The sequence below is a fragment of the Stenella coeruleoalba genome, assembly GCF_951394435.1.
Source record: "Stenella coeruleoalba genome assembly, chromosome: 11".
Taxonomy (NCBI): domain Eukaryota; kingdom Metazoa; phylum Chordata; class Mammalia; order Artiodactyla; family Delphinidae; genus Stenella; species Stenella coeruleoalba.
In genome coordinates, this window is record NC_137157.1 from 98,172,117 (window position 1) to 98,306,655 (window position 134,539).

The 134,539-nt window shown below is 52.3% G+C and overlaps 1 protein-coding gene across 1 annotated transcript; it reads left to right on the plus strand.

The window, feature by feature from the left end:
* The first annotated feature begins 11,616 nt into the window (after positions 1-11,616).
* On the plus strand, positions 11,617-114,980 carry CRACR2A (calcium release activated channel regulator 2A). Its single transcript, XM_079937702.1, has 18 exons — positions 11,617-11,829; positions 44,549-44,799; positions 54,265-54,376; positions 55,469-55,652; positions 59,305-59,451; positions 73,699-73,789; positions 77,337-77,432; positions 78,784-78,971; positions 84,703-84,774; positions 87,563-87,608; positions 89,820-89,926; positions 93,061-93,379; positions 96,784-96,916; positions 102,035-102,116; positions 102,223-102,337; positions 110,686-110,787; positions 113,037-113,113; positions 114,622-114,980. Exons 2-18 carry the CDS (start codon positions 44,584-44,586, stop codon positions 114,704-114,706), a joined length of 2,172 nt encoding a protein of 723 aa, XP_079793828.1. The 5' UTR covers positions 11,617-11,829; positions 44,549-44,583; the 3' UTR covers positions 114,707-114,980.
* The last annotated feature ends 19,559 nt before the right edge of the window (positions 114,981-134,539 follow it).

Genomic DNA, 134,539 nt, shown 5'->3' on the forward strand with positions numbered 1-134,539 from the left:
AAGAGAACCTCCCAGAGCAAAGGAGGGTCAGGAAATGGGGCGGCACTTCCTCCCTGGCCCCGCTTGAGCTGTGGTCTGGCTGCGTGACTCAGCCAGCCTTGCTGACTCTGGCCTAGATGTGTGTGTGCATGTGTGTGTACGTGCACGGGAAAGCCCTCTGACTACATACGGCTGTCCACATACACACAGTGACCTTGCTGGGAGTCTGCCCTGGGTTTGGTATCTGGAGAGGATACCAAGGACCCCAGATGACTTAGTTCTGAGTGGCTGCAGACAGCAGGCAAGGCCTGGAGGGCGGGGGTCCCCGGAAGGGGGAGCTGATCACAGTCCAGGAGAAGAGCCTGACTCCTGAGGCGGTGAGTTCCCTGTGTCTCTGGAAGAAACCAGCATGTACCAAAGAATCCTTTTATCAAGGCCGTGGGCCTAGGAACATGACACTTGCTAGGGCAGCGTACTCCGTATAGAATTGGAATTATTTAACTTGAGGGTCCAGGGTTCGTGTCCTTTTTTGGGTGACATTACCATGCGCGGGCATGTTGGGTAGTGTTTGCCCATCAGAGCTGCTCTGTGCACAGTTTTGGGGGATAGGTGAGAGGCTGGTGTCTGCCCTCTGAGGTCCCCTCGCCTCTCAGTACTGACTGGAAAGGGTGATGAACAACGTGAGTCTAGGGTGAGTTTGCAGGAGGGGGTGGTCACCTCTGCAAGGAATGGGTCAGTGGCCCTCTGGAGGTGGCGCTTCGGCTGGGCCTTGAGGAGAAGGTTGGGTCAGGGCATTGGGGGGCAGGGACGTCTCAGCAGAGGCGGGGAGGTGGCGGTGTCTGGGGACCAGGGAAAACGCAGTGGACAGTGTGGTGCAGAACGTTGGTTGGGACGAGGTCGGGGAAGGCCTGGTGTGTCAGGCCAGGAAACTTGCACTTCTTATTCGGCCTGGGCATTTTTGGATGGGTTCTGAGAAGGGCAGTGAGGTCACTGGGGTTCAGAAGAACTTATCATTTGGCAGTGATATTTGGGAAGCAAAGGATGCTGTGGGAGGAGAACCCGGGAAGGAGAGGCGGTGAGCAGGGCTGCAGGGCGTGCAGAGAAGGGCTGCTGCTAAAAGGGGCCAGGGTAGGAGGAGAAACCATCTGTTATAGGCCAGCACCCGTGGTAGGGCATTTCTACCCAGGATCCCCTTTAGTCCTCTCAACATCCTTACGAAGAGATTGTTACTACTGTCTCCACTCTGTAAAGGAGGAAACTGAGACTCAGAGAGGTCAACAGCTTGTCCAAGGTCACACAGCACGTGAGTGGTGGGGCAGGGACTGAACCAGAGAAAGCTGGAATAGATCCAATCTGGCAGCTAAATAAAGGTTAGAGGCCTGAGCAGAGGAAGAGACCATGGTGATGGAGACTGGGGTTCCAGTGCTGCACAGGGGAGCCCGGGTTTGGAGCAGGGTCGGGTTCGGTGGTGATTGGAGATGTGTGAGCCTGTGATGGTCCCAAGCACCGGGATCGGGGCTGCAGTAGCTATGGCTCTGCGCCCCTGCCTTGAGGCTCCCGTCATGGGTTTGCTGAGCCCACAGGCAGCTGGGGGGTGGCCGGGCTGAGGGAGTCTGGTGAGGGATCCCCCAGGGATCTGGTAAGTCAGTCGCTGAGTTCACGCCCACACAGAACATGCGTGCGTGCTGTGCCCGTGCTCAGGGCCCTCAGGCATTTGCCATTACTCCTTGGGCGAGAATTCGTTCAGGTTGTCACACTGTCCCAGGCCTTGGTTCCTTCCTGTGTTTCACCCATGAAAAGGGCTGGACAGACCCTGAAGATGTGTTTGCAGAATATTGTGGAATTCCACAAGTGCCTTTTCAGGATCCTAAGAACAGGGCCAGGCCTCTTACAGTGTCAGAGCATCTGGGTGACCTAGGGCCAAGTGTGCTCAGTTTTACAGATGGGGAAACTGAGGCTTCAGAAATCACGGTCCTTCACCAGTGGTGAGTGAGTGGCAGAGAGGGTGCCCACCCCTGAGCTCCTGGCCCTCTCCACTGCCGTGCGGGGGGCAGCCTCCAGCCTCTCCCGTTATAAAATCTCCCCAGGGGGTTGTTTTCACAGACAGACCCCCGCATCGGATGGACCCTTTCCAACTGTTATTCTCTTTTTCCCCGTTAAACAATACACACTCACACCCATACACAAAATGGAAAATGATTTCCATTCACCCGTCTGGTGGTCAAGTCATGTTTGACGTCTCAGAGGGTTTCCATTTCTCTAAGGGAAATGTGGTGAGACCTACCTAGTCTAGTCAGTGAGCCAGAAAGCATCCCATCCCCGTGTGCAGAGCCAGGGGAGTCCCCACTAAAGTCAGCCTGTAAATAAGGTGGCACCCATAGGGAAGCAGCGGAGAGAACAGGCGGGAGACCGGGAGACAAAGGGAAGAGAAGAGGAGGAAAGGAAAACTGAGCAAGTTTCCGGCACAGGGCAGAGCTACCTTTGGGGACACACCCTCTGGGGACCTGGTTGTCCGATGCTCAGACAGTGTGGAGCAGGGAGGTAACCAGGGGGACCTAAAAAAAGACAAGAGCTACTCAGCCTGACCATCCATCCTGCAACCCGTTCACGTTCACGTTTGAGAGTGAAAGGCAGAGTGTTGGCAATGATGCTGGGACAACGGGCAGAAGCTAGGCTGTCCTGGACGAATTGTCGTCCCGATGGCAGCCAGCACACATCGAGCGCCAGACGCGGATCTGCTTGTTAAAGCCTCACGAGAACCCAGTGGCGTAGGCGCTGCTATCATTCCCGCTTTATAGGAAGAGTACATGCGGAACAGAGAGGCAGAGCACCGTGCCCAGGGTCACACAGCCAGTAACCGGCAGAGGCAGGATTTGCAGCAGGCTGCCCCCGAGCCGGGGCCCGCACCTCACTGGCCCTGGAGGCTCGGAAGCACCAACAGCTTCGGCACAGACAAGACTCCCTGTCCCTTTCCACGACTCAGCTCGTGACCTTTTGGTTCTTGTCATCCCTTCCCCGCTGTTCTCAAAGGCCGATTTAGCCTGACTTCATCTGTGGTTGAGCCCGAGGTGATGGGGAGGAAGTGCCCTGCTGGTTCTGTCCTCTGTGGCCTCTGCACCTGCTTCAGGCTGGTCTCTCCCTTCTTTCTTGCCTTGGAACCGCTCTGCCCGTTCAGACAAGGTCACGGGGACGGATGGACTGGGTCAGACACGGGAAGACCCTCTTTTTTTTTTTTTTTTTTTACATCTTTATTGGAGTATAACTGCTTTGTGATGGTGTGTTAGTTTCCGCTCCATAGCAAAGCGAATCAGCCATGCATATACACATGTTCCCATATCTGGGAAGACCCTCTTGAAGGCCAGTGTGGGGAGTGGGTTGTCTGCCTGAGGGGACTCTCAGGGGCCACCGTCTGGGGGACTGAGTGACATTCAGGGGCCTCTCCCAGCTTGAGGAATATGAGCTTTTCTTTTGCGACAGATTCTTCCCTTTGTCAGTTTGTTTTGGCTCCCAGCCCTGGTTTCTCAGAACGTCAGCGGGTCGGCGGTACTTTCTCCCCTGCCCGTTTGTTGACACATCCTGGTCGGGCAGCAGAGCCTGACTCTGGTGACACTCCAGCAGTTCTGGAAGATGCAGGGAGGAGGGAGCAGACAGGTGTCCCAGGAGGCTCAGATTCCAAGGGCCTCTTAACCCACTGAGCCTGTGCTGAAGGCCCCTTATCTGCATAGTAGAGCAGCCCTGTGGCTGGCTGCCTTGGCCCGGCCCTCTGCTCCCGGGACCCCTGGGTCTGTGCAGCTCCCTGTCCTGCTGGGCCGAGAGGAGAGGTGAGAAGGGCAAGACATAGTGCACACGCTGTGGGTGCGCCGATACCTGCCGCATCCAGGATCCAGCGGTGTGGACGCCCGCCTCCCAGACCTGCATTGGCATCTCTGGCCAGGCAGCTTCCTGAACTCCCTTTTTAACTCAGGGGAATAGGAGGCTGGCTCCAATGGCTGAATTACCAGGGCAGACAAGAGGAAAGTCTCTTACTACGGGCGATGGGCTTATTCTCACTTTATGTACTTTCGACGTCACTCTGTGTTGAGCTCTGGGATTTGGTGAATGGGTGGAGCTTTGCCACGTTGAAGCTGGGTAAACACAAACCCTTGCCCGCTGGTTTGGAAGGTTACATTGGTGCCGAGGTGGGGGAATGAGACCAGCTTCCCGCAGCGCTACCCTGATCCAACACAGAATGTCAGGAACCCCCTTCCCACCTGTGCCTTGAGGCTGGATGCACAGAAATGCACCAGGCATGGCTAAGAGCTTGGCTCCAGTGGACTCACTGGTCCTTACTACAGCCTTGCAAGATAAGTGACTGTTAGTAGTATTCTCCCCATGTTATGGATGAGAAAACCAAGGCTGTGAGAGCTGGAGTAACTTGCTTGAGGTCATACGGCTCCTAAGAGGCTGAGCTGGGATTTGAACCCAGACAACCTGGCCCCAGGGTCACGGGCTCAACCCAGCCTGCCCCTCGGGATGCTGAGCGCCGGGAACAGTTCTGACTCGAACCAGCCATGCGTCCTCAGGATTCACTTTTCTGGCCGGCAGGGGCTGGGTCACCACACCAGCTCTTGTTCTTGATTGTGATCAGTTGTGCTTTTCCGTCCCCCCTTTGTGTCTTGCTGTCGCCTGATCCTGCGTCTGCCCAGGGCAAGGTACTTTATTTCTGGGGTGTGGTTGTCCTGCTACAAACGTGGCTAAGTGTGTTTCCTAGCTCTCCAGCAGGCATTCTTTCTAGCATTTTTATCTTCTGCGCTGTGTCTCTCTAGCACATTTCTTTTTTTGTTGGGGGGAGGGTTTCAGCAAGGCATTTAATTAATTAATTAATGAACTTTTAATATTTTAATTTTATTGGAGTAAGTTGATTTACAATGTTGTGTTAGTTTCAGGTGTACAGCAAAGTGATTCAGTTATACATATATATATATATATATTTATATATGTATATTCCTTCTTTTTTAGATTCTTTTCTCATATAGGTTATCACAGAATACTGAGTAGAGTTCCCTGTGCTATGCACTAGGCTCTTATATATAGTAGTGTGTATATGTTTATCCCAAGCTCCTGATTCATCCATCCCACCATGTTTCCCCTTTGGTAACCATAAGTTTGTTTCCGATACCTGTAATTCTGTTTCTGTTTTGTAAATCAGTTCATTTCTATCTCTATTTTTTAATTAGATTCCACATATGAGTGATATCATATGATATCTGTCTCTGTCTGACTTACTTCACGTCGTGTGATGATCTCTAGGTCCAGCCATGTCGCTGCAAAGGGCATTATTTCATCCTTTTCTATGGCTGCGTAGCATTCCACTGTATATATGCACCACATCTTCTTTATCCGTTCATCTGTCAGGGGACATTTAGGTTGCTTCTATATCTTGCCTATTGTGAATAGTGCTGCTGTGAATATTGGGGTGCACGTATCTTTTCAGATTATGGTTTTCTCCAGATATACGCCCAGCTGTCTGGCACGTTTCTTGTTGCTTGTCATTACCATCTCCGTGAACTATACTAGCCCCTGCTGTGTTGCCCTGTACTCAGATTTTGGGGGTTCATCTTTGCTCGGGGCTCGGGCTTCTGGCTTCAGTTGATGTGGTGTAATTCTGGGGGTGAAGGCAGCTGGAGAAGCAGCAAGGCCCCCAACAGACTCCCACAGGGACCCCTGCAAATAAGAGAACATATTGAGTGCCTGCCATGTGCCAGGCACTTTTTCTCATCTAGGACTTAGCATCCCCATTTTACAGATGAGAAAACCGAGGCTCAGAGAGGTAAACAGGTCGTCTGAGTTCACACACCTAGCTCTGGTATAGACACCTCCCTCGGGGACACCCCACCGCTGGCTGCCTGCAGAGAGCTGCCCTGGTGAGTGGAGGGTTCTGCTTGATACCAGAGCTCTGTTAACACACCTGTAAGATCCCCTGACTCCACACCAGCTGAGCTGCCCCAGGCACAGGCCAGTCAGAAATACAGGGGTGGGGAGGACCAGTTAAAAAGTCTGCTCTGGAACTTCTTTTTAAGGAATGCAATTTAATACATTGAACCACAGCTCAAATCAGAAACAAAGGCACAGAAAGGAACTGCTAAGGGAAATGAATGTTAATGAAAAAAAAAAAAGACTAGGCCTCCATTATGTAATCACACATTGCAAACTAAAAATATTTTTTTAAACGCACAAGCCCTATTTACTGGAATTAGAAATAGAATCAAAAGCTCTAATTTGTACTGAATAGTGATCGTGTTACTCCGCACCACATCTGAATCTCCTGACACTGGAGGGACTAGATCAATGCGGTTTTATTGAATGTTAATGCATCCGCCCCCCAAAAAACCCTCCAGAACAGAAGCAAAATGGTTGAGCACCTAGTGTGTGCAGTGCATGGTACTGGGGGAAAGAACAAAGGCCGCAGTACTTCTTCTGACAGCATAGGAGACCCCTGCCGAGGGAGCAGGACAGACTGTATGTTCTCTAGAAGGACACGGGCTTTGGAGAGGCTTAACTAGTTAGACGAGAACAGAGCAGGGCCTGCCAGGATGGTGGAATTCAGCAAATGGGAGTGGTGGGGTCCTGGAAGAATGTTCCATGGGGGCTCTTCAGTCCATCTTAGTAGACAGCGTCTGAGGACCAGTCTGCATGGAAATTAGACCGATGAAGTTCTGCCCAGGCCGTAAGATGTGCCTTGACCCTCCCCGTATTTCTAAGGGTCACCTCCTCCTCTGGCTGGCCTCCACTGACTCAGTTTACCATCTAAAAGCTGTGAGGACCCAGGATGCGCCCTGGACCCTCCGAACCTTCCTGTTTCCTGTGGATAGAGGTTGCGTATAGAATCAAGTACAGCTGGCCCTGCCTGGTACACGAGTGTCTGCTCTGGAGGGGGGAATCTCTAGAACCTGCATGGGTGTGGGTGTGTGTTACATGGACCGCGCTCCGTTAGGAAGGAGATGGTGATCGGAACCCCATGGAAGGTGCTGTGGGGCTGAGGGCGAAGCAGGTAGGCCCACCCTCAGAGACTGACTCCCTTCGTACACACTTATCCACCAGGAAAGCCAAACAAAACGGACGGCAAGGAAAAGCCAGGTGATACCCTTCTAACAGTAGGCCACTGTTGATTTCTTTCCTGTCTGCTGCCTTGTCAGCCCTGGTTGGTTATAGGGCCAAAGGCAGCTTTTCACAGTTGGCCCCGTCCGAGGTCTGGTCACAATGGTTGGTGGAGACCTCTCTGCCCCTGCCTGCCCGGGGCTGTGGTGTGCCCCTCACCGGGCAGGGGTGCCACGCTCCGTCTGCGGCCGGCGGAGTCTCTGGGCTGGGCTGTCCAGAGTCACTTTAGAAAGAGATGCTAACTAGCACAGTGGTGGTCCTGGCTGGCCATCCCGCTGTCATCCAGGGGACACGTGTGCCCACCCCACTGCCAACGGCACTTAGCTTGACCTCCAGGCCAACCGAGCGTGTGTTTTCTCTCCTGGGACCAAGACACAAGCTGAGTGCCCAGCTCCCGTCCTCTGGCCCTGCCCCATCTGCCGGGCCTGATGCGGCCCTCCTAGGATGCAGTTCTAGAACTCGGTGCCGGGGGCCAGAGCCGGCAGATGGGTGAGCAGCTGTGCTTGGTGGCAGGTTCGTGTCGGGAGGAGCTTTTCCGTGTGCCGCTTGTGGGCCCCGGCTGCCTCGCTGATGAACTAGCTGTCCTTCCCATCTCGTAGGCCGGTCACGACAGTGGGATGAAGCAGTGACGAGGTGAAAGTGCCTTGAAGTGGGCTGCTTATGTTTTTTGCAGCCCAGTGGTTTCCATCCATTCATCAAGTTGGGCTTAATTAACCGTTTGCTTCGTAGGTCATCTAACAGGTCCACGTGGTGTGGGCTCAGGCCTGGGTGCCTTTTAACAGGGTGGCCGCACGGCCCAGTTAGGGGCCTGAGGCTTAGCTGGCGACCTATATTCCGGAACTCTCTGGCCCGCCGAAGCAAGACCCTCAGCTGGCAGTGGGAAGAGTCGGGCTGCCTGGGACCTTAGGGAGCCTGGACTCTGCTTCCATCCAGAGCAGCCTGGAGACACCCACAAATCTAGTGAGAATCTGAAGGCTGGTTGTCTTCAGGAAGCCGTCCACAGTGGGTCCTGTTGTTCAGAGCTTCTGCCCTCCCTTTGCAAATATTTGCCCAGGCGGTCAGCGTAGAATCAATCCAAGCACGGGCGCTGGGACAGCAGAGCCCCCGCTCTTAAGAGGGTCAGCCATGCAGCACTGGTGATGCTCCTTCATGCGGATGGAGCTCTTTGCCGTGTACACAGCCGTCCGCGCTCTGCTTTGCAATCTTTACGGCAGTGAGTGGGCATTATGCTGGGGACTATATACCTGACGGTGCATAGTAAATGAAATTACGACTGAGGAGACAGTTGGGAAATTGTACAATGCTCTACAAATATGGAATAATTGCTGACTCCAATTTACAGGTGAGGAAAATAAAGTCAGAGAGGTTCACTGGCTTGCCTGGGGACACATAGGTGACAAAGGGCAGAGTAGGGATGCCAGCGCGGGTCCTAGGACCTCCTAACTGGTGCTGTTTGTTTCCTTGACATCATCAGGGAGACTGGTTCTGAGTTTATCTGTCCCTTCTCCGTCCCCGTCTCTCCTTCCTGCCCGCCACCACCAAATTGGCACCATATGAAAATGAGGCAGAGAATCTAAAGGAGGCTAAGCTCTCTTTCCTTAGCTGGCTTCCTTGTCCTAAGTGAAAAGGAGAGTGAAGTTAGGGGTGGAGCTGGGGAGGGTATCTGTCAGCAGGGGGGCGGGGGGCGGGATGCAGGAGCTGCACGGAGGGATCCTCTGTGTGCTGCTACCTTCTAGTTGGCGGAAGAGCCCTGGGAGGGGTGGGCAGGACAGGCCATTTTGCCCCCGTGGACGGGCCAGCACGTATTTTATGATCTCATCAAACTGTGAACACAAATTTATTTTAAAATTGTGAGTTAAGCTGGAATCCAGGGTCTATCCCTGGGGCTTGTGTGTTCGCATGCAGTATTTATAAAATAAAGAAATCATAAATAGTTTGTCTGAAAGATCTTAGGCTTGCTACTGAAAAGATGAAAAGAAAACTTCTGAAGCATCAGCTCTGCAGTGCAGCCTTTTACGACGTGGAAAAGCGATAGAGTTCTATCTCACACTTGAAGCAGAGGGAGGGATTCCTTCTTGCCAACATCTTATTTACTTGCTTGTTTATTAATTTTTGAAAAGATAAGAAATGAACATTTATTTCACGCCTTCTAAATGCAGAATCTATGTTCTGAGCATTTATATGTGGTGGCTCATTTATTCCTCACAAAGACCTTGCTTATGTTTTTGTTTGTTTGTTTGTTTGTTTGCGGTACGCAGGCCTCTCAGTGTTGTGGCCTCTCCCGTTGCGGAGCACAGGCTCCGGACGCGCAGGCTCAGCGGCCATGGCTCACGGGCCCAGCCGCTCCGCGGCATGTGGGATCTTCCCGGACCGGGGCACGAACCCGTGTCCCCCATGTTGGCAGGCGGACTCTCAACCACTGCACCACCAGGGAAGCCCAACTTATGTATTTTTAAAATGAGGCTATCAAGATTCTGAGAGATGAACGTGATTCAAACTTCCCAGATAGTAAGAAATGACAGCAAGATGCGAGATAAATATGTCTGACTCCCAATTGATGTTATTTCCTCAACAACAGACTGAGAAAATCTATTTTCATTTTCTTTGTTTTTCATTCCTTCTTTAATCTCAGATCTTCCATCTAGAATCTTTCCTCCCATCTGGAATACCCCTTTAAAAAATGTCATTTAATGAGAGTCTGTTTGTGACAAACTAGACTTTTATTTATTGGAGAATGGCTTCATTTCTCTTATTCTTAGAGGACATACTCTTTAAGGCTAGAATTCTCAGATGACAGTTATTTTGGCTTAGCGGGTGGAAGGTAATCTACGTTGTAACCATTGAAAGGGAACGCTTTCTCCTTGGCTGCTTTTAAGAATATGTTAGCCTCTATCTTTCATGTCTCTTAAGCTCCCATATTTTTCTGAGTCTTTGTCTTTTTGGGCTGCATTTGGTTAATTTATTTTGACGTAGCTTCTAGTTCACTGCTTCTTTCTCAGGCTGTATCTACTATGCTATTAAGTCTGTCCGCAGTTTGTGATTTCAGTTATTTAATTTTTATTTCTAAAAATTCTCTTGGGTCCATTTTTCTTGAAATCTTCTTGATTATTTCTCATGTTTTTTTTTTTTGTTGTTGTTGTTCCCTGTTCATATTTACTAGCTTGTCTTTAATTTCTTTAATTACATTATAGTCATTATTATAGTCAGAATCTGAATATCCCATTATCTGAAGACATGCCTGGCCAGTGAGTTCCTTCCTTTCTTGCCAGCTCATCCATGCTTTCAGAAATATTGTTTTTTTATCATTTATACAAGATTTTCAGTGGGAGGTTCAGTCTAAGTACTTAGCCTGCCGTAATGCGGGAAATAGAAGTCCAGCATATTTATTTAGTATTGACAAAATTAGGAGAGGGAAAAGCAGTCCAATGGAGGTCAGCCCTCTGGACCTAGAAGCCCACGCTGTACCTAGAGGCTTCTGGGAGCGCCCCGAACAGCTCGTGAGATACCTCATTGAGGAGCAGTCATGGCGTGGCTCACCCAGCGGAGACTTGTTCTGTCCAGCACCCACCCACCGAGGACGTGATGCCAGAGGAGCATTGACCAAACAAGAGGAGGAGATTTGCAGGAGTCATTTTATCTCTGAGAGTTTCCAGGCCGGATGTAGAGAGGACCACTGAGTCCAAGGCAGCCTCCGCCTCTCCTCCGCCTTTGCCGCCTCGAACCCCTCCATCCTCTTGATCCCGCTTCTGAATAACTTAGCATCCACTCACCTGTCCCTACTCACCTGCTCCGCCCTGGCCAGGACACACCAGCGTTCGTCTGGACTGTGATATTCCCCTGACGGGTCTCAGTGTGTCCACGCCCCCTCCTCCCCCTCCTAAATTCATTCCCACAAGGAGCCCAAGTCGCCTTTTAAAAATGCACGTCAGATCCTGTCTCTTGCAGCCTTTGGGTGTAGCTTCAGTGATTTCTCATGGCTGTGTGGGTGGAGTCCCAGGTCAGCATTAAAGTCAGAGATCTCATCCCAGAGAACAAAGCTTAATCCTGCCACTTCCCTGATACCAGAGGAAGGTGGGCCTGCATCTCCCTTAGGGGCCAGGAAAACATTTCCAGGGTCCCTCCCACGAAGCCCGTCTCCTGTCTCAGTGGCCAGCGGGGGATCAGAAACCCACCCCCACCACCCTCTGGCAAGGGCCCGCACTTGCTTTGACTGGATGGGGCCCTGAGCTGAGCAGGTCGCTTATTACCCTGAGTGATGACCAAAATTGGAATCTTTTTGGAAAGGAGGAAGGGAAAAATGAGTGATATTAGGCAGGCAACCGGGGTTGCTGCAAAACCTGACCAGACCACAGCTGGTAGCTGATTTCAGAAGTGCCAGGAGGAAAGTTAAGAGGCTTCCAGGGCGTCTCTGTCCTGAGATCTATAATGAGTTACTTGAAGCCAAACTGAGGACACCTTCCCTCTGTGTGTTCTGCCGGCAGGTCCCGCCCTGACCACAGCTGCCCTTCAGGAGACTGGCCTGGAGCCACGGTCGGGCCACTGGGCTGCTTGTCAAGGGTGGGGCAGTGGCGACTTGCCGCCTTGCCTCGTCAGCCCGGCCTGGGGCTCCACCTGGCACTCGGTGCGGCCACGGAGAGAGCTCCAGGAGGAGCCCCGGTGCAGCAGGAGCCCGGAGACCGGGATCCAGAGGAACCGCAGGAGAGACCAGTCAAGGTGAGCTGTTCCCACCCCTGCCCACCCCGGGCGTGTCGCTGGACACGAGGCTTCTTATGGTGAGAATCAGAGGTTCCTAGAGGCAGGTATGGTGCGAGCAGCCACCTGCAGGGAGGCTGGGCCGAACGAGCAGAGGTTCTGAACGATGCCACAGGAAACAGTATCTCTCGTCTTCTGTAGCCCCTCTTCAAAACTGTTGGTCAGCTCACCAAAGTGGACTCCCAGACCATGTGGCCCTTGTGTTTGCTGCGCGCCGGGTTTGTGGAGGGCTGCAGAAAAGGCTCACTGTCCCTCCAGGGCCTGCCTCTCTGAACAGAAAAAGGAAGTGCGTGAGCAACCAACGTGAGAGCCTTTGCTCAGGGGTGGCAGATGAATGTCACAGACAACAGTGGGCCTCCACGGTGGGCTAGAAGTTTGAGTTCCAGGCCAGGAGCAGGGGTGACAGCTTCTAGACGTTGTCTGCTAGCCTGACATTCTAGTTTCCCCAGTTCTTCGGCCAAAAGGAAATACAGTAGAACATGGAGTCCGGATGGCCGCACAGTGGGGCTGAGTTACGGGTGACCTATGTAGCGTCCGCTGGGGGCTGAAGTCATGCTTGTTTGGCCCCTGTGATGTGTGTTGTTACGTTCTATGTGTCTGTCTCAAATCTTCAGATTGTCGACTCCTTGAGGGCAGTCACAGAATACTCTACTTCTCTTATATTCTTCACGGGGTCGGCACTCAGTAATTGCGTACTGTTTGATTGTTCGCCGTATACCTACGTGATAAAACGTGATCGGTCAGGGCGTAGAATTTTCATTCATTGGGCAGAGTCGCCATCAGCATCTCCTGAGCACCTCCTGAGGTGGGAGAACATCAGATGCCTTGGCCACTAGCGCTGGCCTGAGTGTATTCATTCCTTAGGGCTGCCCTAATGAGTGCCGCATACCGGGTGATTTAAAACAGCAGAAATGTGTCGTCTCACGGTTCTGGAGGGTGGAAGTCCAAAGCCAAGGTGTCGGCAGGGCCCTGCTCCCTCTCTGACCTGCAGGGGAAGTCCTTCCTGGCTTCCTCCTTGTTCTGGCAGTCGGTCGGCAATCTTGAGCGTTTCTCGCTAGGCTTGCAGCCGCGTAATCCACGCCGTGCCAACGTTGTCAAACGAGTTATCCCCGTGTGTCTCTGTCTTCACGTGACTGTCTTCTTCTGAGGACCCCGGTCATATCGGGCTACCTTCTGAGGTCCTGGCATTTAGGACTTCACTGTGCCTTTTCTTGGATCGTAATTCAACCTGGGACACTAAGCGAGCGATTTTCAGTGACAAGACTAGGACGTACCCGGGGCCGGGGTGAATAGTTACTGTGTCCCTTCGTGCAGGTGGAAGGAACAGGGAGATGAATCAGTGGGCCGTGTCCTCTGTTCTCTCGGCGTCCTTCAGGGAACGTGGCTGGACCCAGTGGAGCACACATGACGCTCTGGCCAGTGGAGGGACACCACGCTCCTATCGCTGCACCTTTTTTATAGGACAAGTCAGGGAGAGGCCTCAACAGAAGGGAGCAAACAGACCGTCTGGGTTCCGGTCAGCCTTAACTTTGGAGGAAGGTGGAGAAACCCAAGCTCAGAAGCGGGTGGAGAGCGGCACACCCTTCTCCTGGGAGAACAGGAGCTCCTGGGCCCAACCAGCTCATTGCCAGGCAACCCAGAGGGTGTTCCAGATGCCAGATTTGAACAACCTGCTGGTCTTCAAACCCAACACAACTTGGACCCCTTGCTGCCAACTTTCTGCCTCCCGGTCGGGACCCCTTAGTGCAGAGGTTGTAAAGCTGAGGCCAACAGGCCATGTGTAGCCTGTAGGTGTGTGGTGTTCACAGTGGCTGGTGTTCACATTGTTTTTATATTATTTTTGGAGTAAGTGCTATATTCACATAGCTCAAAAATCAAATCATTATAGAAAGATATCTAGTGACCTCTTATACCAGCCTCCATATGCCCATCCTGCCCCCTCCCCAGTAACCATTTTTATTTGTTTCTTATACACCCTTCTAGACTTTCTTATTGCAAAGAAGAAGCAGTACAAACATACATTCTCCCTCCATCCCATTCTTTCATACATAATTATAGTATACACACTCTACTCGCTGTTTCACCTCGCTCTTTTCGCTTCATTGATCTTGGCGACCTTTCCCTATCAGTGAACCAAGAGCTCTCTCCTTCTTCACAGGGGTGTAGTATTCCGTTACATGTATCGCTATGAACTTCCCTCCAAGAGCTGCTGCATCCCATAGAGGCAGCAGTTTTTTGTATGGTTGTGAGTGTTCTGTTGTAGGGATGCACCGTCATTGATTCAACCAATCCTTGCTGATGGACACAAGCTGTTTATAGCTGTCTGGTGTTTATTACAAGTAACGTTGCAGTGAATAAAACTGTATTTCGTCCTATACCTGAACATGTACAACATTTTAAAATTCGGAAATATCTTTGAATGATCCAAAGGGCTGGAAACACTGGGTTCTAATGACTGTATGTTGACAGCTGGTTGGAGCGGGTGGCAGCTGTCTCTAAGGGTCCCTAACTGGGGACCAGCCTGCCCACATCCAACGTTTTCTCCACCCCCTCTCTGTCTCTTCCACTAAGGCTAAGTGTTGACTTTCACGGAGCACATGAGGTGCTGCTTTTCTCATAGTAGATTAAGAAGGAAGGGAAATTGCTCTCGTCCTAATGTCTCTTCAAAATGGAAAATGAAAGCCAGGGAGGCTGTCTTTTTCCAGAAGAAAGGGAAGGGCAGACGTCTGCGTGGATGTGATTCTGCTTCATTTGCACCTGATGGGTCGGCCCCTGTGTGTTATCGTCTGAGCGCTTGAGCGCACCCCTGCCTTGCCAGGCCCCGGCCTTCTTCTCATCTCAGAGTAGGAGGGAAGGAGCTCTGCTCACTGGTTGCTTTTGCTCTGCTTGGAGAACTTCAGCTGCTCAGAGACCAGCAGTAAAAACGAACACAACAGTCAAGAGTACTGTTCAATGACATATATCATCTCACCAGAACCCCACGAGGACACGGTATTCCTACTCCTGTTTTATAGACAAGAAAACAGTAACGGAGTGAAGTCGCTCGGCCAAGGTTCATAACTTGTACACGGCAGACGTAGGACCTGACCCAAGAATTTCAGGCTCTAGAACCTGTTGTTTTAGCCGATATATTATGCTGCCTCCAAAGTCTTACAAAAGAGGTGTGGTTTACGGTTACACCTCTCACCTCTGTGACTGTTGTCAGTGGTGGCATGTGAGGACGGTCACGACAAAGAGAACATCTCTGAAAATGGGTGAGATGGCGATGTGCCCCAAAGAAGGCGCATAAGGAGGATGCCATTTCGTTCTCCTAACAAAGGCGATGGCTCATCCTTTGTGGTCTGTCACATTGTGTAGAGAGGAATTGGCTTCGTTGTCCCTGAGGGTCTTTTATACCCAAACATCTATGGAGCGCCTGGTGCATGCCAGGCCCTGTGCCTGGCGTGAGAGACGAGACGAAAGAGCCACGTCCTGCTCGGAGGGGCCGAGTGAGGACATGTGGACCGAGAGCTGCAGTGCCACCTGGTACGTGGACGTGTCAGGCTGGGTCCTGAATTTCTTGACAGAAGAAACAAATTCAGTGTGGAGCAAGGAGGTGGGTGGTTTCCTGTCTTGGGTCCGCCGTTGCCTGATGAAGGAAGGAAGCAGGGCCCGGAAGTGGAGGCTGTGAGTTCAGGTGTTGAGCCACCCTTCTGCCCGCAGCCTTTGGGGAGGCTGTCGGTCCTCCTCTCCGAGGCCGTGGGCTCCTAGAGATGGCCTCGGCCGGGGTTGAGAGGCGGCCGGAAGGAAGCCGCCTTTCCCCTCACTGTCCCCCAGCTCAGCTTTTCTCCTTCCTGGTCATCTGTTGAGCAGCTGAGCTGGGCTTACCTCCCTGTGAGGCACTGACTCTCTTCCCCAGTGAAGGACTGGCCGGCCAGCCTGGGGGCGGGGATGGGGCCGGGAGGGCACAGTTCACAGGCTTGAAATCACACCCCAGCAGAAGGATCTGCAAGCCGGGGCTTCTTGTCGCTGGGACGCGCCTTTCTTGGTTTTTTATTGTCACTGTCTGTCTTTCATCTCCCCCAGGTTTGCAGCATCTGTCATCTCTGTGGTTATCTTAGAACAACGGGCTGGGGGTTGCTTTCTATTTATTCTTTCTCGAGTGTGACGCTAACCACAAGGGCCTACGGGCAGGGGGAGGGGGAGGGAGCCAGTGCCTCTTCAAACCCTGTGGTCCTCCGTGCAGCTGGGGCTGGTGGTGAAACTGACAAGACCGAGCTGGTAGATGTGCCCCAGTGACCGTGAGGGCGGGGGGATGTGGCCTGTGCTTCTGTGGACGAGCAAAGGGAGCGAGTTGCTTTCTGGGTACAAAGGAGAATTTGGAGTCCGGAGGGAATACAGACAGCAGGCATTTCTAGGGCCACAGCTGTGTGGGCTTCTCCGTGCTGGCAGCCAGGTGGACATTCAAGAGAAGAGTCTTGTGTCCTTCTTGTCCTCAAGGAACTTAGTGACAAGGAGAGGAGATAAATAACAAGGATTTACCGTAGAGCCCAGGGAACTATATTCAATATCTTGTAATGGAAAAGAATCGAAGAAAAAAGAACATAGATATATACATATATACGTGTATATGTATAACTGAATCCCTTTGCTATACACCTGAAACTAACACAATACTGTAAATCAAGTGATACTTCAAGTGGAAAAAAACAAAAAGAGGAGCAGGATGTACAGCTGACGTGCGCTCTTGGGCCCGTTTTCTCATTGGAGAAATGAATGAGGTTGACAGTGGTGAGGATCCCTAATGGGGTCGGTGGAGTAGTGCTTCGCTGGGTTCCGTGAGTGGATGAATCACCTGGGGGTCTCCTTATAAAAGGAACATTCTGATGCGGTAGGTCTAGTCCAAGGCTGAAGATCCTGCATTGCCAACAGACTCCCAGGTGCTACTGCTGGTCCCAGGACCACAGTGCTTTGAGTGTTGAAGCCCCGCAGGGCATTCTGGAAGTCTGTGGGGTGGCTTTGAACTGCCAGGAGACTAAGAGATGCCCTTGGCATTGACTGGGTGCGGGTTAAGGTTAGGGTTAGGGTTAGGGTACAGGTTAGGGTTTAGGGTTAGGGTTTGGGTTAGGGTACGGGTATGGGTTAGGGTACAGGTACAGTTTAGGGTGCAGGTTAGGGTTAGGGTTAGGGTACAGGTTAGGGTACGAGTTAGGGTTAAGGTACGGTTTAGGGTACAGGTTAGGATTAGGGTACGGGTTAGGGTTAGGGTACGGTTTAGGGTACAGGTTAGGGTTGGGGTACGGGTTAGGGTACGGGTTAGGGTACGGGTATGGGTTAGGGTTAGGGTACAGGTTAGGGTTAGGGTTAGGGTACAGGTTAGGGTTTGGGTTAGGGTACGGGTTAGGGTGCAGGTTAGGGTTAGGGTACAGGTTAGGGTATGGGTTAGGGTACAGGTTAGGGTTAGGGTACAGGTTAGGGTTAGATTTAGGGTTAGGGTACGGGTTAGGGTACGAGTTAGGGTTAGGGTACGGTTTAGGGTACAGGTTAGGGTTAGGGTACGGGTTAGGGTTAGGGTATGGGTTAGGGTTAGTGTTAGGGTTAGGGATACTCCTTGTGGTTCCACGTGCAAATCGACCCCATCAGTGAAGAATTGTTACCTGCCCTGCCAAACTCAATCCAACACAAAGAGAAATCAGTTAGTACCTTTGACATAGTACTGTGAAACATTTTCAAAGAAGTTATGCCCAAAGCCCAGTAATTTAGGAGCTGGTTGTTTTGGGACGAGAAGCCTAAATGGAATAAAGGCAGAGTCCCGAGGTTATTGTATAATTTCCCCACTCCACGCGTTCTGTCTAGTTTAGAGCATTTCCAAACATACATTTAACTGAAAAGGGTTTCAGTGCAATGTGGAGTTACTGCAAAGGCAAGGAAGCCTTTGTAACAGGAGATTCGAGACTCCGTCTTACAGACACAGACACAGGGCAGCACATTATTAAATTAGCAGGCACCGGAGATGCCACCATCTCAGTGGACTTCTTTATAGAAGCTGTTTTTGAAATAGTTTATAGTCTACTGTATGTATATGTATAATCTAATCTATCTATCTGTATACATATTTGTAGGGAGTTCAATGATAAGAAACTTCTTGCAAAATTTATACATTACAGTGATTTTCTTTGGGGTTGCCTGTGTGTTTCACTCTGACTCTGACGTTCTCATTAGAGATCTACCAAACAACTTTTTCCAATCCATCTTCCTCTCCCCTCTCCCTAAAGGAAAAGGATAATGTTTCCAAGGCTTTTTTAATGCTAAAGACTGAACAATGGGATTGACATATATACACTAATATGTATAAGATGGGTAACTAATAAGAACCTGCTGTATAAAAAAATAAAAAATAATAATAATAAAAAAGACTGAATATGTGTGCCTACCCCCCTCCATGGGTGGAGTTTCCAGGTTAGAGACTTGTTCTCCATGATACTTTGTTCCATGTCTCAGCACACTAAAGTATATTACATCTTACTTGTATATAAGGCTTAGCTCAGTCACAAGAATAATTTACTTCCTTGTTTTCTCTATTTCCACACTTGTAATTTAATTTCACAGTGAGGTGATTTCCTTCCTGTTATCAGATGCAGACAGGTAAACGGGTTTGTTACTTCTCATCCTGACATGTCTCATTCTGTCGTCGCTGCTCTTTTATTTCCTTGTGGTCCTTATATGGGTTGTTCAGCCTAACCTTACCCATCACGAGTAGGTATAAGGCTTGTCTGCCTCATTCTGGGTTCCAGGGCAGTCATGCACGAGTACTTCCTTACTGGGAAAGTTATCATTTTGTTACAAATGGCATTCCCTCTTCTCCTTCAGATTACAATTAGAGCTCAATGATGCATATGGCTCAACTGATTTATCTAGGAGTTTCATTTCCGATGGCGAAGGGGGCGTTTCCAAATATTTGTTATAAAAATGGGGTGTAGGGCTTCCCTGGTGGCGCAGTGGTTGAGAGTCCGCCTGCCGATGCAGGGGACACGGGTTCGTGCCCCGGTCCAGGAAGATCCCACGTGCCACAGAGTGGCTGCACCCGTGAGCTATGGCCGCTGAGCCTGCGCGTCCGGAGCCTGTTGCCCCGCAACGGGAGAGGACACAACAGTGAGAGGCCCGAGTACCGCAAAAAAAAAAAATGGGGTGTAGATTGGAGGGGGCGGGGCACCATGGACGAAATGATCTCGGAGGTCTCTGACCTTCTTTGTGCAACATTGAATAAACAATAGATGACAGGCAGTGTGATTTGTGAGTAAACTGAAAGCCATCCTCTCAGTGAAAGCTGGTGTCACCCATGATGTCTGCGTGGATGGGAGGCTGTGAGTCCTCGAGCCTGGGAAACTCTAAGGCCTTGTTCCCCTCCCCGACCCCGCTCATCACACTTTGACCCCACTCAGGACCATGTGAAACTGTCCCCAGATGATTCTAATGTACTGAGAGGTTCTGGTGGTCCCAACTGCCAGAACCTATGAATGTGAGCCTATCAGAAAAAGGTTTTTGCAGATGTCATTCAGCTACAGATCTCCGGGTGAGACCATCCCGATTATCCAGATGGGCCCTAAATTCAATGGCAGGTGTCCTTATAAGAGGCACACGGAGGAGAGACCCAGAGAGGACAAGGCCGTGTGAAGACAGAGGCAGAGCCTCTCGTGATGGAACCACAAGCCAAGGGACACCGGGAGGCGCCAGGAGCCAGAAGAAGTAAGGAAAGGACTCTCCCTAGAGCCTTCGGAGGGAGCATGGCCCTGTGGACACCTTGATTTAGGACTTCTGGCTTCTAGAACTATGAGAGAATACACTTCTGTTGTTTAAGATACCTAGTTGTTTCTTTTTTTCTTTTATAACATCTTTATTGGAGTACAATTGCTTTACAATTGTTGGTTTCTGCTTTATAACAAAGTGAATCAGTTATACATATACATATATCCCTATATCTCTTCCCTCTTGCATCTCCCTCCCTCCCACCCTCCCTATCCCACCCCTCTAGGTGGTCACAAAGCACCCGATCTGATCTGCCTGTGCTATGCGGCTGCTTCCCACTAGCTATCTCTTTTACATTTGGTAGTGTATATATGATACCGAGTTTTTGATCATTTGTTTCGGCAGCCCCAGCAAACGAATGCTCTGCCTATAGGGTGGATAAAATTTGGCGAGATGGGGACTTCCCTGGTGGCACAGTGGTTAAGAATCCTTCTGTCAATGCAGGGGACATGGGTTCAATCCCTGGTCCGGGAAGATCCCATATGCTGAGGAGCAACTAAGCCTATGCGCCACAACTACTGAGCCTGTGCTCTAGAGCCTGCGAGCCACAACTACTCAGCCCGCACGCTACAACTACTGAAGCCCGCATGCCTAGAGCCCATGTTCCACAACAAGAGAAGCCACCGCAATGAGAAGCCCGCGCGTTGCAACAAAGACCCAACGCAGCCAAAATTAAAGTAAATTAAATAAGTAATTTTTTAAAAAAAAGAACCATTTAAAAAAATTTTGGTGAGATGGAGGGAGTAAAGGAGTTTTTCAGAAATGGAAGCAAAATGAATGAAGTTGAGAAGGCACGGCTAGAGGTAGAACAGAGGCAGAGTGGCTACCACAGAGGGCTGTTCCCAAGACGAGTGGGCACTCCTCTGTACAGAGCCCCCCCAGAGCACCCCAGAAGCTGACGATGCCTTTCCTCTCCATCTCTCCTGGCATATTTCAGGGAATTGGCTTTGTCACACCTCCTTAGAGCACAAAAGGCCCAGGAACCTGGGAAGTGAGTTTGAACTTCCTTCCACAAGCATGGGGGCTACCGAGGGATGCTGAGGAGGGAGCAATGTGGCGATGTTTGGAGGCCTGCCTGCCTGGCCTGGGGTTGCATGTCTCAACACTGGGTCCCTTCTGCTCTCCGCCCCTCCTTGCATTGGGGGTGGGTGGGGGGGGAACCTCTTTCCATGGCGGCTTCGTGAGTTTGAGTGAAGCATTTGTTTCCTAGCCCGGGAGGTCTGGGTGACTTCACCAACATCAGCGGGTGGATCTGCCGACGTCTTAGAAGTTGATCCCTTCTGCAGACCCCTAAATAAAGCTCCGTGCCTTCTGATGAACCCCAGAGGGACCGTCCTCAGCCCACCGCATTGGAAGGAGAGCAGCCAGCTTCCAAGCACGCACAATGCCAACTGTACTTTGTTAATAACCAGCCAGTTATCTTTTGGAGGCATCTCGTGGGCACTGCGTTGAAACCCAGACCCAAACCCTACTTTCTGCCAACACAAGCAAGGGAAACGTTCTTTACGGAGCCTGGGAAACCAGAGTCCTCCCTGACTCTTTGGCCAGCCCGGCGGGAGCTGACGGGTGAGAGTGTTTGTACTGGAACTCACTAATCACGTGACTGGATCGCGGGTGTGCATTTCCCAGGCATTGTTTTGAATAGCAGACTCAGAAAGGACCAGTAGCACGGGAGCAGAGAGGTCACCCTAAGAATGATTGCCTTAGGGGTGGAGAAGCGATTAAATGCTGCCTGGCAGGAGCTGTCTAGGGACTACAGTGCCCTGAACTGGGAGTGGGCAAGGGGGCCTGGATGGGATGCAGAGAGAAGCAGAAACAAGGGAGCAGCCACCCATCAGCCGTGTTGGGGATTTAACGTCACCTGGTGTCCCAGATATGAAGGAAGGACACAGGAACACCTTCATTTGATTTTGTGGGGATGAATGTCTTTAAAGAAAGCAGGTCGGGCTTCCCTGGTGACGCAGTGGTTGGGAGTCCGCCTGCCGATGCAGGGGACACGGGTTCGTGCCCCGGTCCGGGAAGATCCCACATGCCGCCGAGCGGCTGGGCCTGTGAGCCATGGCCGCTGAACCTGCGCGTCTGGAGCCTGTGCTCCGCAACGGGAGAGGCCACAACAGTGAGAGGCCCGCGTACTGCAAAAAAAAAAAAAAAAAGAAAGCAGGTCACTTCCTCCATGGACACCCCCCTTTGACACTGTGAGGTCAGTGGCTTCTGTTTTAATGCCAAGGGCAAGGCTGCAGAATGCTGGGTGCCGGTCGGAAGGCAGCTGCTGACCCGAGGTGCAATGTTGGGGTCCCCTGGATAGGATGCTCTGGTAGAGGTCATTCTGGGCATCCTCCCGCTTCCAGGACCCCCTGCCCATTATGGGTTGTGAAAAAGAAGGGCATCTTCAAGGGAGCGTGATGCTGAAGCCGGGGACGGAGGACCACTGCTGCCGCTAAGCCTCCCGGGCGCTGAGCTGCCCCCTCTCGAGCCTTCCTCTCACTCTGATCCTGAGAGAGGGCACCAGTGGAGATGTTTTCAGTCGAGCAGCAGAGTATTCTGAACGCAGACATACAGGTTGCTTCAAAACCTCCACCTCTGATGTCGTCCTATTGGCAAGAAAACCGGAGGGATTTTCCCGGGGTGGGTGGAGATCACCCACCAATCTGACACTAACTGACCCCCTGAACTGTGGGGAGAAACTGGACCCCAGGGAGTCATGCCTCCCGGAGAATCCCTGCTGTGATGGGATGCCTTCCCACAGGGGGGGACAACCCGGAGAAGGGCGGCCCCAAGACCAGCCACAGGTCGGTTCAGTGGACAGACACGGGGTGCGGCCTCGTGCTCAGCACTCAGGACAGGCTGAGGGTGCTGCTGGGAACAGGCCACGCCGCCCGCGGGGAGCTTAGGTCCCGCAGGAGAGAGAGAGGTTAACTGACGCTACACATTGTTACGATGGGCATACACGCTAGAGAGGGGTCGAGGTCCCTGAGAACCTACAACAGTAAACCTAGTCTGAGGGTCTTAAAGGGCATCTGCCCCTTTAAGATCTGCCCTGTTTACAGATGGACCCTCCCCATTACAGATGAGGAAACTGGCTCCCAATTCTGTGTCCACCTCGGCCGGGGGAGTTCATGTCTGCTGTGGTCGGGGCCAGTTTGACGGACATTGTCGGGACAGTGTCGAGGTCCAGGAAGTCGTAAAGCCCAGCGGTGGATGGGGGAGTGGCAGGGGTGCCTGCAGCCCGGGCTGGCGTGGGGCTCTTTCCACAGGCCCTATTTCTGAGACGCGGGAGCTCTTCCAAGGGATGGGTGAGTCCCTGTGGAGCTGTTTGTCCCTGAGTTGACATCAGAAATAACAGCATGCTTGGGAGGCAGCCGAGACAGGGTCTGTGCTCAGGTGTCAGCACTGCCTCCAGGCTCCCTCCAGCCTCTCCCTCCCCTCCCCTCCCCTCCCCTCCCCTCCCCACCCCTCTCCTCCCCACGCTGAGCCACTGGGCCAGCCCAGGTCACCACAGCCCCTCGCTGCTCTAGTCTCCTTGTTTCTACGAGGTTTCTGTCTGACTCTGTCCTCCACACTGTCTTCAAACTGTCCTGGTTCTCTTACCCTTGGCTGTATGACCTCAGGCAGGTGACTTGACCTTTCTGAGCCTCGTGTGTAAACGAGGGCGGTCGACATCACACACGGTTGTAAGTGGGATCAGTTAGGACAATGTCCTTGCACCCAGCACAGCGCCTGGCATGTGCGTAAGTTTCTGCAACCCATGATAAGTCCTTATCACCGACGAAATAAAGAATGACCCCCTTAGCATTCAACTCATCCAAGAAGCTTCTGTGGACTCCCGTTCTGTGCTAGTAGTTGTGCTAGTGCTATGGCTACAGAATGAGTGAGCCGGGATCCCTGACCTCCAGGAGCTAAAAATTTAGTGGGGGGATAGATTTGAATAGAACCCAGCGTAACGCAGTGTGATGAGTGATGTACTAACAGCAAACACCAAGGGCGGTAGGAGCACAGAATAAGCGACTGAGTCCGTTTGGCCTGGCCTCCCAGGCTCCCAGGCCCCAGTCCTGCCTCTCTCGACGTGAGTGCCCAGGCATAGTCTCCCTGTGCTCATTACCCCAAATCGGCCTCCCCCTGCTGCAGCCTGGTGGGCCATTTCATGCTGGCCCCCTTGCCTGGAATCTCCTCCCCTCGTTTCCTCCCTGCCCAATTCTCCCTATCCTGTACGGCCCATGTAGGTACCCCATCCTCTGCAAAGTCTTCACTTCTCACCAGATCACACATATGTTTATCCTAAGAAGAAAGATCTGAGAATGTAGCAACCAGTAAAGAAGAGAAAAAAATCACCCATAAACCTAATAAACAGAGATAATCACTAGTAACATTGGGGTATATTTCCTTCCCATCTTTCTTTTTTCAGTACACACTCACACACACACACGCACACACACTTATTACCTTGCCCCGTTCTACCTCATGTTTTAGGTTGTCACATGCATCTGTCTGCGTTTGACGGTGAGCTTTCTGCGGGCCCAGCTGACGTGTCACTCACTTTTTATCCCTGTCCCCTAACCCAGCATCTTGCACTAGGGGCCTCTGTAAATGTTAGCCCACGAGAACTGCCGGGTGAATTCATTTGGCCTTGGGATGCAGCACGTGATTATCCTGAGGAGGCAGATGTGCTGTCCTGGGCTCTGCTGGTTGGTTAACACTCACGTGCGTTCCTCAAGCACCGGCCACTGCTGGCCCGTCAGGCGCTCTGCTGGGTGGCCGGGAAAGGGGATGAGATCCGTAACGATTCAGCGGCTGCAACGCGGGTGGGTGATTAAGTGCGGTCTGCGTCGCACATCGGGTTGAGTTGAGAGCAGCTCTACCCCTGCTATTTGATGGGGGTCCTTTTCTTGCGTTAGAATGACACGGTTGATTCTGGCCAATCCTTTATTCTCTCTGATCAAAAATAGTGTCGGCGCGTCACCCGGGAAGGTGGGAGTGAGATTTTTATTCTCTGAGATATCAGTTTTGGCTCTAGAATACCTTTGCTCAGATAAAACTCAAGAGACTCTTGACCTGGGGTTGGAAGTGGAAATGACAGATGCTTCCGAGAAGCTCGGTTTTGAGGGAGGTGGGTGGCGTCAAGTCAGGAGGAGGCCAGAGGGGAAAGCGGAGCAGAGCAGAGCACGCCGGAGGGTTTCACGGGGACAGAGGCAGCAGAAAATGTTCACAGAACATCAGGACCCCTTCAAGGCGTACGTGGAGACCATGGGCGGCTGGAGGCGTATTGACTACCTTCCTTCTGGGGAATAAAATGTAGGCCCTTCATCGGTAAAAATGGCAACCGAACAGGAAGAACAGATATGAGGGCGACAGACCCACTTGCCTTCTGAGACTTGTATGTGAATGTGGCAGGATGCTTGTTATTTAGATGTCCTTTTTCTTTCAAGGAGATGTGGCAGAGCAGAGGCTGTTTCTAGAATCAAATAGCTCTGAGGGAATTTCATGCCAAGATCGAGGAAAAGGTCTACAAGGTTTTGGCTTCTGATGAAAAGTATTGAAACCCAAGTGAAATGAAAGGGAACCTTAAGCTAACACATTACGGATGTGGGTGACGTGAAGGCATGTCAGCCAGAGAGGCTCTTTGGGAGCCAAAGCATGGAGAGGAGAGCATGGAAATATTTAGGGCTCAGGCTAAACGCCAGGCTGAGACGTGAAATTGAGGGGCCCTGGTGGCTGCAAAAGGGGCGCTCAGGAGCCCGAGGCCCAAAGCCAGGACACTGGTGGTGCTGGAAGGGAATGTGCTTTGTAAGGAAGTCCAAAATCTAGTTTTCTTTCTCTACTCTGCATTGCTGTGGGTGGTAAAGGGATTTAGTAGGAAGAACGTAGGTTTGGGGTGCACTGGATTTTGCCGTTTGGGGATACGGATACGTTCTTAATATTTTCCTCAGACTCAGCGTACTCCTGTGTATGACTCCCAAACTGCCCCCGCCTCCAGCTCTGAAAGCTCTCCTCCAGGCCTCACACCTCCCTGTGCTCGTGCATTCAGGGCCTGTCCCGGGGGGCTGGGGACGCAGCAGTGGACCAGAGCGACAGAGCCTCGGCTTCATGGAGCTCGTGTTCCAGCTCAGGACCGTGCAGCCGAAGTATATGTGAGCACACGAACTTTCGAATATTCTAGTTGCCACTGACGAAGAAGGAAAGGAAGCAGGCGAAATTAACTGTATTAACATTTTCTTTAACCTAATATACTCCAAGGTTATCATTTCAGCATGTAGTCAACCTAAAACTTTATTAATTAGACATCGCACATTCCTTTTTTGGGAACTAGGTTATTCTTACAGTGCATCTCGTTTTGGACCGGCCACATTTCCAGTGCTGGACAGCCTGGTGTGCCTCGTGGTGACTGTGCCGAGCAGTGTGGCTCTGGGGCTCAGGGGTGACAGTCCGCCATCCCCACCAGCCATGAAGACAGAGGGAAGCGTTTCACTGCAGGCCCCGCTGCTCGCAGGAGGACGCTGCCAGCCGGGAAAGGGGGACCCCCTCCCTGGGTGCTCTGCCCCTCCCCCCAGCTGCTGATTTCATCCAGAGAGAGGAAGATGCCATGCCCCAGGGTGCTGCCCTAGTCTGTGGGTTCAGGTGAGGGAATGACACTGAGCTCTCCTCTCTGTAATAATAATAATAGTAATAATATAACTAGTACTTAATGAGTACTAAGCATAGGCCCGGCCCTGGGCTAAGCACTGTATCTTTTTTTTTCTTTTTTTTTTTTTTTTGCGGTACGCGGGCCTCTCACTGCTGTGGCCTCTTCCGTTGTGGAGCGCAGGCTCCGGACGCGCAGGCTCAGCGGCCATGGCTCACGGACCCAGCCACTCCGCAGCACGTGGGATCTTCCCGGACCGGAGCATGAACCCGTGTCCCCTGCATCGGCAGGCGGACTCTCCACCACTGCGCCACCAGGGAAGCCCTATTATCCGTGTTTAACAGAGGAAAGTGGCTCAGAGAAGCTAGGAGCTTGCTGAGGGTCACACATGTGGCAAGTAACAGACCCGGGGCTTGAACCCAGGGCTTCCTAAAGCCAAAGCCTGATGCTCTGAACACAGAGAGAGCGCAGAATGAGATCCCGGATGAACCCAGCTTCTCCGGCCTCCGCTGAAGGCTCTCTTCCTCTGCTCACAGGCCTTGGAGATGAAGGTTTCCCCACGGGTGACTCAGTGTCCCAAGGAGAGGTAGACGGGAGACGTCCAGCACCCCGGGCCTGGCCCTCCACCAGCTGTTGTCCAGAAGCCGTAACCGCTGGCATGTTCTTATGACAAATAAGACAGCACGAGCTTCGGGTGCTATACAGTCATGTCTGTGTTACAAATACGATGTTAGCCGTTAGGCTTAGATGACAGACATCTTTGTTGACTCTGAAGCACCGTACGAAGCTTGCTGTCGTTGTGTGGTTATCGCCGTTGTTAGGGGTGAGTCTGTGTGGCTGGCTCACTCACCGTAGCCCCGATCACCGCAGCAGTGCCTGTAATGTCAAATGGCAACCAACACGCCTTGAGTTGTCTGCTCTGGTGTGTCCCAGCACCTGGCGGTCTGGTAGTTCGCTCATGCGTGTATCGCAGTAGAATCCGCTGTGCAGGTGACCTAGTTAGCCAGGTGTTCCCAGCATTTGCCAGCTCGCCCTGTGCTGAAATCTTCTTTACGTTCAGCCTGGGGTGGCTAGCAGCATGCCTGGCTCTTCAGAGCAGAGCGGGAGAGACACTTAAAAACCCTCTGACGTGCTGGAGCAGCCAGGAAGCCAGCCACCAACGTCTGGAGGAGGAAGGGCCCACAAGCTGTGCTGGGGGTTTTCCAGGCATCCTCGTGGCCTTGCTGAATGGGATGACCTTGAGGAACATCCAGATCCCATCCACTCTCCGAGGCCCACTTTAAATGTCCCCTCCTACCCTGAAGACTTTCTTCCTTGTCAGCCCCTCCCATCCTGTCCCATCTCTAGTGTCCTGTAGTGCTGAAGGCCTGGACCCTCACTTAGGACTTGCACTGTTAGCTACACGTTTTCTGTATGGCCGTGCCCCTTCTTTCTGTGGCTTCTCCCAGTGACGATCACGAATTGACTTGTGACATCCCTGGTGATCTGGTTGGTAAATTCTGCTTTGCTCCGGAGAGGGTTCCAGGGCCTGTTCCATCACTGTGAGTGCCCGTGCTGACCCCCCCCCCCTTTTTTTTTTTTTACTTTTCGGCCGTGCCACACAGCATACGGGATTTTAGCTCCCTGACCAGGGATCGAACCCACTCTACCTGCAGTGAAAGCGCGAAGTCTCAACCACTGGACCGCCAGGGAGGTTTCCCCACGCTGCCCGTCATTAAGTTTTCATCCGGCTTTGTGCGCTGCCTCTCCATCCAGAATACACATCCTTTGAGAACTGTGCTCTTGTGATCTTGGCCTCCAGTTAGGATGTCTGCCTGGCCTAGGCTCAGTGACAATGTATTGCTCCATATGGAGGAAGGGCGAGTGCCCCGATCCAAACAGCTTCCTCTGATGCTGATCATTTGCATAATACCCTTTACTTTTATTTCACTGCAATGACCATGATCTGTAGTATATATTCACTAATTTGGTAAAACCTCTCTCCTGCACTGGAGACCTTTTCGGCTCTGCACTGTATCCCAAGACCCAGTTCAATACCCCTAGAACCTGGCAGGAGCTTGGGGAAGACTATAGTTTAATAACGTGTGGATGAGTCAATCAGCTTGGTCACTGCAGGAGAGGCAAAGGCGGTGGCGGGGAGAGGGGCCGGAGCTGGGGTGCTCAGCGGCTTTTGGAGGCCTTCAGCTGTAAAGAGAAGTGAGGTCAGTTACAGAAGGACAGGTGGAATAACAGAAAACACATTGGCCTTGAAGTCAGGGCCCTGAGGGTCAGGCATTTTCCTGTACTGAAGTTTATTTTCTATGTAACCTTGAGAAAGTCTTGTGAGAGTCAAAGGAGGTATTTATTGTGAAATTGCTTTGTAAACCGTAAAGTGGCCTGGAAGGATATTATTCATCACCCTAAGATCTGGTCCGTGCCTACCTGTCCAAACATATTTCTTATTCATTTGATTTAGCTATAATAATCCTCTCATTTTTAAAAAATATATGTTTTTTCCTTTATTGCAAAAATAACACATTGAAATTACAAAAATATTAGAAAATTCAGTGAGGTACCACCTCACACTGGTCAGAATGGCCATCATTAAAAAATCTACAAATAACAAATGCTGGAGAGGGTGTGGAGAAAAGGGAACCCTCCTGCACTGTTGGTGGGAATGTAAATTGGTGGAGCAACTATGGAAAACAGTATGGAGGTTCCTTAAAATACTAAAAATAGAGTTGCCATGTGATCCAGCAGTCCCACTCCTGGGCATATAGCTGGAGAAAACTGTAATTCGAAAAGATACATGCACCCAAATGTTCATAGCAGCACTATTCACAATAGCCAAGACATGGAAGCAACCCAAATGTCCATCAACAGATGAATGGATAAAGAAGATGCGGTATATATATATACAGTGGAATACTACTCAGCCATAAAAAAGAATGCCATTTGCAGCAGTATGGATGGACCTAGAGATTATCATACTAAGTGAAGTAAGTCAGACAGAGAAAGACAAATACCATATATCACTTATATGTGGAATCTAACATATGACACAAATGAACTTACTTACAAACAGAAACAGACTCACAGGCATAGAAAACAAACTTATAATTACCGAAAGGGAAGGGGAGGGATAAATTAGGAGTTTGGGATCAGCAGATACAAACTACTATATATAACCTAGAAACTGTCATACAGTGAAGTAAGTCAGAAAGAGAAAAACAAATATCGTATAATATCACTTATATGTGGAATCTAGAAAAATGGTACAGATGAACTTATTTGCAAAGCAGAAAGAGAGACACAGACGTAGAGAACAAACTTATGGCTACCAAGGGGGGAAGGGAGGGTGGGATGAATTGGGAGGTTGGGATTGACAAGTATATGCTACTATGTATAAAATAGATAACTAATGAGAACCTACTGTATAGCACAGGGAACTCAACTCAGTGCCTGTGGTGAACTAAATGGGAAGGAAATCCAAAAAAGAGGGGATATATGTATATGTACATAGCTGATTCACTTTACTGTACAGCAGAAACTAACACTGTAAAGCAACCATACTCCAATAAAAATGTTAAAAACAAAATAAAATAGGTAATCAACAAGGTCTTACTGTACAGCACAGGGAACTATATTCAGTATCCTGTGCTAAACCATAATGGAAAGAATATGAAAAAGAATGTGTGTGTGTGTGTGTGTGTGTGTGTGTGTGTGTGTGAATATGAAAAAGAATGTGTGTGTGTGTGTGTGAATATGAAAAAGAATGTGTGTGTGTGTGTGTGAATATGAAAAAGGATGTGTGTGTGTGTGTGTGAATATGAAAAAGAATGTGTGTGTGTGTGTGTGAATATGAAAAAGAATGTGTGTGTGTGTGAATATGAAAAAGAATGTGTGTGTGTGTGTGAATATGAAAAAGAATGTGTGTGTGTGTGAATATGAAAAAGAATGTGTGTGTGTGTGTGAATATGAAAAAGGATGTGTGTGTGTGTGTGTGAATATGAAAAAGAATGTGTGTGTGTGTGAATATGAAAAAGAATGTGTGTGTGTGTGTGAATATGAAAAAGAATGTGTGTGTGTGTGTGAATATGAAAAAGAATGTGTGTGTGTGTGTGTGAATATGAAAAAGGATGTGTGTGTGTGTGTGAATATGAAAAAGGATGTGTGTGTGTGTGTGTGAATATGAAAAAGAATGTGTGTGTGTGTGTGTGTGTGTGTGAATATGAAAAAGAATGTGTGTGTGTGTGAATATGAAAAAGAATGTGTGTGTGTGTGTGAATATGAAAAAGAATGTGTGTGTGTGTGTGAATATGAAAAAGAATGTGTGTGTGTGTGAATATGAAAAAGGATGTGTGTGTGTGTGTGAATATGAAAAAGAATGTGTGTGTGTGTGTGTGTGAATATGAAAAAGAATGTGTGTGTGTGTGTGTGAATATGAAAAAGAATGTGTGTGTGTGTGAATATGAAAAAGAATGTGTGTGTGTGTGTGAATATGAAAAAGAATGTGTGTATGTGTGTGTGTGTGTGAATATGAAAAAGAATGTGTGTGTGTGTGTGTGAATATGAAAAAGAATGTGTGTGTGTGTGAATATGAAAAAGAATGTGTGTGTGTGTGTGAATATGAAAAAGAATGTGTGTGTGTGTGTGTGTGAATATGAAAAAGAATGTGTGTGTGTGTGTGTCAATATGAAAAAGAATGTGTGTGTGTGTGTGTGTATATATATATATATATATAAAATGGAATCACTTTGCTATACACCTGAAACTAATACAACATTGTAAGTCAACTACACTTCAATTTAAAAAAAAGAAAATTCAGAAGAAAATCAAACATCTCTTAAGGTTATCATCTAGATCTAACACTATTAACATCTTATATACAGCCTCAATGAGTTTTTTTCGGAATACATGTGACCGAAGTTTGCCAGGTGTCAGCAGCTGGGAGCAGACACGGCGACACTCCTGTGTCCTCCCAGTGCCCTGACTTTGCTGACGGCTCTGCCTGGGAAACCACTAGAAGGAGGAACCTCCCCAGTCTGCTTTCTTCCAGCATCCCGGGGGGCAGAGCTGGCAGCAGTGCCAGTGAGGGTTGTAGAGGGGTGCTCTAGGGATAGGCTTATCTTCCTCCAGCACTTTCTATCATCTGAAAATGCTGACTGGGTTTAGAGATTTACTGTTTGCCTCTCTCCACTGGAATATAAGCTCCACGAGGTCCAGAGCTTGCTGGGTTTGCCTGTTGCTGCCTCTTTGGCACCTAAAACAGTGCCTGCCCAGAGTAAATATTCATTGAATGAATGAATGAATGAGCACCCACATGCTGTACAGAATAAGAAGGATTTGCTTCGGATGAATTGTGCATATTTTGAGCTGAGCAGAGGCCACAGTCACTGGGGACACCCATCTGGTCTGCAGTCGCGGCTGTGGCTGGAGCTTCGGCCGGGTGTGGCAGATGATCCTCGCCCCCTTGGCCATCACCACTGCCTAACACTGTAAGCAGCCGTCCTCCAATAAAAATTGTGAAGTCAGTCACTCCAAGCATGCCACAGACCCTGTGGCTTAGCACGTGGCCAAGGCATTCTGCCAGGTCCCTCTCCAGGTTCACGGTCTTAGCATCCCCAAGCTGCCCCAGGCCAGGAGCCCCATCCTCTCCCTGTCCCAAAGCCTGGCCCTCCCCCAGCATCCTCAGCTGGCTCTCCTCCTGGGGCCATTATGCTCCTCTGACAAATACTCTGCACGTCTCACTTCGGTAGGGATGCCACAATTCTGCGTCTCAGTCTTCAAGGCTGAGCTTCAGTGATGCAGACGACATTTGTGGGTTGCACGCACAGAGCTTCACAGCTGAGAGCTGGGGCTTCTGGAGGGGATGTCTAGTTTGCCCTGAGGCCACCCCCTTCTCAGGCACAAGGGTCTGCCCTCACTGGGCTGGGGACAGTCTCCAGACTCCCGTGGCTAAGCAGACAGCCCACTGCTACCCTCGTCCTCACCTCCTCGTCCCCCAAACCTGGAAGAGGATAGGACTGAGTCCGTTTTCTTCTGAGACATTGCAGCCCTATCAGGAGGGGCTTTTTCTGCCAGTTTTCTCTAAATTGTCATAAAATTGCGGCCCCAGTGGAAAGTAAGGCGTTCTCATCTCTGTGTGTTTCCTAGGTGGGATTTGAGTCACCGGTAGCAAAATTGTCCCCCAGGTGTGAGGGTTTACCCATCCTCTGAAGAGCCAGGACCTTCATCCACATCCCACAGCCCTCAACACCAGGCCCTGTGCTGGTGCCTCTGATGCTGTGTTTAATATTCATGAGGATCGTCTGTGGACGCTTAGACTGGAGAAACCAAGTTCATCAGAGTCGCCATTTCTTCCAAGCCTTCTTGAGCACAGCTTCTTTCTCTCTTTTTTTCCCCAGCTTTGTTAAGGTGTAATTGACATATATAACATTATAGAAGTTTAGGGCGTACAACATAATGGTTTGGTGTATGTTTGTGAATATATGTGAAATGACTCCCACACTTACTTAAGTTAACATCCATCACCTCACATAGTTATAATTTTTTCTTGTGATGAGAACTTTTAAGATCTGTTCTCTTAGCAACTTTTAAATATGCAATAGAGTGTGATTAACTAGTCACACTGCTGTACATTACATCCTCAGGACTTATTTATCTTATAAGGGGAAGTCTGTACCATTTGACCCCCTGCACCCATCTCCCCACCTCCTACTGTTGGCAACCACCAATCTGTTCTCTATATCCACGAGTTAATTTTTTTTTAGATTCCACATATAAGTGAGATCATACAGTATTTCTTTCTCTGTCTGACTTATTTCACTAAGCACAATGCCCTCAAGGTTTATGTTGTCACAAATGGCAAGAATTCCTTCTTTTTTATGGCTGAATAATATGTGACTAATTTCCCAGCACCATTTATTTAAAAGACTGTCTTTTCTCCATTGAATATTCTTGGCTCCCTTGTTGACTATATATGTGTGGATTTATTTCTGGACCTTCAATTCTGTTCCATTGGTCTATATGTCTGTTTTTTATGCTGGTACCATACTTGTTTGATTACTATAACTTTATAATATAGTTTGAAATCAGGAAGTTTAATGCTTCCAGCTTTGTTCTTATTCCTCAGGATCGCTTTGGCTATGAGAGGTCTTTGTGGTTCCAAACAAATTTTAGGATTTTTTTTTTTTAATTTCTGCAAGTAAATGTCATTGGAACCTTGATACGGATTGCATTAAATCTGCAGATGGCTTTGGGTAGCATGGACATTTTAACGATACTCATTCTTCTGATCCATGAACATGGGCTATCTTTCCATTTATTTGTATCTTCTTAGTATCTTTCATCAGTGTCTTATAGTTTTCAGTGTACAGATGTTTCACCTCCTTGGTTGAATTTATTCCTTAGTTTATTGTTTTTAATGCTATTGTAATTGAGATTGTTTATTTCTTTTTCAGATAATTCACTGTTAGTATATTGAAACGCCGCTGAGTTTTGTATGTTGATTTTGAATCCTACAACTTTGCTGAATTTATTGATTAGATCTAACAGGTTTTTGGTGAAATCTTTAGGATTTTCTATATATAAATTTATGCCATCAGCACATAGACAATTTTATATCTTCCTTTCTGATTTGCCTGCCTCTTATTTCTTTTTCTTGCGTGATTGCTCTGGCTAGGACTTCTAGTACTATGTTGAGTAGGAGTGGTGAGAGTGGGCACCCTTGTCTTGTTCCCGATCTTAGAGGAAATTCTTTCAACCTTTGACCATTGAGTATGATGTTAACTGTGGGCTTGTCACATATGGCTTTCCTTATGCTGAGGTATGTTCCTTCCATATCCAGTTTGTTGAGAGTTTTTGTCATGAATGGATGTTGAATTTTGTCAAGTGCTTTTTTGGCATCTCTTGAGTCGATTGTACGATTTTTATTTTTCGTTCTCTTAAGGTGGTGTATCACACTGATCGATTTCTATACGTTGAACCGTCTTTATAACCCAGGCATGAATCCCACTTGATCATGGTGCACGATCCATTCAATGGTGCTGTTGAATTTAGTTTGCTAGTATTTTGTTGAGAATTTTTGCATCTGTGTTCATCAGGGATATGAGGACACAGTTGCTTAAGTATTAGATGACAGAGGTCTGTCCTTCCCCATTGGGGAAGTTGGTGAAACAAGTGGATATCACTTAAGTTTGTTTAAAGGAGGCCTCTGGAAGAGGAAGCTTGTCACTTTGCCTAGATCTTTTTGCCCTTCAGTTACATGTGGGCAGAAGAGCCTGGAGCCTTTGCTGGCCCCTCTCCACGAGGATCTGGTGCCAGGCACTCACTTCTCATAGGAGTCGATTCCCCGTGGAGCATGCCCGTCTCTCTGCCCTTCTTCCTCTGCTCTCTGCCCTTCCCCATAGCAATGGTGAGGATGCGTCTGCGTTTGTGTACAATATCACTTTTCACTTTCATACTCAGTGTTCCATCTGACCCTTGTCCCATGGGACAGGTGGGAAACAGTTCTGTGTCCACCCTAATGCCCCTAGCTCTTAGCTCTTTACTCTCAAAGCCCCTGTTTTCCCTTCGATCATGACGTTCCATCTGCTTTGGAGACTTGGCAGGGGAGGATTGGAACTAAGGGGAACTGGGAGCACGTATTTAATAGAAAACACACAAAACATTATCATTCATGCTGAGTCGAGAGAGCTGACTTAGGTTGGGTTCCCTGGAAGCAGACCCCGAGAGAGGGCTGACCAGGCAAGTGGTTTATTAAGGAGGTGCTCCAGGAAGACCTAGTAAAGGAGTGGAACACAGGACAGGAGAGGGGAGGAAGCCAGAGTGTGATGTGGGGCAGAGTTCCAGCTTCAGCCTGGCCTGACAAAAGTGTAAATCCCAGCTCAGAGTCTTCCCCACTGAGGCAGGGAAGAATGGGCTTCCCTTCTTCTGCACCAGGCAGGTATTGGCCAAGGGCTGTTTAGGGGTGACTGGAAAACTTCAGACACTTCCGGCTCTGTCCATGAGACAAAGCAACTCCAGAAGCCCAAGGATGTGCCTTCTAAGAGTCACAGGCGCAGGGAGCTAGAACAAAAGCGGGGACGGTGGAGGGGGTGGGTAGTGCACAAATATTGGAGGGGATGTGGGTGGGGCATCCATAGTGTCGCCTTGGTAACTGTATCCGTAACTGTGTCCAGCTGTGCCACTTTGCAGCTTCCTCATCTGTCAAACAGGGATCGTGTTAATTTTACTTGCCCATATCATAGAATGATTGTGAAAACAAAATAAAATGAGAACAGGGGGCCCAGAACCATGTTGACAATAATCAAGACATTTTACAAAGCCAGGTGCCATTATGGAATCATTCTCTTCCAGGCCCAGAGGATATATTAGCTCTTGGTCATCGCTCGTCTGTCAGACATCAGCACTGACAGTCCTGGGAAAGAGCTTGTTCTGTTGGGAAGAAAGGAGGCACTTTTTTAATGTTGATAAATTTTGCAGCAGTGTCTTTAATATATACCAGCCGCCTTGAAATACATCTGATTAACCACCAGATCTCACGCTGAGCCTGTGTTTGGCTTTGATGTACTCATCCGCAAGGACATATTGGAAAGCTAATCGTGATAGGACTTAGCGCTTATAAAACGCCTTTTATCTTCAAAGTGGTTTACAACCACTAATTATGAGACGAATTGGTGTGAACAGCAGCCGTGTCGTGGAGACCTCCAAACCATTATCAAGGCCTTTAACGTATCTTATAATATAGCAAGAGAAGTGTGAATGGTGCCGCTGCATATTAGTTGGAAGAGTTATTTTATAGAGGTAGAGACAGCTGTTCCCTGTCTCCCTTGAGGCCAGACAAGGAAATTGGACCTAATTCGAGGAAAAAGGAGGCAGAACATAGTGGTTGCGTAAGCCGCAGCAGGCAGAGTGGTGAGCTGCCCTCTCAAAGGTGCTTCTGGACAGCTGCCCCTTTAAATGGGCTGGTGGGGCATGTGGCCCCACCATATATGTGGGGCCACATGTGTGTCCTAGGATACAATTCAATTCTAACACTAACACAGACCCCACAGGGTAAAGGCTCAGTCCCACAAGACTGTCCCCATTCAGATGACAGCTGCACGTCCCAAGTTGTTACCCTGTTGTGCTCCACCCTGCAGACCTGCAAGCCCTGTACTCGCCCAGCCTCAAAACCAAAAAAAGAGCCTGGAGACAGCAACAGAGACATCAGTGGTTTATTGAATAGCGGATTTTACATGTCGGAAGCAAAAGGGTCCTGGAGTGACACCTCGCCATGCACGGCAGACAGCAGGCAGGACCTGGCAGCGGTGTTGACTCCCAGGGCAAGAGGAAGGTTACCAGTTATAGACGGGATTGCCATAGGTTGGCCCATCAGTTGGTTACCAGGAAAACCAGCAGAGGGACACACCCCTCACCACCCCTTTGATCAACTATCATAGTGGAGACGTTCTGATCTAAAGATGAGAACAGTCACTAGCTGGGGCTAGGGGCAAGTACTAGGCATTTATTGATTAGGCTGTATGATTAAGAGGGAAGGTCAGTCATGTGAGTAGGTGTGGGTGCAGCAGGGACTGGTCGAGCAGGGGATGTACAGAGAGCAAGAGAGCAGCCACCTTGGGGGGCCTCATCATACACCCCCATAAGTCTGACCGACTAGCTGTAAATTCTGAGTTTCCCACCACCGCTCCTCAGGTTCAAAAACTCTCTAGCGCACGGAACTCAGGAAGGTGCCTTACTTATTATTACCATTTGTTATAAAGGATACAACTGGGGACCAGCCAGAAGGAAGAAATGCCCAAGGCAAGGGAAGATAGGGTATGGCATGGGTGTGGCAACCCCTAGATCTTCCACGGGTTCACCAACCCGGAAGCTCCCCAAGCCCCATCCTTTGGGGCTTCTTATGTAGGGAGAATCGATTAAATCATTGGCCATGGGTGATTAACTCAAGCTCCGGCCTCTCTCTCCTTCCTGGAGGTTGGCGGTGGGGCTGAAAGTTCCAACCTACTGTGGAAAAAAATGTCACCATTTCAGTAAACAACAGTGTGGAGACCATCAAGCTATCGGCCACTGCAGCCACCCCCAGCCGTGCACCCTGAGGTGATGCAGGATGGTGAAAAACAAGATACTGGCCCTAGATATTTACGATGCATATGAAAGGAATAATTTCAACGAGCCCAGACTCTTGCATCTTCCCAAACATAGAAAAGTCCTAAAGTCATTAACTTGAGATGTCTGTTTTTTGTGATTAGCAGTAATCTTTTGATCTTCGACTACAAGTTTTATTTTTCAGCAAAAACTCCTATGTGTCCTGCCTCCTTCCTTTCCTCTTTGGAACAGAGCGATCTGAGAGGCTGCCTTCCCGTGCTAGGGCCCTCAACAGTGTCCTCAAACAAAACATGATTGTGAACTTTTAGGCCGTGCATTTTTTTCAGTCGCCACTTCTAATCACACGGTTGGTTCCTCTGGCCACCAGCCCCCATTCCTGAAACCCACCCAGCGTCACTCCTTAGCATGAACTCAGGTGTAGTTGAAAAGGGGCTCATTGTAAATGACAAAAGGCCCTTCTTTCATTCAGGAAATTCTTAGGGTTTTAGGAACTCTGCACCAGGAACAAAGACCAGATAGATATTTTTCCTTGTACCACCAATACGTTCCCTTCTCAGCCCTCACTCTCAGTGGCCAGTTAGGAAGCCAGCACACACTCACTGAGCACCTGCTCTACGCAAAGTACCAGGCTGAGAATTTGTTCATTTAAATGATCAAATATCAATTTCACACTTACTAAGATTTACTGATAGGACTTCTGCTTTTGCAGAAGAAATAAGACATATCACGTGCACTTGAAAATCTAGCCAACTGGATCAAGCCGGGTGTTCTAATGCATAAAGCATGAAAGAGTAAGTACTCAGAGGGACAGAGGCCAAAGCAGTCCAGACCAGGGAGTCAGGGAAGACTTCTTGGAGGAGGCGGACTTAGAGTTGGGCCCTGAAGGCACATACAAGGCTGAGAGTTGGCGCAGACTGTGGAGTGTTCTTACAGGGAGGGAGGACGAACTGAAAACTGCCCTTCATTGAGTCCTAGAAAACAAACGCAGCCCCAGTATGCCTCTGGTCTTCTCACGTACTCTCAGCGGTGGTAAGTTCGAGTCCCAGCTCTTCTTGATGACCCTGGACAGGTCACGTAACCTCTCGGAGACTGAGATGTTCATTACTAAAAGAGGGAAAAGACAGCCAGTCCTGACAGCTTCACAGGATCACTATGGAAATGGGATGATACAAGTGAAAGTTCTTTTTCAACTGTGAAATATAATTAGCATCATTATGAGTTTATATGTCTTTCATTATTTTATCACCTCCCAAGGAGTCATCTCACTATCAGAATTTCGAACTAAAAAGAATAATACTGAAAATGCCCTAGAAATTATTGTAAGAGCTCACACTTACCAACTGCTTTCTGTGTGCCAGGCATCGTTTCCAAGTGTTTTACCTGTTTATACGTTGCCCGGTCCTCACAGGACGTAGGTACTGTCACCTGCTTTTTTACAGATGGGGCGATTGAGGGTTAGGGCCTGTGTGGATGGCATGTGGGTGGCCCAGAGCCTCTCCTTCCCCCACGTCCTATGTACCAGATGCTTTTGGTGGCCTGCCCTCATCACGGTGGGAGGACTGACCATTTCCTTGTCCTGTGGCCACTTCCAGCTGCTGGCCTCTGTCCCTTTGCCTGGGGGCTTTCTCCAAAGCCATCACCCGTGGCCCACTGGAGCACTGGGGGTTAACACCCTCAGGGGCAGCCTCCCCATGACTGAGGGATTGACATACAAGTAGCCTGACCCTTTCCCCTGGGGTTGGATCCCTGAGACCTGTGATCTACCCTCGAGTTCCTGGGAGGCCCCAAGCCCCAGCAGCTGCTCGCCCGTTGTTGGCTGGAGAAGGTGCCTCTCACAGGCTGCTTCCCTTCCCACTCCCCGGTCAGTGTTTCCCGCGTCCCTTCCAAACAAGCCACTTTCACCCAAATCCCTGTCTCAGTGTCTTCTAAGACACCACCGATTAGAAGCTGAATTGTGTCCCTGAAAGGTATGTTGAAGCCTTAACCCCCAGGACCTCGGAATGTGACCAGATTTGGAAGTAGGGTGATTATGAATGTAATTAGTCAAGTTGAGATGAGGTCATTGAGTGGGCCCTTAATCCATACGACTGGTGATAAGACAGGAGGAGGATGGGGGCAGACACGGGAGGGGAGAGGCCACGTGATGAAGGAGGCAGAGCTCACAGGAGAGATGCGGCCGAAAGCCGAGGACTCCAGGGTGGCCGCCACCTCCAGACGCTGGGAAGAGGCAATCAGGATCCTCCCTGGAGTCTCAGGGAGCACAGCCTGCCCTGAGACATCTGGATTTTGGACTTCTAGCCCCAGAAGTGTGAGAGACTAAGTTTCTGTTGTGTAAGCCACCCAGCGTTTGGTCCTCTGTTGCAGCGGCCCTAGGAGACTAACCCACCTCCTGTCTGAGACCTTGACTCTTCCTTAACTTGTTCCCTCCCAGGGGTCCGGTAAGACCTGTGAGCATCTCACGTCCTTTGCTGGTGCAGCTCCCTTTCAGATCCTTTGCTCAGCAACCCTCCTGTGTCCTCACAGCTCGACACGACTGGCCCGTCCACCTCTCTTTGACACAGCCAACGCGGAGTTAGTGGTGGACATGTGTGGCGCTGCCACGTAGAGGATATTCCTCCATTGGAGCCTGGGTAATTCATGGGATTTGAATGAATCCTGAAGATGCTTTGGGGCTCTTGACTTCCTAACTGTCTGCTGCAGGAGAGATTCAAGGGAGATCAGGGTGACTTTCAAGTCGGTCTCGGGCGTGGTGTGCCGCAAGGTATCAGCCATTCTCCAGCTCCGTGGAGCCCAGAGTGACGGGGAAGGGAGCTTAGGGCCTTCAGAAGGGATATTGGCTTGGTCCATGAACGTTCTGATTACAGCAGTTACTAAGCTGTGAATTACTTTGGAGGTCTGGGAAATGTTCCTGGAAATATCTGAGGGCTGGATAATTTCCATCTGTGTATAAAGACTTTCATGGAACCATTCTGGAGGGAGAGTGGCAGTTTCCCGGCTCTGATAGAGACAGGCAGATAAAAGTGGGCTCTTTTTTCCCTTTGTGATGGTGATGGCCTTTGCCCTTTGCCTCTGGAACGCATCACACCCTTTTCCCTTTTATGGGTGTACTGTCTGGCGGCCAAAAAACATCTTGGAGACAGAAAGCTGTGTCCAGCCGGGGCCCAGGACATCACAGGGCTTCATCCAAGTGTGAGGCAGCCAAGCCCATCACAGGGCTTCCATTTTATTTTGAAATGAAAGTAGAAGCACTTCTGTTGTTTTGTCTTCCCTTCTACTTGGAAACCCCACAGATGCTGTGGGAAGATTGCAGGTCAAAGCCAGAGGAGAAAGGAGGCGAACTCATAAAGGGAAATTGTCTGCAGGAGGGACTCTGCCCTGCTCCCTTACTTCCCAAGTTCATTTAGCTCCCTACACTAAGGGACTGAGCATTTTCACAGGGAAATTACTTAATTTTCAGCCATTTCCGGCTTGCCAGAGTTGACGGTAAGAGGAAGAAACAGGATCCTGGGAATAAACACAGTAGGCAGGCCTAGATTTGCAAGTCCCGGGGAATATGAGAAGGGTCTGGCTGACCTATTCTTTTTTTAAAAAAATAGATCTAGTCAACTATTGACATTACAATAAACCACACATATTTAAAACGTATAATTTGATGTTTTGATATATATTTGTATCTACATGTACGTACGTTTGAGTATGTGTGTCTATCGGTATGTATATGTATATCTCCATGAAACCATCACCACAATTAAGATTTCGAACATATCCACACCCCCAAAAGTTTGCTCTTGCCCATTTGTCATCCCTCCTTTTCACCCTTCCCCACCCTCCCTTATCTCTTTCCTGTCACTGTAGGTGAGTCTTCATTGTTTATAATTTTATAGAAGTAGAATCAAATAGGATGCACTCTTTTAGTCCAGCTTCTTTCACTCACATGATTATTTTGAGATTCATACGGTTTCTTGCTTGGATCAACAGTCCCTTCCTTTCAAAGCTGAATAGCATCCCTTTGTGTGTTTGTACCACAATCTTACCAGTTCACCTGCTGATGAATATTTGGGCTGGTTTTGGCTACTACAAATAAAGCTTCTGTGAACCTTCATGGACAAGTCTTTGTATGGACGTATGCTTTAATTCTCTTAGGTAAGTAATATTGAGGAGTGTCATGGCTGTATCAGATGGTAGAAGTTTGTTTGACTTTTCAAGTAATATTGAGGAGTGTCATGCCTGTATCAGATGGTAGAAGTTTGTCTGACTTTTCTAGGAGACCACAAAGTGTCTTCCAAAGGGATTGTACGTTTGTGTACATTCCCACCAGCGACATATGAGTGTTCCATCCTGTCACCCCACATCCTTGCCAAGACTTGGTCAATCTTTTTCATTTCAGACATTCTAACAAGTGTGTAGTGGCATTTCATTTTGGTTTTAAATTTCATTTCCCTGATGACTAATAATGATGAACATTTTCATGTGGTTATTTGATATCCATATGTCTTATTTGGTGAAGCGCCTGTTCAAATGTTTGTCCATTTAAAAACAACTGAGTTGTTGATTTTCTTTTAAAATTTTTAAAATAGACATAGTGTTGTTCAGGCTATCTATTTCTTCTTGAGTGAGCTTTGATATTTACTGTGATATTTCAAGGAATTTGTCCATCTCATCTAAATTGTCAAATTTATTGGCATAAAGTAGTTCATAATATTCCCTTATTATCCTTTTAAATGTCTGTAGAATTTGTAATGATGTCATCTTAAATTCCTTATACTATAATATGTATCTTCTCTCTTTATTGATCTTCTTAAAGGCCTAGCTTTTAGTTTTGTTTGTTTTCTCCACTGTTTTTCTCTATGGTTTTCTGTTTCATTGATTTCTGTTCTGATTGTTATTATTTCTTCTCCTTACTTTGGGTTTAATTTACTCTTCTTTTTCTAGTTTCTAGAGGTAGAAGATGAGGCCATTGGCCTGAGACCTTTCTTCCTTTCTAATATATTTGTTTAGGGCTATAAATTTTTTCCTGAGCACTGCTTTAGCAATATCCTACAAACTTTGAAATATTGTACTTCTATTTTCAATTAGTTCAAATTATTCTTAAATTTCATTTTCATTTCTCCTTTGAGCCGTGGGTTTCTAGAAGTATGTTACATAGTTTCCACATTTGGAGATTTTCCAGAGGTCTTTCTGTTATTGGTTCTAACATAATTCCATTGTGGTCAGAGTACATACTTTGTATGACTAAATCCTTTTAAATTTATTGGAACTTGTTTTGTGGACCAGAATATGGACTGTCTTGGTAAATGTTCCATGTGCACTTGAAAGTGTGTTCAGGATTTTTTGGGTGGATTGTTCTATAAATGTCAAGTAGGTCAAAATAGCTGACAGTTTTGTTCAAGTCTTCTGTATCCTTACTGATTTCTGTCTTCTTGTTTTATTAATTATTGATGGAGGGATAATGAATGTGGCTGTGGATTTGCCTGGTTCTGCTTGAAGTTCTATCAGTTTTTGTTTTATGCATTTGCTTTTTGCACCTGTTGTTAGGCACATATGTGTTTAGATTGTTTTATCCTATTGATGAATCGCCCTCTTTATCATTATGAAATGACTTTATCTCCATTAATATTCTTTGTTCTATGGAATCTACTTTGCCTGATATTAATATGCAGCTTTCCCTTGACTAGTGTTAACATGCTATATATTTTTTCAATCTTTTACTTCTAACCTATTTGTGTCTTTTTTTTAATATAAATTTATTTATTTATTTATTTACTTTTGGCTGCGTTGGGTCTTCGTTGCTGCGCACGGGCTTTCTCTAGTTGCAGCGAGTGGGGGCTGCTCTTTGTTGTGGTTCACGGGCTTCTCATTGCGGTGGCTTCTCTTTTTGTAGAGCACGGGCTCTAGGTGTGCGGGCTTCAGTAGTTGTGGCTCGCGAGCTCTAGAGTGCAGGCTCAATAGTGTGGTGCAGGGAGCAAAATTTAAGAAGCTAGTCACTCTCAGATACACAGCTTCGAGAGTGGAATCCTCTACTTGAACCTTAAGAAGACGTTCTCAAGAGTGGGGGTACAGGGTCAGGACCTGAGACCCAACGCCTCTTAATCTGATACTTTAGGGGCCTCCCTCCACTCACCCTAGTCCCAGCCCTGCTGGTCACTATCCTTCATTGCCTGATATCCAGCATCTGGAAAACCATTAAAATAATAATAATAAATAAATAAATAAATATATATATATATATAAAATCTGGATTTCGGGTTATTTCAACTGGGAGGATAAATCCAGTCCCTGTTATTCCATCTTTTCTGGAAACAGAAGTCTGGACTTACTCTTTATGAGATGAAAATCCCATATAAAGAGCTTCCTGACTGAAATACCAATGCTTTCAGGTATCCCTGCAAAGAATCTACGAAAGAGCTGTCTTCCTTCATTCAACAGGGAGTCAATGAGCACTGACTTTATACCACCTTTGGGCTGATACCTGGGGTTAAAATCAAACAAGAGGAGGTGCCTCTCTCCTAGTGTTCATAGCCGACCTCTTTAGAAATGTGAGATTGCCTCTTTCATGCCATGCATCGCCTGTGACATGGGCCAGGGAAGCTGGGAGCCAGAGAAAGTCAGACCTAGAACGGAGACATCAGGTTTACTAATTCCCAGGCCCAGAATGGCTTTGGGGCTCGCTTAAGCTCACACGGCTGGTCAGTAGTAGTGGATTGCCATGCACTCTATTTTGAGGGCTATAGAGGAGGAACCCAACCCCAAAGACCTTCCTCCACTGCCGGACACCATGACTGAAATCCACCATTAGAGGGCGAGGAAATGGGAAAATGTATATAGAGACCATGGTGTGGTGTCTGCCTGCAAGTAAACACTCCAGAAATGGAAGCTGATCTATCAGCGTCTGTGTTCCTGCCGTTGATGTAGATCGGGAGGAATTCTCTGGCCACCGCCTTTCAAGCTGGAAATGTCTGTTTTCCTTTCCCTCTTCTTCTCTGCTCTCTTTGATGGGCTGGCTGATCTGTTAATGATCAGGGCACATTTCCCCTTGTTCCGAGCTTGTGCTGATGAAGAGAAAAACGGGCACTGGTGAGCGGCCCTCTGCTTCCCTCCCATCCCCTCTCATCCTTTTCCAGCCTTCCTCCATCCAGCCTTCCTCCATCCCTACCATGCCCACTCCTCTCTCTCATCTTCCACCTTCAGGTTCTGAAACGACTCGAAGAAATTGACAGATCTGGATGGCCACGCCCGACAGGAGAGTGGTCTCCAGACCCCGGGGACCTGGCTGGGGGCACCAGGGGAGCGGGGCCCGCCTGGGCTCCCTGGACGACCTGCCACGTGAGGGGACCCAGGAGCTGGCACCGGCACAGCTGACCATGCTGAGGAAGGCACAGGAGTTCTTCCAGACCTGTGATGCCGAGGGCAAGGGCTTCATCACCAGGAGGGATATGCAGGTAAGAGGGTCCCGGGTTGTACCTGCCCACCTGGAATGCCACCTGGAATGCATGGGTCTCCCTTTCTTGGGCTGGGGCCTGCCCCACGGGAGGTGACGTCTTTATTTTTTTATAAATTTATTTATTTTTGGCTGTGTTGGGTCTTCGTTTCTGTGTGAGGGCTTTCTCCAGTTGCGGAGAGCAGGGGCCACTCTTCATCGCGTTGCGTGGGCCTCTCACTGTCACAGCCTCTCCCGTTGCGGAGCACAGGCTCCAGACACACAGGCTCAGTAGTTGTGGCTCACGGGCTTAGTTGCTCCGCGGCATGTGGGATCTTCCCAGACCAGGGCTCGAACCCGTGTCCCCTGCATTGGCAGGCAGATTCTCAACCACTGTGCCACCCAGGAAGCCCCGAGGTGACGTCTTTAACAGAAAAGGTGCCGTCAACTCTCCTGGAAGGAGGCATCGGCCTAAACTCTCCTGGGAGCTAGATCTCCTGGGTTCATTCTTTTTCTGGCCTTCACTTGGTGTCAGGCTCGGGGGCTATTTTCTCTGAGTCAGTAACTCCCCAGAATTGTGGAAAATGGTGGCAGCAATATAAGAAACTTAAGTGAGACACAGAGAAGAACCTTCTGGAACAAAGGTGGAAAGGCACTGACTTGTTGCTTTACAACACAGCTCTGAGCTGTGCACAAGCCACTCCCACAAGGTGCCATGACTCTCAGTCAGCTCTGTCACGGTGTCACCGAACCAAACTTGGATCTGTTCGCCCATGCACAGTAAAGCCCATCTACTGACCCCAGATTGCGGTGAAAGAAAGGACAGTGTTTACTGCAGGTGCCAAACAAGGAGTCTGGGGCAGCTAGTGCTCAAAACACCCAAACTCCTTCAGACTTCCCTGGCGGTTCAGTGGTTAAGACTTCACCTTCCAATGCAGGGGGTGCAGGTTTGATCCCTGGTCAGGGAGCTAAGGTCCCACATGCCTCAGGGCCAAGAAACCAAAACATAAGGCAGAAGCAACATTGTGACAAATTCAATAAAGACTTCAAAAATGGTCCACAGTAAAAAAAAAAACAAAAACACCTGAACTCCTCAATGGTTTTCAGCAAATCATTTTTAAAGGCCAGGTGAGAGAGGGGAGTCCCGGGGTATGTGATCAGCTCGTGCACAGTTCTCTGGTTGGTGGTGGTCCCAGGGCGGTGTCACAGGGGTTCACACGATCAATCCTTAGGCTCCAGGAGGCCTGGGGGCTATGTGCTCGTGGTCATCAAGTAGCTAATGTCTTCCGTTTGGTGGTGGTTTTAGCATCTGGAAAACAACTCAGGAAATGTACATCAGATACTATTATCCAGGCCCTCCAGAGAGGAGCTAAAGCAGAGGGTATGGGGAAGCGTCTGTCCCGCGAAGGCCCCGTAAGGTCCTGCTTGGTTACAGCAGCGCTAGCAGCCACAGGCAGTGTGGAAACAGCAGAGCGTGACCTGTTCCCAAACAGCTTTACTTACCTACACTGAAGTGTACATTGTATGTCATTTTCATGTGTCACCAAACATTATTCTCCTTTTGATACTGTTTTCAACCATTTAAAAATGGAAAAGCGATTCTTAGCTCTCTGGCTGTGCAAAAACAGGCACTGGGTCCCATTTACAGGGCGGGGTGTGGTTTGCCCACCCCTGGTCTGGTGCCTTCCCAGTGTCTTCCTTAAGTCTCTCATGCTGCAGTCATGATTTCACCCCGAGAATAAAGGAAGCGCGGGCTGCACTGGAGCTCTGACAGCCTCTCTCCACACCGCCCTCCCATCACTCGTACGTCAGGGGCATTTTGGGGAGGGACACACAGCTGCACAAAGCGGGGGAAGACTCGCGATGGGCAGGTTTTCTTTTCTTTTTTTTTTTTTTTTGCGGTACGCGGGCCTCTCACTGTTGCGGCCTCTCCCGTTGCGGAGCACAGGCTCCGGACGCGCAGGCTCAGTGGCCATGGCTCACGGGCCCAGCCGCTCCGCGGCATGTGGGATCTTCCTGGACCGGGGCACGAACCTGTGTCACCTGCATCGGCAGGTGGACTCTCAACCACTGCGCCACCAGGGAAGCCCAGGTTTCCTTAAGGCTGGTTTTTCAGAGTACGCTGAAGTTGGGCCATGAAATGCAGACCCTCGTTCGTATCCGTCCCGCCTCCACTCGCTGTGTGAGCCTCGTGGCCCGGAGGCCTGTGACCTGGATGGAGCACCGCAGGCCTTTCTCCCACCAGCCCACGGGGTGGAATATTCTGGCTTCTCCCAGACTCTCCCCCGTCCAGTAGGTGCTTCAGGATTTGAGGGGAAAGACCTGGGAACAGTGGTACCTTAGCCCACAAGAGAGCCTGGGCCTCTCTGGTTTTCAGCAATTGACACCTGGTAAATTTCTGCCACTGATACTCATCCCCAAAGCCTCACCCCACCTAGAAGTCCAGCCTAGGTGTGTTTTGAGAAAACCTTGACAGCCCCAGCCTGGGAATTCATAGTTGTCCTTCACAGGCCTGTGGCCATGGTGCTTGTAGGAGTGGTTTTAATGGCATGTTTCATTTGTGCTTCTCCTTCTAGAAAGAAAGAAAAGGGAATTCTCTTTTATTGAGGGTCAACCGTGGGTCACATGCACAGTGCAACTCAGCACTCTCACTGAATATACCCCCATTAACCTGCGCCAAAGCCCTCTCTTTAATGAAGGCCGGGATAAACCGTAAAGTGTCAATTGTTGAAGAAATCATTTGCGTTGGGCCCGGCATGAAGTCAGAAGCATCAGATCCCAGAGACGCCACAGCAGCCTTGCTCCCTCCGGCCTCACCCCTGGTCCAGACAGCAGGAGGAGGGCGGGGCCTCCCACCAGCCAGTCTGCTGTGTCCGTGGCATTCAGCTCTGCCGGCTGCGGTTTCCTGAACTTCCTGCGTGCCTGTGGACGGCGAAGCATTTGAAAAGTTCAGCTCTTCTAGCTGAGAGAATGATATCACAAGAGAACAAAACATGTCATCGAAGGGCCGCCTCTCTGCCGCTTTCACGGTCACGTCTGGAGGAGGATGGGCTGGAAGAAGATTTGGGAAGAAAGTCACCCTCTTGTTGTCCACCCTGGGTTCCCTGTGAGGTCCACGCGCCCTTGGTTCTCCTGGCAGGACTGAGGACATCTACCTACTGCTGTCACCCCTGCACGTACCGCGGCAGCCGGTGGCTGGCCCCTGGGTCCTGGTCACCACCCCCTTTCTCACCCTCGGCTCCCAGCACGGCCTCTCGGGACCTGGAGAAGAGCTCACAGCACGCACGCACACCCAGATCCAGATACAGGGAAAGGCCTGTTAAGGCGGAGAGTGGCTGGGTCGGGCTGGGGAGCCTGGGCAGGAGGGGCCGGCGGGCGAGGGGAGCTGGCACAAAACCGCACACAGTTGCCATCCTTTGGGGGGGGAGGGGCAAGGCTGCTCCCCTCGTGCCCCCATTCTTCTTTCTCCTGAGTAACGGAAGAACTCCACCTGCAGGGGTTGAGACAGGCTCCCAGCCATCCGAGAGGTGGGGAAACCCAGGCATCTGAGAGGTGATCGGAGAGCAGCAGCCGTGAGCAAACAGACACCCTGACAGAGCAGGACCACAGACGGAAAGGAGCAGGTCCCCCGGCTGAGGCCAGGATGCAAGCCGCCCAGAGCTCGGGTTGTGCACGAGCAGGCCCTGCTACGGGACGTTGGATGGATGATACTGACCTGTGAGCGCAGAGTTTAGGCAGGAGTTGGAGGGTCTTCAACTCCACCCGTGGCCCCCCAGACCTCACTCCCTCCTCCACAATAAACCCCTCTGTGTGTCCCATGGAGATCATTCCAGGCAGAACTGGGGTGAAGATTGCTTTGCAGGGAGGGGTCCCCTAGAGAACCACAGTCGTGAGCCGGAGGGTCCCTAGTGAGAGGCAGAGGGACACGGGAGGACCAGGCTGGAGAGGGCATGAAGGGACCCCTCCAGTTGGGAGAGGGAGATGGGGACAGGTCGGGCAGGAGATCTCTGAAGACACCAGCAGCCTCCTAAACCCTGTTCCTCTGATTTCTTAGAGGAGTGTAATGGTTATTACCAACGCCAAGTACCCACCCTGCAACACTGCCTGGAATTCCTGGATTAGCCAAACCGTGAAGAACCATCTAGGAGTTGGCCAGCCAGCCAAACCTGGCTCGCTCGCTGTTTCTGTGAGTGCCGTGTAATTGGAACGCAGCCGGGCTCTTTCCTTCTCATACCATCCACGGCGGATTCCAAGTTACAGCACGGACTTGGGAAGCTGTGACAAAGGGCTGCAAAGCCTCAAATACGCACGGCCTGGCCTTTACAGGGGCTGCTAGTTGACGCCTGATTTAGGTGAACAAAGAGACTCTTAAGGAATTTTGTGGTACGTTGCCCTGAGTTTTAATCCTGAATCTGCCACTTACTAGCCGTGTGCATTTGTGTAAGTCTCTTAAGCGCTCTAAGCTGTAGCCCCTCATCTGTGAATTATTTATAACTAACTCCCCTCAGGCGCGTGTGTACCCGCAGAGCACTTAGCCCCGAGCTGGGACCTGGAAATCTCTCCATAAGCGCTCCCTGTGTGTGTGTGTGTGTGTGTGTGTGTGTGTGTGCGCCATGGGGGTGGGGGGACTTATACCCCGAGTCTTATCACAATTCCTAGTGTCCTCCACTCTGTGATGTTTCCAAATCGTGGTAAAATACACGTAACAGAATTCCCCATCTGAACCATTTTTAAGTGACTATTTCAGTGCCTTTCAATACATTCACATTGTTGTGTAACCCTCACCAGAACTCTCCTTATTTTGCAAAATAGAAGCTCTGTCCCCATTAAACACTGACCATCCCCCAGGACCACCTCCTACTTTCTGTCTCTATGGATATAGCTCCTCTGGGGACCCCGTCTAAGTAGAATCAGACAGTATCCGTCCTTTGGTGACTGCCTTATTTCACTTAGCAAAATGTCTTCAAGATTCCACATGGTGGCACATGTCAGAATTTCCTCTCTTTTTAGGGCTGGATAAGATTCCATTTTATCTATTTACCACATTTTGTTTATCCATTTGGCCGTCGATGGGCACTTGGGTTGGTTCACACCCTAGGGTGTGAATCACGTTGCTGTGGAGAGGGACGTACAAATGCTCCTGGAGTCCCTGCTTTCAGTTCTTCGGGGTATAGACCCCGAAGTGGGGTTGCTGGGTCATATGGCAATTCTATTTTTAATATTTTGAGGGATCCCACACTGTTTCCGCAGCGGCTGCACTGTCGTACTGGGAGGTCAAGTGCAAGTCATCTGTCTGCCTCAGAGATCAAGAAGGGGCACTTCTGCTGGAGAGGGTCCCTTCTGTTCGTCTCTAGTTGGTGCTGCTCTTGTTTGTGTCCAGTCTGTGTGAGCGAGGCCAGTTTGGCTTCTTAGAGGACATTTGGCCATGTCTAGGGACATTCTTGATTGGAATGACTGGAGAGGGAGATGCTACGGGCGTCTACTAAGTGATGTCCGGAGATGCTGCTAAGTGTCCCGTAAAGCACGGGACAGCTCCTCCCCCACCTCCCTCTCCATCAAAGAATTCATCCCGGGATGTCAATAGCACGGAGGTTGAGACTCCCGTCTGCACCCAGCCGTCAGCCTGAACCAAGCACATCAAGGCACCAGGCAGAATCAAGGGAGATCCCGCCTCTGGACCTCACAGTCCCATCCTGAAGATGTCTGGTGCTTCTGGGCTCTACCGCAGGGAAGAGAGTGGTTGGTGCTGGGAGAAGGGTCTGAACAGGAGGCTTTGGGAGCCTGGAAAGAGGGAGAGATTAATCTGGCTGTAAAGGTGGATCTCCTGGTTTTCTCTTTAATGAGCATTTCCCTTAGATGCATGTGAAGCTGTGCAACCCTTGGCTTTAAGCTGCACGAGGCATGTTGCGGGCTGGTGACCAGGAAGGTAGAGGGTCCAGCTGGGCTGTAGCGGGAGACAGCGTTTTCCCCTGGCTCTGGGAGCCTGCGCCCTCAGCATGGCTCCTGCAGGACTGTTTCCTGTTCCATGCCCCAGTTTATAAGACCTCGCCGAGCACCCCTGGGTGGGGGACGGGGGCTGGTCAGGATCTAGAGTGGATGGGGTCTAGACCAGTGCTCCGTGGACAGGAGCTCAGGACCGCCTGCTATCACTCGTAGTCACTCGTTTATTGATTCACTTGTTCAACAAGTATCTAAATACCACCTGGTTGTCAGCATTGGGCTAGATCCTGGGGCCATGACAGTGAACAAAAGTGAACGGGGTCCCTCTTCCCAGAGCTTCCAGGCCACTGAAGGAGCAGACATTCATCCACTAATCGCGTCCATCAGTATGTAAAGTACAAAGTGAGGTGAGACTTATGAACGAAAGAAATGTGTTTGGGGGCGCGTCTGGATCGCTGGTCCAAGCCGGGGCTGCAGAGCCTTCCTGAGGAAGTGATGCAGGAATTCAGAGTTCAGAGGAAGCAGGAATTTAGAGTGAACAGGAAGGCGGTGGAGGGAGGCCACGGTTGGAGGGAGCGTGGAATCGTGAAGAGCCACTGGTTGGGCCGTGGACAGAGTGAGGGGGGCGAGCCTGCCTTCTCCCTGACCCCCTCCCCCCCCACCTGCTCTTCCAGGCGGGAGTGGGAGACAGGATCCCCCCGTGAAGCAGGATTCTGGAAGGCTGGCACGGGTGCTGCTGGCCGGGCAGACTTTTGGTGGCAGGGGTGGGATAGCAATGAGAGAAAGGAATTAAGGATGCATGGACGCACGGAGAGCCCTTAGCTGACAGCGGAAGCCCCGAAGGGGAAACTGCTTCTTTATCCCAGCCTGGCCTCCACTGTGACTTTAGGGAAATCTCAGAGCTTCATGGGCTGTCAGCACCATGGAATGAATCGTCGCGTCCCTCTCCACCCGGCTTGGCTCCTTTAGTTAAAAATGTAGACAGCGCTAGGTACCCAGGGAACAAGAGCAGAATAAGTTGGTTTTACATGGCTCTGCAGGCCCAGAGAAGAAAGATAAATAAGAGGTAATTATGGTTATGAAGACTAAAGGATTTTTCGGGTAGGGCCAATAAAGAGAGGTTGAGGCATCAGGCATGTGCAGTTTGCAGAGAAGGCTGGAGAAGCCCTCGGTACTACGTTGGCAGGACGTGAAGAGGGAGGATGACTTGGAGAATGTCATACTGCCCTCCCCAGCTTCAGTGACAGCAAGGGGAGGAAGCTGGTTTGAGACAGAGACAAGGAATGGGATTAGAGCATGGGAAGGACTTGGGGTCAGAAGTGTTGTTGGGTTCAGGGATGGCGCCTGAGGCGGGGTGTGACCTAGCTTTTCCTGGGTGATGCTAACAAGAGTACGGGTGCCCACGTGTGGGTATTTTGGGCAAGAGGCAAGTTGAGGGGCCCACTGACTCTGCAATTCCTTTCAGCCCCTTTCTGGGTCCAGCACAGTGTGAGAGACCACATTTTAGAGATCACATTCAGGCAGAGGGTAGGGAGGGGGCAGGATTATCCCAAGGAAAGGACTGGAATCTTGGGTTTTCACCCTGCCTCCAATGTGATGCCTTTAGCGTCAGATGGAGCTAATGAACTTCCTGCTTGCGAACTTGACCCCATCCTCGCCCTGCATTCTCTGCCTGTGGCTTTGACACAGCTGGTTTATGGATTGTTGACAAGACAGAGATTCTGCTGTTTGCTCAGCAGACGCACTTCTGGAATCCTTGCACACACTCTCACTTACCTTCCTTTTTAAAAACCTCATTCCTGTGTAATTCAGTGACTCTAAAGGGCTCCCACATCATCCTGTCTCCCCACGTTGTAATGCATCATCGTCTCTCTTAATGCAAGTACCTGCCAAATTAATCGTTATGGCTTCTCAGCTAGAAGGGTGCCTGAGGGTCAAACCGAGTGTCTCGCAAGTTACGTTATGGGCTTTCACACCTGCCAGCTCTTTTTGACCGTTCAGATGGGCGTGTACCTTCCTTCCTGTGGCCCCGTGGTCCTTGTCTCCAGCTGTCAGTCACTTCCACAGCGGCAATTTTGTGCAGTCGTCCCTCGGGGAGCTGGGAGGATGGGGGAGGGTCAGCTGGGCTGTAATGAACTCCCTTGGGGAGTCTTCATTGGGAGGTTTTGATTATTAGGGTAGAAGAGGGTACTTGCTTCAACGATGCAAATTAACGTTGGCCTGGGGCCGCCGGTGCCTCAGACAGAGGCCAGAGGGAAGCAGCCACAGCTCAGCCACTTTGCTCCTCAGCCATCAGCGTCTGCCCTTCTCTCCCTGCGTGGTCTGGGGCAGCCCAGCACTCAGGTCCAGTGACCTCACACCCCATCTTGGCCAGCTCCCTTTTACAACACAAATACTTTTTTTTTTTTAAGTTTTTTTTTTTTTTTTTGATGTGGACCTTTTTTAAAGTCTTTATTGAATTTGTTACAATATTGCTTCTCTTTTACGTTTTGGTCTTTTGGCCGCGAGGCATGTGGGATCTTAGCTCCCCAACCAGGGATCGAACCCGCACCCCCTGCATTGGAAGGCGAAGGCTTAACCACTGAACCGCCCGGGAAGTCCCACACAAATACTGTCATCCATACCTTAAGGCGGTGGCAGTTCATGTCTTTTCAGGAGGTAGTTGAGGGCCAGCAGGGAGTAGGAGTGGGGGGCAGGCTGCTATGATGGGTGCGTGTCACCCAGTGGCCTTGTCCAGCTCCCCTTCAGAGCTAAAGGACCATAGTGTGTGTCCACAGAAACTGCAGCCCTGGGACATGAGTGGCCTCCATCAGGGAAGGCTTCTGAGAGTGTGACCCACACCTGCATGGCAACAGGGGGACAGAGGGAGGGGCTTGGGCAGAGCAGGTGAAACCAGAGTGAAACCTGGCTGTGCCGTTCACTCACTGAGTGACCTTGGTGGGTCAGCGGCCTTGGTGGGGACCTTCTGCTCCCCCCTTTCTTTCTCTACCTCCCTCATACGTTTTACTGAATGCCTTCCCTGTGCCGGGTACTGTGCAATATTCTTTACATTCATTATCCCATCATCCCACTGGACCGCACCGTGTCATGCAGGTATTATCCTAAACGGGATTCAGTCCCATGCAGTTCTGGTCCTTTACGGCTGTGAGCAGTGCCAATTTTGAAATCAGACCTGGATTTGATCCCGGCCGTGTCACTTAATGGCATGGACAGGTCATTTAACATCATGCTTCATCTGTAAAAGGGGGATAGTAATGCCCACTTCAAAGAATTGTCGTGAGAATTAAATGCAAACATATATGTAATAAATTATATATAAATATAGTAATAAATGTACACATATTTACTTATCAATCATCCCGCAAGTTGCCTACCACGTGAGTAGGCAACCAAGAGATGGTGGATGTCCTGATTTTCAGAGGAGGAGAAGGGTGGTGAGGTTTCAGAGTCTGGCTTCCGGCTTTTGTCGGCGGGGCGGAAGGCGCTGCCCCCTCGGCAGCCGTCCGTGATGAGCGGCGTTAACCAGCCCGGTCTGGATCGTTTTCAGAGGCTGCATGAGGAGCTGCCCCTCAGCCTGGAGGACCTGGAGGATGTGTTTGATGCCCTGGATGCTGACGGCAATGGCTTTCTGACCCCAGCGGAGTTCACCACTGGATTTAGTAAGTTCTGGTGGACGCTGGGGCCCCAGGGTATGGGTTGGCCTAAAGCCATGTAAGGGGCATCCCTGCCCCACCAGCTCCGAGGGTCCATGAAGCACAGGCTTTCCTGCCTCCTGAAGGTTCCAGGCTGCGGGTCACTTGCTCTCTTTTCATGGTCCACCTCCGCTGCTCACACCACTGCCCCCTCGGTGCCCACCACGCTGTCACTGCCAGGTCCTCTCCTACTGGAAAGTGGCGAGGAATGAGCGGAGAAGCTCTTGCGGGAAGGTCAGCTTAAGAGGGGGCTGAGACGGGATTTCCAACCTGTCCGTTTCTGCTGAGAAAGCAGTGGACAAGAGTGGGAGGCTTGTGCGGCTCGTTTCAACCTGAGTGTGGCTGAGTCCTCCAGGTTGAGGGGCAATAGCTTTCAGAGGAATTTGTAAAGGGTTGGAATAGACCAGTCGTTCTCAAGGTGACCAGGAGGAAAAACAACTGAGAGGCGTGAACAAGATAAAAAAAAAAGAAAAACAGATACACCATCAGATCCAATACTGATCAGATATTGATTACAACAAGGATGGGTCAGATAAATCACCACACACGTGCCTCCTTCAAGGTGCCAGGTATTTGCTTGGAAGTATCTGAGGCCTTTCCTGACCTCCAGGAATTTATCATTGAATTCATACAATTGAATTCACTTACGTTCGTGTAAATGTGAAGCACAGTGATGCTGGCGGCCAGGATGACTAGGTGATAACACAGAGCGTGGGCAGGCAGGCTGCTCAGTGCGACGGGGGAACGGTCTTGTTTAGAGAAGAAATCAATGAAGAGACGATTCTAAGCCGGCCTTTCAAAGGTTAAGAACCACAAAGGTGCCGTAGTACCCGCCATGCGCTCTGCCCTTCCCAGATTCTAGCATCTCTGGCAGAATCTCATCCAGGTAGCAGAGACATGAGATCCGGAGCACGGCCTCCAAGGAGCTTGGCTACAGGGAGTCTGGCCTCCCCTTTCTCCTCTCAGCTGAACCTCAGTCGATTCCTGGCAGCTGAGGAAACACAGGTCTTCCTGGGCGAGTGTTGTCTAATCCAGATCTTGTGCCCGTGCGTCCCCCAGGTCACTTCTTCTTCAGCCAGAAGCAGCCGAGTGAGGAAGATGGAGCTGAGCACCTGGCCCAGCTCCAGGAAGAGAAGGTGTATCAGACCAGAGGGTGTGAGGATCTGGGTGACATGGACGGAGATGAGGAAGGCCAGTTCCAGATGCTGATGGACAGGCTTGGAGCCCAAAAGGTTTGGCAAGAGTAAGTGGCGACTGTGGTCTGGGGGATGGAGCCCAGCCTAGGGGCAGCCTCCCCATCTGTTCTGTCCAACCTTAACGCCTGCTAAGCCCTCAGCCAAGCCCTGGGTCCCTGCTTCCAGCTGGGCCACCGGCCCCGTGCAGCCTGCCCTTGGCCATGACCTGTCTTCGTCAGGGTCTAGAGCTCTACCTCTGCTTTTTGCATTATTTTCAGGGAAACGCTCCTATCCCCTGATCTCCCACACGCCTTCCTCAGCCCCTGCCGTCCACAGTCAGTACAATCTTTGGCTTGGCCTTGCTCCCTGAGGGCTGCCCGCCCATCAGAGGGCTGTGCAAGGGTTGAAACCCTTGAGGGTTTCGGTGCGTCCCGCCTAAGGCTTCCTGTCACCATCAGCTCACCAGCATCTCCACCTCCGCTGGGTCTCTGGGGCCGCAGTGCGTCCCACGTGCTGTGCTCCCGCCAAAGCCACCTTACACGGAAGCGTCTGCGCGTCAGATCCCTGAGGCGAACCAGCCCTGTTCTGGAAGCCGAGGTGGGAGGTGAACCTGTTTCTACCAGCTGATCACTTGGGTGGTCAGTAACTCAGCTGAAAATTTTAGGTGGCTGCCGCTTCAAACCAAACGTCATACCCCCATTTTTTTTTTCTTTTTTGCAAAAAGTGTTTTGTAAGAAAGAGACGCATAGATGTAAACCCAGACCTTTGCCATTAATTGAAATGAAGTCAAGTGATGTTGTAGCTAGTGGAAACCAGAGAGTCGCCCGAAAAACATGGAGCAACTTCCGCCCCTTGCCTTTTTGTGTTGGGGTCTCCAGGTCTTGGGTTGGGTGTGTGTTTCATGAGTGAGGGGGGAATGGCCTGATGGTTGGAGCTGATGTGTCTGGAGCTTGGGAAGAAGAAGACTGTGGAGGAGAATGATAAAGGGGAAGCAAGAGAGAGGGGCCTTCACACAGCATGCAGGCCAAGAAAGCATGTGTAGCTCCCGGCGTCTTTTAGGTTGTGGCAGAGTTGAGACAGGCTGGCAGAAGCCTGGGCAAGCCAGAGGGGACACTAGCTCCACTGCTCCAAGGACAAGAGACCAGAGCCCAGTGACCATGCCCACGACCCCGTGAAGGCTCGTCCTGGAGGAGGGGGCAGGAGAAGGCAGTGTGGGCGAGCCAAGGGACTGTCATGAAAGACAGGCATCTCTCTGCCCACCCATCACTTCTGGACCGCCACCCTCCTGCAGGGCTCTCAAATCAGAGTTCACCAGAGGTTTCTCTGAGGACGTCAGACAAAGGCCCGCGCAGGGCCGAGCCAACACGAGAGCTCCTGGAGAAGAGAAGGCTCTGGGGAAGGTTCCAAGAGTGGTCGATAAAAACCCACAAACAGGAGATGGTGCCCGGCCACTGTCATCCTCCTTGAAGTTAAACAAGAAGGAAGTGAGCTTTTGCTGCAGCGTGAGGGAAAACGGTCCAGACTGTAGGACCCCAGATGAGGAAACAGAGGAGGCTGGAAAACTTCAGAGGTCTTTAAAGATCTCAGCGACCACGATGGTTTGCGTACTGTTCTGGAAGCAGGGAGATGGATGGACTGACCACCCGGAACCCTCTCTCACCCTGCACCCCTGTATCCTTCCAAGAAAGCGGCCTTGGCTTTGTCCAGAAGTGGTGGACAGAGCGCCTGGGCTCCCGGCTCTTCTCGGTGCTCCGACTGGCTGAGTGATTAGACAGCTCATCGGCCTTGGCCTAATTTTCATCCAGCGTTGAGAGACTTATCCCTTCTCCAGAAATCTGGCGGGAGGTGATGTGGCCACGACCAGGAGGTCCAGGTAGCTTTGGAAGAGCGTCAGGTAGGTCTGCAAATCTCACTGGAGGCCCTCACCCTAATGGTTCTCTGCCAGGCTGCAGCAGGAACCCAGGGGATGGGAGCAGACAGACCTCGGCCAGCAAGGTGCATCTTGATTTCATAGTGCATTTACCTTGTGAGGGGCAACCTGCCACAGTGAGGGGAAGTCATCGTGGTATCTCCCAGAGACCCTTTATCTTGGAACCCTTTGTGCAATCCCCATTGTATCTACAGCCCAGTAGAGCGACAGCCACAGCGTGTTCTGTATGGGGGAAAATGGAAATTATTCTGGGAAACAGGAGGCTCCTTACCTCCCCTTCTCTCGTTTTCTAGATCTCTCATGTCATCCAGATCAGTGCTAGGTTTTCAACAAATAATAAATACTTGTTGGGTGGATGGATGGGAGGATGGATGGAGGGTGGATGGAGGGATGGATGGTTGGTTGGATGGATGGGAGGGTGGATGGATGGATGGATGGGAGGGTGGATGGGTGGGTGGGTGGGTGGGTGGATGGATGGATGGATGGGTGGGTGGATGGATGGGTGGGTGGGTGGGTGGATGGATGGGTGGGAGGATAGATGGATGGATGGATGGATGGATGGATGGATGGATGGTCTAGATGAGTTGGTGGATGTTTGGGTGGAATGGAGCAAGGGAAGGAAAGAGGGAAGGAGGGATGATTGGATAGATGATCAGGTAACTGACCAGAAGCAGGTTCATTTCTCAGTGGGCCTCTTCTCTGCTGGGCGCAGAGAGTAACACTTACACCCCAGGCACATTACTAACATGACACTATCAAGTATCACTTTTGAGTAAAATTTCTCAGATATAGTGCTTGTTACACAGCACAAGCGATTTTATTCTTTATCCTGAGGGTCCCTAGTTGTAGCTGCCTTCAGATCACAGTGGTTTTAGAATTTAATGAGTGAGATCAGGTGCCCCTCTGGCTGTCTGTCTGATCACTGGCTGTAGACTGTTGAGTTTCTCCAGAGGCAGAGCAGGTCCATGGGTGTGCCGCCTCCCGCCCCCACCCCCATCACCGTGACCGCGGCCCGTGTGTCTCCTCTGGTGAGCGCCAGCGTGCCTGTTGGGGAGGGAGCGGTTCTAGGCACGCCACTCTGTCTGTGCCTCTCTGCCAGGCTCCGTCCTCCCGACTCCCCACCCGTCTCTCCGTGTGTGCACACACATCTCTCAGGCTTGCTCCTTCCCTTGCTTTCTCCTGTCACGCCCGCTGCCTCCGGGCCCCAGTGGGCTGCTGCATCTTCCCCTCCACTCCCTGCAGTGACAACCGCTTCCTGCCATCCGTCAGATGCCACGTCCTTCGCTCTCAGCTGTGAGGCCCATCCCTCCTGGGGCGACAGGCTCGCTGCTCCAGCTCCACGGCGCCTGTCCTCACACGCGCGGGGCTCCCGTCCTCCCGCTGCCTCCTGGCGTTTGGAGATGCTCCTGGTCCGCGGCTGTGTGCTCAGCACCACCAGCTCATCGCAGGAGACAGAAAGCAGAGCTGTGGAGTGTGGCCATTAGGAGGCCGGCATGACTCCTGGCTTCATCACTTCCCAGCGGAGTGATCCGAGACCAATCGCCTCACCCCTCTTCATCCGTCCCCTCCCCCGTAAACGGGGCTGTTAGCAGCACCTGCCTCACTGGAAGGTCAAGTGAGCAGACGCGCATAAGGCAGCCAGCAAGCGCTCAATAAATGTCAGCCCCTGCTGTCACTGTGCGGACGGTGGTAATGATGCTCTAGCCATCGGTGTCACACCCGGGACCTCCGTGTGTCCCACGAAGCCTCATGTCCACGCCCCCACCCTAATGCTCCTTTTTCTCTCACAGTGAAAATGACGTCAAGCAACTCTGGCTGCAGCTGAAGAAGGACGAGCCTCACTTACTGTCCAGCTTTGAGGATTTCCTGACCAGAATCTTCTCGCAGCTCCTAGAAGCCCACGAGGAGAAGACTGAGCTGGAGTGCGCCCTGAAAAGGTGGGTACCAGTGTCAGCCGCCCTCTGTACAGACGCGTGCAAACCAGACACACCTCTTCTGTCTTATGTTCGGTGACGCCACCTTATGACCACCCTCCAGAGCGGGGGGGGGGGCCTGTGGCTGTCCCCGGTATCTATTTCTAAGCCCCCGCTCACATGTATTAGGCCCTCACCATGTGCTAGGCGCGATCCTAAATTCCTACACAACCCATTGGGGCATTTATCATTATCCACAATTTACCAATGGGGAAGTCGAGGCACTGAAAGGGTGAGGAACACGCCCCCAGAACACACAGTGTGGAAGCGGCAGAGCCAGGACTCAGAGCGAGATGGTCTGGTGTCCGAGACCCATTAGAAACCACTGTGTCTGCCTCGGGGCGGTAAGGCCCCGGCCTACGGGACCTACCCCATCTCTGGACCAGCCCCCGGCCCTCCTGCCCTCTCACTTCCGTCATGGTCTTAAGTTTCTCCTGCTGCCCTCCTGGCCCCGGGCTCTCTCCAGATATTCAGTGCTTTCTAGAACTCCTCCTGTACTGGAGGACGCCGCCCCAGGCAACGTGCTTGGGACCTGAAGAAGCTGCTTGGGAGCCGAGCCCGAGTGGCCAGGCCCTGGGCGCCGCAGGTGCGGGCTCGCCAGGTGGGTGTCCCTTGGCCTGCGGGGACGAGTGTGCCAGCGGGGCGCTGTGCTTGTCCACACTCATCAACGATCGTTACAGCGAGGAGCTCGATGTTGTGACCCACAGTGTGCGGACCGCTGTCCACGCACCGCCCTGAGCTCCCTTTCATCTCATGCCTCCCCCCATCAACTCTAAAGTAACTTGCTGAGGCCCACTGGCTCTACACAGGTCTGGAAGAGGACCTTTCAGACCCTGAATTATGAGCAATCGTGGCCGTGTGGTGCTGGAGGGAACATGGTCGGGCTAGAGGAGTGTTCAGAGCATTCTGGGGTGAGGCTCCCAGGGCTGGGAGAGAGAGGGGTTGAGGGTATACGCTATAGAGCCTTTAGCTGAATAAGCTGTGAGTCAGAGCTGAGTCCGAATCTTGGTTCTGCTGCCTACTAGCTGTGTGACTTAGGCCAAGTTACTTAACCTCTCTGAGTTGCAGCTTCCTTATGTGTAAGATAGAGACGGTAATACCCGTGTCATAGACCTGTGAGGATTACATGTCAGCATTTAGAACAGTGTGGGCACTTAGTAAGTATTCGATGAACGTTAAAATAATAACATTTATTACTATTTTAAATAAGTATGTCTGTGAGTCTTGGAGGATTTGCCTGGCTGAAGTGGAGAGCTGGAGGTGAAGTATAAGGATCCCTTTATCCTTCCAGACAACACAGTGTAGAGCTTTGCTGTCGAAGTCTAGTCTATGGAATTACCTGGAAGCTTCTCGGGAATGCAGAGCCTCAGGCCTCGCCCCAGGCCTACCGACTCTGCGTTTTAACAAGATGTCCAGGTGCCTCTTGCGTGGATGTGAGAAGCAGGCCCAGGGAATCAGGAGCTCTGGGTCAGAGTCGTGTGTGCTCTCCAACCAGCTAGCTCTGTGACCTTGCTCTGGTCTCTTGGCCTCTCTGAGCCTCGATTGTCTCACGTGTAAAATGAGGCTTATTTTCTGCCCCTCACCACCCCCCTCTCTGAGTCCAGCACTGCTCACCCCAAGGAGCCACAGTGAAAGTCAGGGGCACCCCCAGAGGGGACGGCTCCCTTGTTTCCTAAGGAGACGAGGGCCGGAATGGCTGCAGTGACCCAGCTCGGGGCCCAGAATCTTACCTGCAGGGGGCCCCTCTGCTGGCCTACACCTCCGCAGGGAGAGACTTACTGCAGAGCCTCTTGGGCCATACATCCATCTCTAAGTGGCCTGCATTCGTGTTTTGGTTCCAATTCAATGATGGTTAAAAAGTTCTTGAGCTGAAAGTCAAGGTCACTCTCAGCTGCATGGTCGAAACTAGCTCAGCCAGGAGTTCCAGTCTTCTGTGCCCATCCTCCGTTCATATGCCTGCCAGCTACCCCTGCCCCAGGTCAGCTGATGGAGTCCACTCCGGCCGGGGGACTCGGGTGGGCTCGGGGCTCACTGAGCTCTCTGGCAGTCCTTTTCCCAGAGACCTGTAGCGAGCAGAGCACTGCAACAGGAGACAGGAGCAACCTGAGGTCCTGCCCAGGCACCGCCACTGACCAGCTGTGTGACCTCAGGCAATGTGCTTTACCTCTCTGTGCATCTGTTTCCTTACCGGCAACATTCGAGAACGGGATTGGTGTTGTTCAAACTTTCTGATTGTGACTGGCCAGAAGACACGCGCTTGACTTTGCAGCTCCCACACATTTGTGTGTGTGAATAACTGAGACAAAAGTTTCATGAAACGTGTTCACCCTCGTGACATGTGATGGGCTCTGAGGTTTTCTCTCAGAGTCTCTTGTGTTCTCTTCTCTTCTGTTAAAGAAAGAAAAAGGTTGTTCACATCTTGTTTCCAGGTTCCTCCTGGACCAGGGGATCCCTGAAGGTCCTTGCAGCGTAGAAGTCAAAGAAAAAACTGAAACCCCAATGGGATGCAGAATAGTTAGATGGGAGGTTTACAAATGGCTCAGCACGAGGCTGAGTGATTCTGGGACATCTAGGAGGCGAGTTTGGGGGTTTGGGCTTGTTTGCAGGAGGGGCCCACTCTGGCTGGTGAAGGGAGAGAAGGGAAGGTCTGGGGCATCGTTTGACTCGGGCAGCAGTCTGGGGAGCCCTGACTGTCAACGCATCTCCCGGGCTCCGCCATTAGCCGGCTGTTCAGTCCAGGGGCTAACATGTCACTCCATCTGGGAAATGAGCGCTCATCCCAGAGAGGGCGACGAGACTTGACTGCTGTGCACAGCCGAGGGCTGGGCACCGGGCTACCGTCGCGTGTGACTAGTAGCTGCCATGTAACGGGCACTTACTCTGTGCCAGGCTGAGCTGAGCCAACGGAGCACAGAGTCCCTGTCTTTGAGGAGTTTACGATCACACGAGTGAGGCAGAGCCGTAAAAATTCTGCCGCACAGCCGACCAGGAAATCCCCGTGCTGTTGAAACACCTGACAGCGTGGCCATTGGCAGCAGTGGCCTCAGCTGCCTCCCCCTTTTCCTAACCACACACCTCGTTTCTCTGTCTCACGGGGCCCAGAGACTTGCGACCGACCTGGGGGGAGTCCTGGTCCCAGGTCCCCAGCCTAGCCGTGTCCCTCAGGGTTACAGTTTCACTGCAGTGAGTGAGAAAGGCCCCCCTGCGGCATCCTCCAGGGTCACCTCCAGCCTCTAGGAGGGAGGATGCAGCGGGGGCAGTGCTTGGGCTTGACATCTTGAAGCTGATGTCCAGAGGCGCAGGCTCTAGGGCAGTGTCAGAAGCAACTCCAGGCCTTTCCTCCCGGCCGTGTATTTTATTTTCTGACCCTGCATGTCGGGAGCAGAGGAAAGAGGCAAGCCTGGGGGCCTTCAACCTCCCACCCTCTTGCCTTTGGGACAGAAGTTGAGAAAACCTCAGATCTGAGTTAGACTCTGGGTTCCGTGTTTGACACTGGCGCGTGTCCACCGAGAAGCAGCCACGGCCCGGCGGGGTGAGGTGGGGGCCAGGTGGAACGCAGGGCCCTGGGCTGGTGCCCAGCTCGTCTGCGGCACCTCCAGAGTGACTGCATTCCCTCCACCTCCCTCGGAGGAGGAGAGGGTCAGATTGCAGCCGAGCCGCTTTTCTCTGTGTGCACCACGCGGAGGCTTGGCGAACCTTACATTTTACCGTGGGAGACGTGGTTTGACGTGAGGAGGAGCTTCTGGCCGTCAGAGCTACGAATTCCTTTGCCACTGAAAGCACCCTGCCCAATTATGTTGATCTGGAAAAAAAAACTTGAGCTCTCCAGAAGTAGAACGATGCTGCCTGGAGGCAGCAGGAACTTCAGACCTTTCACCAGTAGGGGATGCTGGGGCCCTGCTCCAGGAGGGCCTCGTTGCCTTGGTCTGGGGTGAGGGCTCCGAGTCTACGCGTATAAAATATCCTGGGGGATTCTGACTTTGGACCCGAGTTGGAATCTGCCAGAGGAGTTGCCCTGGTTGAGTTCCTTACCAAGATCTAACGTGGAGGATGGGGGTAAGAATGGATTAGGCTGTGTCTGGGGAGTGCTTTGAGCTCTTTGAAGAAAAGTGCTTTCGAGATTAAAGGCAGCCGTCTCTCAGTCTTCTGCAGCTCAGTAGCCTGTTCTGCATCCTCGGTGGACCCCCCTTGGCCTTGACAAGTTTTGCGAAGCTCCCCACACCCTCACGGGCATCAGTCCCTCCTCTGCACAGTCTGTCCTCGTCCAAATGATTCAGGCCTCGGGCAGTTTCTCGGGAGCATGGGGGGTGGGGCTCTGGGAGGGCTTCGCCTGCAGCTCCCACCCGGCCACTATCCTGCTGCTTTCTGTCTAGACCAATTTTCCTCGGCTCTGCAAGGGTGTCCAGACCAGGAGGGAATGTGTCTCACAACCTGACAGGCAGCCCAGCCGTGATCCCGGCACCTGACACAGCCTGGGAACTGGTGTTCTGTGATGTGTGTGTGTGCGGGCGGGGAGGTCATCATTTCCTTGGCCTTGCTTCCAGGTAGGGCAGCAATTAAAGCATCGTACACATGGCAGGTGGCCCTTATGTACCACTTGCGAGCCTTAGCTGTGTGGTTCTTGAATGTTAGCTTGTTTCAGAATGACCAGGGACTCTTGATTAGAGAGTAAATTCCCAGGTCCCTCCTCCAGGGGGTCTAAATCAGTGTGTTTTGGGGGCAGGGGACCCAGCAATGTGCATCTTAGCACACGTTCCCCTGGGGTTCTGATGCAGGCAGACCCCAGACCCCGCTGAGAAATGCTGCTCTGGCCTGTTTCTCCAGAAGGTACCAGCCTGCAAAAGGCGCGTCCAGGAGCCCTTCCAGTCTATAATTCCACTCCTGTTCTCAGCGTGGAGGGACGTTCTCGGGGAGGGCTCCAGGCCATAAGGCCACAGCTTAGTCACGCACGTGTCCTTTTATTGGTGTATTATTATCGGAGGCAGAAGCACATTGTTAACTTGGCCCCGAGAGCGGATGGAAAGGGGAGGTCGATTCGTGCGCTGTGTGCGCCGCGGGCGTGATCTGTAAACCTGACTGATGAGAAATGGTTTGCTTTATCGGATGGACTAGAGCTGCAAAGCTGGTTTATACAAGGCAGCAGAATCTAATTAGGGAGAAACCATCCATCCTGAAGATCCAATTGGCGATTTTACAGCCTTTGCAGAATTTTCTGCAAACTCTTATGTTTGCCTTTCATTCACCCCTACCCTAATCGTGTGGGGCAGTGTGCATGTGAGACAGAGAGGGACAGACAGAGACAGAGACAGAGAGGCATTAGAGAGACTGAGAGAGACTGATTTCACTGAGAGAGACTCATTTCAGGGGAACAAGGGAACCCTAACTGGGTTTTTCTAGTAAGAGCCTCCCTTTGCAGCCGGAGACCGCAGTTGCGTGGGGAAGGCGGCAGGGGGCAGTGGTGAGTCTGAGGCCCTCACGACTGTTCTCATCCCCACGGCAAAGCTGGCGGAGGCTGAACTTGCTTCCATTTTCTTCTCCGGCAAATAGCAGACTCGCTGAGATGTTTCTGGCCCAGGGTCTTCACTCCGTGATCAGAACGTGAGGGGCGGGGGCGGGGGGGTGGGTGGAGACCCGGGAAAGGGGGCAACCTCCAGACATTCGGCCCCATTCCTCACCCCAGGGCGTGCTCACTCCACAATTGACAGACCCCAGATGGCATTTAGATGCTGACAATCCTATGCAGAGGTTTGGAGTTGTCAGGTTTTTTTTTTCTTTTCTCGTCTTTCCTTCTTTTTCTTTTTTTAAAATTTTTATTGGAGTATAGCTGATTTACAATGTTGTGTTAGTTTCAGGTGTACAGCAAAGTGAATCAGTTGTACATAGACATAGATCCCCTCTTTTTTAGATCCTTTTCCCATATAGGTCATTACACAGTACTGAGTAGAGCTCCCTGTGCTATCTAGTAGGTCCTTATTCGTTATCCATTTTATAGATCGTAGTGTGTATATGTCAATCCCAATCTCCCAATTCATCCCCCACCCCTTTCTCCCCTGGAAACCAGATGTTTTCTACATCTGTGACTCTATTTCTGTTTCGTAAATAAGTTCTTTTGTATCTTTTTTTTTTTAGATTCCACAAATAATATCGTATGATATTTGTCTTAAAACTGAGGATGGTGGGAAGGCAGTGCGGTGCTGTAGATGCACATGGGGTGGGAGTCGAGGCCTGGATCCTTCCCCCACTCTGGCCCAGGGAACCAGGTGACCACACACAGGCCGCTTGCACTGCCCCGATCCTCACTTCCTTCACATGGGATACAGGACACTTGTCTGTGATGGGAGGGGAACTCTTCCTCTCTCGGCATCTGCCTTTCCCCAGGCTTTGCAAACCAGAGTCCCGTGGATCAGACCACTGTCGGTCCACACGGAACCACATGAGATCGGAGCGACTGCTCTCCAAGGCCAGTGGCCGTTTCTGAAGCTCTGCTTTGAGTTCAAGCTTCTGAAATTTATCTGAACTGTAGAAGAATGCCATTTGTTCTGTCCAAGGTTAAGACTATCCTTTCATTTAGGGAAGGAAGATGCTACTTTTCTTCCTTGAATGATTTCAGCACACGCCGCCTAGAGCCTAGAGGCGGCACCAGATGACTTTCTGAGACCCTTTTGTTCCTAAGTGAAGGCAAAGCAGAGAGGGAACAGCAAAAAAATATGTTGACCAAGTAATATTCTCTAGCAGAAAGGCTCGGCCTGTGTGCCATTAGCTGGAAGCCCGGTGGAGCTGCGTATTAATGCTCTGCTCTAGCCTGGCACCTTGCCTCTCTGTGTGCAGTGCGCTTTGTGAAGCTTAATTAATTCCCACAGCACCTGTGGGAGGCTGGCAGGGAAAGTTCTTGCTCGCTGCAAATTCTCTCTGAAGGCCTCTTTGAACCTAAGCCTTGTATTGACATGAGCGTCACTATTCCCAGCCCATTTTGCTTCCCACGTGTCCCATCCTTAGATCTCCAGTACCCCTGATACCATGCACATGCACACTACACACCCACACACATACGTCATCCTTCTGAGAGGGGGCATCCACCACAGTCAGACGTCCTGGGTGGCATTGCATCCTCGAGGTCAGACCTGGGCCTCTCACCCTGGCTTCCAGTAGGTTCCATCCTTTTCAAATCCATCACTACCCTTGCAGCATCCTCAGTATATAATTGTTCTCCTTCCCCCCACTGTTGAAAATCTCCCTTTTCTGGACTCAGCCTTTCTTAACTTTTCCCCTGATAGCTCTACACCTGCCCCACTGCCGGAGCAGGTAGCTTCCTCCACTTAACTCACCAAGGCTGTGTGGTCACAGAATTGTGTCGGCTGGAGCTCAGGAAGGCACCATGGGGTGGGGTTGGCACCGTGGGGCGGTGTGTGGCCTCTTCTGCCTGTTCCTTTCCTCCACGCCACTTACGCACAGACTTGGAGTTCATAAATGCTGAATTCCTGGTGGGCAGAGACCATTCGGTAAGTCTAAATTATGTTGCCCAGAATGTTGTTTTATGAAGTAGTCAATCAGTACTTGTTAATGCTGGTGGTGACGTCATGGGCCTGCTAGACACTTCCACATGCATGATCTTACTAAGTCCACATGATTTCTTTCTTTTCAAAATATTTTTATTGGAGTCTAGTTGATTTACAATATTGTGTTAGTTTCAGGTGTACAGCAAAGCGAATCAGTTATACACATACATAGATCCACTCTTTTCTTAGATTCTTTCCCCATATAGGCCATTACAGAGTATTGAGTAGAGCTCCCTGTGCTATGCAGTAGGTCCTTATTAGTCACCTATTTTATATATGTGGTGTGGATATGTCAATCCCAATCTCCCAATTTATCCCTCCCCCCCTTAGCCCCTGGTAACCATAAGTTTGTTGTCTCCATCTGTAACTCTGTTTCTGTTTTGTAGATAAGTTCATGGGTACCCATTTTTTACACATGACTTCTTTCTAATACAGGTATTACCATCTAGTTTTCCAGATACAGAAAACCTCGAGCTCATTGAGGTAATGTGACTCGTCCAAGGCCAGAAAGCTTATAAATGTCAAAAGCAGGATTTGAACCGAGAACTTCTCACTCTGGCCCTAATGAACTCTGAGCCCACTGTAGGTGTCAGCAGGGGGTTAAGACCTACACGACCCTGGACTACACAAGAGAGGCTCCGCAGCTGTCATAGTGAGACAGAAGGGAGAGGATAAATAATTAGTGCTCGTGACTCTTACTCACTCTCCCTGGCTCCTTCACACATATGTCGCCCGCCCCCCTGAGAACTCTCATCTCTCTCCCTCCCTTCTCGTATCTATCTCTTCTCTGTCTCCTCCTCCCTGTGTTGTTCAAAATAACTAGGCATAGATATCATAGAATGAAATCATTAGACACTGCCCTGGGGGAAGGGAGTGTTTTCAGAGTGGTTAATAGAAGACAGGTGTTACATGTTATGCTCACATGTAATTAATTGATAGCTCAGAGAGCTCTGTTACACACTGTTCTTCTTGTGTTCAACATGTTTACCAATGGCATGAATTAAGGGAGATATGGAAGAATATTTTGTAGTAATAAAAAAAAATGGTCCATCCATAGAGAAGATACAACAAATATAAACCTGTATGTGCCAAACATCATAGCAAAACACGAAAAGCAGAAACTTAGAAAAACAAAGAAAATTTGATAAAAACAAGACTTTAAAAGCGTTTTAAAAGTTTAAAAGACTTCAACAAACTTATCTCAAATTTGACATATCAGTCAAGCAAAAAGCACATCAGAGCTTCCCTGGTGGCGCAGTGGTTGAGAGTCCGCCTGCCGATGCAGGGGACACGGGTTCGTGCCCCGGTCCGGGAAGATCCCACATGCCGCGGAGCGGCTGGGCCCGTGAGCCATGGCCGCTGAGCCTGCGCGTCCGGAGCCTGTGCTCCGCAACGGGAGAGGCCACAACAGTGAGAGGCCTGTGTACCGCAAAACAAACAAACAAACAAAAAAAGCACATCAAATATACAAAGTGTTTGAAACCATCAACCAGCAAGCTTGATTTAAGAGATGAATGGGGAGTTGTGTGCCTTGCAGTAGAATACACATTCTTGTTATAGAACTTATGTAAAAATTGACAATATGGGGATACAAAGGAAAGGCTAATAGATTCCAAAAAGTAATCCCTTACCAATAAAGTTTCTTACTATAATACAATAAAACTAGAAACCAACAGTTTATATATTTTTTAAAATGCTCTTCCTTTTTTTCTTTTTAAAAATATATTTATGTATTTTATTTATTTGGCTTCACTGGATCTTCGTCATGGCACACGGGAGCTTTAGTTGTGGCATGTGGACTCCTTAGTTGCAGCATGGGGGCTCTTTAGTTGCAGCATGCGGGATCTAGTTCCCTGACAAGGGATCAAACCCAGGCCCCCTGCACTGGGAGCTCGGAGTCTTAACCACTGGACCACCAGAGTAGTCCCTAAAATGCTCTTCTAAGTAAATCTCAGATAAATTAACTAATCAAAACCAACATTATAGGTTATTTAGATTACATTATGATTGAAAACTTTAAGTATCAACAGAATTTGGAAGGTCATTGGATACACTGGGCCACCAGTTGGGATCCATTAAGATAGTGACAGTTGAGAAAGATGGACTGAATCTAACAGGCATAAAATCTAACAGAATTACATTTGAGATCTTGCCCAAATCCAAAACACCAATGGCCAAAGCACAAGGTGGGAGAGATATGATTCAGTCACACCATCTTTTTCTTTGTTTTTTAAATTAATTAATTTATTTTTGGCTGCTTTGGGTCTCGTTGCTGTGCACGGGCTTTCTCTAGTTGTAACAAGTGGGCTTCTCGTTGTGGTGGCTTGTCTTTGCTGTGGAGCACAAGCTCTAGGTGCATGGGCTTCAGTAGTTGTGGCACACGGGCTCAGTAGTTGTGGCTCATGGGCTTGGTTGCTCCGTGGCATATGGGATCTTCCGGGACCAGGGCTTGAACCCACGTCCTCTGCCTTAGCAGGCGGATTCTTAACCGCTGTGCTACCAGGGAAGTCCCTCAGTCGCACCATCTTTAAAACAAAAACCATCACTCTGCCATCAAGTTTCGAGGTTTTAGTCGACAAATGGGTTCAGCGTTCATCAACTATGTGATGTGACTGCCCAGAAAAGTGAATGTGCTCTTAGGCTGCACGAATAGGTAGGCAGCAGCTAGAGCGAGAGAGATCTAATCTGCACCGACCAGCCCTCATACACTGGGCATTCAGCTTGCGACTCTATGGCTTGAGAAAGCTCAGTTAGAGCCCGTTCAGAGAAGAGTAAAGGGGATGGTGAAGGGACTTCCAAAAGAAAACTTCCATGTGAGACATGGCTGGAGGAAGTGGAGAAGCATGACCGCAACCCAAGGCTACTCCTTGACGTCTTAATGCTGTTTTAAAATATATGAAGGGTTATTACACAGAGGCAGGATAAGGTCATAGAAAGACACATGTCTATGAGCCAGAATAGTCCATAGATGAAAGAGCTGCTTAGAGATCCAGCATTCCCTCTCCCTGGAGGTGTTCTAACCCAGGCTGGGTAAATACTTGCTGGAGATACTGTGGTGAGGATTTTAACACTGGAAAAATAGGTGGTTGGATCAGACAAGCCTTCCAACCCCGAAATTCTTCAATTCCCCTGGAATCTGGTATTTCCTGCCATGTGGTCCACCCATGGACTTCTGAGTCTGGTATCCAAAGTCTTAAATTTATTTCTTGCAGATTTTCAGCATTAACATTTTGAGCACAGGCCCTGTGGGTGACATCAATGTTTGAGTGTTCGTAACCTAGTGAAGACAGCATAAACCGAAAAGAAAGAGTAGTTCAGGACTTTGACATGTTCAAATGAAGACATACGGTGTCCTCCGAGGCCAGAGAAGGGCGTCAGTGCGTTGGAACGGACTCATGAGAAGACTTCAAAGTCTGTGTTTGTGTGCGTCAGGCAATCTGAGTGGTTTTAGAAATAGTGGCAACAAAGGGGTGTATAATAAGCAAACATAATCCGTTGCCTCTTTCCTCTGATGGCAGAACGTGGTGAGCCCGGCTGGAGCACCGTAAGCCATACGCCCAGATATTTTTTTTTTTTTTTGCGGTACGCGGGCCTCTCACTGTTGTGGCCTCTCCCGCTGCGGAGCACAGGCTCCGGACGCGCAGGCTCAGCGGCCATGGCTCACGGGCCCAGCCACTCCGCGGCATGTGGGATCTTCCCGGACCGGGGCACGAACCCGCGTCCCCTGCATCGGCAGGCGGACTCTCAACCACTGCGCCACCAGGGAAGCCCTGCCCAGGTGTTTTGAGAGTGTCTCTAGCCATTGTTTCTCCCAGAAAAATAATTTCTCTGCAGCTCCTGCTCACACACAGCCTGCATCTTGAATGGATCTCGCTCCGACGGGAGGTTTGATTGACTAAGCTTCCTGTTCTCCATCTTGCTGATTGCTTCTGACCCTTTCCAAACCTAGCAACCCTTTTATTCTTGAAACAAAGACCCTCCTCCCCTTGGGGAGTGTTAGCCCTTGCCCCCCGCAGCCCATGATAATAATTACGATAATAAATAATCCCTTACATCCATTTAGGACTTTGCAGTTCAAATACCTTGCACACCTGCTCTCTCGTTTGGTCATCGAGATGATGCTGGGAGGAACCGGGGGTACAGGTGCTACTTTGGGATCGGAGGAGGTCTTCTGCCCTCTGAGCTGGTTTGGTGATGGGAGTGGTATGCACAGCGCCTTAATGATCTCATCGCCGGGGCTCGGGTGTCCGGCCCTGGGTCAGGGCTCATCCTCTGAAGACATTCAGGCCTCGGCAGCCTCCCGGGATGCTGGCCGGTTTTGTTCAAGAGCGTCTGCAAAGAAGGAGCTCCATGTCTGATCCAGTGTGGGCGCAGGATCGCGGATGCCCGCCGGCATCCCAGGACTTCTTTGTGGTGGGCGCATCCTTCGTGTTGAGGGCTGGGAGCAGATGCCATTCAGAGGCTACATCTCTCTTCCCCCCATTTGTTTGTTTGTAGCAATTTGCAAAATTACTTCACGACTAACAGACTGACATGTGAGCATGAGAAGCATAGAGTTTATTAATTTAATCCAATAAAACTTCAAGTTAATATAACACATTTAATGATAGTGTGGAATTAATGCTCTGCATGGTTATTAGGCCTAAACGGGACACAGCTTATGTGCCTGACTGTAACTAGTATTGTTTTAGCAGCGTCAAATCCATTTTTAAGTTTTTCTCATATCACTTTATTAGTTCCCTGGTGCTTATATAGCTGGAATCACTGTCTCTAAAGTTTTCCTGGATACCGTTTACCTCGTAGCATTGGAATTTCTTCCAGCACAGGAAGACCACTCCAGGCACCAGGGGAAGACCATCTCTGTTTCTGAAATTTCCTTTCCACTGTATCATTTCTGTCCCTGAGGTGTCCCTATGCAACAGCAGGAACCTCGGCTCCTTATTTCCTGCCAAGGTTTTCTTGTAATTGTCATGGGCTAGCTAAGAACCAAAGTAACAATCCAAACATTTGTCATTTACGAAGAAGAGAGTTCTCACTCTTCACCAGAAAGGCGTTTGTTACTCCTGGGCTGGGAAGCCCAGTGGTGAACACAGAGCCTTGGCTTGGAGGAGTCTTGGAGAGCTGTGTCCTCTTGCGGAGCACACCCTGGGCCAGTGCCACACTCACTCAGAGTCGGGTTTGTGGTCTTGGGGATACAACCAAGAAAGGGAACTCAGACAGGTGAGTGACCTTGACCGTGCAGACCCACACCGCTTCCCTCGTCTGGGTCAGTTGTGTGGTTTCTGTGGAACTGGAAGGATGCCAGTCAAAATGGCGGCCTGTGCATGTGGTGCACAGGTAGCGAGTGAGGGAGGGGCAGCCTATGGGCTGTGGTGCAGCCTTGGGCGGGGGGGGAGGCCTGGCGCTGGACTGGAGTCCCGGGGGACTTGGGCTTACAGGGAGGTGGGACTTTGAATGACGGAAGGCTCAGGGGAATGAATGCTTTCCTATCCTTGATGTTTTCTTCCGAAATCTCTCTGGTACCTCTCAGAACCGAGAACCAGGGCTGTTTGTTCAATTTTAAAAGCCTCCTTTGTTGAATAAAGAACAAGGGCGCGCCAGCATTTGAGTTTAGAATGCCAGGTGCCAGAATTGGCAGTAGGTGTGTATATTGCAGGTTCAAACCAGCCCTGGAGAGCTATGACGTAAGCCTGCTGGCTGGAGCCTAGAGTTTCCTTAACAGGACAGAGGGCAGGGAGCGAGGGGCAGAGAGGGCCTTCCATGCCCGGTCAGAGAAGAGGTGTAGAGGTGCAACCCCCTGGGAATGTCACATGTGATCGTCTCCAGTCTTGGTTCGAATGCTAATACCTGGTCCTTCCCGTTTGAACTTGGGGGAGTACTTGAAGGAGGATCTATCACTGGGAGAGAAAGAGGAGCCGTCCCGGGGTGACCCACAAACCTTGTCCCCAGAGCCGCATCTGTCCTCATCTCCATGTAGGAGCAGAGAGGCCAGCTACGTACTTCCTGTCCTGCGGGGCTCGTCGGAGTAGGAGGGGACGCTGAGAACCCAGCGTGTCACTGTTGCCATCAGCACTTACCCAGCCTCACCCTTCCCATGGCCCGGTGCCGAGATGGGTGAGCCCTTGGACAGGTGTGGCCCCCTTCCTTTCTAGGGGTGTCGTGATGGTGGTAGTGGTCGCCACCATGGAACCTTTTGAGATCCTATGAGAAATGAGGGTCACGCAAAGTTCAGCACATAGTTTCCAGGAGAGTACAGTTCAGGTGGTACTGATGGAACCAGGTAGAGAGAAAGTGCCCAAAGTGGGAAACAGATACACCAAGAAACCAAGCAGAAAAGAAGCCCACACCGCACACCTTTATGCTGTCAACAAGCGTATAGGGGTCAGTGGGCAATAGGACGGTGAGTGTCACAGAGGCTGCGTGGATGGGTGCTGAGATAAAGCAGAGGACAGGAAGGTGGAGCCGGGGATGCCTGGGAGGGACAGCTGGGAGACAGGAGGATGAGAGGGTCCTGCTGGGCCCCAGTGGTCAGCTGATCCTGGGGAGCTGACCCTGCAGCCTTGGCTGACCCGGCCGCCATGGTCGCCCACGCCACCCAGAGCTCCACTGGGGGATAAAGGCGTCTTATCACGCTCTCTTTTTGTCACCTGTGCAGGAAAAGTGCTGCCTATGATGAAGAGATCCAGCACCTCTACGAGGAGATGGAACGGCAAATCAAAAGCGAGGAAGAGCAGTTTCTCCTGAAGGCAAGAGTCCGTTCCCGGGGCTTGGCTCTGCGGGCCAGGCTGCAGTACCACCTGCTCTGAGCATGCCCTCTCCCCAGCCCCGGATCTCAGATTGCAGTGCCCCATGGCACTGTTGATTTCCTGTTTCCCTGCTTTGTTTATTTTTTTCAAGGCCGTTGTCACCTTCAAATATGGCATATGATTTCCCGGGTTATTTTTATTGATTGTGGTCTGTCTCGTCCTACTAAGATGTAAGCCCCAAAGAGCAGGGATCTTTACCTTTACGTGCTAATGTACCCTCAGCACTTCCACCGTGCTTGGAGCACAGCAGGCAGGCGTTCAACAAGGAGTTGTTGAATCAGTGAATGAATGAACAAGGAATCAGTGCAGAGAAGGATGCAGGGGCTTTACCAGCTGAAGCAGCCTGAAGCCTGGCTCGACGCTGGCTGCCCCCGAGACCTCCACGGCAAGCCTGCATGAACGCGGCAGCCCGTGCCACTCCACGCCCAGCAGCTCCCCTAAGGGGACCCTTGTTAGAGCCGATGCTTCCCATCCTTTCCCCTTGGAAGCCTAGAAATTTTAATTCCCAAGACAACTCAAGTGCCACTCTTCTCGAATTCCACGGGGGAAAATGTAAAACTCACATTCCTGCTCTCAGTCAGGCACTCAGCCTTCCACCAAGCCCCGCCGTTTGTCTTGGGAGCTCAGAACTGGTGAAATCCCTTCCTGTTCCAGGCTAAGCAGGATCCTTTCGGGGAACATATTCGTCAGACGGAGCTACAGGAAACTCCCTCTCATCCATTTTCGGATTATCCACTTGTTGGGTTCTCAGCGGAAAAGTCTTGGATTTGAAAGGTGGCCTCCTGTCTTAGTTCGGGCCATTACAAAAATATCATAACCTGGGTGACTTATAAGCAACATTCATTCATCTCTCACGGCTTTGGAGGCCGGAAGTCCAAGATCAGGGTGCCAGCGTGGTCGGGTTCAGGTAACAGCCCTGTCCCGGGTTGCAGGCTGCCAACTTCTCTGTGCCCTCACGTGGGCAAGCTGGCTCTCTGGGGTATCGGACAAGGGCACTAATCCCACTCTGGTGGGCTCTGCCCTCATGACCTAATCACCTCCCAAAGAGCCCACCTCCTTGGGGTTAAGTTTCAACGTATGAATTTGAACAGAGACCCCATCACCGGCTTGCGGAGCCGCTGTCACATCACTTCCCTGCTCCTTAAGGCAGGTGGGTCCAAACCAGCGTTTCACTTCATGCTGCCCATTATCCACACCAGGGCCCCGTTTCTTATCAGAGATGCCCTTCCAGCTGAGAGGGCGTCAGAATGCTTTCCAGAAAAAGCCGGTTGTGTTCTCCACCCAGAGCCCTCTGGAGGCTGGGCAGTATTTCCAGACCTCCCTCTCGCCTTCATTTTTAGAGCGCTAATGCATCCTGGCTGACCCCGCCCTCCCCCGACTTCCAGCCTTAGTGAAGGCGAACAGAACAGGCAGAGAGAACACGCATCTCCTCACCGAGCAGACCCTACGGGGGTGGGGGGGCTTCCGGGAGCCTCAGCCTTACCCGCCCCCCCCCCGCATCCCCTGCAATGTAGACCCGCTCCCTTTACCCCAGTGGCTTTGTGCACAGAGGGGCCGAGTTCTGGCGGGGGGGCGGCATTCGGCCCCCTCCCCCCCACCATGACTACAAGTCAAAGGTCATAGCTAAGGAAAGATGCTGCTTCCAGAAGCAATAGGTGGGTCAACGCCTGGGGACTGGAACGGAAAGAGGTCGGGGCGGGGGTGGAAATTCCAGGGCAAACCTGCCCCAGTTGGGGGGTCTGACCCCGCTGCCGCACCCCACCCCCCAGCCCGGCTTCTCCCTTCTCAAGGCCTCTGAGGCCCAAACGCCTTTTAGGCTCAGCGCTGCGATGTATGCTGTTTGCGTACGCGTGGGAGCCGTGAACACGTGTTCGGCCACGCTGTGAAGCCTTGGGGCACGCAGGCGTGGCCTGGCCACCGTGTGAGGCTGGTGGTCCGCAGTTCATGACAGCGTGAGAGGCTGCACCCTCTGGCCAGGGCTTGGCGCTCGGCATCCCACTGGCCGTGACCCCCTCAGCACTCTGTGCCCGGCAGGGCCGCTAAGACACTCCGTCTGGTCTTTGTGGGGCTGCCGGCATCAGCTGGGGGTCCTGGAGCTGCTCGCCCCACCCCCAGCCAGTGGGGTGGACAAGATTCCCTGCAGCAAACGTTGGGAGCAGAGGCTGCCTGGTCATACCCTGCCTCCACCGTCAGGTGTGGCCGACACGAGGACGGTCGCGGGCTCCCCCCGAGCCCCGCTGACCTGTCCAAAATGGGCAGAGAGGGCTTCCCTGGTGGCGCAGTGGTTGAGAGTCCGCCTGCCGATGCAGGGGACGCGGGTTCGTGCCCCGGACGTGCCGCGGAGCGGCTGGGCCCGTCAGCCATGGCCGCTGAGCCTGCGCGTCCAGAGCCTGTGCTCCGCAACGGGAGAGGCCACAACAGTGAGAGGCCCGCGTACCGCAAAAAAAAAAAAAAAAAAAAAGTAGGCTGAGGAACGAGGTGGCGTCCCCAGATGAGGGGCTGAGGAAGAGCCCTGGGCTTTGACGGGGGCTGCTGTCCCCTCACCTTGCTGCTTCCAGACAGGGCTGCCCCCAGGGCTGCGTCTCACCACTGTCCTCCTTGGGGAGGTGTCGTTCCGCGGCACGGAAGGCCCGCGGGGCTCCTGTGGTGGGTTACATGGAGGCTGTGACGCTTTCTCCTCTTCCTACCTGGCCTGCGCCGCGGCCATGCCTCGGACAAGCAGAGAGCATGTTTCCCAAGAAACAGCGACATGGAAGGAAAAAGCAGGGAGGCTGGGCAAGGCAAGGGCTGGACCCCGAGTCTCCCGCTGCCCACTCAGGGCCCTTACACCAGATCAGGCTCTGGTGAGTGTCAGGCATCCTGCCAGCTACACACTTTCCTCTTTGTCCCACGACCAGGCCCCTTCCCACTTGCATCACTGGGGTCTCCGCATCCCTGAGTGGGGAAGGCCGGTTCTAGGGCAGGAGGGAGGGGCTGTGGAGCTCACGAGAGAGACCCTCCCCGGGACTTGGGAGCCCTCCGTCCCAGCGGGGACACAGCGAGGGCGTAGACCCACCTGAAGGAGGAAGAAGTGGGGCCCCTGTGTTTTCAGAGGGAGGGCAGTTTAAAGGATTGAATGACTGCGCCCAACATGGACAGAATATCCCAGCCGGAAGGACAGTCCATCTTCCAGTGGACAGACAGGAGCCTGAGGCCTGAGATTCCAGCTCAGCCCCTGTTCTGTTCCCCGTTCGGTACCCGCCCACTAACCGACGCTGCCTCTCTCGTGAGAGGCAGTCATCCGACGTGTCATACGTGGTGGGAGCTGGCGTCGTGCACACTCTCCATCCGCCAGGGCAGGCGGGTGACCAAAGCCCTGGGATGTTGTGGGAAGACCCCAAAGGATGGGCGGGCCCCTCCCTGCTGTTGAGCAGGTTCAAGGTGGGGGGAAAAAAGTCTCCCTCCCGGTGCATCTGGGCCTCACGTGTCCTTCTTCCTGGCTTGGCAGGACACAGAGAGGTTCCAGGCGTGCAGTCAGGAGCTGGAACAGAAGCTGTTCTCCAAGGAGCAGGAACTGGAGCGGCTCATCCAGAAGCAGAAGCGGGTATGTTCGTGTCCATGTCCTCAGAGCACCTGTTCTGCACTCCATCCCCTCCTCTGGCGCTTGCCCGCTTTCCCTGCCGTTCACTTAAGGATTTTTTTTCTTAAATCTGAGAAGAACCATTTAGTTGTACAAAAGAGAGCATCTGAAATCACAGGTGATCCCAAGATAAAGCCTTTACTCTCCAATGCCTGGTGTTTAACTTGGAAAAAATGCCAAGAATTCTCCCAAGTACCCTCCGCAGGCGTTGTGGTATAATTATGCCCAGGAGCCGCCAGAATGCCAAATCGTTACTTTGTTTCCTGCATCCTGTATGAGAGATAAGGGGGATGCTGCGGTACAGGGGTCACAGACACTGATATCTGGGGGGAGGCTGCAGACTGTGATGTCTTCCTGCCAGGAGGGCCAGGGGTGCCTCCAGCTGTCTTCCTGTGTGCCCGTACAAGGTGCGTCAGCCTCCTTTGGGACAGTTCCTGTCACCCCGCAGGGTGGATGCAGACACCAGATGCGCCCCTGGTGCACCTGAGTCCCCAGAGACAGGCTGGGTGGTGTCCCAGGGTCCACCCACTGTGGCTGGGAGTGCATGGCTCAGGACCCCAGGGAGATGGGTTACCTAGGCAAACCTCGCGCCCGCAGCCTCGTCTCCAAAGCAAGGGGCTCGTAGGAGAGAGAGGCCCGGATGCCGCTTGGCCTCCTGTTTTGTTTTGTCTGGTGCTGGAAGGCATCCAGCCCTGGACAGACGCAGAGACATTGGTTCCATTTGAATAGAAAGGGATATTTTTAGCAGCACATTAAAATACACTTGAAGACACCCCCATGCTAAGGCTGGAGACGGTTCCAGTCCTCTGAGTACCCAACCTGTAGATTTCGGTTTCTCTCCTGCAGCAAGACGCTCTCACTGCCAGCTGCCTCCCCCTCCCCCACCCCCACCCCCGCCCTGCACAGTGTACCTGGCTTCTCCTCCTCTCTTTCCTCTTCACTATTATGCATTAAGTTCTTACCAATTAGATTTATCCCTCCAATGAATGATTGCCACTCGACTTAATTACTGCATGCTTGCCTGATTACTCAGGGGCCTCTTGAGAGTCACACACAATTCCTTGTTGTCGCTTCCTTCTTCGCTGACTGGCCACATTCATTAAACTGAATTTATCCTTCCTGCCTCCAGAAGTGTGTGCGTGTGCATTAAGGGGCAGGACAAAGCTGACTGAGGCTTGAGGGCAGTGAGGGGCAGTAGCATGGGTTCCCGCTCACCAGGTGGAGGAAGCAAGGCGCGGCTGGGAAAGGCCAGCCTGATGGGGGGGCGGAGCTCGCTCATCGCTCCCCTCTGCACAACGCCCCCGTTCCTTTCCAGCTGGAAGGCCAGTGCACCGCCCTGCACAACGACAAGCACGAAACCAAGGCTGAGAACACCAAGCTGAAACTCACCAACCAGGAGCTGGCTGGGGAGTTGGAGCGGACATCCTGGGAGCTGCAGGATGCCCAGCAGCAGCTGGAAAGCCTCCAGCAAGAGGCCCGAAAACTCCACCAGGAGAAGGAGATGTGAGTGTCACCCTTGTGCCCTCCAGATCCGTCCCCCGCTGTGAGCGTGTTAGCCCGCCCCCCAGACCCTTCTCCTTGCTCATAACATGGGGATGGGGCTCCTTGGTCCCTGGGACCTCTTCTAACCTTCTAGGATTCTGAGACTGTGAAGCAGACCAGTTCTGTGCCGAGCACTCCCTAGGATTGATGAGAAACGTACAGCCTCATTCTCAGACAATGTATTATGTGATTAGAAAGACGTTATCCAGCCAACAAATAGGGGGCAGTCTGGGGGAAAATCCTGAGGGAGTGGAACGACCAGACAGTGACTGTCATGGTTCGGAGACCTGGGAGAACAGGGTGGGCCAGGAAGACTTCTGAGGTCAGCATGTAGTTCGACAGGGCGTGTGACAGTGCCCTGGACGCTTCACCCCAGCTCTGCCCATTTTTTTCCTTCCTCCTTTTCCTTCCTTTTTCAGCCTTCCTCTGTGTGGGCCCTGTGTGGGCAGCCCCACATCTCTGGGGACTGGTTTGCTGATAAACTAGGTGTCCAGCCATTGGGTTCAGGTGCCCCTGGGAACAGTCCCAGGCTGGGTCTGCACCTGACCCAGAGAAGTCAGTGAGGAATCGGTCTCAGGAGTGTTAGGCTTTGAGAACAAGGGCTCTCTGAGGCCCCGGAATCTCACTTGCTTATCTGTTCACCCACGTACCAGTGCATTCACTGCCGGGTTCACATCAGCAACATTTGTTGAAAGCTACTCAGTGCTTTCAACACTGTCTTGGGCACTCAGCGTACCTCACTTACGTCGAAAATCTGACATTATCTCATTTGACCTTCTCAGCACCCTGATGTGCCAGGTACCATTGTTATCAACTCTAATTTATGCATGAGGAAACTGAGGTTCAGAGGTGTTAAGTACCTGTCCTGAGACGCTAAGTGCTGGACACACGCTGCTGACTCCCCACAGTGACAAATGAGTCAGCCGGGAAACTGTGCCCAGGACCAGGACTGGCCACCCTTCACTCACTCGTTTGTTCGAGGACTCATGTAGTCATTCTGCAGAACCTGGGTGCCTGGTCCTGGGTGAGGGAAGGTATAAAGTCTGATTTCAAAAACAGGGCAGTCTTACCAATGCTTGACGTTTACCTGTGTTGACTCTCTTTGTTCAAAAGCCCTGACTGTCTGATGGCTGGCCAATCGTCGGTGCCTCAACCTAAATCAAATTGTTCTGCTGGGGCTGCCCTGGTGGCGCAGTGGTTGGGAGTCCGCCTGCCGATGCAGGGGACGCGGGTTCGTGCCCCGGTCCGGGAAGATCCCACGTGCCGCGGAGCGGCAGGGCCCGTGAGCCATGGCCGCTGGGCCTGCGCGTCCGGAGCCTGTGCTCCGCAACGGGAGGGGCCACAACAGTGAGAGGCCCGCGTACCGCAAAAAAAAAAAAAAAAAAAAAATTGTTCTGCTATCTGCCTCACGTATGATGTCCTGTACTGTTTGGGAATGATCTAGAGTGAGAGGGAGGGGATGTGTTTGGATTTGGAGTTTTACCCTAGGAAGACATCTCCAGTTGCAAAAGATATGTCTTCCCAAGCAGCTGACTAAAATCAACCCCTCCATTCAAGGCTTGGATGCCCGGCGGAAGGACAGTATATTTCATTGTAAACAAGCAAAATCGGTCCCTCCCCGTTGAGATCAGGTCAACCAGTGCTTAACTTTATATACAGAATTAAGGAGTCAGGCTCTTAAAATTCAATCAAGTCCTGAAGGCGACAAACATCTGAAAGGCACAGGCATGAGAACCGCAAATGGAAATGAGCACCGGAGCCGGCGCAACGAATCACAGCGTGAGGATTAAAATCTTTCTGAAGTCTTATCTTAATTAAGCAAGCCAGACACACAATCTCTGGAGGCTGGGAATTGAAAAAGAGGGAAGGAGGGTTAGGAGCGAGAGATAAATGAGTCCAGAACCTTCGCGACTTTGTTTCAATAAGAAGCTTGCAGCAGCTGTGCAGCTGGGGAACCTGCTAGAGCCCGGGAGAGCGTGTGTCGTCCAGAGCGGCCCGGAGAGAAGGGCAGGGAGAGGCTTAGCTTGTCCTCCATAGAGCAGGATCCCAGACCAGCAGAGCCGACAGGACCTTTGTGCTGGAAGCCACCCCTTCATTTCACAAATGGAAAACAAGCTCAGAGAGGGGTAGTGAGCAACCCGCAGCCACCCAGCTAGTTAGTGTCAGAAAAGAAGGTCAGAGCCTTGTCCTCCTGATACCCTGTGCTTCCCCGATGATGTCCAGCTGCCGGATGCTGCTGGGAGGGGGGAGAGTGGGCCTCTAGATCAACAGACCCTGTCATGTATCAGCTGGAGTTCTGAATGGACAAAATGAATTTTCCTGTTCTCTGAAGATGCCCAAGGAAGGAGAACTAGATTTTAAAATCAGATAAAGAAGGAGCAGTCGAGCCGGGGAGACAATATAAAGATGAAGGTCGGCTGGAAGGCAACACCGCTATTTTGTTAATTAACTTGTATCTGGGGGAGAGGTGGTTTATGACAAGGCGTGAAATGTGGCAGAAAGAGGTTTGCCCCCCACCCCTGACTCCCAGCCTCCCGTCACCCAGAGGGCACCAGTCCTGGCTCCTTCCAGAGTGTTCTGTACATGTGCGCGTGCACACACACACACACACACCCACGCACACACACACACACGCACACACACAGACCCCCACACACACAGACACACAGACACACACACACAGACACACTCAGAGACACAGACACAGATACACAGACACAGACACACACACTCACACAGAGACACAGACACAGATACACAGAGACAGACACACACACTCACACAGACACACTCACACAGAGACACACACACTCAGACACACACGCAGACACACACCCACGCACACACACAGACCCCCCCCACACACACAGACACACACACACAGACACACTCAGAGACACAGACATAGATACACAGACACATAGACACACTCAGAGACACACACACTCAGACACACACGAACACACACAGAGACAGAGACACACACAGGCACAGACACACAGAGACACACAGAGACACACACTCACACACACACACACACACTCTTTACAAAGCGACAGCACACACAGTTCTACATTCGCCTGCATTTTCCACTGACGGATCCTTTGGAGAACGCTCCATATTTCTTTCTTTCTCATAAAAACCCAGCCAACAGCCCTTCGCTCCAGCAGCCAGAAACCTCTCACCAGTTACCACCGCAAAATGGCAAGTTCTGTGCCCTTCGCTTCACCTGTTAGCCAGACGTAAACTTGTGGAACATCTAGGTTAGAAGGACTTTCAAGGTCATTTTAGTCAAATATCCAAGTGTCTTTTTTTTTTGCAGAAATGCTTTTCTATTTGTTAACACAAAAAATCTATCTGAATGTACATATGTGTGCATGTTTAGACAGATGTGTGGCTACTAGACAAACAGATGTAGGTTTGCACCGATGCATACCAAGTATGTGTGTGTAGTTGTGTGTGTGTGCACGGTGCCAAGGTCCCTGGTGCCTTGTAAGCAGGGCCAGAGGAGGCTTGGACTGAGGTCCTCTTGGTTGTGGAGGAACTGGCCACTCGGTCAGACACTGTGAGGACCCATTAGGTTAGGTCTCCGGTGTGAGTGTCTGTCCTCAGCGGGGAAAGCCCTCTGCTTTCGGCTGCCCCAGGAAGAAGCAGGACCCGGGATGGGGGTGGCGGAGCCCCAAAGCCCGACGCAGGTAACCTGAGCTCCCAGGGCGCCAGGCTGCGACCAGACAGCTGTGCTCACCTGGTGCCCTTCGGAGCAGAGTCCCAGATGGCGTTTAGGGACCCAGATTGGATAATAGGGAAGACATTGTTTTCCCTCCAGTTAACATTAAATATAATTGGTAATAAAATGTTGGGAGTTTGCAGCTCTGCAGGAGCCAGAGAAGTTCTGTTACTGAATAAGCACTGTCTGAGGTGAACTTGGTATTTGAGACAGTTTGTTACTGTCGCGAAGTGACTTTATAATTCTGCTATAAAGGGGGAAACCCCACAGATACCGCTCAAGGAATAAGGCGATTGCGAGTTCTGTGGCCCCAGCAAGCTCGTGGTGACGTGGATGGGCTTTGCCAGGGGACCGTCCTTACGCAGCTCAGCCTGCGCACAGTCAAGGCAGCCCTGACGGCCCGTGGCAGTGACGCATTTACTAGGCTGTGGCTTGGAAATACGGGACCCTTTGCCGTAAGTTTGGGGGAGATTTAAAATCTCTGAACTGTGGTGCAGAGCACAGAGGGAAGGATGGAAGCAGAACTGTGCAGTTAAGCAAGGTTTATTTTCCAACATCACCCCATTCTGCTTTTTTTTTTTTTTTTTTCGGTACGCGGGCCTCTCACTGCTGTGGCCTCTCCCGTTGCGGACCACAGGCTCCGGACGCTCAGGCTCAGCAGCCATGGCTCACGGGCCCAGCTGCTCCGCGTCACGTGGGATCCTCCCGGACCGGGGCACGAACCCGTGTCCCCTGCATCGGCAGGCGGACTCCCAACCACTGCGCCACCAGGGAAGCCCTGCTTTATTCTTTTCCTTTCTTCTCTGAGTGGTGCTGGCTTCCTCCTAAACGCCCCTCCCCCTCCAGCTCTCTTCCTCCCTCCATCCCTGCCATCTGCCCTCCCCGCCCCTCCGTTAGCCCTCTCTCTTTTTTCTCTTCCCACTGCTGTTTGTTGACTGCACCTCCAAGCCAGCCACCGAGTCGAGGATACAGATGTAAACAAGGCACACACAGCCCCCTGCCTCGCAGCCTGCGTTGCCCTCCAGCCACGCTGTGTACGTCTCAGCTTCTCTCTCCCCTTCCTCAAAACTCCTGTGGTGGACACGCTCACACTGTGATGTAAATGACGGATTATGATTGATACATTAAATCTCTGCTTTGTAGCTAGAGATAAGAAATTTTAGTCAAAGAAATGAATGTGCAACAGTGGAAATTCCAGATCTCCGGGAACAGATTGGAGACTGTTGGGGGAAAGTGGGGAAGGAAAGATAGGTCTTCAATAGCTCCTGCATACAAACTAAACCAGCATGGGGGGGGACGGGGGGAGGGAGAAACACCAGCTCTGCTCTCACCCTCCGAGGCTGGGCTGGAGAAGAGTATTGATTCTGATTCCCTGACCTCTGGTGGGGGCGGGGCAGGACCACTGGGAGCCTGAGAAAACAGTGCAGTTATCATCAAGCTGTATCCTTGGGACAGGGAGTTGGGGGTCTAGATTAGGACCCTGGCTCAGTCCTGGGTTGCCAGGGAGAGTTATCAAACCTACTTGACTATCTGTGTCTATAAAACAGGGATCGGGCTTCCCTGGTGGCGCAGTGGTTGAGAGTCCGCCTGCCAATGCAGGCAACACAGGTTCGTGCCCCGGTCCGGGAAGATCCCACATGCCGCGGAGTGGCTGGGCCCGTGAGCCATGGCCGCTGAGCCTGCGCGTCCGGAGCCTGTGCTCTGCAACGGGAGAGGCCGCGACAGTGAGAGGCCCACGTACCACAAAAAAACCCCCCAAAAAACAGGGATCATTTCACCTTCCAAATAGAGTGTCTGAGATGACTTGGTGAGACCTGGCTATAAGGCCTGCACGAGGCCGTGCTCTCCAGAGGAAGGCCAGCCCAGGCACCACCTTCCGGGTCCAACTTCATCACTGCCTCGTGCCCTGGTAGCACCCCCTCCCGCCACATGTCACTCATCACTGCCATCTTGCATCCCCTGCAGGGAAGTGTACCGCGTCACGGAGAGTCTGCAGCGGGAGAAGTCAGGGCTCCTGAAACAGCTGGATTTCCTAAGGTGCGTCCGCATCCCAGAGCCTTGGGGGGGAAGGGGCACCCCCAGAGTCTCCCCTGCCTGCTGAGGGAGCACCCACATTTCCCTGGTCCCCAACATACTGTTGGACACCTGAGCACCACCTCTCCATTACGTTTGGTCCATTTACACAGGTGCCCAGCCCCCTCTCCAGTTTGTACCTCTGCAGGCAGGCACTGCCTCCTCCTGCTTGGTACCTGGCACGGTACTTGCTCAGGTAGGAGGAGAACTGAGTTTATGGAACATCTAGTCCATGCCAGAGGTAGTATCTCCTTCATCTTCAACAAAACCTGGGAAGTAGGGCAGCTGTTAATACAGGGGTTAGCCATCAAGGAAGCAGATATCAGAGCGATGGAGTAATTTACCGGAGTGACCCGGACGCTCGCGGCCAGAGCCGGAACTGAGTCCCCAGCTGGCTGGCGCTCTTTACTCTGCCGTGTTCTGTTCATGTTTGTTGAATGAGTAAGTGAGTCACAAACAGAGCAGCAAGAAGGGCGTTCGGAGAGTCCTCAGCCTGTTACACTACCTGTAGATTCAAAGCTCACTGGTTTGGTTTGGATTATCCCCCCCCCCCAAAAACAACCAAACGCAAACAGGTGTGGGGAAAATGGAATGTTCAATTTGCCTCTGAGCTTTCTAAGTTACTATACTTGCTGCCTGTCAAACACCTCTTGGGGAATAGTGATGAAATTTGGGTCCTGATTTTTAAAGTGCAGGTGGGTTTGAATTGGGTACCTTTCGAAGGTTTTTAGGTTGTTTTTTTTTTTTAATTTGAAAGCAAGTTAAGATCACTGCATCTGGCATCTTTGATGCCACCAAATAGAAAAGTTCTTCAAACTGAATGCATTTCAGATTTGTTTCCCTCAAGATGTGATTCCAAAGGCCAGGGAGATGGAAGTGGTTCTTAGGGGCCAAGTTTTAATCCCTGTGAGAGAAGGTGTGGATTCTCAGGAAGGCTTTAGTGAAGGCAGAGAATAAGATGTACAAGAACGAGTTTGGTTGGGTTTTTTCCCTTTTTTCTATTGTACTTAGAAAAAAATACAGAGGCAGATTCAGTGTGAAGGCGCAGGGGAGGATGACGAGGCAGCACTCTGCCAACACTTGGGGGTCTTTTTCATGGAGACCAGCGTCTGTGCAGAATCCCAGCTTGAACCTTGCTGTGCTGTCACCTGGTCCCCGAGCCAGCCGGGGAGAGCCCGGATGTGGCGGGAGAGCCCATGGCAGACTCTTCCTCCACAGTGAGATCTCCGGGTAGAGACAGAGAGCCGGGGGAAATGGGCATCAGGGAGAGACAGAGAGAGCTGGGAGCAGGTGGGGTGGGAGGACAGCGGGAATTGTTGCGGGGGGGGGATCGGGACCATGGCCGGGGTGTGACCCAGCGGCGAGGGGCTGCCGTCCTAAGGGAAATGGGGGCACGTGGAAGCAGTTTCAGGGCGCTTGGTAGGAACGTGCACTTTGGAGCTGGATCTGGTTCCGGACTCAGCCCAGCCCCTCATCACCTGTGCAACCTTGAGCAGTGGTCAACAACCTGGACATGGCTGTGTCGCAGGCTTCCTGGGAGAATTGGGTGACTGGTGTGCGGCCGTCGCTACAGAGCCGTGCCACGAAGGACAGAGGACACATGTGCAGAGCAGAACGTTCCCTTGCCTATCGGAGCCTCTGCATGGAGATGCTCCAGGAGACAAGAGACGCAGGCGCGGCTCCCCAACTTCCCAAGGAGTTGTTTCCATTTACACTCGGCCGCCTCCATCTCCCAGCCTCGCATTCTCAACCCTCCACCAGGCTTTTTCTCCCCCTATTCCACCGAACGTGGACCCAATGACCTCCACGTTGCTTAAAATATGGGCCAGTTCTCAGGGCCCCATCCTTGTCCCCAGCACATCACCCTTAGCCCAGCGTTTCTAGGGCTCCTTTTAAAACCTGAGTCAGGTCAGGACACTCCTCGGCCAAAGCCCACCCCCCATGGCTTCATATCTCATTGGGATGAATTCAGAGTTCTGACAGTGGCCCACAGGCAGGGGATGGCAGGTCCCCTCCTCCCCCATCTTTCCTCTGACCTCACTCTGAGCATCCGCTCCCTCGTTTCCATTCCACTGGTTGCACACCACGTGTCTCCCAAGCCCAGTCCCTGCCCTTGCCGTTCCCTCTGCCTGTGGCGCTCTCCCCCATCCCTGCTGGGCTCTCTCCTCCGCACCCTTTAAGCCTCTGCTCAGATGCCACCTCCTCAGTGAGGTCTTCCCTGACCACCCTCCATCTCTGGCCCTCTTTATGCCACTTCTTCCCCGCTTTATTTTTCTCAATAGCAATGAAATACAAATGCCCTGGGGGCAGGAACTTTTTCTTCCATTCCTTGGTGTAGCCCTGACAGCTGGAGCAGTGCCGGGCACACAGTGTGGGCTCAGGGAGACACATGTGGCATGCAGCCACACGTGCACTCATGAATGAAAGGTTTGGGGGGGGGGCACAGCAAGTTCAAGGCGGAGCTGGAACACCTGGTCAGCTCTGTGGAAGGCTCCGTTCATGATCAGATGGACCAATGCAGGATCCTGAAGGGCCCTGGGTGTCACAAGGCCATTCTGTGTATCCCCCTGCCTCTGACCTGACTTATACACAATTACCCTTAGCCACAATCACTAAGGGAAGCGGTTCCGCGCCCTCCCCGGGCCTTCCATGCCCGGCCTTCCTCTGCACCCATCTGACCGTCAAACCAATGCTATTGGATCTGTTGACTGCAAGCCCCATGTTTGAATAGATTCCCCTTTTCCATCCACAGGGAAAGGAACAAGCATCTTCGGGATGAACGGGACATATGTTTTCAGGTAATGGGCCAGTGCCCCCTCCCCTGGGGGAAGACGAAGACTGGGGTCCAGTGGCAGCCAGACCTGCGCTGGGACTGGCCCAAGAAGATTCTAGGCTTGGAATCTGGTCCCTCCTTTGTGTGGGCAGGACGGTGGCATAAGATTTTTTGAAAATAGTAAAAATTCAGGTTGACCTATAGGGTCATAGTGTGTTAATTTCCCGTGAAGTGACACACTTTCCTCTTGGCATCACGAGACCAGGATACTTGGGAGGGTCCCACATTTCTTGGATGTAGAAATGATCGTACCATCCATGAGACGGTGCAGTTGAAATGGCACCATGACTTTTAAACCAAAATGCTCAGTTTTTTTCTTCATTAACATGTTGATCGCTTGATGAAAATTTTTCATTTTTACACACTGTCGTAGAAAGAATTAAAAATGTATATTTCGGGCTTCCCTGGTGGCGCAGTGGTTGAGAGTCCGCCTGCCGATGCAGGGGACCCGGGTTCGTGCCCCGGTCCGGGAAGATCCCACATGCCGCGGGGCGGCTGGGCCCACGAGCCATGGCCGCTGAGCCTGCACGTCCGGAGCCTGTGCTCCGCAATGAAGAGGCCACAGCGGTGAGAGGCCCGCATACCGCAAAAAAAAAAAGTATACTTCACCATTTACATAGTTGATTTTATGTACAATTTTTTTACCCTATGGGGACCGATGCTTCTCTGACCCTGACTGCCACAGTTACATACTTTCCCAAATAGCACGAAAATCCTGTATTTATTTAAAGAATCTCACTTCCGGCTGTGTTAAACAGAATCTAGGATTTCTCATTCCCCTAACATCCTCCCCTTTAGACCGTAGCTGTGGAAGCCGTGAAGGGAAGGAAAAGGCGGGCAGGATGGATTGATGTGACATTCTGATTTTCAGGATTATCGCACGGTGAATTTCACGTGTGTCCTCGGGCAAATCGTTAGCCTCCTTGGGCCATGACCCCCATTATCACATGAGGAAGGAGATTCTCTATCCTTTTTTCCATACTGTAGGGATTTTTGTGCGTGTGAAAAACTCTTGGAAAGGAAGGTCTTGCGCTGGACTCTCAGCTGTTCAGTGCCCTAAATGTGGTCAGTACACGGCAGCTAGTTTGCCCCGGATTCGGTGCAACCTAGTTTAGAAGTGCAGATCCTTTAGGGACCTTGTACATCACAATGTCTTTTCTACCACTGGCTGTCAGCAACACGTCTCTGCCGCCCACCTATGTGTACTATCAGAGCAAGGCTTAAGCCTACACGTTTGTTTGATGGTGGTAATGGTTATAATTGTTTAAGAAGTAACACCAAATTTATTTTAAAACTTCCTGACAAATGTCACCTTAATCCCTTGACCTGGCTTCCCTTCACCTGCCAAACTCATTCTGCTTTGAGAAGGGAATGGAATTAAGGGAGTAAGAACCCTTGTGGGGAATGGAAGAAAGAGGGATAAAATCATGTTCATGCCGAATCACAATTAAAGATTAATCTGGGATCACAGCCATACCTGCGGGGGCCCTGGGGCACTGGAGCCCCTCCTTCTTTCAGGAAGAATCCCTGGGAACCACGGGGCTGGCTGGTTAATGAGAGATTCTTCCTGTGATCTAACCCCCCCTTATCTGGAAGACATCTGTCAGGGGAGCCCTGGCGAGGCAGGTGTAAGCCCCCCACTCCACCCAGTCTCTCCATTGCAGATACGTGAGCAATTTACCTACAGCCAGCCTACTTCCACAAAAGATCTGAAGTACCCTGTCTTGGCTTCGTAGCTGTGGACAAGGCTCTGGGTTCATTGATCCTCCTATCTGGGGGTTTGGAAATAAAGAGGGATTGAAACCCCACTGCAGAAGGTGTGTGATTTAAAGACGCACAGCGTTTTTTCTGCCCATACATGTTTTTCCAGTGCATCCCACCTTTAGCTTGTCCTCTTGCAAATTAGCACTACTCCTGGGAGGGGTAACCTGGCAGACCCCAGGCTCGGAACTTTGATTAGCTTATTAGATGGGAGATGGAGGAATTATGGTGAGAGATGACAGCAGAAGGGAAGAGTGGGTGAAGGCTAGCTCGCAGGGAGCCCAGGCCATCGCTTGCTTCCTTTAGAGTTTTATTTGAAGCCTGTACTATGAGGTGGGGGAATTGAGCCCTTTTCTGCTCCAACGTTGGGACAAATCAGTAGGCGTGGATCTGAGGGCATTTTGTGTTTCTACAGAAAGACAAGGCAGCCAAGGCAAACACAGCTGCTTCCAAGGCAAGCCAGAAGCAGCGATCTGGCTCTGTGATCGGCAAATACGTGGATGGCGGAGGGGTGCTCAGAAGGTAAGGCGTCCCTGCTGTGCTCATTCATCACCTGTTCCTTGGTCTTGCCAGGTTGCGAGCAGGCTCTGAGCCCAAGCTGAGTGCAGATTGGCCCTGGCGGGAAGCCTGGGGTCAGCCACTATCGCTCCCCTTGAGTCTTGGAGGACGCGTGCCTTCCTGTTCTGACATCCAGGTGCAGGGCAAGCACTTAGGACAGGCCGTTCCTGCCAGGGGGCGCTGAAGAGGGGCTGCAGATCAGGGGAGGGACAGAGGGGTCAGAGAGAGGGAGGGAGTGGGTGCTGGGCGGGCTCTGCTGTCTGTTGAGCAGAACGGATGCTCTTGGTTTTCCAGGGACAGGACTGCGTGAGTCTGAAGGGTAATTAGAGTGTAGTACGGAATCTCCAATCGTTGAAGTCCTTTACAGATGAGAACGGGGCCTGTACTTGACAAGACTCCTTTCAATAATTCATATTTAATTAACTCAGGGATAACTTGCTTGGTTGTTGTTGGACAGCACACGATTGCATTTAAGTCCCCAGAGGGGTGGCCTGTTGCTCCCCGAAGGAGGCACGCCAGCCTCCCTCCCCTCCCCCTGCCCTGTCTTCTCTGGGGCACGTGCTTCTTCCCATGGATGTGGCCACAGAGAGGTGGAGACTGCCAGATCCCCACGTATCAAACCCGGGGCGAAGTGTGTGAAGCTGCTCATCTGGGAGACCCTGGGGACAGCAAGCATGAAATAGACATGCCAAGCGGAGGTGCCCTGGGGATGTCAATCCGCTGACGGCTCAAGACCTTGAACCTGACCATCGTGAACTCCTCTTCTAAATCGCTGAACCAGGAGACACAACATGGGAGCCAGATTCCTGCATCAACAGTTCACCTGTTGGTTCCTCGGAACGGAATATGTGCTTCCAACAAGCAGAGACTGATTGCCTACTCTGTAACTGACATTCTCTGAGTTCTGGGAAGTCTCCAAAGATCGATTAGACACGAGGCCTGCCCTTAATATCCATTACTGAGTGCCTGCCCTGTGCAAGACTCAGTGCCGTGTGCTGGGGGTACGGAGTGAACAAAATAGACCCCGTCTCTGCTTTCATGGAGCTTATAATTGAGTGGAGGACACAGACAATAATTGATGAGTAATCGATAAATTGCAAACCCCGAATTCCCATGCAGACTTTGTCAGAGGTGACTGCTGTCTGCCGCTGGTGCATAGCATTTGGTGGCAAAACCAAAAAGGAGCTCAGTCATGCTAAGCTGAAGGTATTCTGGAATGTAATAGTGCTTGAGAATTTCCCAAGTAAGAAGCTTTTGCCAAGAAACGCTTCATTTAGGGTCATTTCAGTGTCCATGTCTTTTCTAGTTGCAAGGCCTTTGAAAAGCCATGCTCTGCATCTGTGCGCGTGCATACACGCTCACAACACGTGTTCACACAGGTGCACTCGTGTGTGTGAGCAGAGTGAAAGCAGATGGGAGCACCAATTGTGTGCCGACGTGGCTAGGCACTTAGTAGGCTCGTCAGAATGTAGAAGAAATTTGTTAGAAAGATGGCAGTCAGTTTCCGTAAAAAGCTGATTTTATAAATAAGTGTAAGAGTCCTTGAATTGCTGCAGATCCTTTAGTTTATATCAGGGGATCCGAGCTAAGTCAGCACTTCTGTGAGCAAGCGCTGTACCTTAACTTATCTTAGAAGTGTCCGGAGTTCAGAACAGTGACACACGCATTTTTTTCTCTTTTTTTCTGTTTTTGGTCCTTAGGGGCCAGAAATGCTAGGAGCGGGGGGGGGGCGGGAGTTGGGGCAAAGTGAAGGGGCTTTCCCTGTGCTGCATATTCTGTGTCCGTCGCCCACTTCCGCCTCACCACCGCATCCTGCTCGATTTTCTAGTTCTCGAGTGTGTGTGTGTGTGTGTGTGTGTGTGTGTTTCGATTCTGGACTCAGGTTCCTCCCCGTAAAACAGTCCTCAGCTTGACTTGTTCATAAAGGCCTGAGAGGGGGCTGCACCAGGAGGGCCCGTGGGGCCTCTGCTCACAAACCTTGGGGACACAGCCCGTGCCCTGGACCCACGTCTGGTGCCCGAGTGCTGCACACCCCCCCGCTGCTTCTCCTTGTTCTGTTGCTCAGGTGTTTCTGGAAGCAAACGTGCACTCAGGCCTCTGAGGCCACTCGCTCCTGATCCTAAGGAGAAAGGAAGGAGAAGCGGGTGGAGGGCTTCCTTCCCACCCTGAGCTGGTGGTGGACGCTTGCCGTGCCGGGGTCCCTCCCAGAGCAGTGGTCTCCCTCGCCTGCATCCCCGAGGGCTGCTTCCCTAACGGGTCTGGCTTATGCACTGGCTTACTGGGGAGGTGGGCAGGGCGGAAGGGTGAGGAAACAGGCCTGGAGAGTTGGTGTCTTACCTGGGGACACACAGCTGGTAAGGGCTGGCATGGGACCAGGGCAGAGGCCACCGCCCTTTAACCCAGGAGGCTTTGTTTCCACATCTGTTGTGCTTCTTTCTTCACCCTTTGCTTCTCCTTTGTGGCACCTCCCACAGTCTGGGACAGCGCAGTGAGTGTGTCATGACTGCTCTGGCCCTGCTAAGCTAAGCGCTCCACGAGGACGGGGCTGGTGCACCTGTTGCTGACTGTCGTTAGCTTAATACCTGGGAGCCGGCATCACCTTCACCACCCTCACCTTCACCTTCACCACCTTCACCTTCATCACCTTCACCACCTTCACCTTCACCACCTTCACCTTCATCATCACCTTCACCTTCGCCACCTTCACCTTCACCACCTTCACCTTCACCACCTTCACCTTCATCATCACCTTCACCTTCACCACCTTCACCTTCACCACCTTCACCTTCATCATCACCTTCACCACCTTCACCTTCACCACCTTCACCTTCATCATCACCTTCGCCTTCATCATCACCTTCACCTTCATCACCTTCACCTTCACCACCTTCACCTTCATCATCACCTTCGCCTTCATCTCACCCTCATCATAAGGACATTGAATGAATGAGCGGAACAATGCTGGGTCTGGTTTTCCCTTTCTTGGTTCCTCTCTGCCCCCAAAAAGTGTGCTCCTCAGCTCTCTGTCACAGACCCCCAGCTTCCATTCTGATACATTTTACAATCTTCTCCCCACTCTTCATTCTTCTCCAAAACAGCCAGTCAGAGGAGGAGGAAGATGTGTTTGGCATCCTGCAGAGGAGAAGCTCCCTGGGCCTGAGTGGGCACCCCCTTACAGAAGAGGGGCCGGGGACCGGGGGTCTGCTCTCCCAGCCGCTCCGCAGAATCATCTCCATTGAAGAGGACCCGCTGCCCCAGCTGCTGGGGGGCGGCTCTGAGCAGCCACTGGGCCAATGCCCGGAAGAAGGGGAGGCCTCCGACCAGGGGGCGGAGGGACAAATCGGGCCGTCCCGACCTCTGGAACTCATGCCTGCGTCTCCCCGAGGGCAGCCCGTCGGAAAAGAGACCCCGTCTGAGGTAAGGGTGCATCCCTCACTGGCTTGCAGGTCACCCTGGGCCTTGTCCCTCGAGTGTGAGCCCAAGAGCCCCAAGGCCGCTCAGGAAGCCAGACTCAGCAGGCCTGGTGACGCAGCAAGTTTGTGTCCCTCGGGTACCACCCTTCTCTGCTCTGCCGAGTGTCATGGTGGAGACTCGGGGGTCTGGGGACACTCTCCTAACAACTTCTGTTGTTGGCCCCTATGTGTTTTGTTCTGATTCAGATTCTGCATTTATAGAGTAGGACCGAGCCTCTGCTGGGCAATTAGCGTCAGCTGTCACACGCCTTAAAAATGGTACCTCTTCTGGTCCGTTCTGTAACCGCCCCCTGCAGGCCAGTCCCTGCGGGGGAAGTCTGCGCACCATCGCTTCTCTCTCGGTTCCTAATCAGCTCGGCCCTCCCGGCAGTGTGACGCTGCACTCCCACCCTGCATCCCCGCGACCCCCACCAGCTCTCCCCGCTGAGTTCCCCGGGAGAAGGGGGCCGCGTGGACCGTCCTCCTCTGGATCACAGGTGATACTCCTTACCTTGTTTGTGACCCAGGCCTTGGAACTGGCCCCTCAGCCCTCCCCCTGCCCGCCGCCGGACCCTCTAGAACAGTTCCCTCACCCTGTGGCGGCCTTCAGAGCTGAGCGGTCCGAGTGAGGCGTTGGCGTGCGTGCCGTTGAGCCCTCTCCAGCCCCTGCACGGGGACTTCTTGGCCTCGGTTATCATTCTTGGGCCTGGATTAAGATTCATGCCTACAAACCACTCCTCTGAAGGGCCCTTGGTGGGTGGGGCAGCCCCCCTACACCCCCTTCTACATCCCCAAAAGTGGACAGACTACACTTGCTGGCAGTGGGCACGAATGGGGCTTTAAATACCCCACGATAGCCCCCCAAATGTGAAAGAAGTGTTAAGAGGGCCATGGGAGATGGGGTGAAGGAAGAGGCTGAGCGTCCGTGTCTGCCGTGGCACCTGATCCTTGCGGTTGTTGGATGACGGGCATCAGAGATCTGTTCTCCCCTCAGGCGGGTGGGGAAGTAGAGCCCAGAGCGAGGAGGCCCACCCAGCCCGCAGTGAGGGGAGCCCAGCCTTCGCACCCACCGCTCTGCATCCCCACCGGCTGCACCGGGATGCGGTGCTGTTTAGCTGGGACAGAAGCTGCAGCAGAGAGGAAGTGTGTCTGCTGGAAGCCAGTCACACAGCAGCCTCCACAGAGGGCCCCTTGCAAGGCCGCTGAGCCATCAATTGGTACCAGCTTTCGGGAAAGTAGTTTGATAATAGGAATCAAGAACTTTAAAAGTCCGCCTCCTTTGAACCAGCCCTCCTACTTCTAGCAACCTTTCCTAAGGAAATAACCAAAACCAGACAAAAATTTAATCCAAGAATGTAAGTGCATAAGAGCAAATAACTGAAAAAACAACAGTAGGGACATAAATTAGACTATAGTAATTTAATAGAATGTTATAGTGCTATTAAAAATCACATTTTTGGAAAACTTCAGTGACTCAGAAATATTTATATAAAATTCAATAACATAGGAACAAATAGAAAATTATACATAAATTTATATTATATATAATAATATAAATAAAGTATACATGGTACCTCAAATTTCTCTCAAAAAAACATATATTGATTCATCTATATAAAAAAAACCTGGAAGAAATGTATCCAAATAGGAATAGTGACCGTTTCAGGGTTGGGGGGTAAATTATGAATAGTCATTAATTTCCTCTCTGCTAAGTTTCCTAATTTTAGAAATTAGTATGTATTACTTTCATTTTTTAAAGCTTAAAAAAAATAAAAACAGTGGTGGGAAGGAGAATGAGAACAGATCCCCTGACTTGCCAGTGGAGGGAGCCTTTCTCCAGCCCCTCCCCACAATGTTGTTGTCTCACTGTCGTTCGCGGGCAGGTGGATTGTCCCCCAGGTTAAGGGCAAGAACTGGAACAGCTTCGCTGCTCCTGTGAGGTGGGTCCCTCCCCAAACGGAACCATCACCGGGTTGATCATATCCTGTCTGCGGAATAAGTGTCCTGCCGCAGGCGGGGGCCAGGGTGAGGGGAGCACAGAGAAGGTCCGCCACTGCGTCTGCAGCCAAGACCATCTCCTCCCACCGGCCCCGGGCCTGCAGTGGGCCAGTGGCTGCACTGAGCTTCGGTCTCAAACAAAGGACAAACGGAGCACGAGCCTGGCAGAGAGCGGTGCTTGTGCTTCGCAGCAATAAAGAAACTGGGGCCAGGGCAGCGTTTCTGAGTGTGGGTTTCTCTCTCTTTTTTTTTTTTTTAAGTTGGGTTTAAGTTTCTGTAATTGACCTTGAATTCCCTCCTAAGTACAGCATGGAATTGATTTCTCCCCAAAAGGCTGTTAATGGCTTTTCTCTGAAATTCAAGTACTGCTAATATCTGCTGCTACTCCGCTATAGTATTTGCTCGGTGAAAGGAGCTAATTCCCCCCAAATCCACTTCCAAATAGATTCTGCAAAGCCTCCTCATCTGGCCTGGCAGTGCTGGGGGAGCACGCGGCTCTCTGGACTTAATGACCATTCGGAGGAAGGGCCCTGTGCCGGTCCTCACTCTGCCTCTCACTCACCCAGCATCCTGGAGCAAGTCCACTTCCCGCTGGACCGTACACGCCAGAGTAACAGGCAGGCCAGTTCCCAGTCTGTCCCGCTGCCGGGTGGAGAAGGACCACCATGACTGTGTTCTGGAACGTTCTTCCCGTAGCCTGGCATCTTGGGGTTTCCCAAGCTACTGAGTGGAGACTGCCTTGCCTTATTTCCAGGGCAGACAGGGACCCTAGATGGAAGGTGAGCTGGGACAGAAGGGCAGCATGCAGGGAGGCGAGCGTGTCCTCCATCCGGTCCCGGCTTCCAGTGACGGGGCAGAAACGAGAGGCCCGACCCCAGCCTGGGATGCCTCTGCCCCCGAGTATAGATAAGCCTTCTGTATCTTCTGTATCTCCCCTTCCCCTTCAAACACTCCACCTTGTCCTCCCCACCCAGCCCCTGCAGAGAATCTCTGCTTCCTCCTTAAGCCCCAGCCCAGAGCCCCCCCGCAGCCCGAGCCCCTTGATTCCTGGTCCGTGCTCTGGGCACTCGGAACATCGTGCCGTGACTATGTGTACGCGTGGCTGCCTTCCCTGCACCACATGCCCGGCCCAGCGCAGGGCCTGCAGCGCAGCACGTGGGCAGCAGTGGTGGTGGAGTGAAAGTCTCTCTTCCCGCTGCTGAAGCTGGAAGGAGCCTTGGTGCGCTGAGCCCGAAGCTTCCTGCCTCCGAGGCCCGAGCAGCCTCCCCGGTGCTGGTTGCGGGTCCCTCCCTGCACACCGCAGGGACAGGTCAGGGGCAGGGCTGGCCGGCGGCCGTCCCAGCATGTGACCCTGCTGTCTGTCTTCCACAGGAGGAAGGCTCTGTGTCCACCCCAGACCGGCTCTTCAAGATCGTGTTTGTGGGCAATTCCTCCGTGGGGAAGACGTCCTTCCTGAGCCGGTTCTGTGACGGCAAGTTCTCCCCGGGTTCAGCAGCCACCATGGGTGAGTTCTCGGCCCTGGGCTGGACCCCAGCCCACCTCTGGGAAGGGGCGGCTGTGAGAAGGGTGCCCAGGAGGGACTTGGAGCCCCGTAGGAGGGGCTGAGGGCTGGGCTGGTAGGCGAGGCCCCCCTCTGCCTGGTGCTCCACGGCTGTGGGACCACGAACGGTTCCTATGCCCAAGATGAGGGGCTCTGAAGTTGGCAGAGATGGACTTCCGGCCCTTTGTTCCCTCTCTGAGCCTGTCTGTCTTCAGTCATCCCTTCCCGACTTTCTCTGTGTATGTGTGTGCGTGTGTGTGTGTGTGTGTGTGTGTGTGCGCATGCGCGTGCATGCACACGTGTATAGACGTGCAGGACGGAGGACAGTGCTCTGGGGGCTTCTTTTACCCATCACGTTTCCTCGTCTCGCATCCGGGCCTGCTGGGTAACAGCTGGAGTCCACTGTAGACACTCGTTAGGCTCAGCTGCTAATAGCTGATCAGGGCTTCATGCGCCTCCATTATCATCTCGGGTAATTCTGTGTTTAGACAGGAGCCTCTGCCCCTTCACCCAGAGGTGCTCCTTGCATTGCAGTGTGTGGGAAGACGCAAAGGCACATTGACCTTCTAGGTTCTCCCCAGGTGAATCACTCGAGCAAAAAAAAAATGAATCCTTTGGGTGCCTCCTATGTGCCATTTAACCACGCTAAGTCAGCTATGTTAAAAATACATTGCGGAGAGTCCGCCTGCCGATGCAGGGGACACGGGTTCGTGCCCCGGTCCGGGAAGATCCCACATGCCGCAGAGTGCCTGGGCCCATGAGCCATGGCCGCTGAACCTGCGCGTCCGGAGCCTGTGCTCCCCAACGGGAGAGGCCACAGCAGTAAGAGGCACGCGTACTGGAAAAAAAAAAACAAACAAACGAACTAACAAAAATACATTGATATGATCTGAATATTTACCGTGGATTTTGATATTTATCATTTCCATCTGTCTTCCCAACAACCCTGAAAGGCAAGCACTGCTGTCAGCCCAATGGACAGACCAAGATGCTGAGGCCCAGAGACGGGTCCTCATTCCCACCAGCTGGCCGTGCTGATACTGGTCCCCCCGCAACCCCATGCACCTCTGCTGTCCCAGCCCACTGCCTCCCTAACAACATTGCGCTGTGCGTGCTCAGAGCCCAGCTTCTGCCACAGGAGGCGGGTGGAGGCTAGCACGGGCAGGGGAGGCCGCTAAGGTCCAATGGGGCATCAGAGGTCCCGGGCCTTCATCTCAGCGCTGCCACCGACCAGCTGTGTGACCTCGGGAGGAGGTGTTTCCTTTTCGGCTTCAGTCTTTCCTCACCTGAGAAAAATGAGAGATTTGAACCGGGCCAGCCAAGACTGCTTCCAAGCCCAGGGCTCTGTCCAGACCACCTCTGACCCCTGGAGGTCTCACAAGCTGGCCCTCCAAGACAATCCGAGACAAACTCTCCTGCCCCAGAGCCTGCCTGGGGAGAGTCTGGTCTCTTCCTCCAGGATAACCTGAATGGGCCGTTCCTTGCAACTTTCTTCCTGCAGATGGGTCTCTTCCCACGACTGTAGGCGCCCTGTTCTTACTGCTGATCCTCTGCAGTTTCCAAATCCGGAGCCCCCTCCTGCCCCACCCCGCGCCCCATTCCACCCAGAGACTGGGTGCATCCCACGGTGAAGAATCGGGACTCTGATGGGAAGACGGCTCAGAAGAGCCTGGCCTCGTGCGGCTGGAAGGGATGGCTAGGAGTGACCCCCATGTGCCGAGTGTGGTGACACAGGAAACAGCGGCTGCAGAGCTGGACTGGCCCTCCCTGGAGCGTTCCATGGGGAGGCCCCAGAACCTGAGGTCACAGCTCGGGCGTAGGCTGTGGGGGCAGGGGAGGGATGCTGTACCCCCGGGGGCGGCCCTCTGGCAGTGCACCTGGTGCCTCTCCTGTTGGTAAAATCAGAGAATCGGGGTCTGCTTACACCTCCAACTGATGCCCCCGAGATGGAAAGCTCTGAAAAAGAGAAAATCAGACTAATTCGCACTCCCCAGGAGGCCAATTATGGAAACACCTACAATTTAGGAAGGGGAAAAATATCAAAGTCTCCAAATCTGGGACGCCCTTCATCGAGCTGTGCAAAACGAGCCAGAGTAGCAGCTGGAATTAGCCTCCCCGGCACACGTGTCAGGGCGCTGATGTCACACCAGCCGCCTGGAAGATGCTCCCTTTAAAGACACAGATGAGCCACCGAGTCCTGGGCTCCCGGGGCTCAAGCAGGCCAACCCCTGTCGAGCACAGCAGCCCTGGACCCTCAGCACAGCACCAACAGGGGCGCGGTGGTGCCTTAACGCTCTCCTCCATCACCGAAGGGACTTCCCGATCGCCCAGCCCCTCAGGAGCACGTGACCCGTCCTCGACCTCCGGCTTGTGCGTGAAGTGGCTTCCATCATGCAACAGTCTGTCTTGGGGCGCCCCTGCCTTCCCCACCTTAGCACCAGCGGATCCCTTGTAAAGCAGGTGGGTGGGCCCTGCGTGTGTCCTGGAGACGTCAAATGTTCTTGCAGAACATTGGAGCTCATTTTGTCAATGAGAAGACTGACTGTTAGAGGCTAAGGCTCTAGGACCCAGGACTCTGAGTCCAGAGCTCTTCCCGAGGCCCCGCCTTGGTTCATGGCCCTGCTTTAAACCAGGGCCCATGGCCCAAGGTGTTTCTTCTGCCCTCTCCTGGGCACCAGTCTGTTGCCATCCCTCTCCTCGACTCCACAGAGAAATCCCGAGAGCTTCCCCTCCGGGACAGCTCACTGGCACTCCCCGCTCCCAATCCCTCTTGCTTGGAATGACCTGTCCTGTCCAGAAAGGACACCCTTCCTGGGGTCCATCACCCACAGCTCTGACCCACACATCCCACACACAGCACACTCCACGGTGACAGGGCCCCCGAGGTCCAGTCCTCATTCAGGAACCACTGAGGTTGCAAGTCGGGGGTCACCTCCACGTGTTTGCCGAACGCTACAGCTGGACGTAAAACCATGGACGCCCAACTCCCTTCCAGCACCCGCGTCACACCTCAGTTTACAGATGGGGAAAGCGAAGCCTCCCAGATGGGGGGAAGTCACGTCGTCCAGGCCACACAGCTGGTCAGAGGCAGGACTGGGGCAGGAACATGAGGTCTGGGCTCCCGGACCGTTGGAACGGGTGCGGGGCGGGGGGGTCTCAGAAATCCCTCTGGTCCCTCGTCACTCTGTGCAGCCTGCTGGACGCTGACTCCCCGTGTCCTCCCAAACCCCACGCATCCCTTGGGCTTGTTGGTCTACTTCCCGGCCTGCGGGTCTGAGGCTGCAGGGACGGGTACCTCGTGGACCAGCGGACACTCGCCAAGCTCCCCGTCCACCAGCAGCGCGATTACCAGTGAGGTCGAGGGACCCAGCCGTCCCTCCACCACCTGCCTTTCCATCAGAGAGAGGGCTCATCCTCGGGGGCTTCAGATCAGGCCCCGAAGATGTGATGACTGAGGCTGGCTTTCCCCTGGGTTGTTATCAGGCTGTGGGCAGCCCCCCGGCCTCCCAGAGCACAGATGGGGGAAGCCCTACCGCTTTAGCTAAGAAAACACCCTTGGGTTTGGTTTCCATCTGTTCTGATGGGAGCATTTAGCCTTGGACTTTCTAGGTGAAACGGAGCTGCCAGGGACCCTGTGCCCAGGGTACTGCTATGAAAAGAGGAATGAGCCTCAGAACTGGGTTTGCAAGTCACTGAGGCTGCTGACCAGCTTGGGCAAGGCTGGGCTCCCGCTTCTTTATCCTTCTATGGTTGAGGAGGAGAAGGGGGGTGCACGTGTGTGCACGTGTGAGGATGGGTATGTGTGTGTGTGCGTGTGTGTGCAGATAGCAACCCGCACACGGATGTCCCAGGGGAGCGTGGTGAAGAGGGAGAGGTGGCACATGGAAACTGGGGATGCCAAGCATTCTACCAATGGGACACGTCCCTCTTTTCCTCACCCAGACACGCGCATCCTCTCTCCGACTCTCTTCTGTGAGCCCAGGCCTCTGCAGTCCTGCTAACATTCTAGGAGCGGATGACCCTCCCATCTCTCCTCCCCTGCCCAGCCCCTCACACACTCGCCTTTGCCTGGAGACCGTGGCAGGGATGCCCTTTTCCATCAACTGCCTCTTGGTTGTCTGTCTGTCAGTCTGTCTGTCTCTGTCTGGCCAGGCTGCTGTTGCTGTCCCTACCTGAGCCCTCCAGGGTAAGGACCCCAGAGGCTGGGCCTTTTAGAGGTTGGGAGGGGATGCCCTCTGGTTCCAAGATCTGATGCCTTAAGGGGGAAAAACGTTTTAAACCTGGTTGAACATCTGTGAACATTCTCACAGGGTGTAGGAGGGAGGAATGTTTGTTATCAAAGCACCTGCCTTTAGGTCCTCTGTCTGAGGGCTGCTGTGGGACCTGCCTGCCCTGCATCCTCTCTCTGGGATCCACGACTCCAGGTAGGGTCACAGCCTCAGAGGGAGGATTGCAAGTGGCTTGATGGCTGGGATTAGGAGCTCTGATTCCATCTCTAAGGGGGCTTTGCCTCTGATTCCCGCCCCCACCGCTTTCCTTCTCTTCTGTCCCTCCCTCCACCTGCCAAGCCCTCCCCTCCCGCCCTCCTCCCCCACCTACCTTTGCATCACCACGGTGGGAGTCTGGGAGTGCGATCCTTCCCCCAGGGATACTCGGATTGTACTATGGGAACTTTGAAAAGCATTTTAGGGAGAAAGAAGAAAAGGGAGGGAGTGAGGAAGGAATCTGAGGACAGTCTTTCTGTTGCCTCATCTTCCCAAGGAGGGAGTGAATGATAATTCTTTGCGTTGGTAGATTGCTTTTCCATATGTGATCTCATTCGATCCCTAAAGAGGGTCTGGATTACACTGCAGGGAGCAGCCTGTGGTTCAGAGAGGTTCCGTGACTGGATCAAGGTCCCACAGCCGGTCAGTGGCAGAGACAGGACCAGAAGCCAGGTGCCGGGCCTCCCGGTCCAATGCTCTGTCCCGCGCACACCACCTGTCAGGAGCAGCAGGGTGAGGGCTGCGCCCTCGGGCTGATGGGATTCCAGGCTGGGGCGTGGGTTCCGGACTTGGACATGATGCTGGGCTCCCCCCACAGGCATCGATTACCGCATGAAGACCGTGCGTGTGGACGACTCGCGGGTGGCCCTGCAGCTGTGGGACACGGCGGGGCAGGAGAGGTGAGGATCCCCACCCCCACCCCGGGTAACCCCGCCTCTCCTCTCCCCGCGGGGGCGGGCTGTGGCGGCAGAGGAGGCCGCACACCTGACCCGGCCCTTTGCGCAGGTATCGCTGCATCACCCAGCAGTTCTTCCGCAAGGCCGACGGCGTCGTGGTCATGTACGATCTCACAGCCAGGCAGTCCTTCCTGGGCGTGCGCCCGTGGCTGAGCAGCGTGGAGGTGAGCTGGGGGCCTACGGGCAGCCCCTCTTCCTGGGCTTGCTGCCCTCTCTGGACACCTGACTCACACCCCACCTTCTCCAGGAAAAAACCGGTTCAGGCGTCCACGCGTCAGTCCACCCAAGTGCCCGGCACCAGGCTGGTTACTGGGGACCCAAAGGTGAACACGAGAGGTGCGGTCCCTGCCCTCATGGGGGGAGGGGGCTGGGGGAAGGACACAGGACAAATACCAATTAAACCAATAATGGTGTCATTAAGATTGTGAAAAGCGGGGTAGGATTAGGGGACGGAGTGTCAAGGATGGGTGGGTTCCCAAGGCATTTAAACTGAGTCACCACCGCCTCTCCTGCATTTTTCTAGCTTCAGGGGGTCCCGCCGTGACCAGCCCAGGACCGTTGTGCTCACGGTTTGGGGGCCTGGGTCACAGCCCTTCGCACGAGGGGAGGCTGATCTGCAATGTGTGGGACCCAGGCCCCCCCCAGAGTCACCTCAGGCCGGGCCTTCGAGACACGGGGCTCTTCCTTGAATTCTGGATTCTCTGTAAGACTCCGCTCTCTCGCTGTTATCCCTGCAACATGCTGCTTTGTAAGCGCTTTCTACTTCCCGACCACCTGCACGTCCTCCTCTGCCACTGAATGCAGATGTCTCAAGGCCAAGGGCAGTGTGCCAAGCCACCTATTATTTTTCACAGGCCCCCTCCCGCCCGATTCTTTCACAGACAGGCAAATGGTCCCAGCTCCTTCCATCAGCAGGACCCGTGCTTTGTTCGTTTATTTGTTCTAAACACTGCCAGGCATTGTTCTGGGGTCTGGGCATTCCAGCACCAGACAAAAGAGACAGTGTTCCTCTCCCCATGGAGCTTATGTTCAACCCTCTGCTCAAGCCCATAGGCCTTGGCCAGCCCCTTACCTACTCATCCTTCAGGCTGCCACACTGCTATCCAGGACGCAGCTGCCAGCCCGGGCCCCCGCTGCCCTCTGCACATCTTTGTCATCGTGACCGGTATTTGGGTCCCCCAGTGCTGGGCAAATGTTGGACGCGTGCGTGGATGCCGTGTCACCGTGCAGGCGGGATAGGGGGTCTGTTCATTTCACTTGTTTCAACCCTAAGATTTATGCTTCCTCGCACCAAAATCTGTTTCTCTTGAAGTTTGGATTGGATGGGCCGCTCCTTTCTCTCCTGTTAATCTACATCCTTGTCGTTACCAAGAAAAATGAGGAGCAGGAATGGAAGCCAGATGCAGGAGTTTCTCAGAAACGTGCTCGATACAAGTTATTTTTCAAAATTATTGCGTCTAAAACACAATAGAGAAAATGTACGTTTTGAAATGTAGTGAATGGCTCTATACCGAGCTAAGAGTGGAGACAGATGGTGGGGTGATCCGGAAGTGAACCCTCTTTAAACTTTGTAATTTATGACATGATTTTTTTTTTTTTTTTTTGCGGTACTCGGGCCTCTCACTGCTGTGGCCTCTCCCGTTGCGGAGCACAGGCTCCGGACGCGCAGGCTCAGCGGCCATGGCTCACGGGCCCAGCCGCTCCGCGGCATGTGGAATCCTCCCGGACCAGGGCACGAACCCGTGTCCCCTGCATCGGCAGGCGGACTCCCAACCACTGCGCCACCAGGGAAGCCCTATGCCATGAGTTTTGATAGCACCAGCAGATTCCTCTTCCTCGCGGAAGTTAAGCACCAGGAGAGACTTTAGGGATGACCTAACCCGGTGGTTTTGAAACTTTCCTCCTTGGAGCCCCGGAACCAGGCTGACCTTGCCCACATCCAGAGACAGGCAGGGAAGGGTGGTGGTCACAGGTCTGGGCCTTCTCCCCCCACCTCAGAACCCCTCTATGACTTTCAGTTTTGCTTATTGGAAGTTCAGCCACAATTTTGTTAGACAAGAGGGTTTCCCTCTGAGAATGACTGACATAAGACAGCCATCTCATTCCAGATGAAGAAATTTAGGCCATGACCTGGTCAAGGTCTCCTGTTCTTTTCCCAGCCACAGACATTTACTCGTTCCCCGTATCTAAATTTTGATAAGTGCACAGTGGGGCTTCCACGTGCACTGAGCCCGAGGACGCAGGACCTGCAGATTCCGGGCTGGGGCTGACCGTGCCACGCCATTTTATATAAGGGGCTTGAGCGTCCGTGGATTTTGCTACCCGCGGGGGTCCTGGAACCAATCCCTTGCAGATAGGGAGGGACAACCGTATACTAGAGCTGGGAAGAGGCAATGCAGATAGTCTGGGATTAGTAGGGATGGATGGAGAGAAACTTACAGAACTACACCTTCTGCCATTAGTAGGGGGCTGTAGTTTCTAAGGCCCCTGTTTTGCAGAGAGCCCGGGATCTAGCCAGGAAGTGGAGCGTCTGGTTGAATTGGAAGGAGGTGGTGGAGGTGAAGAAATGTCAGAGGGCCATCGTTGCAGCTTGAAGCATGAGCTCGGCCATTCTGCAGAACGCTGGGTCGAGCACTGCGTGGCTGGCCTGATCCTGCCCGGGGTAGGGCTGGGAAGCATCTCCGGCACGCACCCCGCCAGAGCCACTCCCCAGTGGAAGCTGAGCTGAGATGGCAGATCCACCTGTGGCTAACTCAGAATTATCCCCATGTGGATGGGGCTCCTCTGTACACTTTGTAGTTTGCGTTTTCCTGCTTTAAAATCTTAGCAGAAGGTACCGGTAAATTTTAAATGATGATTCCAAACTTAGATGGACATCAGGATCACTTGTGAAGCTTTCGAACAAAACAGACACCAGGGCCCAAAGAGAACGGTTCAGGTCCCGGAAATGCAAAAAAACCCCAAACAGCAAAAGTCCCCCAGGTGGTTTTGTTTCTCAGCCACCACGGATTCCAGCCTAAACAAGTGCTTCTCAAACTCTAATATGCACGAAGCCTCTCCTGGAGACCTGGTTAAAATACAGACCCTGGGTCAGCAGGTGCGGGCTGGGGCCTGAGATGCTGCATTTCTAACAAGTTCCAACAAGCCAGCGCTGCTGGTCCAGGGACCACACTTGGAGAAGCAAGATTCTAAATCCTTTTCAAAGATGTTTGTAATTTGCGGGGCACGACCCACGTGCCCAGCCCGCGCCACGCGCTCTGGGGGACTCAGTGTGATGCACCGGTGCAGCGGCCCCAGGGTTCTGCGAGCGGGTGCTGGAGGCTGTGTCAGGTGGGGTTGTGTGTTGAGGATATGGACCCGTGGCGTCATAAATGCAGTTGTTCTCAAGATTCTTGAAAAGCTAAGTCGTTCCGCCTTGGCAACCAGCCATCAGAGACATCAGGCGATAGATTAAAACTTCACACCTAATTGGATCGGAGGGGACCTGAGAATAATCGGCCCTTGATGTTTGTGGCGCACCTTGAATTTCCGTAGCACCCCCAGCGCTTCGCCAGCCCCTTGCCAGGAGAAGGGAGGGTGGAGGGGGAGCTTTAATGACAGGCTTTGGGTTCAGAAGCCTTATTATTAAGTGAATGGTGGCCAGCTGTTCCCAGCGCCCCTTCCCCCATCAACCTGAAAAGCCGTACCCAAGGAAAGGGCTGACATTGCCACGGATTATACACGGCAAAGACTGACTCCCAGGTTGCGACGGGCAGGAACAGCGGCTGGGGAGGCGTGGAGTTCCCTGCAAAGGATATTCTCATCGTCCCAGCCCAGCCACCACCTGGCCGTGAAACGTGGGCCAGTCACTCCACGAAGGGGTGGACCAGAGGGTCTGGAAGGTTTCTCCTGGCCCCCGCGCTCTATAGGGTCTGGCACCTGACTCTCTGGGGGGCTGGGATGGAGCAGGTGTGTGTGGATGGGAGAACTCTGCCAGCCCAGAGGGAACCGAATGCCTTGGGCACAAGAGAAGGGGCGACTGCTCTGCCTTATGAGGTGTCCTGCCCCACAGCCCCTCCTCTCCCACCTCAGCACCTTTACCTGGCCCGCAGGTCTCCTGCAGGAAAGACCCAAGCGGGGCCCACACACGCTCTGTGCTGATTCTCCCGCCATTTAGCTTTCCTGTGCACGTCCAGGGAATCAAAGCAGTTAGACCTTCCTACCGACTCAGCACCCCCCACTCTCCTGACCACCACATCTCGGCTGCGTGGTGCTGGTTTAACCAGTCCAATCTAGAGGAGAAACTGGTCAGGCTCTAAGGGCCCCATGTTTAGACCGTGAGGCACCCTGGACATCTGAAGACTTTGGGGCCTGTGTCAGGTAGAGAAGATAGGATATGGTACAAGCCCGATGGGCTGGTATTCCTCCCGAATCCAGATGTTTGGTCCGCACTGTCTGCAGTCCTGGCGTGTTAACTTCTCGTCTGGATCTTTCTGTCGTCCCCAGGAGCACTGTCCTGTTAGGCCTGTACATCAAGGAAGTGGCATCTGACCCAAGTCATCAACCAGCAGGACCAGTGCCTCTGAGCCAGAAAAAACCATGGAGATTAATCTCACGCAGCCTCTTGTTTTATAGCTCTGCAGCTTTCCTCTCCCTTCCTGGACGGCTGACTGGCTCTCACTCTGTGATCTTTGCCACCGGTGACAATGTACAGCACACGGCAAAAAACAGCGGTTTGATTTTCCTTTTCCCCACGTTCCGAGCTGAGCTCAAAGTGCTGGCGGTTGAGAACGAACTACGCAAATAAACCTTGTTTTGACTCATCGTCCGGGGGGGCGGATAAATATGGAAACCCCCAATATATAATTTTGCAGTCATTTTCTTCTGAGCATAAATGCATGCTTTAATGTGCTGAGAAATTTTTTTGTTCTGCCTCTGGAGAAATAGCAGCACTAAGTGCTTTTTCTTGCCTCCTAGCAAATAGATATTAACACACACGCACGCACGCGCACACGTGCACACGCACACGCGCACACGCACACGCACACACAGCAACCAACCAAATGCAACAGCTGCACGTCCTGAGCTGAAAGCCAGCCCTTGCTCTGAGTTGACAGCTTCTGTAAGCGAAAGTCAGAGACGGGGAATTTTTTGCATTTCAGCAAGTCTGTCTTCCACGAAGTTCAAGTTCAGAGAAAGGTAACTGAAGTGGTGGAAGGTGGAGAGACTTGCTTGTGTGTCAGACCAGCTCTGGAGCCCCCCTCACAGCTCAGGGAAGAGGGAGGGAAGAGAGGAGGGATCCGGGTGGGTCCCACGGAGAGACGTGGCAGAGCCAGACAGAGCCTGGGCCTCCTGCACAGAGCCTGTGCCCAGCCCGGGAGCTGCCCTCAGACCTGTCCCTCTGACCTGGTGTGCCCATGGGACTTCAGCAACATCTATAAAAATGTCTACAGGGCTTCCCTGGTGGCGCAGTGGTTGAGAGTCCACCTGCCGATGCAGGGGATGCGGGTTCGTGCCCCGGTCCGGGAAGATCCCACATGCCGCGGAGCGGCTGGGCCCGTGAGCCATGGCCGCTGAGCCTGCGCGTCCGGAGCCTGTGCTCCGCAACGGGAGAGGCCACAACAGTGAGAGGCCCTCATACCGCAAAAAAAAAATGTCTACAGACGTTGGGTGGCCTTAGACTTAGTCACCAAAGGAGGTGCCCTTTGGACTTTTAAAAGTAAGTGTGGCTTCATGTGGTGGATAATTATGAGCCCCTTTGTCCAAGCAGCGGACAGGCCAACACCCTCGTTAAGTAGGTGAATGATGTAAAGTGTAGGCAAAAAGCTCACGTCTCGAGGTTCAAGTCGGAGAGGACCATGAAGCCCCCAGCCCAGCCCCAGTGCCTCCTGTGTCAAAGGGTGACCTGGGGCCGTGGTGAGGGTGCCTGGCTGCCAGCAACGGGTAGCACACTCCCTGGCCTTATGTGTGTTCTCACTTATTTTTGCCACGTCTTTGGAGATAGGCCTGATTCTCCTACATCAGCACAGGCCAGGGCCCTGGGAGGGGAAACGAGGGGTCCAGAGAGTCTGTATAAGAGGGGAACACTGCAAAGGGCAGAAAACCACCGCTCCAGCTGGGGCCTGAGCTTTTTTTTCCTGCTCCTTCTAAGCTCTTTTATTTTTATTTTCTTAGCCAGGAAGCACTTTAGGAAGGAAGACTGCCTCTCCTTTTCCAAGAGGCAGCCCGGCTGCTCATGGTGCGGGGCCCAGATGCTGGGCTGACTGTTCCTACCTCATCCTATTTGGTCGTTCAGGACCTGGCATCCCCTTTACAAGGGAGGAACAAGCCATCGCCCGTAACAAGTAATACCAGGTTCCAGGCTAGAATCCCACCCTGGGATTTCAAGTCTGATGCTCTTATTTTCAGAGCATTTCCATGTCAAGAAATCCCACCAGCCTTAGTCATTCCTCACACATCAATCTACAAATATCTCTCGCGCGCGTGTGCTGCAAATAGCAAGTCTTCTGGCCCACATTCCTGATTCTTCCCCTTTTCTTCCTTTTCTGTGAAAAACTCTTCACGCAAGTTTCTGCGGCACAGCACAGGTGGGGAACAGGGTATTCCCGGTACCCGCAGTCCGGTTAAGAGGGAGCCTTATGGTCCACGCACGTAGCCATCAGTGGGTTTCTTACTTGCAGATAACTGGAATATGGCCAAGTCTACCCAACACATCCACCACCATGTGCGTAAGTCAATCTACTGCTGAGGGCACTGTACGATCTTGGGCCTCTGAGTCATCGTCACGAATGTTCATTACCATGTCACCACGAATATGTGGAAATACTGCCTTTAGAGAGTTCCGGTTAATGAGACACTAAATAGCAGAGAGGTCATTGGAAATAGTAATTCAGAGCGAAGGATTAGAGAAAGGTGGCCCCGTGCACTAAAGGGTGGGTGCTCAGAGCGCTGACTTCGCCGGGTGCTCCTGGATTCTCTGAGCTTTAATGTTCTCATTTAATACGTGAGAGGCTTTTCACTACTGAACTACAATAAAAATGAATGTGATGGGCTTCCCTGGTGGCGCAGTGGCTGGGAGTCCGCCTGCCGATGCAGGGGACGCGGGTTCGTGCCCCGGTCCGGGAAGATCCCACGTGCCGCACCGCGGCTGGGCCCGTGAGCCATGGCCGCTGAGCCTGCACGTCTGGAGCCTGTGCTCCGCAGCGGGAGAGGCCACAACAGTGAGAGGCCCGCGTACCGCAAAAAAAAAAAATAAAAAAAAATGAATGTGTAGATTGAGGAACCACGGACGCTTCCTTTCGAATGTGATGCTATTTAAACCCAAAACAGGTGACCTGTCAGACGGCCCATGGACATTTATTTGATGGGGTCTAGGGTAAAGCAGACGAACTGTTGGCGAAAGTAGCCACCGGCAGGCTTCTGGTGTCCCACGGCCTTCTCTACTTAGTGAAACAGAGCTGCAGTGAATAACTATTTATTACCAAATTATGATTAAAAGCCCCTAATTAAATATCTCACAAAGCAAAAATAACCTGCGTAAATGTGAACATTACCATATTGACTCACTCAGTAGCTATGCGTCCTGGGGCCTTGGGGTGCAAAGACCCTGGGGTGCAGGGACCCTGGTGTGTAGGGACCCTGGGATGTAGGGACCCTGGGATGTAGGGACCCTGGTGTGTAGGGACCCTGGGATATAGGGACTCTGGGGTGTAGGGACCCTGGGATGCAGGGACCCTGGGGTGCAGGGACCTTGGGGTACAAAGACCCTAGGGTTCAGGGGCCCTGGGTGCAGACACCCTGGGGTGCAGGCCCCTGGCTGATATGACACAGGACAGCCCCTGGAGGAGTAAGTAGGGTTGAGCCCTGGAATAAACCTGTCCTTCTGGCCCATGAAGTGCGACTGCTGTGGCTCCCGTTCTTGCAGATCAGGGCTCCTTCAGAGCCAGGGCACCCAGGACAGGGGTCCCCATGGGGTGACCTCCAGGGAGGCACATGACAGTCACGGATCACGTGCTGTGGACCCAAGACCGTGACTCGGATGTGGACCCAGCCCTCGGGGAGCTACGTGCCCAGTTCAAGGCCGCCAGAGGTACACTGCTGACCGTGCAGCCCCTGGGCCTCCTCAAAAGCCCCTTGAGCAACTCCTTGTTCACTCTGGTCACATCGATCAAGTCTGATCACCTGGGGACGCCCTCGGGGGCTCCGTACGGACACCTATTGTACCAGCGCCAGCTGTGCCCTAGCCTGCTCCCAGTGCCAGGTCACGGGGAGCGGGGTAAAGGGGGGGTCCCTGCACTGAGAGGGCTGGGAGGCACCCAGAGGCAGCCTTGAGCACCTTGCAGAAGCCCGGCAAACTGGGGCTCTGGGAGATGGTGGTCCCCTCTGTGCTTTGGGGTGACTCTGCTACCACCAGCCTTCGTGGCAGCAGTGGGTTCGCAAGCTAGTTTGTGTCTTTGCAGCCAGTGTTTCCACCTGCCCTTCCCGGTTCTCCTTAAGGATGCTTCTCTCAGTTGGGGGATTATCTGTTCCGCAGGAAGCTGTGGGAGACCGCATTCCCGTTCTTCTGCTGGGCAACAAAGTTGACAACGAGAAGGAGCGGGAAGTGCCGCGGGGCCTGGGAGAGCAGCTGGCCCAGGTGAGGGGCGCGCATCCCCGTCTCTCTGGACAGGGAGGGACCCCGAGGGGAGTCGGGCATGCACCCCAGAGGAGAGCAGCTGGCCCAGGTGAGGGGCGAGCATCCCCGTCTCTCTGGACAGGGAGGGACCCCAAGGGGAGTCGGGCATGCACCCCAGAGCCGGAGTGGGAACCTTCTCTGGGAGCCCCCTGTGAAGTCAGCAGTCGGGCTGGGTGGTGTCCTGGCATCGTGGGGCTGGTCCAGCTGCCGCACGTGGAAGTTTCCGCAGAGAACTTGACTCAGGTGTGGGGAATTTCCCAGATTCTCTTCCTTGGAACTCAGAACTATGAATCCTCAGATAGTAGGAGGTTACTTATTTCAGTCCCCCAGCTGATCCTTGAATCCCATCATCTGTGTTTCCCTACTTGGTTGCCTTCAGGGATGAAACACTCACTGCCTGTCGGGCAGCGTGCTCTTCCTTGGGCAGCTCTGTTAGAGCATCCATCCTTCCTACCGAGACTGAGCGTCCAAGCTGCAAACTCCAGATAAATTCAGGGCGGGCACTGCAAAGCCAGCCATTAAAATGAGCATCGACCCTCTTGCCCAAGCAGGGAACTGTTGCGGCGTGATGGCAATCAGGCAGCAACAAAAGCCATGCTCGCTCCTTGCTTCCTCTACTGCTTCAGAGTGGTTTTTGGGGAACTGTGTGTCTGGGGAGATAGGGCTTCCCAGCCCCAGGATTCCATAATTCTCCGTGTGCTTTGCTCCAGACAGGGACTCAGGACCTCAGAGGCTAGGAAAGCAGGCACAGGTGGTGAAACTCAAGGGAAAAAGGAAGAAGAGAGTCCCACAGCTGCATGTCCATGGGCTGCATCCACAATTCCCAGTCCAAGGAGCTCTGAGCACAGAGGTTTTTGCATTGCGTTTGGCAGAAAAATCCTGACCGGAACCGATGTGAGGCTATTTATGGGTTTTGTTTACCTCACTTTGAATAAATATTCAAATATTTCACTGAAGAATTATTAATATATTTGATTATAGCCTGCTATCCCAGATCCACAGAGGCTATTATATAATATGTATTATAGACAAGTATTCACTTTCTAAAACTCAAAAATTCTGGATTCCAAAATGCATCTGGATCCAAGGTTTTTGATTAAGGAAGTGCAGACCTGTGTTTTTAGTTTGTCATCCCATTTTCTTTTCTTTTCTTTCTTTCTTTCTTTTTCTGTCTTTCTGTCTTTCTGTCTTTCTCTCTTTCTCTCTTCCTTTCTAGTGGAAAAAAACCCTGTGGCTCCGAGAAGTTAAGTGATTTATTCAAATTCTCACCCGGCCCCAGGGGTGGGGTCAGGACTCGAAGCTGGAAGGCAAATCACGTCTCCCAGTTCTAGGTCCTGCGTGCTGCCCGCTCCCACACAGAGCCTTAAACCTTCCACAGATGGAAGGGGAGTCAGGGCCCAACCGAGGCGTGCAGGGACCAGACCAGGTGAAGGCAGAGGATGGAGCTGGGCCAGCGTTCGCGGGGCCTCCTGATCTGCAACCACAGAAGTGTCTGCACTCAGCTACCCGACCCCCCAGGGCGTCAGCCTCCAGGGCTCATGCCAGATGCCATTAGCATTGTCATTAAGGAAGCAGCAAACCTATTAATGGGAGTGACAAGTGGAATAAGATGGGCCTTGGCCACGACACCCCTACCTCCACTCTCACAGTCCAGCTTCTGCCTAGCAAAGTGATGGACAATTGTCCTGTGGAGCCAGTGCGGATGGCGCGGGCAGCGGCGTATTAATTAACTGGTGTATGAATTAACTGTGCCCGTGTCCTGGGGAAAGCAGGCTGCTGGGAGCCCCGCTGTGACCCAAACAGGCCCACCCGCCATTCATACCCTCCTGAGCCTCAGTTTCCCTGCCTGTAAAGTGGGACGGATGTTGCCCACCCTGGCCTCTGTGTCTCGGCCTGCATCACAGGCTGGTGTGAAAAGAAAGGAGCCCGTACATCCCGGACAGCAATTCCAGAAAGTGTAAAACACGAAGGCAGCAGTGTAGGTCCTATTGTTTTATAGTTGTTACGGCTCCCCTGAGAGATAGTTCCAGAGCCTGCATCAGTCAGGGAGCAGGAGGGACAGAAATCAACCTGGTACAGAGTGGGGAGGGGACGACACAAGGAAGTGAGGGTGTGGTAAGTGCAGAGGGGCATTCTCCCATGCCCCCCATGGCTCCCTCCAGCCCCCGCCCCCCATATTCTCCTTCATGCCCTCTGTTCTCTGATTCCAGGAGCACAACCTGATCTTCTACGAATGCAGTGCCTATTCCGGTCACAACACCCAAGAGTCCGTGCTCCATCTGGCCAGGTAAAGGGACACCACTCAGCCGGTCCCTCTGTCCATCTGAGCCATCTGGGTAGAGCGGCTGGAGGCCTAGGCCTTTGTGTGGGACCCCAGGGGTGAGGGACAGCCCCCCGAAACACAGTGACAAAGAGAAAGCCTCGTTGCCTGTCACCCCGCCCGCCCCCCAACTGCAGTCTTCTGAGCCGTAAAGCCTGCCTTCTTCCCAGCGATCCTCTATTGAAATGCAAATCCTCCTGGGAAGGGTCAGATCAGAGGCCCCTCGATGCTGGCTACTATTTTAGCAGGGATTAGTTGGCAGCCAGCTGGGTTATACCGTGGGCTCCTGGGGGAGGGGGAGGGGAACCCAAGGAGAGGGGCTGCGGTGGGGGACACAGAGGCACCCGAGAGGACAGCACTCAAAAGATCGGCCCCACTCTGCCTACACTGAGGGTAAAGAAACAGAACCACACAAGCCCCATCTCAATCCTTGGGCAATTCACTCGTTCATCCATCTAGGCATCCAGCCACCCCTCCCTCCATCTATCCATCCCTCCCTCCATCCACCCCTCCATCCATCTGTCCCTCCACCCCTCCCTCCATCCATCCATCTATCCATCCACCCCTCCATCCATCTGTCCATCCCTCCCCCCATCCATCTGTCCACCCCTCCCTCCATCCACCCCTCCATCCATCTATCCATCCCTCCCTCCATCCATCTGTCCATCCATCCAGCCGGCAAATACTGACTAGCGCTCATTTTGCGCTCAGCCTTCACCTTGGGGCATCTAAAAAATATTTTTATTTGAGTAACTAAGAGCTCAGGACAACTTCTTCAATGCACTGGAGAGGCGCTGGGGTTATGGAAGACGTAGGGAGCTATGGGGAAAATTCTAGGGTTTTCTCTGCCACTGATTCCCGGGGCAAGTCACCCTGCCTTTCTGAGCTTTGCCCCCAGCATAGGAACATCCATCGTATTTTCCCTGCCCACTCAAGGGTTGTGAAAATCAGAAGACATGCTTCAGGTGAAAGCTCTTGGAAGGTATAAAGCAGGGATAAGATACTTAATGCTATTTTTAATCCTTCACCTCTTATAGTTAATCTGGAGCTGTGCTCATGCGGGAAGCCCCACCATAAAGTTAATAACCAATAAATATAATTTCTGAACCTCTGCTGTGTGCTGGGTACTGTGATAGGCTGCAGAGACAAAAGATACAGTCTCTGCCATCAGCCTCACCCTCTGCTGAGGGAGCCAGCACAGAAGCAGGGCATTACACCCAGTGATGGGGCTATAATGGAGAAAGGATCCACATGCTATCAGAGCATCAGGGGAGACTTCCTGGAGGAGGTGTCATGAAGGACGCATATTGACTACACTCTGGCTTTACAAATTATAGTCGTGCACCTGTGCTCGCCGGGGGAGACTTGGAGGACTCTCTGATGCTCTGGGGAGGGTGGGTCCCTCCTCATGACCCTGTAACCTGAGGTGCCTAGCAGCTTCTCTGCTGCTGACACTCTACCTTCCCCTCTCCCAGGATCCTCAAGGAACAAGAAGACACAGTGAGGGAGGACACCATTCAGATTGACCGCCCCGCCAAGAAGAAAGCCTGCTGCGGCTGATACAGGTCCCCTAGGACTCCCACCCAGGCCTGAGGCCACAGGGCCTACCCTGCCTCCTGCACAGATGCCCTCACCAGGGCCCACCCAGACCTTTATCCTTGTCAGCGATGTCCCCCACCCCAAAGGAAGGAAAACACATCCCGTCAGGAAAGCTGCTCTTGGAGCCTCTTGGGGTCTTTCTCCCCCTTCTCTGTCTAGACCCAGTTGCCTATTCCTTTCTTGTTTCTCCCCCCAGCTTGGTTTCCTGGGGAGACAACAGATGGGCTTTTCCAGAGAAGCCACCACGTGCCTTTCCCACCTCCCTTCTCGCCCCCTGCCCTTAGGAGCCTCGGCACTGAGGTTGCCATGGCAACTAAGCAAGGCAGACTTGCTGCTTCCTGTAGGCCAAAGCCACAGCACTGGGGCAGCTGGTCTGGCCTCGGAGCCTGTTCTCTGGATGGCAGTGGGATACCCTTGGCAGGTGCTTCGTGGACGTCGAGATGCCCGCGGGTGTTGAGAAGAGCACACTGGGGCACCTGCATCCTGTTCCAGCCTCTCCCCGCGCTGGTCCTGCTCCTTCCCAAGCTCCCGGGCCCCTCCTCTCTCAGCAGCGACCATGCCTCCAGTGTTTGTCCCCTGGGGTTCTCTGAAGCCACGCCTTCCAAAACCCACAGTCTTTGCTCCCCGCCGCCCACCCAGACCCCTGACGCCAAGCTGGAGCGTGGGTGATAAATGTGCGCCTGGGGTCAGCGAGTGGCTTCTAACTGCTTGACTTTGACTAGGAGACGAAAAGAAAACCAGGGCAACAAAGCCATCTGTTGCTGAACAGAGAGGCCATGTCTGAGGGTATAAATAAGGATATGTAGCTATGTAAGAGCCATCTTCTAAATGTTTCTCAAAATAGCTCTTCAAAATTCGTACATGATGATTAACAGGGCAGATTGACAGGCGAGCAGGGAGGCCCAACACCAGGTCCGCAGTTACTGATTTCACTTTATGTTACTTTTTTCTAGAAGGCTCTATTTTCTTTTTAAAGTGTGGCTGTGATGTTGACATTTTGCTGGGGTCTGAGCGTGAACAGAGGGTAGCTGCCGGCCTTGGCACCCCTGTGAGGGCCCCGGCACAGGGCACTTGGATGGAGGGGACTGATCTGGGCCCGTGTGGGGGCCCGTCCGCTAGGTGGTGAGGTCCCAACCCCTGGCAGCGCTCCAGCATCACTGGCTGGTGTCCAGGGGGTTGGCAAGGGCACTCTTGCCCCGGCTGGGAGTTTGAAGGCAATGATCATAAATATCACTGCCTATGACCATTCTAGGGCTAGACCCAGGCCCCCCGTAGGAAACTGGGTGATGTCCATGTGCGGTGGGGCATGCAGGAAGGAAGGGAGCAGAGAGTATCCACGGGCCTCCAAGAAGGTGATTCAAGACCCCTGCACACAGCCAGCCCGACCGCGGGGCGGGAGGGAAAGCCACTGGCCAGAGCTCCCAAGGGTATTCCTGTGGCCTCTTTCCCAAACCAGCCTCAGGGTCAGAGCCCATGGGCCACAAGCAAGCGGCAGCCGCCGCGTGCAGACTTTCTCTCTCGTCCAGCCTTCGTAGGCCCCTGGGAGCCCACAGAAGTGGGGGACAAAGCCAGCACTGGGCACCAGGAGGTGCCCAGGACCCTGGGCAAGCCTGCTCCCTCCCGGGCCCCCGTCGCATCAGTAAAATAAGGGGTGGGCTGTTTCACGCTTCAGGTTCTTCCTGTTCAGAGGGCTTGTGTCTAACTTATGCTGGCCCCCAGTCCGGGTGTGCAGGGACCCACAGGCAGCTCCTTTCCCTAAGAGAGGGCACTGCTGATGGTCTCATAGTGGGACGGGTCACCCAGAAGTGGCTCTCCAATGTCAGTGTGTGCATGTGGAGGGCAGGTAGAAGAGAGGGGACAGCGTGGAGAAAGTGAACAAGCTCTCCCACTTCTGACAAAAAACAGAGACGTCAACGGGACTCATGGGGCCAGCAGGCTGTAGCCGGGGCTCCCTGAGTACCCAGACAGTAGTCCCTGGCTTGGGTTTCGAGCAGGGTGGGCTGGCCCTAGTGCCTGGCCTTCCGGCATGTTGGGCAAATCCCCAGGAACCCGCAAAGATCCAGGCAGAAAGAGGGGCAGGAAGGGTCGTTAGGCCTCTGCTGCTTCCTTCTCCAGCCCCACCTGAAAAAACAATGGCAGAGAGGGACCTCAGAGAGACTCTCAGACGTTCTGTGTCCCTGGGTCTCAGCTGCCCCTTCCCTCCCTATTCCTTTGAAGCAACCCCAGTGGCCGCCAGCCCAGCCCAGAGCCTAGCACAGTGTGTCAGAAAAGCCTCCTAGCTCCACCCCCTTGCTGCTGGCATGACCCTGAGCAAGTCCCTTAAGCAGGTTTCCTGTCTGTCTGTAGACGGGAGGTTTCCATGTCTACCTCACAGGGATGTTTAGGGATCACGGCAGGCAGTGCGTGTGAAGTGCCCAGGACACATAGGTGCTGACAAGGAGGGGCTGTGGTCATGGTCAAGGTCGAGTTTCTGCCCAGACCCCTTGCCTTGCCTCAGTTTCAGGTTGAGCAGCAGCTAACACTAAGCGTCCTCCCGTAACTGGGAACTGCACGGACACCACCTCGTTTGTGCGCCTGCTCGTCCAGCCCATCCCCCCGGCTTCTGAGCTTGTGTCCAGCGCTGCCTCTTGGCCCTGCCCATCTTTGTCCTGCGGGTTTCCTGGTTCTCCAGTCGGGCCCACGTCCCACCACTCTCCCTCCCTGCCGTGGTGCTCCCGGACTCAGCCCGTTCCCGGTGCTTACGCAGGGATGCCCTGTGCTCGTCGGCATCCCTGGCCCCATGCTCGCTCCCCGATTCTGATTCCTTGGGCTTCTCCCGGGTCTGCTGCTGCCTTCACCCTGAGTGGCCCCCACGAGCTCCATCACCACACCGACAGCCCTGTCGCTTTGCTCCTTGTCCCGCACTTATTTCCCCTCACAGCCCCTCTGGGGTCTTTTCTGTTCCTCTGTGATACCCCGACTTTCTCCCACTCTCCCCGCCCTGTACTCTTTCCCCAGTGTTCATACCTCTGCCCAATCTTGGAGTCCCCTCCCCGCTTCTCTCCCCCAGGCCCACAGGCGGCGTCTGCATCCTCCATCATAAATGGCTCAACCCTTTGTCTCTGTCATGAGGGGTCACTGCTCCAAAGGGTCTTAAACCAATTTCAGCTAAGGTGTTAATGCCAGTGGTGTTCAGGGCCATATTGATACTTTAACAAAGAACTCTAAAGGAGAGAAAACTTTAACTCGAAGGAATAAATCCTTAGTGCTAGACTATTAAGCACCCTAATGAGTCATGGGGGTCAAATATTTAGGAGAGAGCTGCTTCTCCTGTATCCTCTTAAAGATCTGTTTGCTTCATGTACTTTGGGGCTCTATTTCTAAGTTCTTGTATATTTTAAAAAAATGTTTATTGGAGTATATAGTTGATTTAAAATGTTGTGTTAGTTTCTGTTATACAGTAAAGTGAATCAGTTATACCTATATATATATCCACTCTTTTTTAGGTTATTTTCCCATATAGGTCTTTACAGAGTATTGAGTGAGTTCCTTGTGCTCTACAGTAGGTCCTTAGTAGTTATCTATTTTATATATAGTAGTGCGTATATGTCAATCCCAGTCTCCTGATTTATCCCTCCCTTGGTAACCATAAGTTTGTTTTCTACATCTGTAACTCTATTTCTGTTTTGTAAGTAAGTTCATTGGTACTCTTTTTTTCAGAATCCACATATAAGCGATATTATATGATGTTTGTCTTTCTCTGTCTGACTTACTTCACTCACTTGTATGTCTATAATTGTATCTCTTCTTGAGGAATTGACCCTTTATCATCATAAAATGTGCTTCTTTGTCTTTAGTCACAGTTTTTGCCTTAAAGTCTATTTTGTCTGATGTTAGTACAGCCACTCCAGCTCTTTTGGTTGATACATCTTCCGCATGATATATCTTCTCTACCCTTTTACCTTCAACCTATTTGTGCCTTTGAATCTAAAGTGGTTCTCTTGTAGACAGCGTGTAGCTGGATCACGTTTTTAAATCTTTTCTTCCAGTCTCTGCTTTTTAATTGGAAAGTTTAATCTGTTTATATTTAATGTGATGGGTAAAGTATGATTTGTGTCAGCCACTTTGCTATTTCTTTTCTGTATTTCATATGTCCTTTTTGTTCCTCTATTCCTCCACTACTGCCTTCTTTTGTTGTTTGTATTAGTTATTTTCTACTATACAACTGTAATTCTCTTGTAATTTTATTTACTATGTATAATTTATTTGTTTTCTTGGTGGTTGCCCTGGGGGTCACCATTAATATCTCAATTTACAACAGTTTGGATTAATAATGACTTAATTCCAATAGTATAAAAAATTTGTTCCTGTATAGTTTCCATTCCCCCCTCCCTGTTATTATTATAAATTACATCTTTATACATTTTATGCCCATCAACATAGATTTGTATTTATTGCTTTATGCAGTTGTCTTTTAAGTCAGTAGAAAGGAGTTACAAATAAAAAATACATTTATAGCATCTTAATTTATTTATGTAATTTTACCAGTGCTCTTTATTTTTTCATGTTGACTGAAGTTGCTATTTAGTGTCCTTTTAGTTCAGTAGTATTTCTTGTAGGGCAGGTCTGCTAGAGACGAACTCTCTCAATTTTGTTTATCTGGAAATGTCTTAATTTATCCTTTAGTTTTGAAAGATAGTTTTACCAGATATAGAACTTTTGACTGACAGGGTTTCTTCCCCGCCCCGGTCAGTACTTTGACTTTACCATCCCACTGTTTCTGGCCTCCATGGTTTCTAATGAGAAATTATCTGTTCATCTTATTGAGGATCCTCTGTATGCGATGAGTTGCTTCTTTCTTGCTGCTTTCAAAGTTCTTTGTCTTTGTCATCCAGTGGTTTGATTTTTATGTGTCTAACAATAGATCCCTTTGAGTTTATCCTACTTGCCGTTCACTGAGCTTCTTGGGTGCATAAATTAATGGCTTTCATCAAATTTGGGGGGGGGTTGGTTATTATTTCTTTAAATATTTTTTTGTTTCTCTCTCCCTTTCCCTTCCTTATAGAACCTGACTGTGCATATGTTGGCATGCTTGATGGTGTCCCACAGGTTTCTGAGGCTCTGTTCATTTTTCTTTCTTTCTTTTTTATTTGTGTTCCTCAGACTGGATAATCTCAATTGCCTTATCTTCAAGCTCACTAATTCTTTCTTCTGCCTGCTCAGATATGCTGTTGGGACCCTCTAGTGAATTTTTCATTGTACTTCTAGTGAATTTTATTATTGTACTTATCAACTCCACAATTTCTGTTTGATTCTTTTTGATAATTTCTGTCTCTTTATTGATATTCTCTATTTGGTGAGACATTGTTCTCACACTTTCCTTTAGTTATTCAGACATGGTTTCCTTTAGGTCTTTGAACATATTTTAAATAGCTGGATTTAAAATTTCAAAGACCTCACGCTGGTAGCCCTCTGCCCTGTGCACAAATGAAGCTCTGCTTGCCATCCCTGCTTTCTTTCTCCCACTTCACACAACATAGCCAGGACTCTGGTCTCCTTCCTTAGCCCCATCCCAAACCTCCCCCCCAAAGTCTTTCTTCTCTTCTAGATTGGAGGAGGGACCTTAAAATCAGAAGTTGTTTAGATCTGAGAAACCCTCCCCTCCACCTTGAGCCTTTGGCTGCCCTGCTGAAGATGAGCCGCTCAAGGAGGTGTCCAGTTCCCTGGGGAAGTGAAGGGAGGCCAGAAATCCTCACGCAGTGTTCCCCCTCCTGCCAGGAATCCAGACATTCCACAAAACTTCACTCACAAGGGATAGGTGTGGGAAGACTGCAAATCAGAAGCTTATTTAAAAAGCAGTTTAATTACTTCAAAATAATGAAATCACAGTATATAAGCATACAAAAACCATGACTCAGCTGTCCTGTTGCTGACTGGCCCTAGGTTTCCTGCTATTTCTCCTCCTGTCATTCTGGGGAACAGAAAGTGGCTCTACAAATTCCAACCAATTCAGTCAAAATCCATACTCGTTAGTTATTCCCTCCCTCCTTATCCTGGGGTGTGTGTTGGTGGGGTGAGGATGATGCTGGTCGGCAGGATAGGGAGCTTTCTAGACCTCCCCACTTCCTAACTATGAATGTTTCTATTAATAGACATGCTAATTAGCAGCAGCAGTAACAAAGAACACCATAGCTCTACCTTTCACACAAATAGGGCACATAATCGAAGTGCCCTGTTTAGGAAGGACCCGAACGGTGTGTGGCAGAGGACCTGAGGTCAGTGTGGAGCCTGAGGAGCGCTCGTGAGGCTGGGCCATTTATCATCCTTGGGCAGGACTGGGTCAGGTCCAGGGACTGATCCCCTCCAAGGGCTGCGGCTTTATCAGGGCTCGGGCTCTGATCCAGAAGTGGTCATTGCAGGCCCTTGTCACAGCACTGGGAGATTCCACTCCCCCAAAATAAGGACTCCTAGGTCCAGTGAGGCCTGTGCTATCACAATGATTATGACTGCACCCATCTGACCTATAAAAATACATACTACACATAAAAACACTGCCCTCCTAAGCAAAAATGCCCAAAGAACATGGAGAGAGGGGATGGAATCTTTTTTGACTCAGAAAGAAGAATTGAAACATGGTGCTCAAGGGGCATAAGAATGAGTTGGCGTCATGTGACTGTGGAAGTGGGGTTCAACGAGCAGGTGTAGAGCTAGGTCACGGGCAGAGGGTTGGGGTGATCCAACATGGCAGTCCATGGGTTGCCGGGCTGTTCTGTAAAGTTTGGGTGTGGGGTTTATCTATACACAGTGTCCACGGACCGCTCCCCTGAGGGACGAACATTCACCTCTGTCACCTCATTTTGGGCACAGTGTCTGGCCAGCAGTGTTTGCCTAAAGGTCCAGTTAAGAGCAGAGCATCGTGTGTCGAGAGCAAGGCCCACCACTCGGTGGATCACTCCGCTGGACCCCTGGACCCCTGTGGCCTAGTAGACCCATGGGGTTTGCCCGCTGGCTCCAATGAGGAGCTGCTTCCGGCTTTAACACAAAGTGCTGAGGGTCGTTCCAGCTGCTGCGGTTTGATTGCCTTTCAGACAGTGTGAGGCCCATCAAAGCCTCTGTCTCATTACCCTGCAGCCGCCGCGGCTCCCACTGGCAGCTCGACAGCTCAATCTGACTTGGGCTCCGTGCCTCTGAGCATTAAAAGATACTTCCCTGCCCGGCCCTCTTCTTTCCTGGTGTGGAACCAGCCACCTTCACCCAGGCGGTGCCTCTCCCAAAGGCTTTCTCTAGCCCCTAAAGACCTGTGCAGAGTGAGAACCTACGTACAAGTTTGTGGCATTGGGTAGAACCTGGACCTGCCTGATGCTCTGAGCCCCAGCTTCCCAGGCTCTAAAAGAGTTCTCTCTGCCCGACTACTGTCACCAGGCGTGTGTAGGTCAAATGAGAACCCTGGGGACAGGGCTTAGTCAACTGAAAATCTCTAGGCAAACTAGTTATCACATCTATCTCCTGTGAAGAGACCAGAGCAAAACACAATAGGCAAGAGAGAAAATCCTTCAAGTCTTGGCACTGGGAGCAGCTGGAGTCTCACGCAAGAGCATTTCCCATTTCCCTAGGCTAATAAAACAAGGAAAGCCTGCATTCCTCCAAGCTAGACACTTGGCCTAAGAACGCTCTGTACCTCCCCCGTCTGCGTTGAAGGTGGACAGGGGGGCCAGCATCCAGGCTCCAGGCTCCCCCCGGCAGGGTTCAGGTCTCGTTCACTTTTGTATTTACTAGGGCCTGGCACGTAACAGACACCGGAAGGGTGGATGGGCAGATTTAAGACTTTGACTACCACACTCCTGATCGAACCATCTCTACCCTCACGGCTTATGAAACACTTTCACTTTGTGATGAGGCGTAAGTTGTGGCCTTGGGGGGCAGTGAGTGACGGCTGCACACACGGTTGTGACTGTACTTAATGACTCGGAATTGTACATTTGAAAATGGTTCAAATTGTCACTGTATGCTGTGGCTATTTTCCCACAATGCATTTCTTGACCAAGCTCTTTCACAAACGTTTATGTTCCGTGAATGAGTGAAGGACGGATCCTCTTCGGTGCCACCACGGAGGCACTAAAACACCCGATGTTTGTGTGGGGCTGTGTCAGGAGATGAGGGAGCGGGAAAGGAAGACCAGCTCGCTGACAGCCCTTGAGCTTCAGGGCGCCGAGGGGAGGAAACACCTGGAAACCCACAACTATACACCGACGCATCATAAAAACGGGCTTCCCTGGTGGCGCAGTGGCTGAGAGTCCGCCTGCTGATGCAGGGGACACGGGTTCGTGCCCCGGTCCGGGAAGATCCCACATGCCACGGAGCGGCTGGGCCCGTGAGCCATGGCCACTGAGCCTGCGCGTCCGGAGCCTGTGCTCCGCAATGGGAGAGGCCACAACAGTGAGAGGCCCACGTACCGCAAAAAAAAAGACAACACCGGGACAACGACCCCAGGCTCCCCTCCCTGCAGGGCCCCAAGTGAACTCCCCCAGCCCACTCTGCCGGCCTTGCTGCCCCTGCCCACCTGTGCACACCCGTCTCTTTAGGAGTTTGGCGCCTCTCCCTGGAGACAAGCTCCTGGGGATGAGGGGACCTCCATACACCGAAGTCAACGGTAAGCATATCCTGGCCCCAGAGTAGGGGCCAGAGTGGGCTGGATGACAACAAAATTGAATGACAGAATCTTTTGTCGTTCCTGGAATTTTGTTGCATTGGAAAATATGCATTCCTACAACAGGAAATATGTTAATTTAGCACCCAGAAATATTTTGGTTTTGCAGAGATTTATGGGGTAAGTTTATGGGAAGGAGACTAGGCACTGGTACAGAAGCACTGGGCTGGGGGAGGGAGCTGAGTACCGTCTTCAGGGGTAAGGGGCTGACTTTGGCATCATGCCCAGAGGACAAGATTAGGACTAATCAACGCAGAGGACGGGGCTTTCGCGTCATCCCAGGGAAGTTTACCCAGTGACTGCCGTCTAGCAAAGGAGCAGGCTGCCTCGTGAGGTACCGAGCTCTCCGACACTAGAGGCATTCAAGCAGATGTTGAGGTTCTGCTTTAAGGAATGCAGGTGAGAAATTACATACCATGAGCTGCCAGGCCCTCACCTCCAGCCCACTGACCCCAAGAGTCTAGGATTCTTCTGAGCTGAGGTCGAAGTGAGAGTATGTAGTAGAAGTATGCGACAGGGGGTCACGATGGGTTAAACCAGGAGGCTCCCCTGGCCCAGGAGAATGTCGGGCCAGTTCACATCTCGAGTTCGGTTTCCCACTACCCCCTCCCCTCCCCCGCAGCCTGTGTTGCCCTCCCCCAGTCAGCAGGGAAAGCACCTGCCTAAAAGCACCACGGAGAGCCAGCCGTGCTCCTACAGCTTCCCTGGCGCAGGGAGAGGCGCTGGATCCTCGCCAGCGTCCTGCCAGCTCCTCCACCGTGGCAAGCGAAATTACCAGCTTCATACTGCAGATCTATTTAAGTCAGCCTTTCACGTCTGATGGATTTAAAAATATGCTGGAAGTCAGCATCTTGAATATAAGAAACACAAACAAGCAGATGAGGCTGCGTTTTCCTTCCTCTGTGCCAGCCCCGCCCTCTTTCCCTCCTCCCCGTCTCCTGTGCCCTCCCAGAGCAGTTTTCATTCATGAGGCCCATTTTCCCCCTCCCCACCCCTCCCCTTCTCTCAATGGCATGGAAGTCTGCAGCCTGAGCGGTGGCTGGGCGCCCCTGGGGTCTGGGTTCCCTCCTCAGCTCATAGGAGACAAGGGAGACCACCCCACGGGCATGCGGGGCGCCCTCACTCCCAGCTCAATCCCTGCCTGGCCAGGGGGTCATCTGCATTGGCCGTTGTGTGCAAATGCAGTGCCAGGCTGACCCCAGAGCTGGGCTCACCAAGCCCCCTCCTGTCCCAGATGAGGAGACTGCAGCCCACTTACCTGGCGGTCATGGCCAGCCTTCCCAAATCTCCGCGTTCTGTTTTCCAGGAAGGCTGTTTGCTCTCTCCAGAGCCCACAGCTCCCGCTAAGCCACCTGTGAGCACCTCCCAGGCTGCTGTCACAGCAGGGGTCACAGTCTGTGCCCAGACATTCTGGAGCCTTGGCCCACTTTGGTTGATCTAACCCAATTTTCTCCTGCTGTAATTTAAGCCATATTCCCTCTAACCTCTGAGCATCACCGCTTTGAGTCTTCATGAGCAGACCCGGCAGCATGTCCTCCACCTACAGGTAGGCGGCCAGGATTGCAGGGATTACAGTGGTAGAATCTGGAGAGCTGCTTTCCCAGAAACGACCCACCTACCGCTCCACCCCAGTTGCACAAGGAAGGTGAGGCTTCCAACTTGAGGTTCTCAGCTTTGGATGCCCATTGAATCACCTGGGGAGTTTTTGTTTATTTTTACTATTTTTTTGTTTGTTTATTCTCCTTTTACTTGTTTTATTTATTTTGTTATTTTAAAAAGTAATTTTAAAATAATTTTTTAAAAGATAATAATATTGTGCTTCTTTTGGGAGGGGTATTATTTGATGTCTCTTTAGTGTTTGAAAGTGTTCCTTTAATTTTGTTATTTTACTGATAATACATTGGTGGATTATTTCTTTCAACTCACTTGGTTGGTAAGTACCAAGAAAAAAAATAATACCAATCCTTGTATCATTGGACTCCCCCCACAAGAAATTCTTATTTAATTAGAAGTTAAAAGACCTTTTAAAAAATTGTTTACTATTACCAATATTAACAATGGCATGGAGTAGTAGAAAATGAAAAACCCACCTGTGTGTGAGCTCCTCCTCAGATCTGCTCTCTCGTGCCTCTGTCTCTACCCACAATCTTCCCTCTGTCTGGATTCCTTAAGGGCATTTCAAAGGTTTGCCTCTGTCCACACAGCTGGTCATGAGCGAAGCAGATGGCCTACCAGGGTTCTGAGACCTCCCCAGTACTGCAGACCCTCTCATTACCAGGCCTGGACAGCGGTCAGTGTAGGTGATCCCTACACTCAGGGGGAGAGTTGGGGCTCAGGTGCTGCACCCCATCATCCCGTGTCTGTTGGTCTATAGCACATACGCGAGCACGCGTGCACACACACACAAACGCACGAATCCACACACTCCACCTATTCCAATTTCATCCCTGACTCCCTTCCCAGTCGTCCGACTATTACCGACCAGGGTTCTTGGCCTCCTTAATCAATCGAAATTGACCAGAGGCCAGACAGGAAATTCAGGCAAGGCTTTATTGGGGCCCCTGCTGAAGCCGGGGGGAGTGAGAACAAACGGCAGGTTCCCTTGCTTGCTGTGTCCCCGATGGGGGGCAAGCCTGTTTCCCATATGGGATGAATGGGATGAGGGTAGGGGTGTGTCTGGGGGTCAGGCCAGAGGGGTGGCTTAGGCGTTTCGCCCACTCCTCAGGTGGTGTTGTGTGCAGGGGGCATGCGCAGTACCCTGCTTTTGCTCCAGACTCCTCAAAAGTGGCGGGTTTTTTGGTCTCTTTGTATCTTTTGGTCCAGAATTTGCCCCAACTGAGCATGCACTGGTTATTTTTAGTCCCGTACAGTTTCTTTGTATTTTGTTGCTTAAGGAGAGATATGTCCAGGTGCAAGCATTGCAGCAAAGGGTACAAGGTCCCAGCAAAGGGTCCCAGGTCCCAGCCTGTCTCACTACCATGATGGCGTATACAAAGAATGTCACCTGCCATCTCAGTGAACAAAGGATATTGCGGCCATAAAGCTATCAGCCACTGCAGCCCAACTGAGGGGATCTCAGGACGGAGGAAAACAGGACACTGGCCTTAGATAATTAACTTACATGTCAAAGAAATGACTTCGATGAGCCCAGACTCTTGCCTCTTCCCTTACATAGAAAAGCACTAAGTTCATTAACTTGAGATGTCTGGTTTTGTCTTTTCTGCTCTTTTTTTGAGTTAGCAGTAATCTTTTGATGTTCCAGTTCCTGGTTTGGGGGTTTGTTTTGCAAAAATTCTTATATATCCTAGCTTCTCCCCTACCTCTTTGGAGTGGTCCCTCAGAGCCATCTGAGAGGCTGTCTCCCGGGCTTCAGTCCTCAGTAAGTCTGCCAAATAAAACATAATTCTCAACTTTTAGGTTGTGCTTTTTTTTTTTTTCAGTTGACAATAGCTTAAACTACTTTCCATGAAACTTTGCATACATGCCATCCTGCCAAGCAATACGCTACCCGGGGGCTCAGAGCCAGTGAAGGAGCTACTAGCAAAGAGGGGGCTGGAAGTGACAGACTCTGGGCAGATGCTGGCGGAGGGGAGAGGTGAGCAGGGTGAAGTTGCCCCTGGGTTTGCAGCGGGAGGATGGGTAGAGGCAGCCGGGTTTTAACACAGGATTTAATCAGGGTCTGAGGACTGAAGGATAAGGGGAAGGTGGGAGGGGAGCAGCCCGGCTGTCAGGAAGAGGAAGTGGTTTGGGGTCCAGCAGGGCTGGTGCAAGTCCCATGGGCTGGAGCAGAGCGAGGGAGGAGGGCTCTGGGGCGGGGGACATAAGCAGAAGAGGCCGGAGCTCAAGAGCCTCCCTGAGCCTTCAAGGGGGTTTTAAATATCACCCGCCGGTGACAAGGAGCCACTGGAGGGTTTCGGCAGGGGAGCGGCGCTCAGATTTGCCATCGTGCTTGAAGAGGGTGGAGTGGAAGGATGAGGACAGGACTGGAGGCCGGAAGACAAGTTAGCATCTGTCACCCTGGTCCCGGAACACAACAGTGAGGGAGGCCAGGTGTGGTGAGGAGAGGGGAGGAAGGAAAACCTCAGAACGAACCAAGCTCAGCTCTCGCCGGGGTCCACATGTGTCCACCAGCCACCGTGCTGTCCGCCTTGGCCTTCCCAGGGTCCATGTGCGTCCAGGCTCCCCAGTACGTCCCCGCCCTGTACTTGAAGTCATTAAATCTCCAACTTAATTTGAATTTTTACTTGACATTTCTCCAACTAAATCCAGAGAGCCTTAGCAAAGGGGATTTCTCAGAATGAAGTTGGGGCTTAGGGATTACACACTGCAGACCTCAAGCCAGAAGAATTAAACTGTGTATCAGCCACTGCTTGGAATTCCCCAGGCCATAGTTCCCGCCACCATCGTGAGTAAACAAACCTAGCTGTGGTCTGTGGACTGGAAGAGAATAACAGAAAGCCCACAAGTACCTGGCACTTTGGAGCTTACAAGTCTCTTCTGTGACACCCTCTGTGGACCATTTTCTCTCTGTGGAAGCATGAGGAACTCCTCCAGAGCATGGCTGGGACTCATCCAACCCAGGACCTTAAGTCCGGGGCCAGGTCGCTGTTTAGATGTGATCGCATCTACTGGTCATCTCCCCCAGGCCTCCCCTGATCCCCGACGCCGGCCCGGTCCTACTTCCCCCTCTGGCCCCCTCCCCTTCTGCAGAAGCCCACCTCTCCAAAGGCCCACTCGTTAGGAGCACAGTAGGAGTGATGCTTGAAGGGGATCTAATCAGAGATAATCAATAGGCAACATTAGCAGAGCTGAATTAACACCCCACTGGGTGAGCGTCACCCAGCCCTGGCCAGCTGGCAGCCGTATCCTTAATTCCATTTCCGCTCAGTTATTAAAATGATTTTCCAAGAGATAGTCCCCGCTCAGCAGAGTCACAGACTCATAACGGAGCTGAGAGCCCGGAGGGACCTGGCAGCCTGGTCCCTACCGCCCACTCTGCTGCATGTTGGCAAAGTCGCCGTGATGTCGTGCTGCAGTCCTGGCGGGAACTTGTTTCCCCCTGCAGGCTTTATTTCTCGCCCTGACCCCTGACGGCCCAGCAGCCGTTCTACTCTCCCCACTAAAAAGTCTGGGGCAGGATCTCCTTGGAAAACTCTGAGTCTAGGGTCACAAAATAAGAGGCATAGAGTCGCAGAAGCAGGAAATCACAGCTTCGTCAGCTGGGTGGAGGCCTGGAGATGGTTCTAGGCTGGCGCCTTCCTTGCATAGGTGAGAACAAACGCGGAGGCCTAGCAGGGAAGCTGCTGACCTCAAGGCCGCGCGGCAGGTAGGTTCAAGGGCAGGAGCGTCGCGGTCAGAAGCCGTCCTCGGCCCATTCGGCAAATATTCCCCAGCACCCAGAAGACCTATGATGGGCGGGGTCTGTGCTCGACACAAGTGAGATGCAAACCCGCCCTCCAGGAGATCACCATCGAGGGAGGCACGAGAACAGACGCTGACAGTACAGCAGGGTACCACGCCTGGGCACACATCCGCCCAGAGATGCAGGGAGCCAGGCGGGGCTCCGCGGGGCTGTGTGTCCCAGCCCTGGAGGGGCTCAACTGGACCCAGGTCAGAGCCACAGCTGCAAACACAGTCATGACAGCAAACCCATGCCAGCTCCCCTCGTCCCGGGCACGGGTCCCACTCAGCTCCACCACTGTCCTCTGAGGAAGGTGACAGGTTACCTCCAGTGTGCAGGTAGAGAAAACGGGTGGAGAGGCTGCAGGTCACGCAGCCGGGAGGTTATGGGAGAATCGGGGTTTGAATGCGGTCCTCCAGCCCAGAGCGTGCACTCCACTGTGCCCAGGCTCCTCCCACGCGAGGGGACCGCGGGTCCTCCGCGACGACGCCGCGGGAGCCTCCCATCACAGGCAGGTGTGCGCTCTGGCTCCAACTCTGCACCACGTGGCGGGCGGCGTGCGTCCCATTTAACAGCCTGAGGTCCCCCAAGGCCGGGCCCTGCTCTGACTTCCCACCCCGTCTCTAGTCCGGGCATCCTCAAGCTTCCTTCCGAATCGTTTCCAGGCAACGGCGGATCCTGTGCCTTGTCCCCTTGGCCCCAGAAAGCAAGCACTCTGACCCATTGTGGGCAGAGGCTCTGCCTGGAGGGGCTTCTCCCTCCCAGGGGCGCCTGCACATCCTTGCCTGGGACCCTCAGTTCTGAGAACAAGGAGCTACCGTCTCACTGCGCAGGATGCGTTCCCGGCCATCGAGTACTATCTCATCTAACCCTTGCCACAGTCTGGGACAGAGGTGTGATCATGATGCCATCTAACAGAGGAAGGTTTCACACAGGCATGAGCAATTCCAGTACCTCGCTGTGGGTCTCAGCCATTGGCTGGAGGAGCCAGGCTGCAGCCCCAGGTCTGTTTAGGCTGGCTGGAGTTCAAGGTGTCATCCGTGACTGTGAAGCTGAGCGGGAGCCTGAGAAGCCTGTGTCTTTGGCTTCAAGCTCCATCCAACCGAGCTAACCAACTGTGGCCAGGAAGCAATTGTCATAACATCAGAAACCCATTACGACCCATGGAGACTCTGAAAGATGCTCCAGGAATACGCTCTGTGAGTGGAAAGTAATGCAGAGCATCACGGTCCCCCGGAAACAGCCGCCTGGGGCTGGAAGACAGAAGTATCCCGGCGCACATCAGCCTGGTGCGGACCCTACGCGCCCTCCTGCCTCCCGGACAATTACATCCCTCGAGCCGTCCTTGTGGGAAGAACAGTACGACCTGACACCAGAAAGGAAGAGGCAGACGATCTCAGAGCTGCACAGATTGCCCCTTTGCGCTTCCCTGTTGCGGAGAGGCAATCCTACAAGGCAGCCATCTGAACTCCAGCCATTTTCCACCAGCATCCGGAGAAGCCTCCTCTCCACCCTCCACCCGGGGCTCCTAGGGGTCCTGCCGGGTGTACTTTGCACGTCCATTTTCTGTGGCTGATTTTCTGAACTAGGCAATAAGTTAAGTCTATTGCCGTTTTCCAGGGGAAGCAACTGCTAAATTGAGTTCGTTAGCTGGAGAGCATGTGTGGCCTGCAAACCTTGTCCCGTCACTTTCCTGTTTAAAGCTCCAGTGTCTTCTCAGTGACCGAGGGAAAAGTCTGCTTGACACGGCCACAGGCTCGCGACCGCAGACCCCGGCTGCATCCCAGGCCTCCCTTCTCCCCGTTCCCCCAGCCCCGGCCTTTTCCTTTTCTCTGCTCTTCTTTTCACACGTGCCTCCCTGTGTGGACTCCTTTGGGCGGGGCCTTTGCACCTGCCGTTTCTGCCTACGCATCCCCTACCTCTCTCTCCCTTACTCTCCCCTCCTCTTCTGCTTTGTCAAGTTTCCCTTTAACGTCATATCTTCAGAGCGGCTCTCTTGATCCCCTAACAGTCTCTGCTCCCTCGTAATACGTCTCACTCTTGTGGAGCGTCTGTTCCTGGCGCCTGCTTTGTTCTCTGCTCTATTCCCAGTGCCTGGCGTAGTGTCTGCTGCCCAGGAGGAACCGCGACAAGTTTATGGAATGAGGAAATTGGAAGAGGCTCCTCACGTAGCTCTCCTGGGTCCACCTGGGACCAGAACCGGAGCCACTGTGCTGAGGATGGCTCAGCTCCCATGCCTAAGCGGGGAGCCACCTCCAGGTAACAGGTGGGGGTGTGTCTCCTTCCCCTGCCAGGTAGGTCTTCCACGTTTGGTGATCACACAGGATTCCTAGACCACACCTTCCTTCCCGCATAGGTGTTCTCCTGGGAGACGCGCTCCTGGCCCTGAGCACAGAGAAGGACCCCCCTGTTCTGTTCTTTTCCCGACTCACCGCGCCGTCGTGGCACACGCCTCTGTCACAGTAATGACGATTTATGCCAGTGGACTGTTGGCCGGTTATTTCCTGTTCAGTATAGCCAGAAACTCTGGAGCGTTTCTGTGGATGTTACTGCAGTCAAGATGGGTTTCACGGGTCTTACCGGTCCCCGCCTCCTCTCTCTTGCTGGTTCCCGGAAGGTACTTCTGAGTCTCTCACTCCAGCCGTCAAAGAGAATAGGTGTCCCCATTATAGAAACTGAATATGTTATTGACCCAAAGCAAATATGACATTTCCTGGGAAAAGCAGTGTGAGTTGAATTCCAGGGTGAAGTGAGCTGCAGATTCCTCCTGCGCTTCCCCAGGATGCAACTCAGGCCCTAGGCCGGCTGGGTCTCCAGGTCACCAGGAGGTTCTGAGAAATGAGGTAGAGAGAGCCACAAGGGAAGGCCGTGCCCAGAGCACCCCAGGTGGGGCTCTGGCATCTCAGTAACTGAGGAGCTTTTCATTCTAACGGAAGGCCACGTGTGTCTCGGTGCCAGGCGGTCGCTGCCTGCCGAAAGGCTGGGTGACAAACGTCAAGACCTCAGCGAGCCGCGTGGGAAGGCTTTAACGAGCTAACGAGCAAAGCCACAAAGCAGGCCACTCTGCCCAGGGCCTTTGGCAGAACTCTGCACGTGTGTCGCCTGCAGGGCCGTCCCCGAACCCGGGGCCTCAGCCTGCAGCCCCAGGGCCTAGCCCGCTGCTGACCGTGCATGGCGGTGCCTGCTGTTCCCCCAGGGCCGTCAGAGGCCCACGGGCCTCAGGCGCTGGCGCCCAGCCGTACTTCTCAATGACAGGGTTGGATGCGGGCGGAAATGTTATTACTATAGTAACCATAAGTGGAATTTCCATCGTACTTTCCATTTCCAAGCATGTTTTCTAGTTCTTTCATTTCACCCGTGTTACCTCCTTTCAGTCTCACCTGGCCCAGACTCACGCAGTTAGTTAAGCACCAGCGCTGGGGTTCCAGCGGGTCCTTTGGCTCCAAAGCTCCGTCACGTGGCAGAGTCGTCCAGGGATGGACGCGCACCTTGGGAGGTGGGGACCGTGGGCCTGGGTCCTTGACGCAGCGCCCTGGGGAGGTGGGGGCCGCGTGGGCCTGGGCCCTTGACGCAGCGCCCTGGGGAGGTGGGGACCGCGCGGGCCTGGGCCCTTGACGCAGCGCCCTGGGGAGGTGGGGGCCACGCGGGCCTGGGTCACTGAGGCAGCGCCCTGGGGAGGTGGGGACCGCGCGGGCCTGGGCCCTTGACGCAGCGCCCTTGGGAGGTGGGGGCCGCGTGGACCTGGGTCCTTGACGCAGCGCCCTTGGGAGGTGGGGGCCGCGTGGGCCTGGGTCATTGACGCAGCGCCCTGGGGAGGTGGGGGCTGCGTGGGCCTGGCAAAGGGGACGCAGCGCCCTGGGGGTTCCTCTGCCCCGTGTGCTCTGGCTTCCCTTGAGGCCGAGTCATTGGCTACAGCCTAGAGGTTGGTAGAGACCCTTTTCACTTCTGCGGTGAGAGATGACCTATCGCTAGGGTACAGGAAGGGCTCCGGGCCTTCTCTGAAAGTGACAGGCTGGGCCGCCGTGGGCAGTTTGCGGAGGACAGGGCAATTCAGCAGGGTCTCTCTCTAGAGCAGATCAGGCCCCCCACCACCACCTGGACACAGCTTGGGTCCCCTGCTGAGGGGAGAGGGGGGCTGGTCAGGGAGGACGGCTGAGGGACCCCGCTTCTCAGTTCTGGGGCAAGCGCAGGCCCCGCCCACCCAGAGACTGAGCAGCCCGCAGTGCGTACCTGGAGCCCCAAGGGCAGGGCGGTGCTGCGGACTCTGCTCTGTTATCACCAGTGCCCGGAGCCCAGGCCGTTTCCACTCCGTGTTTGTTGGCTGCATTTCTGCTCGCTGAGCAGGCTGTGTCGGAGTCTCAGCTGAACATGGGCTGTTGCCAACAGGATGGGGGCAGAGCGGCCTCGGAGGCTCTGGACGTGAGCCGGGCACATCCAGCGTGGTCAGACAGGTGGGAGGTGACCTCCCATCCCCAGGAAGCCAGACTCCTCCCGGCGGTCACAGGACCACAGGCCAAGGGGCTGGGCTCCACACGCCCAGGCGTGTAAGGTAGGACGCCTCACAGGTGGGGCTGTGCTCCAGGCATGAAGCCAGGCATGCAGGGGGGTGCCAGTCAAGACGCCAGGGAGGGAGCAGGGATCCAGAAAAGCCTGCCTTTAGGAAGCGGCCTCCAGAAACCAGGCTGGGGCCCGCCAAGTCGTCGGGAGCGGCGTCTGTGAAAGCAAGACGGAGCCCCTGTCCTGTGTGGGACCCGGGACTTACAGATGGGAGACGAGGCAGGGCAGAAGCCCACGGATCTGAACTGGCCAGTAGGCCAGGGACAGGCGCTTGAGCAGGTGACCGCCCTGAGGCACGGGGATGGGCTGAGAGGTCTGGCTTAATTTCGTTCCGTTACTGAGGCCTGGAACCACGCTGGGCCTATCGGTGCAGTACCAGGTGTGGTGCCCAGAGGAGAGGAAGGCTGCCGAGGGGGGACCAGGGAGGGCCTGGCAAAGGGGAGACGGGCATCCCCCGAGGGGCAGAGATCGCAGGGACAGGAGCTTGGGGGTCCTTGAGCAGTTCCAGGGCACGTTCCACGGGAGTCAAGCTGGTCCACTGTTGCCTGGTTCCTCCCACCTGCACCCCCATCTGTCCAGGGGAAACTCCGGCAGAAAGAGGCAGATCTCTGCCCTTGGAGCTTGTGGCCCAGCGGGGAAGTCCAAGCCTGCAGTGGGCCTCAGAGCAAGCGCAGAGGGGCCCATGAACAATCCAGGCCAAATAAGACCACGAAAGGGGCACCGCGGCTGCAGGCCTGGGGAGAAGTGGGGTGGGGTGGAAGGGAGAAATTCCCCAGAGAGGGAGGAGAGGGACACGGAGGAAGTCACTACTGAGTCGGGTACAGTCAAGGAAGGAAGGATGGAAAAAAGAAAGAGGCAGAGTCAGGGAAAAACAGTTGTCACAAGTGAAGTGGTCTCCGCAGCACCCCTGTTGTTGAGCTGAGCCCTCATCCCATCGCGAACGTGCTCAGAGCAGACACCGCTCATTTCCCACTGAATCAGGGGAGATGACAGTCCCCCTGCAGCGCCCCCACGGGCAGGAGGGAGGGGGCCGTGGTGGAGGTGCCCCTCCACACTCTCCCGACTTCACTCCTGCAGCCCAGGGGCAGAGCAAGGAGCCAGGGGGGCAGGTGCTGAAGACCCGGGGCCCGGGAGAGGCCGCGGTGCTGCC

Coding starts and splice junctions, on each gene's coding strand:
- CRACR2A (XM_079937702.1), top strand. CDS start 44,584: ATGGCCACGCCCGACAGGAGAGTGGTCTCCAGACCCCGGGGACCTGGC. Junction 44,800..54,264: donor TCACCAGGAGGGATATGCAG/GTAAGAGGGTCC, acceptor GATCGTTTTCAG/AGGCTGCATGAGGAGCTGCC. Junction 77,433..78,783: donor TCATCCAGAAGCAGAAGCGG/GTATGTTCGTGT, acceptor GTTCCTTTCCAG/CTGGAAGGCCAGTGCACCGC.